Source organism: Gracilinanus agilis, chromosome 4 (genome assembly GCF_016433145.1).
Source record: "Gracilinanus agilis isolate LMUSP501 chromosome 4, AgileGrace, whole genome shotgun sequence".
In the NCBI taxonomy this organism is placed as follows: domain Eukaryota; kingdom Metazoa; phylum Chordata; class Mammalia; order Didelphimorphia; family Didelphidae; genus Gracilinanus; species Gracilinanus agilis.
The window spans coordinates 1,881,999-2,004,409 of record NC_058133.1 but is presented as its reverse complement, the minus strand read 5'-3'; the positions used below and the strand labels follow the sequence as shown (position 1 = coordinate 2,004,409).

At 50.5% G+C, this 122,411-nt stretch overlaps 2 protein-coding genes across 2 annotated transcripts; one reads left to right on the top strand and one right to left on the bottom strand.

Moving 5' to 3' along the window:
- Nucleotides 1-6,359: 6,359 nt before the first annotated feature.
- On the top strand, nt 6,360-64,399 carry MSH4 (mutS homolog 4). The gene is made up of 19 exons (XM_044673493.1): nt 6,360-6,534; nt 10,342-10,505; nt 17,406-17,516; nt 19,081-19,196; nt 20,536-20,709; nt 23,055-23,227; nt 24,653-24,720; nt 32,180-32,254; nt 34,620-34,684; nt 43,700-43,869; nt 45,351-45,487; nt 46,756-46,859; nt 49,547-49,671; nt 56,736-56,936; nt 58,609-58,727; nt 59,591-59,719; nt 60,066-60,240; nt 61,489-61,577; nt 64,205-64,399. The coding sequence occupies exons 1-19, from the start codon at nt 6,522-6,524 to the stop codon at nt 64,397-64,399; spliced, it is 2,403 nt and encodes an 800-aa protein (XP_044529428.1). The 5' UTR covers nt 6,360-6,521.
- Nucleotides 64,400-75,021: 10,622 nt separating this feature from the next.
- Nucleotides 75,022-81,656, bottom strand: ASB17 (ankyrin repeat and SOCS box containing 17). Its single transcript, XM_044677198.1, has 3 exons — nt 81,256-81,656; nt 75,300-75,579; nt 75,022-75,228 (listed from the first exon to the last, which is right to left on the bottom strand). Exons 1-3 carry the CDS (start codon nt 81,654-81,656, stop codon nt 75,022-75,024), a joined length of 888 nt encoding a protein of 295 aa, XP_044533133.1.
- Between the last annotated feature and the right edge of the window lie 40,755 nt (nt 81,657-122,411).

Genomic DNA, 122,411 nt, shown 5'->3' with positions numbered 1-122,411 from the left:
TGGGTGGGGCTTCCGGGGGAGACCGAGGTGGGGGCGGGGGTAAGGGGGGATTGATGGGGGATGGTAAGAGGCGGGGCCCTCCCCATTTGAGGGGGTGGGCCCAGGGTGGGGCTTGGCCCAGAGTCCTCACGTGGCAGGTGGGTAGCCTCAGTTCACTCTGTGTAAGATAGGTGTGATTTCTGGCCCCTCTGGGAGAAGTGGGGAGAGCCTCGAAGTGTGCCTGGGGCACCCTTCTGCCCTGCCCAAGGGGGATTTCTGGACATGGGGGCAGGGAGGCCAGTGTGGCCATACCCTGGAGGAGCTGGGGACAAGCTGGGCTGGATGGTGATGGGCTCTAAATGCGGAAAACCCAGTATGACCAAGGATCCCAAACCGGACCCCAGCGCTGAAGCCTCTCCCTACTGTGGAGGGGAACAGCATCCTGGCAGCCCCTCGCACTCCTAGCCTGGGACCATGATTCGGGGCTCCTTGCACCCTCTGTTCTCTCACACCGCCCCCTCCTTGGGACTGGGGCAATAGTGGCTGGAGGTGGGGAGGGCCAGCCGCCCCAAGTCTCCCCTCTCCCGTCCATCCTCCATTCAGCCACCGAAGTGAGCGTCCCAAGAGCTCGGGCCTGATCTTGTCATTCTGTTCAATAAACTCCTTTTGAACTTTCTCCATCCCAAACCTTTTGAGCCTCCCCCCCCCCCTCCCCCCCCCAAATTATTGCTCGGTGACCCCAGCCTCTCTAGGCTCTGGGCAGACATTTTGCCAAAGGCAAGAACATTCTTTCTCAGCTCATTTATTGTCTGAAACTGGCGCCCTGTGTGCCTTCTCAGAAGAGTTTCTGCTAGTGAAGGCCATGCTTAATGTGCCACGCCCTCCCCCCTGAGAAGCTATACCTCTTAAGTCAGCCTTGGTGCTCCAAAAGAAGCATTAAGCCCTGGAGGCCCCGCTGGACAAGATGAGAGCTCCGAGTCCAGCCATCGAGTTGGCAATCCAGTGAGAGGAAACTACAGCATCCAGGTAGAGGGTAAAGAAATATTAAGGGAAGGCTGGCGCTGGGATTAGGAGAGGTTGAGAAGAGGCCCTTGGCCAGGGAGGCCAGTGGTTGGAATAGTTAGGCATGGGGGCCCGGCAGAGAACATGCCCAGAGATGGAAAGGCTTTTTTGTGCCACAGTCAAGACCAGCGACCCTGCGCCAAGGAGTTAGTGTCACGGGATTAAGTGTGAGAAGATTGGAAAGGGAGGAGGAAGGCCTTGAAAGCTGAGCAATGATATTGCGCAGAGGAGCTAGTCTATCACAGTCCATCATTCCACGATATTGCTGAGACTGTGTACAATGTTCTGGTTCTGCTTTTCCTGCCCTACATGCAGTTCTTTCCAGCTCTTTCGGAAATCATCTTGCAAATAGTAGTCCATCACCAATACCACAGTTTGTTCGGCCATGATGGATATCTCCGTTTCCAAGTTTTTGCCACCACAAAGAGAACTGCTATAAATGTTTTTATACAAGGATGGCCTTTTCTTCTAATTCCTGGAATACAGACCCAGTAATGATATTACAGGATCAAGGCTTATGCTCAATTTGATGGCCCTGTGACCATAGTTCCAAATTGCCCTGCAGAACGTTTGAACAGTTCACAACTTCACCGACAATGTATTAGTATCCCAATTCTGCCATATTCTCTCCAACATTAATCCATTGCTACTGTCATTGGGCTGATTTGATAGGTGTGAGGTGGTGCCTTGGGGCTCTTTAATTTGCATTTCTCTAAGAGTTATTTAGAACTTTTTTCATATGATTATCAATAACTTGATTTCTCCATCTGAAAAGTACTTCATATCCTTTGACCATTTGTCAATCAGAGAATGGCTTCTATTCTTGTAAATTTGACTTCTCAGGATTTGAGAAATGAGACCTTCAGCCGAGAAACTTCTTGTGATGTTTTCCAGTTTGTTGTTTCCTTTCTTATCTTGATGACACTAGTTTTATTTGTGCAAAACCTTTTAAATGTAACAATCAGAATTATTCATCATGTGTCTCCTAATGCTCTTTGTCTCTTGTTTGGTGTAAATTCTTCTCATCTCCATAGATCTTCTGGGTAAACTAATATACTTATGGTACCACTATATCTAAATCATATACCCCTTTTGACCTTATCTTGGTATAGGGTCCAACAGAACCTTTTGTATTTGATTGCAGAGGCAAGAGGAAACCACTGGAGTATATTGAATAAGGGGGTGATGTGATTGAACCTCAACGTAAGGGAAATCACTTTAGTGGCCAAATAGAAGATGGACTGGCAGAGGGAGAGACTTGAGGCAGGCAGACCCCCCCCAACTTGTGGTAGATGCATCAGCATCTTCTTCCCCCTCAAGTTTTTCAGACCTTTTTGCTTAGCTTTGCGAGTTTCCTGACAGATATATTCCTCTTTTTATTGTTTTTTTTTTTTAAACTTTAACTTCTGTGTATTGGCTCCTAGGTGGAAGAGTGGTAAGGGTGGGCAATGGGGGTCAAGTGACTTGCCCAGGGTCACACGGCTGGGAAGTGTCTGAGGCTGGATTTGAACCTAGGACCTCCCGTCTCTAGGCCTGACTCTCAAATCACTGAGCTACCCAGCTGCCCCTTATTCCTCTTTTTAAACATAGATTTTTACTGATGTCTTCCATTGTTACAGTCTATCCTGTCTAGAGCTTGTGTGCCTGTGGTTGCTTGTATATCATCTCCATCATCAGACTATGAACTCCTTAAAAACAGAAACCATTTTGGTCTTTATTTGCATTCTTACAGCTTCACACTGCCGGAAGCACTGGAAGCAATTCCTAAATGTTTTGGGACTGATTGACTAACCTCTTTCTCCTCGGGGAGAGTCATTCCTTATTATAAAAAAGGATTTTTAAAAGAGAAAAAATACCAGCAAAACCAATGCATCCATCCAAAAAATTCTGACGTCATATTTAGTGATCCACACCCACGGACTTCCCGCCCCCTTCCCTCACCTCCAACCTGGAGGCATCTTCTTGTATCTCGATTGGGGTCGGGCATATTAGTGCCCTTTTTATCTCGCATGCCTCCCTCAGATTTCCCTTCTCTCTTCCAGAGAGCCATTCCACTGAGCAATCTTTTTTAAAGGCAAAAGAGGGGGAAAACTCAGCATAGCTCATCAAAACAGAAAATGCGCCACCATGAGCCACGTGCCAGAGGAATTGGGAGGTTTTCTCTCCTTTCTTCTTTGGGGCCAGACTATGTATTTTAAATTGCTTTGTGATTCTTTCCTTCTGTATGTTGTCTTCTCGATTCTTCTTACTTCCCTGTGGATCAGTTGTTGAGTAACAGCTTTAGCAGCCATTGATCTCCAGCCACGAAGTCATGGTCCAGTGATCCAAAGTCCTTCTTAGTCACCACTGACTGACCAAAGGGATTCTTCTCTCCTGCATCTCTTGTCTTCAGGGGGTTACAGTGAGGAGCCTTGTGGGCTTCGGTTTCTTGCTTAGTATTTCAAGAGCTGGCAGTGCTTTTTAAAAAGTTCCTCCCAGCAATGTCAGGAGTGCCCATGGCAAGCTCTAGAAGAGGATCATTGTCATCTCCCTGGTTAAGTCCTGTGAAGATCTCTGCCATCATGCTTTGAATACATACAGGCCTCTCCATTATGGTGACCAAGAAGCTGCCCCCATTCATCTGAGCAGAAAATCACCAACTACTAACATTCTTTTCTGCCTCTTGGATGATGGCTTTTGTGACTCAGTTGGTCCATTCCTTGGACAACAAGCCGCTTATATCTGCTCTTCATGGAGAGCCTCAGTATGGGTGTCCATTTTCTTTCCTTTCACCTTGGCGTAACACTCTTTAGCTTTAAGACTTGGTGAGGATCTAGCCTTCCCTCCCTGTTGACGTCTTGCTTCTGTGCCTTTTGAAACTGAATGATGAAAACCTGGAGAGAGATTCTTTAGGCCCATTCCCTTTTTCCTCCAGGAAGATGGGCCTCCACACGGAACTCCGATAAGTCATTGTCTTGTGGCCGATATACATACACTGGCTGCTTTGTGCACAGTTTCCCCTCCTCTCCGTGATGATTGACATGCTCACCCTCATATTTTGAACTGTTTGTGGGTGCAGTCAGTCGCGCTCTGCCACTTGTTTTTTGTGACTTTGTTCCAGTGAGCTTGATATAATAAAGAGCATTCTCGATGTGTGATGACAACTCATAAGCGGAAACCTTTCTGAGGCTCCCTTCCACAAGCAAGCTTTTGGGTCTTATTATGTCTCATCTCTGCAGTAGGGCTCTGGGCAGAGGAGGCAGGGCTTCCAGAACACTGGCTCCCACCAGCTGCCACCTGCCCAACTTGCAGGAGACTTTGCCAGCCCATATGGCAGGCCAAGCGATGGCCAGAGGCTGCGAAGTATTTCTTAACCATTTAGCATATGAAACTGCAGGACTACTTATATCAGGGTTTTCTTTTCCATATTTCTATGTTACTGACACAGGTAACAGAAAAGAGGGCTGGGGAATACTTATCTGACAAGTATATACTAGGAGAAAGTTGTCAAAGTTCCCCTCAGTACCTTTGGGCCTTGGGAGACCTGAGTTTGGACACCCTAAATATGTAACTCCTTTCTCCAGAGCAAGAATAAAAAATTGGCATCTAAAAAAAAATGTGAGGAATTGTGCCTCAACCATCCCCGCCTTTTTTATTGTGTGGTTTTGCTTAGCCCAATGTGTTGAGTAAGAGCAGAAATGACCATGAACAGCCCAACTCGAAGAACCTGGTTACATCTTTTATGGATAAGAATCTCTCTCTCTCTCTCTCTCTCTCTCTCTCTCTCTCTCTCTCTCTCTCTCTCTCTCTCAACCCCTCACCTTCCATCTTGGAGTCAATACTGTGTATTGGCTCCTAGGCAGAAGAGTGGTAAGGGTAGGCAATGAGGGTCAAGTGACTTGCTCAGGGTCACACACAACAGCTGGGAAGTGTCTGAGGCCAGATTTGAACCCAGGACCTCCATCTCTAGGCCTGAATCTCAATCCACTGAACTACCCAGCTGCCCCCATTTTATGGATCAGAATCCCTCTCTTAATAACTTGATAGTCTCAACCACACCACAGTCACCTTTATTCTTACAAAGAGAAGTTAGGATGGTTCATTGATCAGGCAGTCTGCCGTGATCATGAGAGGGGGAATGGGATCAAGGCCCAGGAGGAGCAGTTGGCCTTTGTTACAATTAAAATGCTCTACAGACTTTGTTGTCTTGGTTTTGGGGAAGAAGATAAGTTTATTGGTTCTGTCAGCTTTATTGGAGAGATAGCGTCATGACAGATGATGTTCTAGAAGTCTCCATGGCTCCCTCTGAACCACTCTTCCTCATTTATTAACCAAATTCTGTTAAAAAGGAAGCCATTGCTTGGGATTCCCAAGGACAAAGACATGTGAACGGCAGCAGACCCCCAGGTAGGTATCTGTGACCTAGATGCCAGCCACAGAAGTACACAGTAACTCCTTAATATGCATACATTGTGTGAAAAAGAAGTTTTCGTGTTCTCGAGGGGAAAGGCTGCCTTTTGGTCGTACCCTAGCGGAGAGGAGAGGCCAGTGGGAGATGTCACAGGGTTCTGAGATGTATACAAGGGGAGCTCCTGGGGGAAAGGGCCCTTGGCAAAGCGGGAGGGCAAGTACTTGGCTCAGATGGGGATTCTACTAAGGTTTCTCTGTCTTGCTTGACGACTCGTTTTTTGTGTATGTCTCCTGCTTTTAGACTTCTCCGTGTTCAGGCCTTGGACACGCTTTCCTTTTTCTGCCTAACGAGAGGTTTTGATGAACTTTGGAGAGAGATCATGAAAGAGATCTCCGAGTGTACAATAAAGTTGCAGGGTCAAATGGGAACTTCCCAAATCCATTTCAGACTTCAGAGTAGAGGAACATCCAACAGAAGTCATTAATTATGATGTCCTTAAAGAATAGGCGTCTTCCTTTTAGAGGCAGGGAGGTGGTGGTGGTTCATGTTTTGTTTCTGAAGAGGACCTACAGTCACACTACAAGGTGTAGACGTTACAGTGATAGAATCCTGGGCCTGGGTTCAGATCCAGACACAGACACTCGTGGACCCGGGGCAGCTCACTGAGCCTCTATCTCCGTAGCTGTAAAATGGGGATAATAATATTATCACCTACTTTCCAATGTGGTTGTAAAAATAAATTAAAATGTTTTTATGTGCTTTGCCAACTGCAAAATGCTATCTAAGTGTCAGCTCTTCTGATCCCATTTGACTGTGGCACATAATCTGCAGTCATTGAAACTGCACACGTCTAAGTGATCTCGCCGGACCAATTTCCGTTTTTTTAAGCAGTTTGTTCCCATTTTATTTTTCCTCCTTAGATTCCTACTTTGGGGACAAGAGTTCTTTTGCAGAGAACGTCAGTGCATTCAATTTTACCTCTGTGGCGAGTTCGTCTTCAGCGAGAGAGAGCAGTTTTGCCCAACTAGTAAAGACCCCGTCGGCCTTTGGAAACCCTCTCAGATCAGGCTGTGGAAGCAAGACGCCACAGATGGCATATTCAGGTAAAGAGCACGCGTGATGTGAAACGATTACATTAGCGTGTCGATATTTGTTTCTGGTAAACCCTAAACATCCAGCGTCCATCCTTGTCACAGAGGCTGAATGTTGGACTTGTTAGGGAGCGTTAAGATAGGAAACGGGATTCCCGAGACCTTTCTTCAGAGCTTGTCCAGAAGCTCCGAGCGTTTCCTCTGGGCACAGGTAAGGAGCTCCCCGCCACTGCCACTCCGCTCCAGCAGGGGCTTGCTGGGCCTCGTCTAGGAAAAGTGGATCTGGCTAGAGGATTCCCTGGTCCCTTACAACTTCCGATTCAATGATTTGGGGACTCTCTTGGGAGAAATGTGAGCTGGCCCCTTTGAATCTTCATAGAGTATTCCCTAAGCCACTCTGGGCAGGGGTTTGCCTTTGGTTACCTTCCCTTTGAGCACCTGCATCAAAAACGAAAGGCATCCCCGGGCACACATGTTCCGAAGCATGGATCCTCCTTTCATTTCATCAGAGAAAAACCACCTTGGCTGGTTGGCCAGTTTGTTTTTTGGCTTTGGGGAAAGCAAGTTCCAAAGCAGCAAACTATTGAAGATCCTCCTTATATTCACCCTTTAGGGACAAACGTTACACAGCCAAAAATGAGAGCGTTTTGCCCTATAGAAAGGCAACTCTAACTTTGTATTGCCATTCAGTAGGCCTAGGAAAAGCAGATGCACGAGGTCGAATTGGGGCCTTGTTGCCCATTTAGGAAGTAGGCCGGCTTCACACACTGGTAGAGCTGATTTTCCTTTTCGTAGATGCTAAATACTACAATTTCGAGAACAAAGAGAAGGTCTCAGGATCTTAGAGGGGACCCTGCCTGAACAAGTTCCACCTGGCAAACGGTTGTGCAGCCATTGCTCAGAAACCACAATGGAGGAGAGCCAGAGCCTGCTGAATCCCTCTGAATAAGAGGAACAAACTGGCACTGGCCTGGGCTGAGCCTCAGGGCTACAAAGAAAGGCATGAAACCAGACAACCCTTCCCTGCTGAAATCTGTCCTAAGGACATTCAGGGCGACCCCAACCGCCCTGGCTTTAAAGGAGAAACTGAGTCTTAAGAGAAAATTGGGACACCAGTAAGTGGCAGTGAGGATGGGGAACCCTCCTGGCATGAGGACAGCCACCCCAAGTCAGACAGGCGCTGGCCTCATGGAGTTGACATTCCAATGGGGAAGACTGTTGGCAAACAACTGGGCAACCATGCAGGAAACAGCTGCCCAGTGGTTGGAGAGTCATCTGAGAAGGGAAGGCCTCAGTCCAGGGGGACAGGAAGGCTCCTGGAGGAAGTTGGAGAGCGAGGGCAGAGCCTTTCTGATGTGGGAGGCGGCCAGCGTGAAGATGAGGGATAGAGTATTGTGGGCGAGGAGATAGAAGGGAGACCAGGCGACCACAAGCTCCAATGAAAGGGGGTAATCCTGGAGGTTACAGAGAGTCGCTGGGACACGGGGGAGAGCCGTGACTGAGGCAGGCCTTTGCTCTAGAAAAGTCATCCTGGCAGCCGAGTGGGCAGCCGAGTTGGTGCTGGGAGAGACCTGAGGCAGAGGGGCTGGGGAGAGGCGAGGAGACCCCACGCCACGGCTGTGGTGGTGTGTGCCAAGCCTTGGGACCTGCATGTAGGAGACATGCTAGGAAGGTGGAAGCCTCCAGATTTGGCAGCATATTAGAGGTGATGCAGGACAGGGGGAGAGGATGAGCCCAGCGTGGGCAGCCTGGGGAGACAGAGGGCACAAAGGCCAGGATCAGCCAGCAGCAGCCATCAGGGCCTTAGGAATGGCTTCCTGCCTGCCAAACACCAGACTGGTCCTGGCGGGCCACACAGGATGGGAAATATAGGCCTGCCCTCCAGCAGGCTCCTCTCTAATGGCAGACAGCAAAGGATAAACCCAGATGGACGAGGGGTTGTGAAGGGCGTTAAATGCTTAGCCTGGGTGTCTGAAGAGGGACTGTTCTTGGGGTCAGGAGCTCAGCCCCTTTGGGCCTGACATTGGTGTGGGGCCCCTCCTCCGAGTCCTAGCGTTGGCAGGTTTTTTTCCTCATCTTGCTGTACTATGCCCTGCACCACTGGCTGCCAGTTCCTTCACCTGCCCTGATCCCCATAGGGCATGGCTGCCCCCTGTCTCTGGCTTCTCAGTGCCCTTCCTAGAACTCGGGACCCAGAATGGATCAAAGTGCTCTCTGTGTGGTCCGAACGAGGGCATAGGCTGGAGGGAATGACCTCTCTGGACCAGACACTTCCTCTCTTAAGAAGTTTAAATTGCCTAGAGATGGGAGGTCTGGGTTCAAATCTGGCCTCAGACACTTCCTAGCTGTGTGACCCTGGGCAAGTCACTTGACCCCCATTTTGGCCTAGCCCTTACCATTCTTCTGCCTTGGAGCCAATATACACACAAAACATTTAAATCAAATTTCCTTTTTTGGCTGGCATAATACACTGTTGACTCACACTTGGCTTTCTAAACACACTGCAGGGTAGCTGCGCCTCCCTCATAAATTATACCAAAGAAGCAAGAATCAAAGGCGTTGATGGCTCAGCTTAAATAAATTCTTCGCCATAGCCCAAAGCTTCCTCGTGAGAATCCCAAGACCTAAAGAGATTCGACAGTTTGTGGAAGATCGTATGAGCAGCGGCCGACCGAAGACTAGAACCGAAAGCCTGATGAATTATTAAAGGAGGAGAAGCGATGAGATCGTAAATCAGATTTCTTAATCTTTGCACACACGCGTGTCCTTTTTCTTCTGAAGGTGGTTTTTGTGTCAAAACAAGAATAAATCATGCTTTGTTAGAATCTGAACGTCCTCGTAGCTTCTGATGCCCACAGTTAAGCGTTGTTGGAAAATAGATAGAAGGAAAGAGAAGACAAAGATCGCTGGCGATGGTGACTGCTGAGACAGGTTGATTGATAAGAAGTGGGAGAAAACGATGAAAATGTAGGCCACTCAACAGAAGAGGGTGCTAATTGAGCCTCCTGCAAACAAGGAAAAGGCAATCCATCGCTGGAGAGATCTGTGTCCATCACTAGAAATGCTCGTGGAGATGCTCAGATTAGACAGAAGCAGACTTTTAACACGTTTCATTTTTTCTGTTTTACGTGTGTGTTTTCTAATATGGAAATGGGTTTTGCTTGACTGCACACGTATCATTGCTGTCCTGTTGCTTGCGGAGGGGGAGAATTTGGAACTCAGAATCTCCAAAAAGGAATGTTAAAGTTGTTTTTTTTTTTTTTACATATAATTGGTAAATATTTAGTGAAATAAATAAAAATTATTTTTAAAATATTCTTTTGTGGTTTGGTGGACACAGGAGCCAAGGAAGGGGTCTAGTAGCAGAGAAACACGGACCCTGGATGGAATCCCACTCCAGGGGAAAGGACACAAAGCAGCCTAGAACCCATGAGTGCCAGGGTCCTAGGTGCCGAACCAGGACCTGCTCACAGCATCCCTCCATGCTAACCTGGTTTCGTAAAGGGAATTGTGTGTTCTGTCCTCATTGACTTGTGGGGACAGACTCCCTACTTTAGTGATGGACTAGGAGGCAGCCCCTCTTCTCCCGAACGTGGGTCTTTTCTCTGACACCTCTGCCAGGTGCTCCTGGACCTGCCAGGAAGCAGTAGAACAGACGGATTCCTGTGGTTCTTCCTCTGCTTCTGTCTGATCAGGACCACGGTTTAAAAATTCATTTCTGCTTATCACAGCTGTGCAGTCAAAGCCCTCACTCGGAGGGCTTTAATGAGAAATAAAAGTTGTGGTTCTGATTCTGCCGTCTTTCCTCCCTTGGAACAGCGACGCCGTCGTCCGCAGTTTCTGGCCAGGCCGGGGCCTCTGCCATCGTGGCGGTCGTGGAAGGGAGAGGCCTGGCCCGAGGAGAGATCGGCATGGCCAGCATTGACGTGAGAAGTCCTCAGATCGTGTTATCGCAGTTCCCTGACAACACGACATATACCAAGGTGAGTGCGGCCGGCACAGACACAGAGGCCCGGGGATCTCTCGCACTCTTGGGGACTGCCTGCCTGCTCCCAACCGAGAGGATCGTTTTCAAGTTCTGGCTTCATTTATCCGTTTCAATGTGGGTTCAGAATTTGATTTTGTCAGGGGCAGCTGAGGCCCTCCGTGGATGGAGAGTGTTTTAGTGTGTTTCGTTAATCCTCTTGTTTTAGGTTTTGCTCCCACGTTTTGCGGGATAAGCTTCCCCGCGAGGGCTGCCAAAGTGGCCTTTCTGAAACTCGAGCAGCCCGTTTCATTCTACTCATTTTCTTTTACGTTGTTCGTCGTTTCTATGATCTGTTATCTGCCGTACTCCTCCTTTGGGACTCGTTGTCCAGGCTCCCTTGGGGTCCGGGTCTTGTTTGTAGGCCTAAGTTGATCTGGAATGGATGGCTTGACCATTTCTCCCTTTTACGTTTCTTTGCAGTATTTCCGGCTGCTCGTCTAATACATGGTCAGTTTTGGTAAAAGGTTCACCTGGCATTGAGAACTAGGTCTCTGTGAGCAGCGGCATGTCGGTCTCTTATCTAGTTTCTCCAGGAAATGTTCCGTTTGCTAGTCTCCTTTTTGGCCAGTACTGAGAGGGCCACCGCTGTCCACGTCTCCTTGTCATTCGGTTTGTCCAGAGACCCTTCAGAATGCAATAGCATAATGAGGACAGGCGGCATTTTCAGAGTGCTTTGATGTGTGCACGCTCTCGCCATCTGGTCCTCAGCACCACCCCGCGAGGTTATTCTCTCCATCCTTCCGAGGAAGAAGAGAGTCTCAGGGAAGTCTTGGAGGCTGACAGTCACTCAGGCTTTGCTGACTCCCCAGGCCCGTCCACCTCACTGCAGCCCTCCAGATTTCCTTCCTTTGTATTGGAAGGTCTTTTCCTGGTTCCTCATCATTCAATCTAATCGCAGCGTGTTTTGAATTTCATTTTTTCCAGCGCGGGGCTGTGAGTACTTTAGGTTGGCATTGTGTTTTCTGTATTATTTCTTATGTCATGGTGTCTAGGGTTTTTGTTTTTACTTGTAGTGTTCTTCTGAGAGACTTAAAGAATATAGAATTCTTAGGTTGTATCTATACATCTTGTCTTCAAGTTCAGGTTCAGTTATTTAAAAATATTCCTGGGAGCAGCAGGGTAGCTCAGTGGCTTGAGAGCCAGGCCTAGAGATGGGAAGTCCTGGATTCCAATCTGGTCTTAGAGACTTCCTATGACCCTGGGCAAGTCACTTAACCTCCATTGCCCAGCCCTTCTGCCTTGGAACCAGTACACAGTATTGACTCTAAGATGGAAGGTAAAGCTTTAAAAAAAGATGTTAGGCCTTTTCATTTCACTTCTGGGTTGTCTTTCACTTCTGTCTCATTTGTGTGTTCAGTTTCTTTTTTGTATCTCTGTGAGATTTTCCATTGATTCGAACATTTTTTTTTTCTATTCTTTCAATTATTTCTGCTGCGTAGGCCATGAACTTGATTTCATGATTCTTATTTCTCTCTTGAATTATTTGGGAATATCCTGCCATGGTTCCATGTTTGATTGGCAACAGGCAGGGTCCTTACCCTCAAGGGCATGGATTCCTTTTTCTTCCTCTGCTAATATTTGTTTCAAGATGGTAGGACTTACTTATCGTCCTGGATGCCATCTTCCTGCCTATTATTAATATCTTCCTTGTGGGTTGATCTGTAAAAATTAAAATGAATATACAGTAATAACTTTAGATATTATATTTTTGTAAGATTTATTAATAATTTCTAGAAGTAAAGGAATAAAAAGACAACAAAATAAAAATACATGCCCACAGCTAATCTACCTGTTTAAAAGTCCCTCACTCATAGCAGGCCTCATAGGAAGAGATGAGAGCTAGACACGAAAACCCACCAAATTTATCTCCTGTCTACATCAGCACATAACAACAGGAAGTTAGTGGGCTCCTGGGTAATGTAGTTCAAAGGTACAAAATTTCAATTTGAATGCATTTTTTTTGAATGTACACTCTTATGCGAAGGGGACTGCCCCCTAATTGACTTTTTGTCAATGTGCCTAGCAATCATTGATTTTGTTCTCTTTTCCTTTTATCCCCAAGCTATTATAATTTAAAAGTTGGTTATGATTACAAGATCCATTGGAGAGACCAGTCTTCCAAGAGCTCTCAGGGGGGGAATATGTAATTGGAACTACACTTTTAAACTACATTTGAACTACAGTACCCAGGAGCCCACTGACTTCCTGTCATTACGTGCTGATATAGACAGGAGATATATTCCGTGGATTTCTGTGTCTAGCTTTCTTCTCTTCCAATGAAGGCAGCTGTGAACGAGGGACTTTTGAACAGGTAGACTAGCCATGGGCTCGTGTTTTTATTTTGTTAGATAAGTATCTTTTTGTTCCTTTACTATTATCATTACATGATTATTAATAATAGTGATTTTTAATAAATCTTATAAACACATAATATTTGAAGTTATTATTATATATTAATTTTAATTTTTACAGATCTGCTTGTGCTCAAGGGTTTTTCCTGAGTTTCCTTCTTCCGTTCATTGTTCATTCAGCTGATCTCCCTTAGAGTCCTCTACTGTTCACTTTCAGGCTTCTTCCCCTCTGATGGGGATTGCCTCTGGTTCTAGACCTAAAAATGAGCTCAGCCTCCCCTTCCTCCTCCACTGGCGAAATCTTCCCCAAGCACCTTCTGGGCAGACAGAACTGGCCTTGGCTGGGTGTTAGGGTGTGATGGAGCCCCGTAGACCTGCAGGTACTCTAGAGGGCCCAGCTCCCATGGTTCTTAAGTTTCATGGGTCTTACTGTGGGAAACAGCTAGGATTGCTTTTCCTTTTTTGCATAATTCCTATTTTGATAACTTTTGAGAGATTATGAGGTTAGGCTGGTCCTATTTGAAGGTTGTCTGTGCTTTTGAGTTTCTAAAAGTTTAGCAAAAAAGGTTATAGTATTTTTCAAATCTTTTTCTTTACCTATTGATAGGATAAATTATTTTTTGTGTTTTTGTTATTTATGTTTATTAAATTCATTATTTTCCTAATATACAACAGGACCACATTTTCTCAAAGGAAATGTTTGGTATGAAATTATCATTCCTTTTTTTTGTCAGTGGTTTGTATAATATTGAGATTAATTCTTATTTGAATGTTTTATAAAATGCACTTGGAAATCATTCTGGCCTTGAGCTTTTTTCTTTGAATTTGGGTTAATTTTTGGCTTGTTCAGTTTCTTCTTCTGAGATTCATGTAGTTAAGGTCTTTAGTTATTGATACTTTATATCTATGTGTAAATGTTTATAAATTTAATTTTAAAATTTTGCTGACACGTAATTAGTGAAAATAATTTTTAAAGATTTCCTTTATTTCCTCTTCATGTATTTTGAATTCTCCCTTTTTGTGTTTTCTAGTTTGGTAACTTGTTTTTCTTTTTTCCTTTAAAAAAAACCTCATATTAGATCATGGAATTTCTATTGTGTTAATTTTTTCAAAATAACCTTTATTTTTGTCACGTTGAGTTTTCTTTTTTGTTCGTTTCTTGACTTTCAGAATTTTTCGATTTGTTATTATTTCAGTTGTAAGTCGCATGCTTGCTTGGCACATTCTTACTCTCTCTTTTAACGGGATTGTCTGGAGGGAGGCATTTCCTTTTTAGTATTGTTTTGGCTTCCATCCAAAAGTTTTGGTGCCACATCTTGTTATTGTCATTTTTTCTATCTAAATGATCTCTTTTTTCCTAGAATTCATTCCTTACCTCACCATTTTGATTGTTCTTTGAACTCTTCTATTCCTACACGTTAGGGGTGAATTTGAAAATGTCTCCCTAAGCTTTAATCCTTTCTTCGGAGACCTGCTACTGATCACAATTTCTATTGCATTGTAGCTGATGCGAGACGTGTTTAATGTGATAGCTTTTCTGGCATGGGCTCTGTTCCCTAACATGTCAGCATGTTTTGGTAAACAGGCCATGTGCAGCCGAGGACATCTGTCTGTTTCTTTTTTATTTCTATTTTAATCATAACTTTCTAAAAATTCAATGAAGATTCCGAACTTTCTTCCTTATTGATGTTTTTCCTATATTTTCCTGTGGACACGACGACAGCCCTTCCCCGTTCTAATTTGAATGTCTCTTCTTCATGTAATTCAATGAACTTTTCCTTTACTTTGTTCATTCGATGCCATTCAGTGCATGTGTATTAAGTATTAATATTGTTTTATTTTCTGTGGTGACTTTTAAGTGTAATAGAGTTTCCTGGCTTATCTTTTAAATATTTCACTCTCGCCTGTTGTTTGTCTGACATCATGATTTAGCCTTGCTTTTCTGAGTTTTCCTGAAGTTATGCTTTAGCCTTTCTTTAGAACTTCATGTCAGGCATTAAGTTTGTCATATATTTTCTGTAATCAACATCTTGCTAGATTTTTCTTTCTAGCTCATTTAGTGACCCTTTTCCTTTTCCTAACATTTGTAACTCGATTGCCTTCATGTTGTGATTCTTAACTAAGTGTTTCCCTCCATCATATCCTTTTAGACTTCTTCAGCCAAGACGTCTCTTTGTAAAAAATAAGGGGTGGAGAAAGAAGGAATCATAAAGGTACTCAAAACCTATCATTGAAGTGGTCCATTCCTAGCTCTTTGTCTGCTCCTCCCCCAGACTGTGGTCTCTGGTTCTCTCCCTCCCTCCTTCCTCCCCTCCCCTCTTTTCTTCCTTCTTTCTTTCCTTCCCTCCCTCCTTCCCCTCCCCTTGTTTTGCTTGGGAGTCCTACTTCACCTGTATTATGTCTCTTATACTTTGCTCCCCCTTTCCTGGTTCCTACCTGGATGTATCTTCCCTGAGTACATTCTACACCAAACTCTGTGCTTCATCTTTCATCCTGTTTAGATGAGGGTGAAGTCAGGAGTCGCTCCATCCTTTCTTCTTTTAAGTACCTTATTTATTCAAAGTAGTGAGTTTCCCCCCTTTATTCTCATTTGTTTTCTGGCACATTCTCTCCCCCTCCCCTGCCCTTTTCTTTCCTCTATTTAAACCAACGAAACAGAACCAAACCAGACCACGTTCTAACTCTCTCTGTGACTAGTGAAGTGATGAAGATTCTGAAGGGAAATTGGTTTCTTCTCTTCCTGGTCGATGGTAACTACTTAATTATTGCTAAGCCCCTTCCAGTTGCTGAAATGTATTTATTTTTGGCGTTTCTGTAGACTCCTGTTTCTATATCATAGTTTCTCCTCGGCTCTTTGGCTTTCGTATCAGTAAGTCTTGGAAGTCCTTTCTATTCCTAAAGAGACCCTTCTCACCTGCAGGCGAGCTAGGATGACTCTGGTGAGCTCAATTCTTCTCCATTTATAAGCCTTCATCCTGTTCCAAGATTTTCTCTTCTTTAAACTAGTGGCTGCCAAGCCTTGTGGGGTCCTAATGGTGGTCCATTGCCACCTTCATTTCCTCCTGCTTGCTTGTTTGCAGTATTTTTGCTTTGACGTGGAGGTCATGGTTCCACCGAGCAGGTAAAAGTGGATTCTCCATCCGTTTGTTTTCTTGCTGTTTCTCTGAGATCGAGCGTCTTCTTTTCTGATTTCCTGAACTACAATGTTTGTGTTTTGGGGTGCCACGAGAGTTTGGCCTTGGCAGGGAAGCAAGAAGCCCGCTTGATCCCGAATTGCAGGAGGAGAGCAGGAGGCTCAGGTGGAAATCATAAGAACCATCTGAAAAGTGACTGCTCTCCCTTTAAGTGTGAAAGAACGGAAAAGAGGAAATCCAGGGACATTCCGGCACATGCTGAAGTTTCAGGAGGCCATATTTTAGCACCTCCAGAAGAAGGTCTGAGGCCGAGCCCATGGCTCCAAGGGCCACAGCAAGGGAAGTCCGGCCAGGAAGAACAGGGAGCTCTCGCAGGCCTGTCCTGAGGAGTCTCAAGAATCCTGACAGAGAGGAAGAACAAGAGATGGGATGTGGAAAGATGACCACAGAGAGGCCGGCGAGCTCACACAGAGGAGAGAGAGTCCCCCCAAAATAGAGGGGAGAGGCATTTTGGGGGGCGCTTTGGGAGAATGGGGAGGGGATCTAGCACTCTGAGGAGACACACGGGCCAGGGTTTGCCATCGAAGACTGAGAAGGTGCAGATGGGGCAGAGACAGACCTCAGAAATGCTCATTCACAGGAAATGGCCAAAGGGGCCTCCGAAACCCCCAAGGGAATACGTGTCTCTTGGACCCCGGAAAAAGCCAGGGGTGCAGCACTGGAGCATAAAGGCAGCACAAAGAATGGGTGTGCGGGGTGCTCCAAGGGACAGCCTGGCGAGGCCACTGTCTTGGAGCTGGTGCCCTGCTTCGAGAGAGGCACTTTGGGCTCTCACCTCTGAAGGGCTCTGGCTGAGGAGCGTCCCCTGTGCTGTGTCCAGTTCTAATGAGGGACGTCCCCTGAGGGTCTGAGGCGGGAAGCAGCTTCCCTGGCCCTCTCCTGGTCCAGGCTTGGCCTGTACTTTCCTCTGCTGACCCTCGTATGTGGCCTTGTCCCCGCGGCCCCAGATCTGACCTGTTTGCACAGCCCTCGCTGTTGTGGGGGAGATGGGGGAGAGCAGAGTGGAGGAGGACTTCCTGGAGCCCAGGGAGGTGGACATGGGGAGCTGGAAGCTCCCCTGAACCTGCTCGGGCTCTGGATCCAGGTAGAATGCGTCTGTGATTCAGCCGGACATCAGCTCTATGTGGCACTTGTGGCAACAATGGGAACTTCCTGCCACGGTGGCTGCTGGGGCTTCTTTTGAAAGGGGCCTCTCTGGGGCAGCCGTGGGGGGACTCGGGGGGAGTGTGGCCTCCCTGGGCGAGTCCCCTCACCCCGCTGCTCCTCGGCGCCTCGGGCACTCTATAAAGCGACCTTTTCTGCCTCTTTCAGGTGATCACCAAACTCAAGATTCTGGCACCCCTGGAGGTCCTAATGGCCTCCACGGCCTGTGGGAAGGGGGCTTCCGGCAAGCTCTACAGCCTCATCACTGACAACTTCAAGGTAATTTGGGGGGATTTAATGGGGTAAAGCAGGAGACTCCCAGAGCTGGAGTAGAGCCACTGACCCCCAGGAGGAGGGGGCCCCGAGGACTGCTTTTGCTCCTGGGCCTGTGAGGCCTATATTTCCCCTCCACTCGGAGGCTGGGTGACTCCTTGCGTGTCTGAGGGGGAGAAGAGGGAGGAGAAGATGAGAGAGAAGGAGAGGAGAAAAGAGGGGGCCCCCAGGATGTAGCCGTGAGGGACAGCCATGATTAGAGAGGACCCAGCATAGGGACGTAAGGACGGGGCCTCCCAGGAGAGGAGACTCGGGGAGAAGAAGTCCCCTGTAAGCCAGCCAAGGCTGGACTATCCCAGAGAAGACACTGGCCATTGCAGCATCAGGTTCAGAGAGGCCAGAGAAAAGGAGGCCGGGCAGCCAGGGTTTGTTTAAGGAAACAGGAATCTCTTGGTGCCCCAGGCACCTGGTAGGATGCAGGATGTTGGCATTGGGGGAGGAACTTCCTCACAGGGAATCCCCACCCCATGAAGGTCCAGGTCTTGTCCAAAAGCCATTTTCATCTTGTCTTCTAAGAAGTCCTCCAAAGGAGCCGTTTGTGGGGGGTCTTGGGTATCTCCCCGTAAACCACGAAGGCTGGGCCTGGAGTCCAGAAAACTCGACTTCAGATCTGGTTTCATTCCCAGACTCACGAGTTCTGTGACCCTGGACAAGTCTGTTAGTCGCTGTTTGCCTCAGTTTTCTCCTCTGTAAAATGGGGCTTATCACAGCCCCCACCTCCCAGGGCTGTGACAGGATTAGCACCAATCCTAGCTGTAGGGCATTTATTGATGAGCACCATGAGTGGCCCGGAGCAAATTCCCAGCATTATTAATCGTCCAGAGGACCTGAGTAAATCCTCATCAGGGATGAGAACGAAATCACATGAGAAGCAGCAGTAAAAGGTTTCCCCCATGACATGGTCACACTCTCCACAGCCGGTTCATCCCTGCCTGGGCAGGGGGTGATGGGGAGCCCTGGGGGCTTGGGGAGATGGAGTGGCAGAGCTCGGCAGCCCTCTGGCAGGGTCAGCACTCATGGCTGCAGCTCTTCCTTGAAAATGGGCTCAGTCTTCTGTGCCTCCTGGGGGCCGCGGCCTTTTTCTTCAGGTGCCCGATGCTGGCATCCCGGGGCCGCATGCCAGGCCTGTGTGGAAGAGAGGGCGGGTCCAAAGGACCGGCCTTTATGGCCAAGAAGACCGAGATGGCAAACCCCCTTCTTCCCGGGAAGAGCCCTTCACCTGAGGGGCCGGAGGAGAGGCTCTTTCCAGGGTTTCTGGTCCATCCAAGCAGCTCCTTTAGGGTGCATGTGGAGGACCACAAAGCCTCTCAGCCCAAAAGATGAGGCGTGCGGGAAGTATTTAGACAACTTGCCTGTGTGCTTAGGGTAGGAGATCTCTGTGTGTCCCTGGCATCTCTTTTAAAATGAGCGCTTTTCTCTCTGTCTGTCTGTCTGTCTGTCTCTCCCTCCCTCCCCCCCTCCCTTCCTCTCTCTCTCTGTCTCTCTCTCTCTGTCTCTCTCTCTCTCTCAGAACGTGACTCTCACCACCATCCAGAGGAAATACTTCAGTGAAATCAAAGGGCTGGAGTCCATTGAGCAGCTGTGCGCCCCAGAATTCAGCACGGTCCTGATGGAGGTGCAGGCCAAGTAAGCATCGCCCAGAAGTCCATTAGACCAGGTGGTTTGAGGGGAATATCCCCTCGCCCTCCCCTTTCCCTGCCATCTCCCCGGGCCTTGTCCATCTGTCCATCCTTAACGTTCTGTGATCCCTAGCTGCACCCCTTCCTCACCGCGGCCCCTTCCCTCCATCCCTTGGGGCTCTTTCCTGGCTCCCTTCCCACCTGGGTTCCTTGAAGGCCCCTGCTCCCCTAGCGTCCAGTTCTCACATCCCCCCATCCTGCAGTGTCCTCATCAGTATTTATGAGTGCCCACTGTGTGCCCAGCACCGGGCACACAGAAAGAGGAAGCAGGCTTTCTGCCTTCAGGCTGCTTCCCTTTGGTGAGGGGGGAATGCAGGCTCAGTGGGAGAGAACCCCTGGAGGAAAGGCTGGTCCCTGGGCCTCCTCTGCTTCTCCTTGGCCTTTCCTGGAGGACATCAGCAGCTGCGATGGTCAGCTTTTTGCTGCGAAGGGTCCCCGGGGGCCCTCCTTGCTCAAGGAGAACCTTTGATTCTTGTGTGATTTGGGAAATGAGAGCGGGCCCTGTTTGGGGCAGGTTGGGCTTCAGATCCTGGGCCATCTCCAGCAGGCAATGGACAGTGGGCCGTCGGCAAGGCTGGACTGTGGCCCAGGAGAAGGCCAGGCCCAGAACCCTCACTTAGACGTCTGTGAGAGAGAGTCACTGAGAGCAAATCGGAGCTCAGACTCGGGCAGAGTGTGCCTCCGGGGGCTGGACGTGGGTGATGAGCTCCAGAGGCCTGTGAGAAGGGGATGAGGGAAGGAAGGAGAGAAGCTGAGGACGGGAGGGAGGTGGGGGCAGGCCCGGAGCTTCCTGCCTTGTTGGACCGAGGAGGAGGTGGGCTGGAGGGGATGCTTGAGCGGTGCTGTGCCGTTTAAAGGGCGATGTTGGGGGGGCAGCAGAGGAGCCCCAGAAAATTAAAGAGAAGAACCATTGTGGAAGAGAGGGGAGCAAAGGGAGTCAAAGGCAGAGGCGGGTAGGGCCAATGAGAAAGGGGGGCTCATAGAACGGCCCCCATTTCTTCAGTGAAGTCTGAGGCAATGCCATGGGCCAGCAGGGGTGTCGAAGGCCTCATGAGGGAGGCTGGAGAAGGTCAGAGAAGACTTGGGCCAGAGACTAGGGAGAGGCAGCTAATGGGACAGTCACTGAGTCGGTCAGTGAGCACTGGGGTCCCAGTCGCTTCTCTGGTAATTGCCTGGCCCCAGGGGTCAGGGAGCAAGTGTGAATTCGTAAAAGAATGATTCTCTTTTTACATGATTCCTTTTCATGAGGAAGACTCCACGAAACTCTTCTGTCCATCTTCTTGCAGGTACTACTGTCTGGCTGCCGTGGCCGCCCTGCTGAAGTACTTGGAATTCATTCAAAATTCCGTTTATGCCCCCAAGTCCCTGAAGGTTCTTTTTCAAGGCAGCGAGAAGACGGTCATGATAGACTCGTCGTCGGCCCAGAACCTCGAGCTGTTGGTCAATAATCAGGACTGCAGGTAACGTGGTTCTACCCACGGGTCCTCACTCCTGGATGGGGCCTTTCCCCACGGCGTGCCCACGTCCTCTGAGCTCTTTGGTGAATTTTGTACAAATGTGTGATTTTCAAAACCATCCTTTAAATACTCATTAACCCTCCACGCACGGCCTGAAGCCAGGTGGCTGGAAGAGCAGCCAGAGGCCGGCCTTGGGGTCCGAAGGGCCAGATTGAAGGCCACAAACCAGTGACCCCGAGATATGGGCAGACAGCTGACCCACCCCTGCGGGGAGCTTCCACCCAGGAGTATCTTACAGATTACGTCACAGGCCCGACCTCCCTCCCTTGTCTGGCCACCCGGCGCCTCCCAAGAAGGAGCCCCGGGTCTACCCCCAGCCACGTCTGTAGCCGTGGGCAGCCGTCCTCCCCAGAGCCCTGGAGGAGCCCCACGAGAAAGGACCACCGCTCCCATTTTATATGACCACAACAGAGGAGGGCGAGAGATTGGCTCTGGGCCCACAGCGGGACCGTGTCTCATTGTCCGGAGCCACTTGAGTGGGGCCAGCCTTTGTCGTCCGGAGCCGCTCCAGCCAGGCCGGGCCTCATCGTCCCCACAGCCAGGCAACAGCTCCAGCAGGGTTGTGCCTCATCGTCCCGGAGCCTCCATGGCAGCACGGGATGTTTTGTCATTAGGCAGAGGCCAGTGTGAACCCTTTGGGGCTCGTTTTCCTAGGATGTCGGGGAGAGGAGGAGGTCATTAGGAAGAGGAGGACCACCTGCAGATGTGGGGGAAGGGGAGACATCAAACCAGAATCAGAACATTTAAGGACGTGGCAGAGTAGTTTAGACAACACCCAACTCCGCTTGCTCTGGGAATGTGAGGACACAGGATAAAATAAGGGAAGAGTGGGCTCGTTTGGAAAAGCGAGGGGCCCAGATTTCCAGTGAAAAATGATGAAGAAGAGGGACATTTGCAGGATACTTTCCAATCTCATTTACTCCCCAGCTGTTTGAAGTTAGTGTTCCAGGTATCATCCTCCCCATTTTACAGATAGGGATGTTGAGGAGAGAGGTAGTAAGTGCCCAGGGCAGGACTTGAATCCAGGTCCGATGGAGGCCAGCCCTTGTGTTTGCAGATGTCAGGCAGAATGGACAGTTCAGTGCTATGAATTAAACACTGGAGGAAGGGACGGGCCCTTCAGTTGGGATGAGCTGTCAGAAGAATGTTTTGGTTCCTTTGGATTTTTCTTGCCTAGAATGAAGCTCCCAGCAGTGAAATCCGTGGGCCCAGAAGTCCAGGCCACAAGTTTAGACGCCGTCCTCTTGAGGGTTGCTCAGGCCTGGCCAGGTCCCTTTGGCGGAGAGTGCAGTGGCTGGCTCTGGGCTCTGGCGATTTCTACTTCTTCTTGGGGCTCCCTCTGTCCCCACATTCCACATGGATCGAGATTTCATTTGAGGGGTGCCACGCTGTTAAGGACGTAGCCCCTGGCTGCTGCAGGGAGAAGGGCTGACGGAGACCCCCGAGGAACTGAAAGCCTCTTTGGCTAGAAAATCCTCGCTTGTTCAGTAGGTCCGTGCCGGGGAGGGCGGCCTGGGCGTCCGTCTGCTCGATTTAGGAGTGGACTAGGGAGCAGGACTAGCCCCGGCGCAGTGCGCCTTCAGGCCTATCCATTAGGGGACTCCTTGATCTGTGGGTGCTGCTGTTCTCACTCACAAACACAGGAAATGCTTGGGCAGCGGGAGCTGGAAGAGACTGAGCTGTCGGATACATAGACCCAAATGCGGGCTGGGATTTCCGTGCTGGAGAACCACCTAGTTGAGCTAGTCAGAAGGGCTGACAGATGTCTGTGCTGAACATAGGAGTCAGATCCTTGGGTTGGCCCCTCCACCCCCACCCCATTCAGGGCCCTGAGAGCTCCCTGAGGCCTCCCTGGAGGCAGGGGTTGATGATGGGCAGGCCTGCCCCCACTCCCATTAGTCAGCAAGAGAGATCCAGCCCCATGACTGTTCATGAGGGAACCAGCACCGAACCCTGCTGCGAGTGTCAGAACCAGACACTCATTTCTGCTCGAGCATGTTTCCTCTCTGGTCATTCTCTGGGTCTGCGCTGCTCCATGGCAAAGGCTCTCCTCGGGCCTCCGGAGAGCAGAATCGCCTGTGCCAGGACCCAGGATGGCATCCAGGTAGGAGCAGCTGCCGCCGCCGTCAGCATAAGCACCCGCTCCTCCAGCGCCGGCACGGGGCAGACACGGCGCTGAGGCCTCCTGGTAACGGGCGCACAGGGTGGCCCTGACCAAGGTAGAGGGCTTTAGTTGCCTTCCCCCTTTGCCGTACTGAGTCGGCTCTTCTTGACTTGTGTCTCTAAAGGAGCCAGCACACTCTCTTCGGGGTTCTGAATCACACCAAAACCCCGGGAGGGAGCCGAAGACTTCGCTCTAATATTCTCGAGCCTCTCACCGACGTGGGGACCATCAACATGAGACTGGATTGCGTGGAGGAACTCCTCCACGATGAGGAACTCTTTTTCGGTCTTCAGGCAGGTAAGGTGTGTCTCATTGCGGTTTTCAAACTCTCCTGGGCTTAGGAAGGGCCATTTTTTCTTCCTGCCATGTTCTAGGTTAGCTGAGGCAGTTTAGGTGGGTTCTGTTTCAGCTCTCTAAATCACGTCTGATACGAAGAGAGTCCTTCACCCTCTGAATCCTCATTCTTACCCCCCCTCCCCCTTTGAATTCTCACCCCTGGAGAGGCTCCCCATCCGCTTTCTCCATCTCCATTCAGGGAAAATAGAGAAAAATCACCCACCTGTCAGAGTCCAGCTAGCACCTCCGTGGCTGACATAGTTTTGACACTTTGCCCTTCGGAACTGGCCGCCTCCCCAGCAGCGTCCCTTAGAGGCCTCCCTGATCTTTCCTCGTCCCTGGCCACCCATGACCTGCCTTTTGTGTCAGTGCACGTCAACAGCCATCTGTTTAGTGCCCCTCGGTCCAAGGACAAAGGGGGCGGCCCCAGCAGTATGGGAGGGTCTCTAGGCCGGCCCTCTGATCAGCCTAGAGGCAGGGAAGGGCACATTAGTTCCTGGAGGGAGCTTGGAAGCCTTCTCACTGATTCACGCTTCCTAAGGGCTCTGAGTTGGGGGAGGCAGTTCAGAGATGGGGAACTGCTGATGGGGTCCCCAAAGATGGACAGACTGTTGTCCTGTGGATGACTACATCTGCACCTCATCTCTGCCCACTGGTCTGTGTGTGCCTCTCTTGGCTGGAGATGTGGGGAAGGAAAGTGCCTCTAGCTCTTTGGGGGGAGGGATATGCCACCACCCAGGGCCCCTGAGCTCTCCCTTGGGGGCCTCATCGATCCTCTAGGCCAGCTACGAGATGGCTTTGCATCTGTAATTGGGGGAGAAATTCTTACCCCAAAGGAGGAAAGAGGCAATTACAAAAGGGAAAACAGAAGCAGAAAAGAGAGTAACCAAGAAAAAACATCTGAGTCAGACATTTCGAATGAGGGTTTGACATTCTGGACATCCATCCAACTATACTTCCTGGTAGGGGCCCGGGAAGGATCCAAAGCGGAAATCTCAGAGGTGACCAAACGAATGTAGCAGTAAAAACGCATATTTTTTTTTTTAAACCCTTAACTTCTGTGTATTGACTCATAGGTGGAAGAGCGGTAAGGGTAGGCAATGGGGGTCAAGTGACTTGCCCAGGGCCACACAGCTGGGAAGTGTCTGAGGCCAGATTTGAACCCAGGACCTCCCATCTCTAGGCCTGGCTCTCAATCCACTGAGCTACCCAGCTGCCCCGAAAATGCATATTTTTTAAAAAGGAACGGTTGGCTTCTACAGCCTTCATCTCTGGGAAGTGGACTTTGTAGTCATTTTAAAATAATGTCCTTTTCTGGAAAATGTGGGAGCCTAGTTTGGAGGAAGATTCAGATGCTTACTTGGTCTCTTCCATTTGTCCTTTCAGTCATCTCAAGATTTCTGGACACAGAACAGCTGCTTTCGGCTCTAGTCCAAATTCCAAAGCAAGACACGGTAGAGTACCTGCGTCCTCTCCCTTTTTAGAACTTTCTCCTGGTGGCTTGGGGTGATCCTTGGCAGGAACCAATACATCCCACTCTCTCTTTGTCCCTGGCGAGGAAACGATTTTACCTTAAAGCCTGGAAGAGCTTCTGGCCGAGCAGCCGTTCTTGTGAACGAGGATCTCCAGGCAGGAAAACTCCGCTGCCATTCCTTTCTTTCATCGTTTAGAACGTTCTTTAGCATTTGGGCTGTTGGGAGCAGCAGTATGGGAGTGTGAAGTCTCTGAGTATGCACACTCTCTCTCTCTCTCTCTCTCTCTCTCTCTCTCTCTCTCTCTCTCTCTCTCTCTCCTCTCTCTCCTCTCTCTCTCTGTCTCTCTCTAGTTGTGAGAGCTCCTTTCTAAATCAGCGGCTCTTCTCAGCCCCCATTGGTTCATGGGCTGCTGTGCGCATGATGGCTGCTGGTCTCCAGCGGGTGCCCCAGGCAGGAAGCTCGGCCTTGGCTCTTTTATGGGGTTTTGTGTCCTTCTCAGCTCTGCAGTGACCCCAAGGGGAATCAGAAATCAAACGGCTCAAAATCCAGCCAGGATGAGCGGAAAGTCTTGTCATCGGGTACAAAAAAGAAACTTCCCCAGCCTAGTTAGCCCTTTTTGGGGAAGAAATCTGGAGCGGCTGTCAAGCCCACATGCATCAGCGGCATGACACAGCAGCCAAGGAAGCCGGTGGATCTTGGGCCTCATGAAGAGGGGCGTCCTTTCCGGAGGACACGGGGCTTCACCCTTCACTGGGATCCTGCCGTCAGGTTTAATGGTCATCGATCAGCTGGAGAGTGCCAGGAGCTGGGCTGAAGCCCGGACCCTCTGTCCGTGACAGAGGAGCGCTCGTTAAAGAAGCTGGGCCTGTCCAGCCTGGAGCAGTCTCAGACGTTTGAGGGGCCGTCCTGCAGAGGAGGGGGACTGGACACATTCCCAGGAGGGGCGGGGAGAAGGGGCCCGGAGCTCAGGGTGGGCCCCATGGCAGACGAGAGCCGCCCCACTTCCCTGGCTCGAGGGTCTCCGAGTGCAGGTGGTGGCCTGCCTGTCCTGGTGCTCGGGGGCAGTTCCTCCTGCACGAGGGCCACATGGAGCCGAGAGGCCGCTGAGTCTCAAATGTGGTCCTTTGATTCTGAGTGATTGCATGCCTGTTGCAGTCCTTTAGTGGCATGTATGGATGCAGGGCATGAAGATGCCAATTCGAAAGCATTCATGAAAGAGCTGGAGAATGTGTCAGAAGTATTTTTGGAGGGGGCAGCTGGGTGGCTCAATGAAGGGAGAGCCAGGCCTGAAGATAGGAAGTCCTTGGTTCAAATCTGGCCTCAGACACTTCCTAGGTGGGTGACCTTGGGGAAGTCCTGTACACCGCATCTTCTAGCCCTTACTCTTCTTCTAGCCATACACAACTGCTCTGGTGCCTTGGAACCAGAACACAGGATTGATCCTAAGAAGGAAGAGAAGGGTTTCAAAGGAAATCATTGGGAAGCTATAGACTTCTTCTCTGCGTTAAAAGGAAAGGAAGATGGTGGAGCCCAGCACAATTTTAGTATCTTTCTCTCTGCGGAGACCCACAGGCCAATGTGGGCTTGGTGCCAGGACCCTCTGCTGGCCCCTTCCTCATAGCCGTTGCTTCTCCAGGGCTGGGCAGGAAGCCAGATCAGCGTTGTGGGGGAGCGCCGCTCTGCTTGGTGGGCGTGTGAGGTGAGAGGGGGCTGTCTCCTCCAGGAAGGCTGCCGAGGCCAGACCGGAAGGGCATCTTTGGTGGATCGTGGGGTATCCCTAGATTTCCCCAAGGTTCTTGTCTTCACCAAAGCATGGGAGAGACCGTTCCTGGTCCCCTATTTTATTATGACTAAGTGAGAGCTCAGTGCTTAGGACATCCTCATCTCTCCATTCCTCCATTAGACTGTGAGCCCTCATCCTGGTGACACCTTCTCAGAGGCTGTCTGGTGCTTCCAGGAGGGTGGCCCCATCCCAGCACCTTAGGGTGCTGAATCCAGACAGAGTCTCCTTTGGAGCTAGGAAGAGTTGGGCACCCCCATGCTGCAAAGCTGGCTTGGAACTCTTGGTCCGGTTTTGGGCTCCTGGCCCAGTCCTGTTCCATGCTTCTCGCCTCAGTCACTTGCCTGTAGGTAAATGTTTGCTCTTGGGCTGTCCTTCATTTTTCCATTCAGTTCTAGGTCTGGGGTTCTTGGATTATTACTGGGCAGGGTGGGGGTGGGGTTTTATTCTTCTGTCCATCGCAGTTTTGGTCAGGGAAGTCACCTGATCAGGGGAGCTTAGGACATGCCAGCTCCTTTGGAGTCCAGTTCCCAGAATCTCCTGCTCTGCTGTCCAGCTGTGACTACAGCTCCTGGTCACCTCTGGGCTTTTTGGAGGATGAGGGCGTCGTGGATATGGCTTGTGTCTGGGTCAGAAGACAAGTACCTGGCAGTGAAGAGTCCAAGCAGGACTTTAGCTTCAACTTTGCTGCTGTGTCTTCTGTTTTGTCCTCCACAGACCCCTCTGTGCATCCTGGAAGAACTTTCCCTGGCCTCCGCCAACTCTTCAGCCAGCGATCTGGCCTCCACAGATTGGCCAGTTTTCTCTGGCTCTCCTGGACCTCGTTGGCCAGGGCTTCCTCAAACGTCCCCAACAGAACTGCCTTCCCACCACTCTTGCCTTTCTCTTTCTGCATTTTGAGTTTATCTCCTTTGGTATGAGGTGTTGGCCTGTATTGTCTTTGTTGAGTTTAGAAATTAAGGTAAACTGAGAGATAAGGCTCTGAATATTGATCAGTTTATTCATTGGAATAGCTGTATACAGTAAGTTGTGATCAGAGAGCACAGGGTAGGGTTTATCTGTCTTCTTTTAGTTCTGGGAATTTATAGGAAAACAAAGACCAGAGCTGGTTAGAGGGAAGAAAGTGCAGTTGGCTGGATTGTAGACAGGGTAGACAGCATCATGGCAGTGGGGCCAGCATGATTGGTCTCATAAAGGAAACTGCCCAGGACTCATGTGGGGCTTGTGACCGCCCCTTTCTGTCATGGAAAGGCTGGAGAATGCCCTGGGAAAAGGAGGGAGAGGACAAATGCAGAAAATTATCTCATGTAAGGAGTTCTGCATGGAAGAAGTTATGCAATGGAAAGGATAGTTGTGGGGGAGTAAACAACAATTAAAAATCTCATCTGAACTGGTCAAAGGAGTTAGCAAAATTTCATCTTCTAATAGGGAATCAGAAAGTAAAGGGTTAAGGCAAAAGCTGTGCAGGAATCAGAGAAAGAGCTTATTGTATAACTAACAGCCAGTCATGAGCCAAAGAGATTCATTAAGGGAGAACAGGGTAAAAAGATAAAGAAAATTGTAAGCCAAAAGGAGAGAGAGAAACATGGTTAGCAATTATAACTATGACTGTGAAGGGGATGAACTCACTCATAAAATGGAAGAGAATGGCAGAATGAAAGAAGAGAGTAGAGAGAAACCAGAAACCAATAATAATTTGTTTACAAGAACATACTTGTGTCTAATAAGGATCTGGAGCAGAATCTGTTATGCTTCTGCTGAATGAAAAAAAGAGAAGGGGAGCAATGATAATCTTAGAAAACCAAAGCAGAAAGATCTAATTAAAAGAGATAGACAGAAAATCTGTATTTTACTAAAAGTATCTATAGACAATGAACTAATATCAATACTAAACACATTTGTACCAAACAGCATGGGATCTGAATTCTTAAAGAAAAGTTAAATACATTTAGGGAGGAAATATAGTAAAACTTCCATAGCAGTGTCTTCCTTTCTTCCCTCTTAGACCCAGATAGATCTAAGTATAAAGTTAAAAAGAAAGACGTTGATGAGATGAATAGAATTTTAGAAAAGTTAGATTAGGATAGACCTCTGGAGAATATTGCATGAGAATAAAAAGCAATATACTGTACTTATGCTCAATTATGCATGGTACTGTGTGAAAAGGGAAGTATTTGTTCTCTTTGTCTTTTCTGAGTTTACACTTGTGAAAGGGAATCCTTTATTCATTCCCTTTGTCTATTTTGAGTTAACACTTGGTTAATAATAACTTAAGTATCCTTACTTAGTACCTCTCTAGATTGTGAAGACAGGATTAACTCTCCTTTGTCTACTTTTGAACTGAATCAACAAAAGCTTGAACACCCTACTTAGTACTAGGTGGAGGAGCTCTCCACCCTTTTAACTCAGTTATCCAAGAAATGAGAATTCACACCTCAATCAGCCAGGAATCTGTGAAACCTTTTGATGAGTATTCACCTCTCCAGAAGGTTAGAAGTGGCTTCCACTGTTAAAATGATTGTTAAACTGTTACAATTATCGATGGAGAAAAGCCCGAAGGTTGAATAGACAGATGTATGTGTATATGTCTAGTAGAGTTCACCCTCTACTAGACATGTCAAAGGTTTCAAGAGGTGTATCCCTGTGATGATATTGAGAACAGGGATGGACAGGAACCAGTATTCAGATAAGGGACTTCTATGGGTTGAGGTATAGACAGTTTTCCAGGACTTAGCGTAATACCTGAACCCTAAGAAGCCCTTTCTGAACCCAGCCCTGCTGGGGTAAGACTGAATGATGGACAGCCTTGGGTTTGGCGTAACCAAAGCCTATTAGATAGTCTCCCCCAATTCTCTCTTCCACCTTCTATTTCTCCAATATCTTCAAAAGAAATTCTGACTGCTTACCTTATCAGGGTGGTTTATTATAACAAAGGAACAAAGATGGATGTGGAGAGTGGGGTAGGAAACCCACTTCTGTCACTATAGGAGTGGGGTCCTTTTCGCCTTGGGCCAAGCCCAAGGCTTTAGCCCAAAATGCTTTTTCCTCCTTCCTCTAGTCTGTCATCTATCTAATCTACAGACAGGGTGGTAGATGTCCTTCTCAGTTGGCACAGAGTTGGGGCAGGAAGCTTCAGACTGGTTCAGCTAGCTTCCTGGGTCAAGGACCCCTTCAGTTGCTATAGGTCTGATTAGCCTCTTTGGTGTTATTCAGGAAATATAGGAGGAACAGGATCATATTCAAGTCTTTCAGTCACAAAGGGAAAAGCAGGGAAAAGCCCAGATATTCAAAAGATGAATCCTAAGGTCAGGAAACTCCTCCTTCCAGCACCAAGTCCAGACGTGAAGTCCCTCCTCCCAGTTCTGTTCCCCCACAAGCCTCTGTTGCTCTTCCAACTGTTGTTCCCTCTCTTCAAGCTTCCTTGCTTGCAACATTCCAAAAGCAAATTTCCTTTCTGTGCCAAACTTTTCCTATACCACAAACACTGCCCCTTGGGCAGCGCTGGGCAATTTGGAAGCTGTGATTGGCCCTTGTGAAGAGGGGAAGGGACAAGAAGCCACTATAAAAGGCCCTGAATTTCTGGGGCTGGGAGGTCAACTTCAAGAAGGAGTTGGTCTTCAAGAAGGAAGTCAGCTTCAAGAAGAAGGTCAGATCAAAGAAGAAAGTCAGCCTTAGGAGTCACCTTCAGCTCGAATCATCATCTTGACCAGCCTCTTAGAGGGAACTTGGGTGAGTGGAGAGCTGATTTTCCCTTCCTATCTTCTGGAGAGAATTTAATTCCAGTTGAAGGTCAACAAGCTCTGGCTCAGTCAAGCAGGGGAGCAACATTTAGTTAGATAGGCTAATGTTTTCTCTACCCTTCTGTATTTCTCTACTTTCACTCTTTCTACCTCTTTTGTAAATAAAAGCTATTAAAGATCATTTCGACTTTGAGCAATAATACCTTAAATCGGTGACTATCATGTTATTTATAATTTTCATATATTTTAGTCAAACCATTAAAATTTAATTCTTACAACTGTCACAAAAGCTGACTGTCTGGGTATAAAAAGCTCAAAAAATACATAGAAGTAGAAATGTTTTAAATGCTTTGGCCAATCATAATATAATTGAAATTACATTTAATAAAGAGCCTTTGAAGCATAGATTAAATTAATTGGAAACTAAGTAACAATCATTTCTAGTGAGAATGGCAAGGTTGACAAGATTCCATTCCATTAGTGGTATGTGCCTGCTGGTTATTGGACACAGAGTTCACATTTATGATACCAACAACTAAGTTAAATTGTATTGATGGTTAAAAAATGACAACCGATTTTCATACTCCTCTACACCCTTTCCCCCTTAGCTAGTCTACTAGCTGCACAAGGAGAGAGAGCTACATAGGCCTGGGCCCCATTCTGTGTTATTTGTTCCATGGGTTACCAGGGGCGATGAATTCACCCAAGGGGAACCCTTAATCCTAAGCCTCTTTGTAGGCAGCTCAGCTTGTCCTCAGAAATGGCCCAGAACTTGGTATAGACTTTTAGCACCTAGAGTCACATGCATGCAGCGTGGCACGACAGAGGACCAAAGTCTCGGAAGAACAGAATTTCAGAGTTTGAGATGACATCCAGAACCATTTAATTTAAGAGTTAGAGCAGATGTCCCATGACCCTGAAGGCCAGCATGGACTCTTAGAATCTCTGTGGAAGGCTTCCATCAGGGAAGAGGCAAAGCTCTTGTTAGAAACATCCCCCCATCCCCAACATCTAGCCCAAGTCGACCTTTCTGCCAATCCTAGGCATCCATCCCTGTTTTACCCCTTCATCCCTCCTCCCCAGGACAAGTCTTTAAATACTGAATGGCTCTTCCATCCTGGAGTCTTCTGCAAGTTGAACGTGTGTGTCCTGGCCCTTCCACATTGCCTTCTGGGTTTTCACAGTCTTCGCCGTGGCTCGTGCTCACTTCCTAGGACGTGATCTTTCTCTTTCCGGCTGCTTGGAATATTTTCTCTTTGCTGTAGGAGCTCTGGATTGCATTTCCCAGTGAATTAAACCTGGAGTCCCAGCAGGTGGGAGCCTCTGGATTCTCACAACCTACACTTTGATGCCCGTTTTTCATATTTCTCAGCCATTTTCATGCATGATTTTCTGAAACACCGTATTCAGGTTTTGTTTTTTTGTTGTTGCATCATGTTTTTCTGGATTGTCCCATTTTTTAGATGATTTCTCCAAGTTGTTTTTGAGTCAGTTATTTTTCTTTATAGAAGTTATATGTCCTTCCAATTTGGAATCTTTTCATTGCTCTCTTATTCCCACATGCCAGGCTCCATCCTCTGCCTGGGCTATATCCTTACACTTTCAGCTTACCAGGAAAGTCAGAGTGCCCAGAAGGGTAGCCAGCATTTTGCCTGAGCTTGGTGGTGCTGGACTTGAAGGGACTGCATTGACCTTTAGAAACTGGAATACAATCGGGAGTCACTCAGATTTAATTTTCTTAGTATTAGATTTTCAAGGCAGCATTGCTCAGGAGCTTCTCCCAGCCCTGCTCTGGGGACTTGGGGTAGACTGACTTGGAATGATTTTTAAGAAATGATAAATGTGCACTATTGGCGGCCAAAATTGATTTCCTCATTAAATACTCTTGACCGACAGTATTTGTGTTTTCCTCCAATAGGTTAAAGCATCTGAGTCAAAGATAACAAATTTAATTTACCTGAAGCACACTCTCGAGCTCGTGGAGCCTTTAAAGGTAATTTCTGGCAATGCCCAGTACTTTGTGTGGTCCACCATATGTCCCTGAGTTAAGTCTTATTTACGGAGCGCCAGAGAGCCAAACGCCAGCCTTTTCCTTTCCTGGACTAGAGGAGCATGCTGGGAATGAGAACTGGAGATCTCACTTCCACACCCTCCCAGAAAGCAAGTAGACATGGGCTGAGGGGAAGGAAAAGCAATAAGAACTCACCACTCGCTGTCCGAGGGTCTGAGAACAGCCCCCAACAGAAGTGCTGCAGTGAGTCAGTCAAACACGATTAGTGGTGAAATTCATGGGAGACCCCCGAGACAAGGAGGCTGGGCCAGGGCCCCTGAGCCCCCAGTCTGGGAGCAGTCATTGCTCTTTCACTGTGACGGCTTCCTTTGTCGCTTTATGCATTCTGATTGGTGTTCTGAGAAGGGGTCTGCAGATGGCCCAGGACATCAGAGAAGGTTAGAGAGGGAGAAGAGAAGAGGAGACAGGCTGTAGCCTTAGGGGTACCCATGGGGAGGAGACAGGCCCTGGGGGAGGCCCAGCAAAGGAGCCGCTGAGGAGGGAAACTAGCCGTTACGGAAGCGACATGGTGGAGCTGAGATAGGCCTGATGTTGGGCTCTGGGTCCGGGTTTCCCCTCTGACCCAGGCTAGTGTGCGAACTTGAGTGATTCATTGGATTTGTCAGCCCTCCATCTAAGACTTCCATTCTCTATTGGTGGAAGGAATCTCTGTCCACAGAGTTGGTCCTGAAGGCCAGAGAAGTCCCAGAGCCAAACCAAAAGTAACAGGAAAAATGGACAGCTGGACAGAATAGGAAAGGAATGTAAAAGGGGCAAAAGAAAGGTGGTTGTTGGAAGCAGAGGCAGAGATGATGGCAAGTAATTAGTGGGAGATTTAGAATCAGAAAGGGCCTTTGATAGAGTTTAATCTGAGCTAGGTGGCACAGTGGATAGTGCCAGGGCTGGAGTCACGAAGACTCATCTTCTTGAGTTCAAATCTGCCTTCAGAGCCTTACTAGCTGTATGACACTGGGCAAGTCCCTTAACCCTGTTTGCCTCTGTTTTCTCATCCTTAAAGTGAGCTGGAGAAAGAAATGCCAAGAAACCCCTCACCACTGAAATGCCTATCCCTCCTTTTAGAGATGAGAAATAGGTACTCTCTCAATGAGCATCATGTGGCTTAGGTAGGATTTGAACCCTGGGCCTCAGCCCCCAAAGCTGTTGTTTCCTCTAACACTATATCCTGTTAGCCTGGCCCCTTGGTGATTAATTCTCTGAAATAAAGTAAATCAAGTTAAAAAAGAGAAACAGAGTAAAAGCTGTAAGAAATAAAATTAATATAGAGTGATAAAATTAAAAATATCATGGTTTCAAAGGGTTTATTGAAAGCCATTTAGAAAAATGAAGCCATGTGTCTGTTGAGTTATTTTTTTTTTTAACCCTTCACTTCTGTGTATTGGCTCCTAGGTGGAAGAGTGGTAAGGGAGGGCATTGAGGGTCAAGTGACTTGCCCAGGGTCACACAGCTGGAAAGTGTCTGAAGCCAGATTTGAACCCAGGACCTCCCGTGTCTAGGCCTGACTCAATCCACCAAGCTATCCAGCTGCCCCCCTGTTGAGTTATTTTAAAGGGACCTGCCATTCACCAGCTCCTCCCATCCTGCTGCTCCACAAGCGCAGAAAAAGAGGAAGTACCAATCGGGTCCTCAGTCTTTATACTCCTGTTTACATTATTACACTTCCTGCCCACCTGATTACATAAGAGGAATCATGGGAAATGTAGTTTGAAAGAGATCTAAATGTCCACAGGAAGTTTAGATCAGGGACCTCAAAAGCAGTTCAGGGACCCCCAAATTTCCACTATCACAAAGCCCAAGCAGTTGGCCCTCTGCCCTGAATGGCCCCTTCCATTTCGGCAGGGCCAGTGGCTTGTGGGGAGAAATCTGTGCCCCAGTGCTGGAAGTTCTGCCGGTTGGCTCGGGAGGCCAGAACTTCTGTTGCCTTTTCCTATAGGAAAGGGGCCATCCTGTCATGGCAGGCTGCCATGGTGGCTTGGGCAGGCCAGTGCAAGGACGTGATGAAATTTGTCAGAGCTGGCCTTCACTGGCCCCGAGAAGATGAAGGGGGCCACGTCTGCCTAGATTTCAAGGCTGCAGACCCACTTTGGCATGAAGGAGCTGCTTCGGTGGCTCGTTGCCGTTTATCTAGAACAGCCCCGGGGCCTCAGAACTCGGGGGCCGTGGTCCCCACCATGCTGGGTGTTGGGTTAAAGGAGGGAAGCAGAAGCCCCTGGGCCCCCACCGGAGGGTATTCATTGGAAGGAAGAATCGGGCACGTATGATTGTAACACTAACACTGTTTCTTTGGTAGGCATTGCTGGAGAAGTGTAAAACCCCCCTGTTCAAGGCTTACCACGGCTCCTTAGGAGACAGCAGGTAGGGTTCCAGCCTCACCACCCCGGGGCCATCTGGCTAGTGATGCCTCTTGGGTTGAACATTGTTTTTAACATATTCATTTCATTTAAAAGCACATTTTATGTTGGATTTGAGTATGTAGAAATACTGGGCCTACTGCTTGTCAGCGCCAGGGCCAGTCTAGATTTTGTGGAAAATTGGATCTGCAGACAGCCTGAAAACCCTTATTTTAGCCTTCAGAAAGTCCAGACTTCTTCATCAAGTTTGACCAAGTTCTGTCCAGTGGCACCAACAGAACGTATGTAATTCCTCTTTTGTATGGCAGTGGTTGAGATCCCTAAAGCAATAACCATGCTGCCCCCAAGGTGCTCTCTGAGGGTTTGAGGGCCCTCGGTGTCTCCTGGGGTCCCTACAGCTTCCCCATGACTTTCCTGGCTCATTTTACTTTGCCCCCCCATCTGCCTTCTCCCATGAGCAGCCAGATCCCTGCCAAAGCCCTGTGAGCAGGCTGGGGTGCAGGTGGACTATTCCTTGGCCCCTTATTCTGGACACAATACTTCTGGCAAGATTTCCTGAACTTGTTTTGTGTCTTCCATGAGCCTGGAGAACACTACCGGCCCATGAGCTATTATCCTGACAAGCCTGCCCTGTCTGGAATTTGTGCAGGTAATTTTGAACCCAATATGTGACTTCCCATGGGACTCTATTCAATCCTGTCTGCTTCTCTAAGGTCAGATGAGGGTCTTCCCATGGCGTGGAGGTGCCAGTGGGTCAGGCAAGCTTTGGCAAGGGCTTTGCATGTCATCCTGACCCTGGACAAGCTTGTGTCCAGAGGACCAGAGACTTAGTGATAAAAATGATGAGACTGTTCAACAGCATTCTTGACCTTCTCTGGGGATGGTAGCAAGTGGTCAAGCAAGTGTCCCTTCTCCATGACCTCGCTGGCACGCATTCCCTTCTCTTGGCTTGCCAGTATCTTTGTTCAGCCATCATGACTTTCCACTTGGACCCTGGTGAGACCATTTTCATTGTTTTCTCTCCCCTTGCCCATCTACCTTCATAAAGACTGACATTCTTCAATGAGGAGTAGATTAATTTATATACGGACTAGGGCATGGCTTCAAGAAGGCCTGGTATGGAGGACCAGGACTCAGGCCCAGGTTGGAGTGGACATTAGTGCTAGGCAGGTGAGATGGGTGGGAGATGAAGAGGAGGCATGAAGGAAATCCTCACTACATCTAACGGGTCCTTGTCCACCTTCTGCCTCTGTATTCATGGGGAAAGGGGAGCCCACTCCCCTTAAGGCACCACATCACACTTTGAGAGCTCCAATTGTTAGGAAGTATTTTCTTTTTTTTTTTTAGATTTAAATATTTTATTTTTTTAGAAAAATTTTCCATGGTTACATGATTCTTGCTTTTACTTTCCCCTTCACCTCCCCCCCATATCCAACACACATTTCCACTGGTTTTAACATGTCATCAATCAAGACCTATTTCCATATTATTAATATTTGCACTGGGGTGATTGTTTAAAGTCTGCATCCCCAATCATGTCTCCATCGACCCATGATCAAGCAGTTGTTTTTCTTCTGTGTTTCTGTTCCCACAGTTCTTTCTCTGGATATAGAGATTATTATTTCTCATGAGTCCCTCAGGATTGTCCTGGATCATTGCATTGTTGCTAGTAGCAAAGTCAGTTACATTCGATGGTGCTACAATGTATCCATCTCTGTGTACAACATTCTCCTGGTTCTGCTCCTTTCACTCTGCATCACTTCCTGGAGGTCTTTCCAGTTCACATGGGATTCCTCCAGTTTATTAGTTAGGAAGTATTTTCTGATATTGACTGTCAATATTCCTCCTCTCCTGGCTCTGCCACACAGAACAAATGTAATCTCTCCTCCAGTTCTTCGTTGTCTTGGACACAGCAAATGGGTCACTCCTTGAACCTTTTTTGGGACAGACATCTTTAGTTCCTTCATTCAGTTCTCATATGACAAGATGAAGGCTCTTCATTATTCCAGCTGCCCTTTTGTTGACTTTCTCCAGCTTCCAGGTGACCTTCTTAAATTGTGATGACCAGAAATAGACACAACATCCCAGGGGAGGTCTAATGAAAGCTATGGCCTCCTCTTTCTAGAAGTGCTCCTCTTCCTGAGGCCCAAGACTGCACTGAATTTTTGGCTGCTACATCACACTGCTGATTCATATTAAACTTGTAGTCTCTTGAAACCCCCAGATCTTATTGTGGTTGTAGTCTAGAATTTCAGCCTATCCTGTACTTGATTTTTTTTGTACCCAAGGGTAAGACTTCCAATTTATCTTTATTAAATTTCATCTTTGGTTCAGCTCAGTGCTCTTACCTGTCAAGATAGCTTTGGATCCTGACTCTGTGAGCCACTTTGTTTGCTATCTCTCTCAGCTTTGTGTGATCGAAAATCTGGGGAGCATGAAAAGGAGCATAAAAAAAACATAATAATTAAAAACTCTTCTACGTGTCTGTGCTTACTTCTGCAGCACTTCCTTCTCTTCTGTGCATTTTACAGTGTTGCCATAGCTGCCGCCTTCCTTTATTTTGGCCGTCCCTGCTGGTAACCCCTTTTCCCACTGTCTGCCTTTCCTGAACTTCTTGATGTAAATAAGCCTAGTCAAGCAACACGAATCCACCTATTGGCTACCCATGACCATCCAGTGCCCATGTATATCCATACACAGAGACATCCATCTTTGTTCCTTGTGACCATCACTTCCAAATCCAGAGGAGGGCAGTAACGAGCTTCACCAAAGATCAACACAGCCTTTAATTCAGTCAGAATTGAGTCTTTCAGAGCTGTTTTTCTTTACTGTGTTGTCCTTGCACAAGTTATTTTCCTGGTTCTGCTCACTTCATGTTGTCATTTCAAACTACCCAGAATTCTTTGAGATCATTTCTTGTGGTACAGTGATATTTTAGGACATGAATATACCATAGTTTCCATCTATGTCACCCTTCCCTAGATTCTAGTTCTTTTTTAGCCGCTTGTAACTCCTGTTAAGATCAGAAATTTTCTTTTCTGGGGGCAGCTGGGTGGCTCAGTAGAGCCAGACCTAGACACAGGAGGTCCTGGGTTCAAATCTGGCCTCAGACACTTCCCAGCTGTGTGATCCTGGGCAAGCCATTTGACCCCCATTGTTTACCTTTACCACTCTTCTGCCTTGGAGCCAATACATAGTATTGACTCCAAGATGGAAGGTGAGGAGGGTTTAAAAAAAAAAAAAGAAAGAAAGAAATTTTCTTTCCTTTGTGACTGTTCCCTTTTCAGTATTTCCATTTTCTTAATACCACTACCTATTTCCAATCTCTGCTTTTCTGTTGAATTTGATGTGTTTCTACACTAAACTCTCTCTGTGTGTGTGTGTGTGTGTGTGTGTGTGTGTGTGTGTGCACGTGCATATGAGTTTAACTCCCTTTTGTATGTTTCAAGCAGGAGTCAGATTCACTTATTCTCACCTCTTTCTCCATGTGTGTATATTTTTATGCGTCTCTGTTAAAGAGAATAACAAGTTCTTCTCCCTTCTTTCTTTTGTAGAAGTATATTCCTCCTTTTTGCTCTCTCTTCTCTTTTTCTTTCTCAAAATTCTTAGAAACAAAACCAGCCCACTCCTAGGAACTCTGTTTTTTCAATTAGTTCGCACACTACCCTTTGAATACATTATAGTTCTGTAGGGATACTTGTTTCTTTAATTTTAAAAGTGTTATCACTCCATTATCAATATAGCTCTTCCAACCATTCAAATATATTTACCTTTCTCTGTTTCATTGGACTCTTCCTCTTCCGCTCTGGTCAGGTCTGGAATTCTTGTATGTCTCCTATGTAAGGTCCATTTCTGCTCTATAGGATTCAATTTAACTTTGCAGGGTAAATTATTCTTAGATATAAGTCTGTATAGTTTGCCTTTTGGAATATTGTATTCCAAGATTTCCTCGCATTTTCAGTAGAAGCTATGAAGTCTTGTGGGATCTTGATTGTAGTTTCTCATTTTATTTTTTGATTGTCATTGGTCTCATGTAAGAAGAGAAAGGAATAAGCATTTACATAGGTCCTACTAGGCTAGAGAGTGTTTTAAGTGCTTTTTACATACAAGATTGTTGTGAGGATCTGCATCAGGTGATTTGAATTAACCAAGAACAAATAGACACCTTCTTAGCATCTCCTTCTTTATCCTGGATGTTACCTTCCTTTTAGCCATTTTTGTTCTGTCATCTCTAGGGCAAAGATCCTTCTTCACTGAGAAGACAGATATGAAATAAGACCTGAGCAACTCTTCCTTCTCTCTGTTCCCTGTGATTTTCTTCTCTAGCACCCCTAGTCACCCTCCATTCTGTTCTTTGACCTGACCTTTTCCCTGCCAGAGCTAATTTTTGTAACTAATATCTGCTCTATTTCTGGCAGAGTTCCAGCCAGTTTCTGGATAATTCATGTCCCCAGTATTTCTGTATCAGGCTTCTGGGCTACTCTGTCATCTGGTTCCCCAAACCATCATCCAAATGGCTCCAGTTTGTCTTTTCTGTTTCCTGGACTTGGATTCAATTTTTTTATAGACATTTGAGACCAGTGTTGTATTACTGGCTGGCTCCTTTGTTGTGTTATTGTCTTCTGTGAACTTCTCATTGGTCCTTTTTGTAGCTCCCCTCTGGTATCATACTCTGACCATAACAAAACTTCTCATTGGTCCTTTTTGTAGCTTATTTTATGTTATGAAAAACTTCTTAACAATTGGGGCTATCCATAAGTGAAGTGGACTTTGGACATCTTTCACTAGAAATGTGCCATCGGAGGCTGGATGAGCACTTTTCCTGTGTAGACTAAAGCAATTTCCTTGTGTAGATAAGACTAATTGGCTGCTGAGACCCCTTCCAATTCTTAATGTTTGTGATTCCCTTCACATTAAATCAGCATTTAATTTGATACTTTAAAGAAAACATAAGATTGGGGGAGGTGGTGAAAAATGCTTTGTGCCACATGGTTTAGAAATAAGAAATAAGATGGTTCAAGGCTAATAGACTTCATCGAAGCCTATGGCTCATGCCTACCTTCTTTAAAAACGGAGAGGGGACACATTGTACATGAGCACCAAAAAAAAGGAAATGATTGAATCATGTAGGAAGTGACTTGTCACTGCGGGGAAATAATTTTTGAGTAACCTCTATATCCCTTAGAGCAGTGGTTCCCAAACTTTTTTGGCCTACCACCCCCTTTCCAGAAAAAATATTACTTAGTACCCCCTGGAAATTATGAAACTATTTATTGAACTCAGAATAGAATGTAATACAAAAAAAGTGTGGCCATCACCGCCTCCCTGAATTGCTGCAGCACCCACCAGGGGGCGGTGGCGCCCACTTTGGGAATCACTGCCTTAGGGAGATCCCCTATATCTAATCTAACTGTCAACATTAAACCAAACCAGATGAATAAACATGGCAGCTAGGTGGTTCAGGGGATAGAGCGCTGGACCTGGAGTAAGGAAGACTTGAGTTCAAATCTAGCCTTGGACACTTACTAGCTGGGTCACCCTGGGCAAGGCACCTTACCTTGTCTTCCTCAGTTTTCTCATCTGTAAAAGGAATTGGAGAAGGAAATGGCAAACTATATCTTTGCCAACAAAACTCTCATTGAGGTCACAAAGAGTCAGCCATGATTGAAGAAGAACAGAAGAATAAAAATAGGAAGCTATAGCCTGCAGTCAGTCAACATGCATTTATTAAGCACCTACTTTGTGTTGGGCATCACGAAGCATTGAGATTTAAAAAAAAAAAGAGGAACAAACCCAGCCCCTACTGTGAAGGCACTTACAATCTCATAGGGGAGAGAATGCTAACCATGATGTGCAGATTAGCTCTAGATCAGTTAATTAGTGAGAACCAGAAGAGAGAAGGCACTCCATGAAGGGGGATGGGAAAAGATTTCTTTCAGAAAGCAGAATTTTGGCTGTGACTTGAAGGAAGCCCAGAGAAAGAGATGAGGAAGGAGAGCATTCGAGGCTTGGGATCAGTGGGTGAAAATGCTCCGTGTCAGGAGATGTGGCATCTTGTGTGAATAACAGCAAGGAGGCCAGTGTCCTAAAGAGAACATCTCTGCCGTTTCCTCCTAGTTTCTGCTGCTGCCTACATGAGTTTCTTTGCTGATGTGTTAGGGCTTTCCAAATAAACTGTCACATCATTAGCAGGCTAGAAAACGGAGAGTGCTAGGGGGAGGGACTGCCTTTTTGGCATGTTGAACAACAGTGACCATAACTGGCATTCATGTGGCACTGTCAACATTTTCAAAGTTTCCTACAAATATGAGCTCACTCAATCCTCATACCTTGGGATCTTGGGAAGCGAGTGGCTGTTTTGGCCTCCATCTTGTGGCTCAGAAAATGGAGGCAGACAGAATTGAAGTCTCTTGCTCAGTCAGAATCTGAAGCCAGATAAATTCAGAATGGGTGAATGATTTGAATATAAAGAAGGAAACTATAAGTAAATTAAGTGAACACAGAATAGTATACTTGTCAGATCTCTGGGAAAGGAAAGTTTTTAAAACAAAGCAAGAGTTAGAGAAAATTACAAAATGTAAAATAAATAATTTTGATTATATTAAAAATTAAAAAGGTTTTGTACAAACAAAAACAATGCAACCAAAATCAGAAAGGAAATAATAAACTGGGAAAAAACTCTTTATAGCAAAAAACTCTGAAAGGGGTTTAATTACTCAGATATACAATGAGCTAAACCAGTTGTACAAAAAATCAAGCCATTCCCCAATCAATAAATGGGCAAGGGACACGAATAGGCAATTTTCAGATAAAGAAATCAAAACTATCAAAAAGCACATGAGAAAGTGTTCTAAATCTCTAATAATTAGAGAAATGAAAATCAAAACAACTCTGAGATATCACCTCACACCTAGCAGATTGGCTAAAATGACAACAGGGGAGAGTAATTAATGTTGGAAGAAATGTGGCAAAATTGGGACATTAATGCATTGCTGGTGGAGTTGTGAACTGATCCAACCATTCTGGAAGGCAATTTGGAACTATGTCCAAAGAGCAATAAAAGACTGCCTGCCCTTTGATCCAGCCATAGCATTGCTGGGTTTGTACCCCAAAGAGATCATAGATAAACAGACTTGTACCAAAATATTTATAGCAACATTTTTTTGGTAGCAAAAACTGGAAAGTGAGGGGATGCCCATCAATTGGGGAATGGCTGAACAAATGGTAGTATCTATTGTTGATGGAATACTATTGTGCTCAAAGGAATAATAAACTGGAGGGATTCCATGTGAACTGGAAAGACCTCCAGGAATTGATGCAGAGTGAAAGGAGCAGAACCAGGAGAACATTGTACACAGAGATGGATACACTGTGGTAAAATCGATGTAATGGACGTCTGTACCAGCAGCAATGCAATGACCCAGGATAATTCTGAGGGATTTATGGAAAAGACACTACCCACATTCAGAGAAAGAACAGCAGGAGAGGAAACACAGAAGAAAAACAACCGCTTGAACACATGGGTTGAGACGGACATGATTGGGGATGTAGACTCTAAGGACCACCCCAGTGCAACTATCAATAATATGGAAATAGGTCTTGATAGATGACACATGAAGAAACCAGTGGAAATGCGCATTGGATATGGGGCAGGGGACTAAAGGGGGGTGTAGGGGAAAGTAAGAATGTGAATCATGTAACCATGGAAAATTTTTCTAAGAAATTAAAAATTAAAAAAAAAAAGTATCTGAAGCCAGATTTGAATCCAGGCCTTCCTATCTGTACACCATAAATGCGTTAAAGAATTGATGCTAAGACCGTTGTTACTGTTTCCTGTGGAAGTGAATCAGTGCAGATTGAAACCACCCGGATCAGCATTTAGGTGAGATGCCGGCCAAGGGCGGCGCTTGGTCAGCACCTGAACTCGTGAGACATGTCCTGGTGGGGAACTGTCATGCCGAATGGTCTCATAAAAGAGTGAGAAGCAAAGGAAAGAGAGCCAAGTGTTTGGAAAGCTCGTGGATCATGTGGGCCTCCCAAGAGCACTTAACCCGAAGCCTAAAGGCCAATGGATGAACGGCGTTTAGCTCCTTCCATGGCAGGGGAACCCATTTGGCTCTCCTGCCACAGCCCCTGGTGCCTGGAGTCAAGAAGAGGAGATGGCTGAGGAAGAGAACAGCGGGAGAGCGGACAGATCCCAGCTCGTGGGTAGGGAGGTGGTCCGGCTTTGGGAGCCGCAGGGGCTGACTCTGAAGGGACCCGAATGAGGGGACAATACGAAAAGCTCGGATGAAATAGGAAAAGGAATGAACCATCTGCCTACTTTTCTGCCAGGTTCTTGTGAGAACCAGAATTCGAGAGTGGTCAGAAACGTCGGTGTTGGCTCTCTGATACAAACTCCATAGAACAGAAGTCCTCAGGAGAGCTCACCCGCTTCTGAGGCAGCCCAGTCCCCTTTTGGATGGCTCAATTGGTTAGGAAGTTTTTTCCACCAGCAAACTTTCCCCCATTTGTCGTGCTTCTGTGTGGGGGCCAAACCAAGCAAGTCTGATCCCTCCTCGCCATGATAGCCCTTCAACTATTCGAAAACAGCTCCGGTAGACTAATACTGCATTATTAGCCGTGGCCTTGGGGTCAGGGAGACCCGGCCTCGAGCCCGCTTCTCGCCGTAGCGTACGTGTGAAGCCATTTCACGTCTCCAACTCTTAGGCTACCCCATCCCTATCAGCTATAGACCAGTTGGCATTTGCTCGATGGAGAGTGTTCCGCCCCCCGCCCCCGAAGTCACAGGTCGTTGGCATAGTACTATATTATGTGTGACTGATTCAAAAGCTCCTGTTGGCATATTCACACCTATAACTTGTCCTGCTCAATTTTTGGCTCCGTGCGCCTCTCAAAAGATCATCCCCTGATGATCTGCAGTAAAACTTTGCTTATTGCTTCTCTTTTAGTACTAGGCTAGCAGAAGATTGTAAAAAGGCTTAGTTTTACTTAACCTACTTACCAACTACTTTTTAAGGTTTGGAACTATACTCGAAAAGATTAGAACAGTTATCAACGACGATGCAAGATATCTGAAAGGCTGTCTGAACATGAGGACCCAGAAATGCTATGCGGTGAAGCCCAACATCAATGAGTTTCTGGATATAGCTAGAAGAATGTACACGGAAATCGTGGATGACATAGCAGGTATTTGATTATTTGTCAAGACAGACAGATGGGTGTTCGGATGATCTCTTCTGTGTTTTATAAAACTACACACTACCTTGCTGGTGAAGAATGCCTGGGATTATATTCGGTTTAATGCCTTTATTACCCAAACGTTTCACCTTTTAGAACGCAGTGTATTGATTTTAGAAATATTAGGGATTGCAACATGTTCATTTGTATAGTGTGCCCGTGAGTTCCAGATAGGTCTGCCACACGCGCTCTTCATTGTTCAGTCAATTTTGGTAGAATGAAAGCTCTATTCCAGCCACCATGAGGAGATCACAAGGGAAGGCAGGCAGTTTCTGACGTTTATTTATTATTATTAGCACGTGTGTGTGGAGCTCCCTGACCAAGAGCCCAGATCCTCCAGTTGCTGCCCGTAGATCTGATTGCCCCCACAGGACAGATTCACTGGGGCGGAGCAGAAGGGGGAACCCCCAGGACCATCGAGCCGGGGTGGCCTGGCCCGCACATTCTTCTTTTCAAGCACAAGGGCCCGTGATTAGGGAAGTTGGCTTTCGCTGTGTACTCCGATGAGGCGAAGTTGGCCAAGCCAGTCGTTTGGTGACCTTGCTTTCCTGACTCAGAATGCCCTGGCCAGGCGGGCTGGACTCTTGGGAATGTCTTGTACTGGGCAGGTCAGTCAGTGGTCAGACACGGAGTCACCTCTGTGAGCTGGGCCTTGTGCCCGCCATGTCACCCCAGGACAGAGCAAATGACCGAAATGAATGGCTTTGCACTGTATTTTAGCTAGTCAAATACTCAATGCAATGTCCACATTATCTGTGTAGTGGCCCCATGTCTGACCAAGTCAGTGGGCTTTCATGAATAAACGAGTAGAGTCAAACTACAGTGTTAGTCCTTAAGCACTTCAGCCAGCAAAGGCTCTCTAGAAAGGCATTGGCCTGACTCGAAACGGGAACATGCCGGAAACTGTCGTGTCCAAGAAGTGAGCAGGGAAGCGGAGGGGGAGTCGGGGGATGCCCAGCTTCTCGCCTCAGGCTCTTCCTGGGTCGCATCTCCTGATGCTCTAGCCTCTCACACGTGTGGCGAGCCACCCATTCCTTTAACAAAGTCACTGATAAAAATGGCAAATGGGACGAGGCCAGGGAGAGGCCCCTATTTTGGACAATCTATTTTGCCAGTTTCATTGTTTATGCTTCATGTAGTGTTTTTTAAACCCAAAACACTCTATCTAACGAGCAAAGACCACAGAATGATCCCAGTTGGGTCCCATTTTGAGCAGAGAGAGGGGAATCTTCCCCTCCCTTTGAATAAGTGCAAATAGGTTGGTTTGGCTGAGGATTTTGAAGTGATTGTGAATGTCTTACTATGACTTCCAAACAGATGCGTGATTTTAATATGGTGTTTTGGTGGATGTATACGATTACAGAAGCCTGGCTCTCCGATTAGATTCCTAATTAAATAATGGGCTCTTTTCTCTCTTTGGGGCTTACTAGGAATGATAACGCAACTTGCAGAAAAATACAGTTTGCCTTTAAAGACAAGTTTTAGCTCTGCTCGAGGATTCTTCATCCAGATGAACATGGATTGTTCCTTATTACCCAGCGGTCAACTTCCATCTGAATTTATTAAGGTTCGTTCTGAAATGATCCTTGAAATAATTCTGTAAAATATGGATTATATGTAGAGGAACATATGTGTGTGTGTGTGTGTGTGTGTATGTGTTCTCTTGGCCGACCCCACGCTCACAGCTTTGCACCTTCTTTTCTGAGTGTTACTCGCCCTGGGATGCGCCTCGGGGTCTGCCCGGCCAGACCAGAAAACAGGCCTCCGATTGTGGACGTGAGAATCTCTTTGGGTCTCTGCCACGTTCGCGTCCTCTCCAGCTCAGGGAAGGGCGAGGACCAAATGCAGGACTCGGCATTGCGCCGGCATGTCCCGGAGCTTGGCGTGTTTGGATTCTTGGCTGCCCGGACCCGAGGGACGCTGCTGGGTGAGGAGGCCGGGGCCCTCTCTTTAGAGGGAGGCTCTTCCCCAGACTTGGCTGGCCGGCCGTCGTCAGGGTGCCCGGACGAGCTCCCATTCTCCCATCACACAAACCCCAAGGCCTCGTGGTAAATGGAAGATCTCCAGCAGGCTTGAGGGGGATGAGAAGAGGCTCCCAATTCGGTGGCTCTGCAGCAAATGGAGCGCAGTGAGGAGAGACCAAAGAAGGGCCTGAGCCCAAATGGCAGCTCTACGAGAGAAGAGACGATGCCGGCCAGTTCAGGCCCTCTTCAGCCCTCTCATCCATCGCTCTACCAATCCGTCCTCCACACGCTGGCCACGGGGATGGTCTGGAAGACACGAGTGCCCACCCGACGGCTCCTCCCTCATCCCACAAAGCCTGGCGGCTCTGGGGACGCGGGACAGAGCCCCCTGTGGCCACAACAGCCTCTCTCTCGGTCCCCTGGTCCCTCCCCTTGACACATCTGACGGTCCAGCAACCTCGGCCCCGTGGCTATTTGTGCTCCAGCACCAGATCTCTGTCCACATCTGCCAAGTCTTTCCTGTTGGTGTTGACACTCTGTTCTCTGAGCCCTCCCCTCCGCGAGGCAGACACGGTCCCTATTTGGCGTTTCTGTGCCCGGCACAAAACTGGCCTCTACTAAATGCTCGTTGACTGACTGGCTGCCAGACCAAAGCAGCCCAGCCAAGTGGCGAGAGCGGGGGCTTGGAGTACAGATCCGGCTGCCATATTTCAGACCTCTCAGAGAGCTCTCTGTGTACACGGCCTTGTCACAAGCGGCGCTTCTTTTTGGCGATGGGGGCCTTTACTCGGAATGTCACTGTTTACCGGGAACGTTTTTAATGGGCTCCTCTGAGTGGCCATTTTAACACTTCGTTTCCCTTTCTCGGCAGGTCACGAAGACGAAGAACACGTACAGCTTCACCTCAGCCGATCTGATCAAAATGAATGAAAGGTGCCAGGAGTCGCTGAGAGAGATCTATCACATGACGTACATGTAAGAGAACCGAACCGACTTGGCCTTGACTCCATGGGTCTGGTGTGACATCCACGATGCACATGAGTGTTGGCTTCAGTTTATCTTGTTCTTATTTGGTTGGAGATGATCGAGAATGATGATTTTGGGCCAATGGACCATGGAAATAAATATCCATCTGGGTCCCACTAGAAACTTTTAGGGCCCATAAACTCGGGAGATCAAGCGTTCTCTCTGCCCATCAACAAACATCTGGGGAAGCCCTTGCTCGATGCAGAGCCTGCTGCAGCTCGCCTTCCAAGGGAGGAGGCCGTGCACATCCCCATCTCTTCGGGGTGCCCATTGGAGAGAGGCGGACACCAGAAGTTTCGCTCCCCCACAGGCCCTCCCTCGAGGCCACAAAGTGCAGCTGATGGCTCTGTGCCTCAGAGAACTCCCAGAGAGCTGAAGGGGGCCTGACAGAAGAGGCCGGTGCGGTCAGGGTCGATGGATGGAGAGGGCTTCCCGGAAGAGGCAATATTTCCAAGTGAGCTGAGAGGATGTGTAGGAATCGGCTTGCAGGAATGGAGCTGAAGGGCCTTCTAGGCCAAGAGTCACCCAGCCAGGAGCCCTGAAAAGGACTGAATTGGGATGGAAATTGTCCATCGTGATCAGACCGTCGTGTTCCTAAGGGACAGGAAGATGGGAGAAGCCTGGAAGGGAGGGACGCCCGCATGTGGGCCGGCGCAGGAATTGTCACTAAGTGACAAAGAGACTCTTCTTGAGCCGAGGAGCAGCACGAGCAGATCGGGGCTCATCATGGACAAGAAGGCTGGATTGGAAGAGGGAAGAGCCATAAGGAGCCTCTTCTGATCGTCCATCTAGATAGGAACAAGAACCCTCCACGCCACGGTCACTAACGGACAGGCTGGCAGCCGGGGCGGCCCCGAAGCCCCCGTGGGGAGGCATTCTGGCATCAGTCTGGCAGGTGCCCTCCCTTGGGAGGACTCCAGTTCTTTGGGGAATACCAGCCCCACTGATGGAGGCTATTGAGAGAGAATTCTGAGGCCAGAAAAAGAAATGTTTCGGACGAATAGGAGATGCATTGTTTAGTGCCTGGCGCTGCTGCTGCTGCTGCTGCTGCCGCTGCTGCATGAGGAGGAAGGAGGGAAGGACAGGACGGGATGGGATGGATTCTGAGCATAGAACAGCCAGTGCAGACACCATGGCAGGGCCAGGAGCTCTGGGGAATGAGCAGAGATGGGCCCATGAAGCACGAGCAAATGGGGGGAAGATCCCCAGTGAGGAGGATTCATCGTGTGGGAGCAGCCCACAGAGGCGAGACGAGGCATTCTAGCTCAGGAACTGTGAGCCTCTGTTTGTCTGTCCTGGGAATGGGCAGGAAAGAGAACCATGAAGCCAGAGCTGGCAGAAATGGAATAGGAGGAGGAGGCTTTTTCATGGAATTGAAGGTGATGGGGGGAAGGCGAGAATTAGCTTGAGACGAGGGATAGCGTGGCAGAACAGAGCACAGAATTTTGTGGCCAGCAGGGGAAATTCCGCTGATACAGCCCCACAGCCATGAGGTTGTCTTAACTTAAAGAGGCCTCAATTCAAGTAAATAAATGATTATAACTGGCAGAGAGACAAACAACCTTCAGGAAATTTGCTCGTGGCTCTCCCCCCCTTGGGGATTTTATAGGTTTTTAGGATGACTATTTCAGAGTGAAACAGGTAAAAATAACTGTCTAAAACAAGCAAAACTCTGCTATCAGGACCCTCACGCATCTTTCAGTATGACAAAAAAGGTTTCCAACTCCTGGAACACTTCTAAGCAACAACCCAGGGTATGTGCGTGGATGGACTTCAGGACTCTTGTCCACTTCATTTTAAAAATCTTTTGATTCACTGTCACTGGTTTCTTTTGTACTCCTCTGTGCTTTATTCATTTAAAAACATTGTTCTTGGAAAGAACCCATCGACATCACCAGATGGCCAAAGGGGACCCAAAGAAGCCTCCAGGGCCCCATTCCATCTAGAAAATAGCTCGGGTCTGTTTGGGATGTTCACGTGGCAAAGCTGAATCCGAGTGGAATGTTTTCCCCGCACTCCTAGGACGGCGCTTCTCTGCAAGAAGACAACGCTCCCCACAAGCAGCGGACAGGAAGGGTAGAGGGCTCTGTTTCTTTGGCTCTGGCCCATCTGCCCCCGGCGCACGTCCTCCCCTGGGTCTGGTCCCCCAAGTCCTAAAAAACCAGAACAGCTCCCATTTCCTGAGCGCTTTCCGGTTTGCAGAGGGCTCTGCGTGGGTTCTCTCGCTGGCTGACATTTGCTTCACCCTGGGACACCCATGAATCCAAAGCTCCCTCGTGTGTCCCCGACTCATACGCGATAGAGGAATGCTTTCTCTCTCAGAAAATGGGGGACGCTTTTTCCTGTAGCCACTGAGCTGGCTTTTTATTCTCAAGCGAAGAGGCCCAAATAGCAGGAATACTTCCACACACACCGTGGATTGGAAAAAGAGGCCTGGAAGGGCCGGACAGCCCGAGAGTCTGGTTGGTCCTGCCTGCCCTTCCTTGGAGGATGTCCTGAATGAAACACCTTTCAAAGGCCTCCCCAGCCCCCTTTGCTGCCTCCCTCCCTCTTTCCTTCTTGGCTCCTTCCAGTTAGGCCTCCCTCTGGGTGTTGGCTCGAACCCGGGAGACTGAAGCGCAGGGATTTGTCCGCAGGGTCGTGTGCCAGCTGCTCAGCGAGATTTACGAGCACATCCATTGCCTGTACAAGCTCTCCGACATCGTGTCCATGGTCGACATGCTCCTGGCCTTCGCTCACGCGTGCACGCTCTCCGATTACGGTAAGTTACGTGCTTTGCGTGAGCTTTGCTTCCTGCTTAGGAGCCCCACCATGACAGGACAGGCCTCGCGGACGGCCACCACGTCCTCCATCCTCGGGCTTCTCGGCTCCACGCGGCCCGCACATCCCAGGACCGCCAGCTAGGCCTCAGCCTGGGATTCTCATCCGTTTCCTGGCCTCTGTTTGCCCCCAGAGCAGAGATCTCACGTGTGAATCTTGCATGGTTGTTTGCAAACAAAGTAAAAGAAGGACCCCACCGATGCCTTCTGTCACACAGATGTGGTCTCGCTATCCAAACTTGGCAGGAGCCGAGCAACACTCCAGAGCAGGGGTTCCTAAACTTTATTGGCCTGCCGCCCCCTTTCCAGAAAAAACATGACTTAGCGCCCTGGAAATGATGAAACTACTTACTGAACTCAGAATAGAATGTAATACAAAAAAAGGTGGCCATCACCGCCTCCCCTAGATCGCTGCAGCACCCACCAGGGGGCGGTGGCGCCCACTGTGGGAATCACTGGCCTAGACCGATGTCCCTAATTGGCATCGATCCAAAAACCTAGGATGAAATATTAGCAAAGAGTCTAAAACAACCCATCCTAGAGAGGCGTTTCTGCCAAGAATTCAGGGTTGATTTCACATTAGGAAACCTGTAAGCTTAAGGGTGGCGATGAAAAATAAAATAAAAACCGTGACTGTATCAATAGATAACAAATCTTTTGACAGAATGCCGCATTTGTTTCTGTTACAAATGGTAGAGAACAACAGAGCTGCCCCTAAAATGATGAATAGTGTAGATTAAAACCAAGAGCTAACTGTTCTTCTAATGAAGATAGAAATGAAATCTTTTCCAGCAAATTCAAGCAAACCCATTGTCATTGTTTCCGTCTGACACAGTCCTGAATGTAATGGCTTTATCAATAAGACCAAAAAAATGAGAGAATGTACATAGGTAAAGAAGAAGCAAAATGATCACTTTTTGCTGATTACATAATGGTATGTTTAAAGTCCCTGAAAACACCAACTAAAAATTAATTGGAACCATTAATAACTTCAGCTAACTGCAAGATATAAACTAATTTTCTGAAAATCATAAGCATTTCTATAGGATACTAATAAAACCCAGCAGGAAGAGATAGAAAAATGCTATTTAAAATTAATACAGAATATATAAACTATTTGGGAGTCTCCCTTACAAGGTCTATACAAGAACTACAGAAATACAATTATGAACAACTGTTTGCAGAAATAAAAGCAGACTTAAATAATTGAAAAAACATTAATTGTTCATGAATAGGATGAGCCAATATAATAAAAATGACAAGATTACCTAAATTAATTTACTCTTCAGTGCCATATTAGTCTAATTACTTTATGGAACTAGAAACAAATGATGAAATTATATGGAAGAAAAAAGATCAAGAATCGCAAGAGAGGGGCGGCTCAATGGCTCAGTGGATTGAGTGTTGGGTCTAGAAATGGGAAGTCCTGGATTCACATCCGGTCTCAGATGTTTCCTAGTTGAGCGACCCTGGGCAAGTCACTTCAACCCCATTGTCCAGCCCTTACCACTTTTGAACCAATACCTAGTGTTGTTTCTAAGACTGGAGGCCAAAAAAGAAAAACATCTCAAGAGGAATAAAGAACAAATGGGAACGAATGGGGGCTTAGCAGTGTATAACTTAAAGCAGAAATCATCAAAACGATGGTGGCAGGGTAAGGGATTAGAGCAGTGATTCCTAAAGTGGGCGCCACCGCCCCCTGGTGGGTGCTGCAGCGATCCAGGGAGTAGTGATGGCCACAGGGGTATTTCTCTTTCCTATTAATTGCTATTAAAATTTTAAAAAATGAATTTCTGTGGGGCTAAGTAATATTTTTTCTGGAAAGGGGGCGGGAGGCCAAAAAAGTTTGGGAACTGCTGAGTTAGAGCTTTACCTGGCCTATATTCCGAGAAAAAGGAAAAGTCCTTACTGTCCAGAAGTACTGTTAGCAGCTCTCTTCTTGCTGGTAGAAAACGGAAAGCCAAGGGGATGACCCTCAGCTGGAGACTGGCTGAGGATCAGGATGGGCAGACCAGTCGCTCTTTACGTGTTTCAGACTCCAGTGGATTCTCTTGGCAAAGACATGGGAGGGTCTGGCATTTTACACAGGAGGAAGCAGAGGCCAGCGGGGTTAAGTGACCGGCCAGGGTGACCCAGGCAGGAAGTGTCTGAGGCCAGATTCGAACTCAGGAAGTGATACTTCCCCCATCTCGAGAGGTCTTCGGTGGGCCTAGTGCCTGACTCCCAGCAACTTTAGGGCTTCTGTCATTGTTTGGCTGGGCCCTGCCTCACAGGTCAAGCGTCTCCCAGGCTTTGGATGCTTAGCTAAGGGCCAAGATGGCAGAGAAAGGCAGAAAAGGCTCTTTTCTCCGTGTGAGAGTGTAGGGCAAGCTGCACACGTGGGAAGAAGATTCCTGTCCTGGCAAGACTCGTCGAGCTGAGGCTCGAACTCCAGGCAGGGTTGCCAGATGTGAGCATGCCCAGAGGAGGGAGGCCGCCCGTAAGCGTCTGCCCCTTGCCTGGGTCACCGCAGAAAGGGAGAGCTCCGTGTCCTCTGGGCCTGTGGGGATGCCTTGAATGCCTTTTTCTTCCTTCCATCAGCACTTCTTGGTCTGGGTAGAATAACGGCACACGGGGGGGGGGGGGGGGAGAGGGGGCCTTCTGGCTTCCCTCTTTTGTCACCAGCACCAGGTTTAGATTTGGGGAAAGCACTTTCCCTGCATCTACATCATCCTCACATGCACCTGGTCTAAATAGAACTTTATTTTGGTGAATAATTCTTGGGGGATATTTCTGGAGTCTTTTGGCCACGATTTCACTTAAGCATTTCTATCAGCGTTCTTTAGGGATGTTGTTCTTCATTTCTTCCTCTGCTTGATCTTTCCGTGGCTTTGGTACATCTCAGAAACTGAGATGGATGCACCGTTTTCTTTCTCAGTGTTCGAGAATGATCCTTGTGGTGTAGATAGTCATTGTTTTCTAAATAGCTGAGATTTGTTGATGAATCCATCTAGATCAGGCAGGCCTTTTCCCTTCTCTGGTGGTTCCTTTAGAATGAATTCAGTTTCCTTCTATGAAAGTGGATGAATATTTCTATTTACTCTTCTGTTCTTTTGAGCAGTTTATATTTTTGTGGAAAATCCTCCATTACTGTAAAATGTTACATTTTGCTTTTCAGAAGCCTTCAGCCCTTTTCTCTTCCGCAGAATGAATGGTTTTCATTTTGCTTGTAAAATGCCATTCTGAGAGCTTCTGATCCCTCATGGAAAGATTGTGGCTGATGAATTTGAGTTCATGGAATTGTAATGGTTAAAAATGATAAAGGCTGATATTATGAAGAAAAATAATATTTTAATTCCCATGGCCATGTTGGTAAAATATATAAGACCACGCCTGACTATTTCAAAAAATGCCGCCCGTCCGTACCTCCTCCCATCTTGTCTGCGTGGTCAAAGAGGTCGTCTCAAGGCCGACCTCCAAATTTAAGCTGCGTATACGTTGGAGACGTCACCACGTCCAAAACCGGAAACCCATTGGATCACGGAAAATGTAGTTTCAAAGTCCCCACATGTCCACAGGAAGTTTGTCAGATGCTTTTAAATGGAACCCCCAGAATTCCAAATAGCACATTTCCCCCTGAGATCTGGCAAAAAAAGATTGGTCTTTTTTCAGTGGATCTTAAACATAGTCAACTTCTAAATTGCAGGAATTTGGGGATAAAAGGATAAAAACTAGCCACATTGACAAAAAGCCAATTTGGGGCAGTCCCCTGTTGGCGTAAGAGTGTACATTCAAAACAAATGCATTCAACTCAATTTCTTTCATTGTTACAGAATCCCACATGTCCTTTCTCTGGCCCCTTTGGCTTAGGTTCATGGAACCTGGGCACTGGGGTACTCTGAGGATGATGGAATTCTATGTGAAACCTGATGAGCTTCAAGCTCCAGATAATGTGCTAAAAATCACTACAGGCAGTTCATGGTAGAGAATCCAGAAGAGGAAGACAGATGTGAGAAGGGAGCAATTTGTTGAGAAGAAATATTATCTGAGAATTGGATTTTGGATTCTAGGATTGGCCTTAAAATATAAAAATGATAAGCTCCAGGCTCAAGATAGAGTGTCCTTAACAAGGGCTACTAAAAATGGCTTTTCCTTGAGGCTTAAACATCTAACCAAAAGGACTGTAAGTTGAAGGGGAAGGAGGAGGGAGGTAATTGCTTCTGCCTAGTTACCAAGCTGTCTTTGAGAGAAAGCACATTATAGAAAATAGCTACAATTTGGGGCAGATAGCACTTGAGGGAGCCAGAAGTTCATAGGAGACAAAATGCAAGAAAGGAGACCACAGGGAAGGCAGGCCTTCAACAGCCACCCATCATTGCACCACGTGGGGCTATGCAGGACTAGGGGGAGAACTCAGCGGAAGGAGGCCCACGTGTCCTCCGGGGCACTGTGGAGAGGTGCTGGATGAGCTCCGTGATTAGAGTCCGTCTCTGAGAGGATCCCCTTCCCCAGAACAGGACCAACAAAAGCCAGCGCTGGATGAGGATGACAAGAATAGCCGGAAGAACGGAGCTGCGCTACTCTAAGAAGATGTCCTCACCTGAGCAAGTCCACAAAGCAGATGGAGAAACAGAGCGGCGAGCATTGCCGTGACAATGGAGGCCACATCTGGAGGCCCAGACTGGAAGCAGAGGCCTCGAGGAGTTTCCCTGAGCACCCAAGGAACCCGGGAGCAAAGAGAGGCCGGACCCCAGGATTGCGGGTTCTTCAGGGAAAGTCAGCTTGGGAGAGAGGCCGCCAGGGCGAAGTCAGCTTTAGTTGTTTTCTAGAATAAAACCGTAACAGCGATGGGTTTCTTTTAAAATTGTTTTTCAAGTTAATCTGTCCCACTTACTACTCTGTCCCCAAATTGAAGAAAAAAAACCCAAAACAAACCCAAACAATAAATCGCTCAATCCCCATCTCCTCAGTGCAGCTTACCGTATTCCCACATGGGCCGGGTCCAGAAATGTCTCTCTCTGCATTTTAGTTTGCCACCTTGACGCCGGAGTGGAGCAGCACATTTTATCCAAATTCTTTCAGACGGCGACTTTTCACCCGTAGCGGGCGGCATACTTCCTTCTCTTCTCCCCGTTAGTTCATCAGGAGCTTCCCCGCTTTCTCCGAGATGGTCTGCTTCATCATTTCTCGCGGCAGAATAACAGTCCATTCCATTCCATTCTTGGATTACGTTTGTTCAGACTTCCCCAGGAGGAAGGCGGCCCAGCCCGGTACTTCTCAATCCGTGGCTCCCACAAAGAGACTTGCTCTAAATATTTTTGCACGCAGGGTTACTTCTTCTTTTGGATTTCATTGGTGTGTAGGCCTGATCGTTTCAGAATGTGGACGGTATAGCACCGAATAAGCAAATCTAATAGCATTGAATTTTTTATTATATTTGTACGACCTGTCCAAGAGTGATTCATCTTTCTCCAATTATTTAGTCTTTATTGTTTTTGCAGAGTGTTTTATAGTTAGATTTATTTAGTCGCTGGGTGACTCTTGGAAGACACATTGCCAAGTATTTTATTATTTCTGTAGTTATGTTAAATTGAATCTATTTCTGGCTCTTCTTGCTAGCTTTTATGGGTTACATCTAGATCAGAAGAGGTCGAAAATGAGAGAGAGAATGGGGAGGATAGAAACAGATCTAGCATAGAAGCGGTGTCTTTCTCAAGATAGCCCAAAGCAGCTCGATCATTTCTGGCTCCTTTCATGTACTGGCGCCTGATCCAGAGCGAAAGCCCCCAGATCTTTTTCAGACACACGGCCGACGAAACATGGGGCCTCCATCTTGCCTCTGTCATCTGAATTTCTCGAATCCAAGTCTACAAGACTCCTATCTTTATTAAATTTCAGATAATCATGTTTGGCCTTTTAAGGTCTTTTTGGGTCAGTGACATGATCCGGGGATCATACGTAAATTAGGGATGCTACATATGCCTTTATCCGATTTATTAGCAAAGTTTGTTAAATTGCATAGGGCCCATCCCAAATCCTTGGAGCACCCCGTTTGAGACCTCTTTCTACTTTGATTTGGAACCTTTAGTGACTTCTAATTCAGTCTTAGATAAGTAGGATCTCACGGTCCAAATTTCTTTCAGAGGCAGCGAGACTTGGAAGAAGAATGGGGATCTCCTAAGGGTGAATTTTGAATAATACACAGATTATTCCAAGAAATAAAAGGGAATGTAAAGAGAACTCTGTGAATTCATCGACGACTCATTTAAAAATGTATGTTTAGAAAATTGAAATCAGGCCCAAATGTTCCCGATTTGGGAGGTATCACTGATATAAAGAGACGAACCGCAGGTTAGCATGATGGCCGGAATCCACTAAGGTAAAAATGAAGAGGGCTAAACTCAAAGTCATGCTCTTAGGATAAAAGAATCATCTTCAAAAGTACAGAATGAGGGAGTCACGGAAAAGATCTGGCAATTTGAGTGGCCCGCCAAGTCAGCGAGAGTCAATAATCTGTCATGGGTGCCGCCTTGGGGGTGGGGGAGAAGGGAGGGAGAGAGACACGGAGACAGAGAGAGAATTTAAGTGAAGGAAGGCCGTAGTTCCGTTATTCTGTCCTCGGTTTGCTTCTAGACACTTAACTTTGGGAACGTCTGAACAAGCTGGAGGGCACGTGGAGTGGTGAGGGGCCTGGGCACCACACCGTGGACTTAAGGGGGCTCAGACTAAAGAAGAGACACTCAGCCTTTACGGTAACAAGCCGTCCAGCTAAAGCACAAAATGTTCTTTTTAAACAATCTTGAACATGGATTTACGCCTAGGATCCTGGGCTTAGGTCCAGCCTTTTACTGTACAGATGAGGAAACTGCAGCCTCGAGAAGCTGCAGATGTGCCGACCCAGGGGTAGCAACTAGGAAAGGGCAGCCCTCGGACTCCCCCTCCCTGACCCCAGACCATCTCGCTCCGCTCTCCCGTGCAGCCTTTGCCCCACGTGCTTGTGTTCTAGAATCTTCCCTTCCCCCTTTAGTTCGGCCCGAATTCACGGACACCCTCGCCGTCAAGCAGGGCTGGCACCCCATCCTGGAGAAGATCTCGGCGGAGAGGCCGGTGGCCAACAACACTTACATCGCGGAGGGGAGCAACTTCGTCCTCGTGACGGGACCCAACATGAGCGGGAAGTCGACCTACTTGAAGCAGATCGCTCTTTGTCAGATCATGGCCCAGATCGGTAAGTGGTGCGGAGGGCCTCGCCTTGCGTCTCTCCGGAGACTTTCAGCGTCCCAAGAGAGGCCTCTGGTGTTCTTCCTAGTCCGGGCCAAGCTCTCCTCAGTTCCTGAGAGCCGTAGACGCTGCCCCAAAGCCGGCGCCCCCGAGGCGTCGGGTATCTGGTTCTGGGCAGCCAAGGCGTTCCCAGGGGCCGCCAGGTTTTGGCCACCCTCCCTCGGCGTCCTTCGGTGACTCCCGGGTTCCCAGCGTCCAGGGTGAGGCCAGCTGACTTGGGGCACTTCACAAGCGCAGGAGGGCGAGCCGCGGGCATTTGGAAGTCCACATCCGGGTCAGGCTCCTCGTGGAGGGGGTGGAAATGGGCTGTGCTGGACCATCCTCGTCTGGGCCCGCTTCTTAAACATTCTCCCTCTGAGCATGGCCGTGAGTGGGATGGAGAGCGAGAGGGCAGGTTTTTGCTGGTTCAGAAACAGAAAATATAAGTTTTAGAAACAGATTCTGGATCGCCTTGGAAAGAAGTATTTCAGATCGAAAGGGGCTGAGAAGTGCCCGGAAACGGAAGGAACGGCTGTAGGTCAGTCCTTCCTGTCGGTCAAGGAAAGGAGGAGAAACGGGAGCAGAGGGTGAAGGGATGGCAGGGCTCAGGGAACCACGTTCCCGGAGAGCCGGGATATCTGTGGGCCCAGGGAGGCCCGGCAAGGCCCAGTGAGGCCCGAGAGCCTGGATCGTGACAGGGAGCGAGGGGGAGCGTGAGGAGGGTGCTGATGGGGGGTGAGGGGCAGAGCAGGGCAGGACAGAGAACTCCACGCACAGAGCCCCTCTTTTCTCCGCCCGGGGGCGCCTCACTCGGCCAGGGAGAGAGGAATGGGCAGCCGCGTCTGGAGCCTTGTGCGCCCCCACGTAGAGAAAAGAAACGCTCCCCGTGCCGGGGGACCCGCCATTTAGTGGTGCTTGAGTGAGCGCTGCCAGGGCCCAGGAGAACTGGAACCCGGATCCTCCCTGAGAATAAAATGCGGTCCCCAAGCCTTCCCCTTCTCTTGGGCCGGAGGGTTTCGATTTTAGGCGCCAGGATCCTTCTGGTCCAGCACGGTCTTCTCTTGGAAATGGCCATCCCCAGTCCAGCTCTTTCCTTCCATTCAGAGGGGCGGCAGTGCCTGGACAACAGGCCGGGCTCCAGGCTGTGAGGAGCCCCTAAAGTTCCTGACCTGGAAGGGGCTCTGGCGCAGGGATGCCTCCCGAGGGGCTCCTTTCTGCCAGGCTGGACGCAAGGACGGGATTAGTTTTGTCCCTGATTTCCCCGGGCTGTCCGGCTCCTTCCCGGGGAGGCCTGGGCCCTGCGTGGGGGAGTTTCCTCTCTGCCGTGGCTTCTTTCAGGGCTTTTCTAAGAAAAGGCCCGGCGTGGGGCATCAGGGCTTGGGGGTCCTCTGCAGCAAGGCACAGAGTCGGGGGAGGCTGGCAGGGCTTCCACTCCCCCTTGTGTGGTGGCGCCGGGCCTGGCCCAGTGGCTTTCCTCGGGGGGATTCTTCCTCTCTGTTTCCTCCTTGCTCCCTTTTGGCCTGGCTCATCTGTCCCGAGACTCCTCGGACGTCTTCCGCGGGGGCTCAGGAGGGGCTGGGGGAGAGGGGGGAGCTCCGGGCGGGGCCCCCTCCGCAGCCTCCTCCTTGGCTCGCTCGCAGGCTCCTTCGTCCCAGCCCAGTATTCTTCGGTCCGAATCACGGAGCAGATTTTCACGCGGATCAGCACGGATGACGAGATGGAGAGCAACGCGTCGACCTTCATGAAGGAGATGAAGGAGGTACCGTGTGGCCGGGCTCGGGCCCTTCTCCAGGCCGCCCGGCTTCGAGGGTGGGACGGCGGCGGCCTCTGCCGGGCATCCCCGGCAGACCTTCCTGTCCTTCGGGGCCCCTTTCTCAGCTGGGGGCCTCGGCTCTGCCTCCCTGGTCGGCCTGGAGCCGCCCCGAGTCGTCCCTGGATTGGAGGGGGAGCTCCCTCGTTCCTCCGTCCCCGGCGGGGTGTAGGGCAGCTCCAGGCCTAGGGGAGAGAGGCAGAAGGGCCGATGTTCTGAGGCCGCCTGCCAGGGCTTGGTGGGGAGGGGGACAGGGAGGGGGGCGCCCCCAGGACTCCCTGGGAGGGAGGAACCGGGAAGGCCGGGCCCTCGGTTTTCTGGTTCTGACTCCGACTAGACGAGGCCTCGTCTGCGGCCTCCCCCCCCCCCACCCCCCGGGGACCCTCTCTGGGCTCGTCCCCACCAGAAAGGCGCGGCGCGGAGGCCTTGAACGGGGAGCTCGCAGGCCGCCCCGGGTGCCCCCTCCGTGGCGCCGCTGAGGTCACAGATGGGAGGCTTCTCGGAGGAGATGAGGACTGGGTCTCTGCGGGAAGCCTCGGAGCCTCTGGGTTTGGGTCGGGCCGGCCGCACGCTTTGACGGCGTTACAGTTGGTGCCGTCCTGCTCGCCATCATGGGCACAAGGCACTGCGAGGCACTCCGAGCTCGGCTTCCCCCACTCATGCTTCCTTTCCTCCCACTCGATCCTCTAAGTGGGGGCCGCCGGCTCTGAGGGGCGCCTCGGCCTGTCCCCGGCAGCCATGCCGGTTGTGGTTGCCATGGCGACGCTGGTTCTGGCGCTGGCGCTGCAGTGAGCCCCTCCCGCCCTCCCCAGATGGCCTACATCCTGCACAACGCCAACGACAAGTCGCTCATCCTGATCGACGAGCTGGGCCGAGGGACCGACCCCGAGGAAGCCGTCGGCCTCTGCTTTGCCGTCTGCGAGCACCTGCTCAGCCTGAAGGTACTCTTCTGTTTCTCTCCTCTGGGGGCTGTCAGGCTCTTTAGGGAGCCCCCGGGGCCGCCAGAGGCCTGACGGAGAGACGAGGTCCTCACGCCAGGAGGGAGAGCACCAGAAGCGCTCCGGGCTGGCTTGGGGCTCCTGAAGAGCGGGGGGCTGGCTCGGCCGGTCCATGTGGGCAGGGTCAGAGCCCTGAGATCGAGGGGGGTGACAAGTTTTCAAGAGGCCTGCGTGGCCCCCTGAAGGGCGGTGAGTCCTGGCGTTCCGTGGGGTGTGTGCGGGTCCTCCCCGGCCCCTCCGAACCCGAACCCGAACCCTAAATGTGTGCCGTCTCCGGTCCCCGCTGCAGGCATTTACGCTGTTCGCCACTCATTTCCTGGAACTGTGCCAAATGGACGCCTTCTTTCCCAATGTGGAGAACCTCCATTTTGAAGTGAAGCACGTGAGCAGCTCTGCGAGGAGCCGGGAGGCCATCACGTACACCTACAGGCTTTCCAAGGGACACACGGAGGAAAAGAATTATGGTGGGTCCACCTCCAGGGTCCCTGCGGTCAGGCCCGCCGGCTTTCTTACAGAGCTCCCTTGGATTCCGGCCTCGCACTCCACAGGCCGTCTCCAGCACCTCCCTCTGGGCCGGTCACTCGGCACCTGTCCAGGCTCTGGCCAGCAAGGACCACACCCGATTAAAGTGTAGTGGGGAAACGTCGGTCGTGTTCCTGCGGGGTCCTGCGGATGGGCCTCCTTGACTCCTCTGAGCCTCGAGAGTCCACAGGGCTTTCAGAGTGGGCGCGTGCCCCAAGCAAGGGCCCAGGAGCATTCCCGGCCCAGGATCGAGGCCTCCCCCCGAGAGTGTAAGAGCAGAGAACCTTCCCACGTACTCAGAAAGCTGAAGGTTAGGCGTTCAGATGGTGCTCCCTGCGGCAGCACGTCTGGGAAAGAGGCTGTCTGAAATGGAAGGTGGAGCCGTCACCCCGGCCTGCGGTCAGGTCAAAGGGCGCCCCTTAGAGGTGGGCAGCGCAGGGAGCCGAGGAGCCTCTGCCCAGAGCGGTCCTCGCCTGCTTGTGGGATGGAAGGACGGACTCCTTCCAGGCAGAGTCTGTGGAAACCGAGCTGTGCTTTTGCCCCCTCCCATTTCACGGGCCTCCCCGGAGCCATCCGCGACGTGGGGAGCCTGCGAATCGCGGGTTTAGAACTCCTGGGCTGAGACGAGGCGAGCCACAAGGTTCTCTCTTCAGATGTGGAACTAGAAAGCTCTCTCGTTACGGGGACCTCCTCCCTCCGCTTCCCGCCCAGGCCTCTGCCCTTTCCGTAGGCGGGTACAGCTCTCCTTCCTGGGCCCTGCCTATGGGAAGGGGATGAGGCCAGGAAAAGATCCTACCTGGGGAGGAGGGGCAGAGCCCTGTGGAGCTCCCCCGCCTCCTGGATCCTGCTTGGCCAGCTGAGACAGGAGCACCCGAGAGCCCTATCCCTCGGGGTGTCCCCAAGAGCCTTGCAGTGTGGCCTCCCCTCGCGGGGCCCCGGCATGGGGCAGGAAGATGGCGAGGGGCCACGTTTGTGAAGACGGTAGAGGAAGAGCCTTTGGGGCCCCCTCTGTCATCAGGACTCCCCCAGGACCGGCGGCCTTCTCGGCAGTGCCCTCGCGGAGCCCCGAGAGGCTCCGAGGCTGGCCTTTGGTCTGCCCCACAAGGCGCAGGTCTGGCTTAAGACCCTTTAGTAGTCAGCGGTGACTGGCAGTGAGGCCTGGCAGTGAGGCCCCCTCGTTCTCTCGGCAGGCATCCAGGCCGCAGAAGCGTCGTCCCTCCCGCAGTCCATCATTGCGGAGGCCCGAGCGATCCGTGCACAGGTCATCCGGCAGATGCTGGTAGGTGGCTCGTCTCACCCGGGAGGCCGCACGAAGCGCTGCCTCCTCAGAGCCTCGAGCCGGCTGATGGGGCCCTGGTGGGGGGCAGAGGAGCATAATGAGGCGCCCGAGGAGCATGGGGGGCCCTTGGGGTCCACCTGCAGGCTAGCTTTCTTTGAAAGGCCTTGGTTCCTCCTGCTCCCCAGACCTCTCCGTCCTGGCTCCCCTCCGCGCCCGGCCTCCGCTCTGTTTCCTGGGCGGGCGGCCATGGCCTCCCGCGTGGTGGGGGAAGTGTGAGGAAGCCGAGGCTGGGCAGCCTTCCTGGCAGCGGCACTCGGGGCCTTACAGATGGCAGACGCCAGAGAGGCGCCGGCCGGATCGGCTGGGGGGCCGAGGGGGCAGGAAGGCAGCGAGCGGCTTCTCCACCTCGGGGCCGGCCGTCCTCGGTGAGACGCCTCGTCACGAGGTGACCTTCCACGGGAGTGGGTTGGGACGGCAGGATTCTGGGGAGGTCCGTGGCAAAGTCTGCCGAAGAGCCCAGAGGAGGCCCCCCAGACACCCCCCCGAGGCCAGAGGGGCCCGAGCTTGAGGCTCGTCCTGTGCCCCTTCTCTGGGACCTCATTCAGTGACCTATTCTGAAGGGAAGCTCCGGACACTTAACATAGGACTTCATTTACACGCATTAGCCTATTCCATGTTCACAGGCCTTTTGGTGAAAAAGAGATTTCCTAAAGCAAAACAAATTTAGTGTGAAAATGTCATTTTTACCTATTTTTCAAATCTCTTTGATGTCTCACCGAATAGAATTCCTTCTTGGCAATGAAGAGCTCACGGAGGAGCACCGTAGTAGGCCAAGAGATCTCCGTGTAGGAGTGCTAAAGCAGTTTGGCCTCCTCCCGGGAGACCCTCCAGGGCGGGACCCCTCGCCGAGAGTCGCCTCGGAGGAGGGCCCGATCCTTTCAGGAAGAAGCCTTTTCTTCCGCCGTCCGAGACATGCTGGCCATCCCTGAGGGGCTCCCGAGCCAGGCCAGGCGTTGCTGGGTCCGAGAAGAGGGCCGCAGTGCTGGGCCAGCCTGGGCTCCGGGAAGTGGCAGGAAGGCCGGCTCTCTCCTCAGGGCCCCGGGCAGAAACTCGGAGGTCCAAAGGGCACCTGATCAGGAAAGCAGCTCCTGCGGAGGAGGACGATCGGCAGAAGGCCGGAGGCGCGGGGGGTGCCGTCAGCATGATTTCAGCAAGGGGAAGAACCGGAAGAGAAGGAGCTTCCCCCAACGGGGCAAGAGCAGCAGACTTGGACTTCCGGAGACGGCGTCAGAGGCAGACGCACGGGCTTCGGGGCCCAGAGAGATGGCGGGGAACAGGCCGCAAAGACCGCGTTTGCCAGGAGCTCGTCAGGCCTTGGGCGGCAGCGGAACATGGCAGGATCCCAGCGCTGGAGAAGGACCTGCAGGGCAGAGTCGGCAGACCCCAGAGGCCGAGACTTGTGAAAATGGAGGAGAAAAAGGCCCCCGTGCAGAGGAACCCCTGGGGAGGCTCCCCTTGCCCGGAGCCGCCTGGGCAGCCTTTGTTCAGTGCTCCGTGCCTGAGCGGGGAGAAGGGCCTGGCCCATGTGCGCTGGAGGGCCTCACAGAGGCTGGGGTGGAGGAACCTGGGGAGAAACAGGGAGAAGGCTGGCCTGGGCCTCCCTGGAGCCATCTGAAGCCAGAACAAACAGGGAGAGGCCTTTGGAGGCTGGGCCTGGGGCGCTCCTCAGAGGGATGGCAGAGGAGGATGTGGCTGTTGTCCTCCAGCAGGAGGCTATGAGGTTGGTTCCTGTTGGCCTCCGAAGGCAGAAGGCTAGCAAACAAACAAACAAACAATTTAATTTACATTTGACTTAGCCTGAAAGGGCTGGCCAGAGAATTCTTGGGCTGGCCGGCTTCCAGCCTGTTCTCCCTCCATGTCCACTCAGGGGAGTGTCTCGGGCCTCCTGCTCTGGAAAGGGAGGATCGGACAAAGTCTTTGGTCTTGGCTCACTGGACAGGGAGAAGCCAACCCCCTTTGTAAATGAATGCCAGTGAAAAACGTGGGGGGACCTTCCTGGGAATCTGCTCTTTGGGGCGCCCGTTTCTAGGGGAAATCTTTGCTGCTCTCTTTTCCTTTTAAGACCCCGATGTTCCCCCACGAGAGCAAGAAGCCCGGCATCTCTCGCCTTTAGAAGGCCTCGTTTGGCCATTCCAGTTTCTCAGCATTCGTGCCGTTTCTGTCAGTCTTTACCTGTCGTATGATTGTGTGTGTCGTGCCCTGGGCCGGCCTGTGCCCTTGGCTGTTCCTCACAGTCGGGTCGTGGACCGGCGGTGCTTTGGCCATTCCGCCTTGTTCCCAGTTACCTGCTGCTGCTCCTCTCCAGAGCGCCGTCGTCCTGTCTTCCTGGGTGTTTGTCGTAAAACATCAGGGGGTTCCCGTTTCTTTCTGAAGTCTAACAAGCTGCCTTCTTAGGCCTGGGTGGGTGGAAGAAAGCTCAAATGAACATGTAGAGTTTGTCGTGCAGTCACAAGAGCTCCGCAGACACGTGCTCGCTGCTCGCTTAGGGCTTGAGTTGTTTGGAAACAGGAAACTGCATCCCAGAGCCTCTGTGCAGCTTAACCATTCTGCCTGTTTTTAAGGAGCAGCAAGGCCAGAGCAGCTCCCCCGAGACTACCAGACGCAGGGCCGTGTACCGCCTGGCCACCAGGCTCCTTCAGACAGCCCGGAACTCTCAGCTGGACGCCGAGAGCCTCCGGCTCTACCTGAGAGGCCTCAAGATCAGCTTTGAAGCCGACGTGTCTGGGGCCGGACAGGGAGTGGACGAAGCCCAGGATGGGTGAATGACATCTTGGCTGAAGCTGGACACTTCCCCTGGGCATGATCCACTGTAGCTGGGCCTCAGCGCCACCACCTGGGCATGTTTATTTGTTACTGTGACAAAGATCTTTTTTTTTTTAATATTTATTTTAAAAATATTTTTCCACGTTTACATATTTCATTTTTTTCCTTCCCCATCACCCTCCCAGAGCCAGTAAGCACTTTTGCTGGATTATGCAAATGTTATCACTTATACCTATGTCCATAATTATTCATTTTTGTAATAGAGCAATCTTTTAAAGCCAAAACCCCCAATCTTGTATCCATATAAACAGATGATAAGTCATTTGTTTTTATTCTTGTTTCTGCTCCCACAGTTCTTTCTTTGGATGTGTATTATTAGCAAAGTCAATTACATATGATTGTGCTACAATGTATCCGTCTCTGTGTATAATGTTCTCCAGGTTCTGCTTTCACTCTGCATCACTTCCTGGAGGTCTTTCCAATTCACATGGAATTCCTCCAGTTCATTATTCCTTTTAGCACAATAATATTTCATCACCAACAGATACCACAGTTTTATTCAGCCATTCCCCTTTGAAGGACATTGAAGGACATCCCCTCATTTTCCAATTTTTTGCCACCAGAGAGCAAGGCTATCAATATTTTTGTACAAGTCTTTTCCCTTATCTCTCTGGGGTACAAAATGCACCTTATTATCTCTCTGGGGTACAAACTGCAGTGGCATGGCTGGGTCAAAGGGCAGACAGTCTTTTAAAGCCCTTTGAACATAGTTCCAAATTGCCTCCCACAATGGTTGGACCAATTCACAACTCTACCAGCAGTGTATGAGTGTCCCAATTTTGCCACGTCCCCTCCAACATTTATCGTTTTCTTTGGCTGTCATTTTGGCCAGTCGGCTAGGTGGTACCTCAGAGTTGTTTTCATTTGTATTTCTCTAATCAGGAGGGATTTAGCACTTTTTCATGTGCTTATTGATAGTTTTGATTTTTTCATATGAAAACTGCCTAATCATGTCCCTTGACCATTTGTCAATTGGGGAATGGCTTGATTTTTTGTACAATTGACTTAGTTCCTTATATATTTGGGAAATTAAACCTTTGTCAGAGAGTTTCTTTTAAAAATGTTCTCCCAGTTTGTTGCTTCCTTTTTAATTTTGGTTACATTGGTTTTGTTTATATAAAACCTTTTTTAATTTGATATAATCAAAGTCATTTTTTCTATATTTTGCAATGTTCTTTATCTCTTGCTTGGTCTTAAATTCCTTCCTTTTCCACAGATATGACAGATATACTGTTCTATGTTCACCTAATTTATTTATGTTTTTACTCTTTATATTTAAGTCATTTACCCATTTTGGATTTATCTTGGTATAGCATGGGAGATGTTGATCTAAACCTAATTTCTCCTAAGAGATAGGGAGCCAAGTCTGGAGTCATCAAGATCTGTATTCAAATCTAGCTTCAGATATTTACCTGCTCTGTGGTCGCAGACAAGTCATTGGACTTCTATTTGCCTCTATTTTCTCATCTCTAAAATGGGGATAACAATAGCACCTAAAATCCAGGGTTGTAAAGCACTTGACATGGTGGCTGGCCCATAGGAAGCTCGATATAAAAGTTAGCTTGTGTCACTGCTTGGGGAAAAATAATTCAATTTTAACAACTTCACCTTGACACATGTATACAAGTTAGATTTTATTTGAATAGGTACAATTTAGATCTTTACAGTGTCTCTTCTCTGTATGTCTAACATTATTATCACAATCATGGCTATGGGGATTTGGCCCCTGCTTCTGAGCCATCCTGGCCGTAGGACCCTGGGCTGGTCACTTCTCCTTGGGGTCCTGCCTGGGAGCTCAGTATACTGATGAAATCCTGGGCCCAGGCCACAGCGTTTATCAAGAACTGTAAATTTTCCCAGCACTTCCCAAAGAGGGTCTTTTGTTCCTGGTAGGTGCAGCCTCCGATTGGCCTCTTTTACTGAGGAGGAAATGGAGGCTGGGGAGGCTTGAAGTTCAGGCTCGAAGGTCCCGCATGCCCAGAAAATAAACAAAGAAGCATAGATTGATGTGAGTGTCAGCTCACAGTCCCCATCTAAAGTAGCCTCTGGTTTTGACTCAGGGACACCCATGCGAGTCTTTCTTATCTGCATCATGCTAGAGTAATTTTCCATTCTGAAATGAGGCTGTTCCTCAGATGCCGAGTCCGTTATTCTGTCACTGGTGTCCGTGTGCCCGGGATACCCCCCATATAAGCCCTCCAAAAGCTCCTCCTGATAATCCTGGGATCGTTCATCGAAGCCCCTTGTGAGCTTTAATCCAGGAAAATAAACAATCATCCTCTCAAATCCACGTCTGCTTGGCCGGTGCCTCTGGATGGAGAGGCCACTCTGCGACCGATTCTGTTGTCCCCAAGTGTCAGACACTTTGGTTGTTCTCTCGCTTTCATGGGAAAAAGTGGCGGTTGGGTGGCCAGCAGAGACAGCTGGGGAGTAAGTAAGCAAGCACTTTTTTGTTGTTTACCAAAGGGAAATAGTTGAAGGAAAACTTTCATTTATTTATTTATTATTAATGATCTAATTAATTTAGGATATTTTTCCGTGGCTACATGATTCCTATTCTTTTAGCAATTCCACTGCGTTGTACACGTATGATTGTTCCAAACTATTTCCATATTATTCATATTTGCAGTAGAGCGATCTTTTAGAGTCAACATCCCCAATCCTATGAAGATGGAAGACCTTTAGATGATCAGCCAATTCAAGAGAAGCTGGTCTTCGTGAGTACCTATCTGCAGGCAGCAGTTACAAAGTGCTCTTGTAAAGGCTATGGACAGCACAATGAGTCCTTTTTTCCTAATCTCTGATTGACTAAGTGCCTAGAGTGTAGGGCAGAGGTTTGTGCACTCACACAATTTGCCCTAGAGCAGGGGTTCCCAGACTCTTTTGGCCTCCCGCCCCCTTTCCAGAAAAAATATGACTTAGCCCCCTGGAAATTAATTTTAAAAAATGTTAAGAGCAATTAATAGGAAAGATAAATGCCCCTGAGGCCATCACTGCTCCCCTGGATCACTGCAGCACCCACCAGGGGGCGGTGGTGCCCACTTTGGGAATCACTGCCCCAGAGTCTATATTTTCATGAAAGTTTAGTTTAAGTAAACCTTTGTTTTATCTGGTCAGAATTTTGTTTCAAGGTTGGGATATAATGTTCGCTTTTTAAAAATTTCTACAATATTTGTTGTTTATTAAACATTACTCTTTCTTATAATTCTAAACAAATACTACTAGCCAAGTATATGAAAAAAAATCTTTTAGTCAGATGAAATAAGATTTTTGATAGTTATAATTTAATTTTAGGATTTAGTATATTTTATTATGTAGAGTCCTACTACTAAATTATATTTCCTCTATGACACGTTTTCAGGAGTGAGTATATGAGATCATTCTGGAATTTGACATTATTTAATAAAGTTTCTTTGTTTTAATTCATTATCTTTGATCTTAAATGTTCTTTGTAGAGAAATTTCTAAAGCAACTATTCACAAAAGAGAATTTGGACCTGTGACAAACTTCTGGCAGTCAGTGATCTTAAAAAAAAAATCAATATGGTGTCTTTGTTGAGTGGCAAACAACGATAAGGAAGGGGAAGAGTGAAAGACAAGGAGGAGGTATGGAAGGGCGATAGCTGAGCCAGTCAGTGGCAATATGAAATGTGCTAAAGATCAATCTCCTAGTTTTCCTTTGGGATTAACACAGAGATCATGTTCTACTAGACCAGGGTCTTAAGAGGTTATTCCAAACTGGGGTCTTTGTTTCAGTCTCCTGATCGCCATATTCTTCCGTTACCTTTTATGCCATATCCTAAGTGTTTCTCCCAATTCTGAAGGAGGTGGGGAAAGCAAGAAAACATTCACTCTGTCACCTGTCCATTCAGGGACATCTCCAAGAACGTTGTTTCTGTCCGTTCAGAACAGTGTCACCTTGCTCATCCCTTTGCATGATCAGGATCTCTTTACAGACCCTTAGAGGGCATCGATTTATAGCTGGCCAGCAGAGGCTGTTGTATCCCACCTAGTAAGGGCTGAGCCTCCGTCCCCACGCTTCCTCCAGGGTGGAAGAGGAGGATAATTTCAAACTGACTGTCCCACTTCTCCCACTCATGGAAGGGCTGACTGGGAGCCACGGCCCTGCCTGATGTGCCTCTTGGACATTTCAGTTCAGACTTTTGGAAGTAACTAGAGGAGAGCAGGTGGGTTTAGTGGTCTCAAAGGGAAAGAGCTCCCCAGAGCGGTAAGCATTTGGTGAATGGCTGTCCAGTCAGCAAATGCTCTTCCTGGCTTGGGATATGATGAAGTCTATTTCCTACAATGATCCTGATGAAGTAACACCCTGAGCAGAAAGGGCTCCTCAAAGGTTGTGTTTTCCAGCCCTCTTGTTTTACAGAGAAGAGGCTGAACTCCATAGTGGTTAAATGAGGAAGGAGTCTTCCAAGAGCCAGTGCTCTTTCCTCTGCATCACATGAAAAAGGTCAAGGTAGTGCCATCAAGGCACCACATACACCATAATGTGTAGATTGCTCTATGCCTAAAGGGGGCTCATTTAGAATGCTAAACCTAAATTGTCAAATGGAACATTCACTGAAATAAGCTTTTGGATGAAGTTAATACGGTAGTTACTTAACTTATAAGCATATAGAGGAGAATAAGGGGAGGGCATGGAACCAAGATGGCGCAGTGCAGATGGGGACCCAAATGAACTCTCCCAACGTTCCCTCCCATGTAGTGCCTCAAATCAAATGTTGGCATGCCAGAGCCAACAAAAGGTTAGAGGGAGACGTTTTTCCAATTGAGGACCACTTAGAGTGTCCGCAGAAGAGGTCTTTGACCCCAGGGTGCGCACAGGCCAGGAGCAGAGCAGACACCAGTGGTGGGCCTTGAAGGCATCATGACAGTGGCAGGGGCAGCAGGAGGTTTAGTCAGACAATGGGTCAGAGAAAGACCATAATGGCCCCTTAGCCGGCCCTGGACAACTCTGCTGCCCATAAGCAGTTCTGAGTTGCAGTTCTAGGATGGAGATGAGCACTTGTGTGTGGGCAGTCAGAAGGGAGCAGGGGCCCTGGTTGCAGTTCCAAGGCAGAGAGGAGTGTTGTCACCTGCAGCTGCAGGAGAGCACGGGACCTGGCCACAGTTCCAGGATCAAGAGCATGAGAACTTGGGGCTATAGGAGATCAAGGCTCTTCCTGGGAAAAGACCAGAATCCATTCTAGGAGAGCAGTGGTTGCACCTCTCCTGAGATAACCCCACTTTAGAATCACCAAAAATGTGCAGATCTCCCAGAACTCTCTGACAACAGCACAAAACAGCTGAAGCTTGGCACAGTGCCTTCCCATCTCCAGGTGAGCAGAGCTCCACTTTAACATAAAATGCAACATGAAGAAAGTCTGGGAATATGAGGAAACAACGACCAAAAAACATTCACCATAAAAACCTACTTTGGTGACAGAAAAGACCAATATATAAGCTTTGAAGAAAACAACAATGTGAAAAGAGCCACAAGCAAAGCCTCAAAGAAAAATGCTAATTGGATCATAGGCCAGCAAGAATTCCTAGAAGAATTGATGAAAGAGCTAAGGGTGATAGAGGAAAAATTGGTAAAATAAATGGGAGTGATACAAGAAAATTATGAAAAGAAAATTAACAGCTTGATAAAAGAGGCATACAAAATACTGAAGAAATTAACACCTTTTAAAAAAATTGACCTAATGGTAAAAGGGGTACAAAAATCCACTAAAGAAAAGAAATTCTTAAAAGGCAGAATTGGCCAAATGGAAAAAGAGGTAGAAAAGCTCATTAAAGAAAATAATTTCATAAAAACTGGAATTGGGCAAATGAAAGCTGAGAATGAAAGACTTCAAAAAATAATAAAATCATGTCAAACAAATGACAAAAAAGTAAAATATTTCAATGGAAAAATAACTGACATGGAAAATAGGTTGAGGAGAGATCATTTAAGAATTATTGGATTACCTGAAAGCCATATTCAAAAGAAGAGCCTAGACATCATATTTCAAGGAATTATAAACTGCCATAATATTTTAGATCAGAGAATAAGTAGAAATGAAAAGAATCCACCAATCACCCACTGAAAGAGATCCCAAAATGAAAGCTCCCAGAAATATTCTAGCCAAATTCCAGAGCTCCTAGGTCAAGGAAAAAATGTTATGAGCAGCCATGAAGAAATAATTCAGATATCATGGAGCCACAGGATCACACAAGATTTAGCAACTTGCACATTAAACAAGCACAGGGCTTAGAATATGATATATACTGGAAGGCAAAAGGACTAGGATTACAAGCATGAATAACCTACCCAGCAAAACTGAGTATAATCCTTCAGGGAAAATATGGATTTTTAATGAAATTGAGTTCTCCCAAGCTTTCCTGATGAAAATAACAGAGCTGAGTAGAAAATCTGATATTCAAACAGAAGAAGCAAGAAGCATAAAAAAGTATAAAGAGTATTCATTTGGTACTCAGTAGAATTAAACTGTTTATGTTTCTTTATGGGAAGATGATACATGTAAACTCCTAAGAACTTTAGCATTATTAGGGCAGTTAGAAGGGCTCTGAATAGTCAGAGGACATGGGTGTGAATTGATTATGTTGGGATGATCTTCAAAAAAAGAATGTAGGGGAGGGAAAAAGGGATGCACTGGGAGAAGAGGGAAGAGAAGCAGAATGAGGCTGAATTTCTCACATAAAGGAGGGGCACATGGAGGGGCTTTTATGGTAGAAGGGAAAGTGGAGGGGTGGTGGGCAGTGCTTGAACCTCACTCTCATTGGAATTGTTCAAAGAGGAAAGACTACACATACACATTCAGTGGGGTATAGAAGTCTCTCTTACCCAGTTGTGAGTTAGTTGGAGAAGGAAATACGAGATATTGGGGGAGGGATAATAAGAGAGAGGGTGGATTGGGGCAGGCAGTGGTTGGAAATGAGAGACTTTTGAGGAGGAACAGGAGAAAAAGAGAATAAACCAACAGAAGGAAATGGGATGGAGGGAAATGCAGTCAGTGCTCATTACTGTGAATATGAATAGGATGAACTCAAAATGGAAACAGAAGAATGGATTGGAAATCATAATCCAACAGTAATGTTGTGTATAAGAGACATGCTTGGGACAGAGTTGAGATGAGCTGGAACAGAATCTATTATGCTTCATCTGAAGTGAAGAAAGTAGTGATAGCAATCATAATTTCAGACAAAGCAAAAAAAAAAAAGACCTAAATGAAAGATAATCCAGTAAATGCGTTTTTGCTAAAAAGTACGATGGACATTGAAGCAATATAAGGAAATTGTATAACAAGTCTCTGATAAAGGCTTTGCTTCTCAAATATATAGAGAGCTGTGTCAAATTTATAAAAAATAAGTCATTCCCTAAATAAATAGAGTACGAACAGGCAGTTTTCAGAGAAAAAGAAACCAAAGCTATCCATAGTCATGAAAAAATGCTCTACATCTCTTAAAAAAAAAAAACCCTTATCTTCCCCCTTTAGAACCTTCCACCACTTAGAATCAATTTTTTTTTTTTAATTTAAATAGTTTATTTTTTTGGAAAAATTTTCCGTGGTTACATGTTCTTACTTTCCCCTTCACCCCCCACGCAACCCCCCTCCCCCATAGCCAATGCACATTTCTACTGGTTTTAACATGTGTCGTCTATCAAGACCATTTCCATATTATTGATAATTGCACTGGGGTGCTCGTTTCGAGGCTACATCCCCAATCATTGTCTGTCTCAACCCATGTGTTCAAGCAGTTGTTTTTCTTCTGTGTTTCCTCTCCTGCAGTTCTTCCTCTGAATGTGGGTAGCGTCTTTTCCATAAATCCCTCAGAATTGTCCTAGGTCATTGCATTGCTGCCAGTACAGAAGTCCATTACATTCGATTTTACCACAGTATATCCGTCCCTGTGTACAATGTTCTCCTGGTTCTGCTCCTTTCACTCTGCATCACTTCCTGGAGGTCTTGATGCAGAGCGAAAGGAGCAGAACCAGGAGAACATTGTACACAGGGACGGATACACTGTGGTAAAATCAATGTAATGGACTTCAGAATCAGTTCTTTATATGCGTTCCAAGACAGAAGAGCAGAAAGGGCTAGGCAATGGGGCTTAAGTGACTTGCCCAGGGTCACCCAGCTAGGAAGTGTCTGAGGCCAGATCTGAACCCTAAATCACTCTAAATTAGAGAAAGGCAAATTAAAACAGCTCTTAGGGATTGCCTCACATCAATCAGAAATGGCCAGTATTTGAGGAGATATAGGAAAATCTGAATATTAATGAGCTATTGGAATAGTGACGTGGCCCAAATATTCCGAAGAACAATTTCAGACTGTGCCCAAAGGTTCTAAAACTATCCTTTGACCCAGAAATGCCACGACTAGATGCGTATCCCAAAGAGATCAAAGGAAAAGCATCTGTATGTACAACAATATTGATGGTGGCTCTTTTGTGGCAAAGCCTGGAAATGGAAGGGGTGGCCATCCATTGGGGAATGGCTGAACAAGTTGTGGTGTATGATTGTGAAGGAATGTTATTGTGCAAGATGGCAATTTTTTTGTATCTGTGACATTGTCAGAAATATCTATTGTGTGAAAGCGGTTGTACGCCCTCATAGGTCAGTTAGTGCCTTAGGCAGGAGAGAGGGGAAGACAATCTGAACGGAAAAATGTCAGAAAACAGTTGTAGAAAATTGCTTCTGTGTGTAATTGAACAATAAAGTAAATGATGAAGAGGTAATTTCAGAAAAGGAAACCCCCCAAAGGAAGACCCGTAAGGACTGATGCAAAGTGAGGGGAGAAGCGCCGGAAGCTCACTGTGCCCATAACGGCAGGGTCACCTCGGCTCCTCTGTTCAGGTCAACGATCCAAGACCGTGCCAAGGACCTCCTGGTGGAAGGCCCTCCTCCTCCACAGAGAGAAGGGACGGACTCCCAGGACACACTGAAGTTCACTTTTTAGTTTATTTTTATTTTGGTCTTATTTTTTGGGCTATGACTCACATTCAATGGCTTGCATGACTTAAATGTATAATTGATATCCTTGTGAGAGGGAGAGAATCTGGAATGCACACTTGGCCAAGAAAAGAATGTTTAAAATACACAATAAAGGAAGGAACGAGAGAGAGGGAAGTGTATGGGAGCGTGGCTAGTGGGGGCTGAGCTCCGGTGGTCCTTCGGGAGCAGCCTGGGAAGACTGGCCAAGGAGTGAAGGCCAGAGGAGGCGGCAGAGGCTGGAAGAGCTTTGGCCAAGAGGCCCTTGGCTGGAGGTGGCCTTGACGTGGGCTCTTCGGATGCCCGTCAGCTTTAGTCGCAGCCGCAGCTGTAGCAGCAGCAGCACGGAGGGCCCTCGTGCACACGCCATCAGGCAGCAGACGCCCACCTGGGCCCCCCCCATCCAGCCATCGGACCCCCCTCGAGGGCCCTTTGGAGCCAGCTGGAGATCCAGGGCTTCGAGCTCCGGCTGGCCTCGTACGCTGGCCAGGGAAGGGGCGCTGAGGGCTGGGCACGGTGCCTTCTGCCTGCCCGCAGGGCACACGGCTTCTCAGGAGCAAATACTGCCAGTGAGGACGAATAATCTGAATGTTTTAAGGAAAAAGCCTACTAGAAAGTTAGTTTAAATTTTAACAAGCTCCTGGGAAAACGGGGAAAAAAAAAAGAGTCCATTAAGTGAAAAGTTGCATTTCTTGTGTTTTGCCTCAGAAGACAGAGCAGGAATCGTGGGTAGAAACTGCAAAGAAGTAAATGTTAGCTTCATGCCAGGGAAGATGTTCCTAAAGATGCAAAGTGCCCCCAAAAGAAATGGGGTGGGAGCGGCTGCTGGGGAGGGGGGGTGGGTCCCCCCTTGGAGGTCTCCAAGCAGAGGGGTGGGATGCCCTTTGGTGGGCTCTATTCTGGGGGGGTACACGGAGAGCCCCGAGTTGCTTCCCGGCTCCCAAATGCTCTTCTGGGAGTGGAAAGGGAAAAGAATGTTTTCTGGCAGCTTACTAGAGAGGATCAGGGCTGTGATCTGGAACTCGGGGCCTGAATTCAGTCCTAGAGAGGTTTGGCCCGGAGGGTCTCGGCTTACTGACCCTCTAACGGCCGCCCATCTGCAGGAAGCCACCTCCAGCCCTCCGCTTCCCTCCTCGTCCCGTCTCTAGCTTGTCTGTCTGCTGTGAGGCTGGAGCTCCCGGGAGCTCGGGGACCTTCTCCTACTCCCAGCCCTTCGCCCAGCACCTGGCACCTAGCTGGCCCTCGATGGGACGGAGAAACCTGCCTTTACAGCTGGGGTTTGTGGCCGCGTGGCTGGCAGGGACCCAGGAGTCCGTGTAATCCAGCAGCAGTATTGGACAGAGAAGGACACAGCGGTGGCAAGGCCAGGCGGACGCCGGGCTCCGGGCCCTCCAGGACATGGACACGGACGCCAGTCCTCGTCCATCGGGCCGGCCCCTTCCCCGTCCCGAGCCCTGGTGAGCCCCCAGAGAAGCAGGAAGTCCGGGAAGCTCTGAAGTTAATACAGCGTTTATTAACTTCTGAACCATACAAAGGGTGATCATCCGTAAGGAATTAGGGATAAAGAAGGGTATTAGCTTTCTAAATTCAGGTAGTTCTGTAGGCGAACAGGAATGAGAAGTGAAAATATTCCGTTGGGGAGCATATTGTTGGTGAGGAGCTGAGCTCGGATGGTCAGTCGACAAAGATGGAGGAGTTCACACGGGTCTTTGTAGCGCGTCGCGGGAATGTAGTCCAGCCAATTGGAGACGATCGGCCGCCTTCCCAAGCTCAGCTGCGCCTGCGGGGGGACAAGAGGCTGTGGAGACCCCCGGGCGCCCCCCGCCCCCCGGCCCCCGCCCCGGCCCTTACCTCGATCTCCCGCACCGGAATGACCGACAGCACTCGAGAGCACAGCACGAGGCACGTTTTGGCATCTTCCCGGATGTCCACGAGCTCGTGATCCACCATGATCCTCACTCGCGACGGGTACAGCAGGATCGTCAGCACGATGTTCACGGGCTTCCTCTCTCTCTCCAGGATGCCATATTGGAGGAGGATCTTTAGGATGTTCGACTGCCTGGTCTGAGCGACGTAGAGCAGAGGAGTGATGCCGCTCAGAGGGCTCGGGCAGTACACCGGCGTGAAAGTTCTGCGGGGACAGAGGGAGGTGCCGTTGGCCGCGGCCCGGGCATGTCCCAGGCACGTCCCAGGCCCGTCCGGGCTCATCCAGGGCCTATCCACGGCCTATCCGGGGCCTCGTCCAGGGCCTATGCAGGGCCTCGTCTGGGGCCTCATCCAGGGCCTCGTCCTGGGCCTCGTCCAGGGCCTATCCGGGGCCTATCCGGGGCCTCATCTGGGGCCTATTTGGGGCCTATCTGGGGCCTATCCTGGGCCTCGTCCGGGGCCTCGTCCAGGGCCTCGTCCTGGGCCTGTCCGGGGCCTATCCAGGGCCTATCCGGGGCCTCATCCAGGGCCTATCCGGGGCCTATCCAGGGCCTATCCGGGGCCTGCGCGCAGCAGAAGGTGACGGCGGCTCCTCCGGGCCTCGGGGTGCCCAGCACCGCCGTACGTTACCCTGGGCCGAGGTGGGCGCTGCGTGGAGATGTGGGATTGCCGTTCCTGGCGGCGAGCAAGGGCCCGAGGCCACATTGGAACCCAGAACCTCCCGCCTCTGGGCCCCCCGCAGCAGCCCCATCGGCCTTAGGGGGGTCCCCTTCCTTGCCGGGGAGGACAGCCTGGACATCCCGCGTGGCCCTGTGTCAGTGACGTCCAAGCACAGAGAAAGATAAGAAAGTTATGAACGGGAAGCCCATCTGCCGCAGTGGGGGTGCCCGGCGCGCCGGGGGGCCGGTGGGTGAGCCGTCCGACCGTCCGTCTCTGTGGCTGTGCGTCTGTCCTCGTCTAGCTGTCTGTGTTTCTGTGTCTACCTCTTCTGCCTCTGTCCGTCCATCCATCCGTGTATACCTATCAGTCTCTGGCTATCTGAGTCACCGTCGGCCCGTTCTTCCATCTGTCCATCCACTCAGCCACCCATCCATCGATCCGTCTCTGTCTCTGTGTGTGTCTGTCTAATTCTGTGGCTGGACAGACAGACAGAGTTCCGTTAGAGAAAGATCGACGTCGAGACACAGAGATGAAAGATGGATGCAGAAATGGGGGAATGGATGGACGGATGGACGGACGGACAGACGGACCAACTTCTCTGCAGGTTAGTGGCGGAGACGGTTGCCCAGGAGTCTCGGAGGGGAGGTCCCAGCCCGGGAGGGGTTCAAGCAGGCCTTTCTTTCTCTCCCTTTCGGTTACTCTGCCCGGCGGCCGCTCCCGCTCTGGCCACCCTCGAGGCCTCCCCTTTGATTTGCTCTTGGGGATCCCCATCGGCAAGCAGACGTCAGAGGAAAGATGGGCGGCTCAGAGCTCGGCCTTTCGGGGCTTCTCCGTCGTGGCCTGAGTCCTCGCGCAAACAGAACTTGGCCCGTTTCCCCCTAACGCTGTGCCAGTGGGTTGAGCCAGCCTCGAAGCTGGAAGACCCGCGTGCGGGTTCTGCCTCGGACTTAGGCTGGCTGGGCAAAGCTGGGCCTGCTGTTCCTCTTCTCCGGCCCAGAGAAGGTTCTGACCAGCGGGGTAGCCCCGGAGACCCACTCGGAGCGAGGGGCTGCCTCGGCTTCCCAGGAATGGCCTCTTGGGATGAGGCCGGAGCCTGTTGGTGAGGGGGGCTGGGCCGGACCGCTGCGATCCAGCTCTAGAAGGGCCTGGGCCGGGCGGCACCGCGAAGCTGCGTCTTCTCGGCCTACAGGGCGGCTCGAGGATTCCCTCCATCCCCAGACCTGGGGAAGCTCTTCTCGGCTGCCTTTCCCACACTGCCCGGGGCCGGCCACCCTGTCCCATCTGCGCAAGGACTGAGAGTGGACGGAGCTTCTCCTCTCCATCAGCTGCGGCCCTTCCTTCTCCTCTCGGGGCCCCTCAGCCCCCCCCCCCCCAGGCCTTCCCTCTTACCAACTGCCTCTCGGACAGTTTGAAGCGGACGTTCCAAAGGCGTCTCTCCCTCAAAACCATTCGTGCCCTCCCCCAAATGGGCCTTTTCGTGCCCCCAGAAAGCTCTCCCTCCTTCTGGCCGCTGCGTCCCCCTCGATCCCGGCCTCCTTCCCCAGCCTCGACCCAGAGCCGCCGCCCGGCCACGTTACCTCCACATTTCACTCCCGTCTCCCCTTCTTCTGGACTCAAGTACCGGCCTCCTTGGGGCCCTCGTCCTCCCTTCCCCGACCTCGACGGACGCCTCCGATTTCGTCTCTGTGCCTCAAGGCTCGCTCTCTCCCTTCCAGCCTCCACACAACTGCCAAACTGACATCTCCCAAGGCCAGGCCCCAGCACGTCGCCCCCACCCCCACCCTTCTCAGAAGCCCTTCCGGCCCCTCCTCGTGCAGAAGCCTCGGACCCTGTGGCCGAGCGGACCCGAGCACTGTCCCCTCCTCTCTGCCTCCCTCCGTCTGGGGGCTGCAGCCTGATTGGTGTATCTGCCCTCCCAGAGCGCACCATTCCATCCCCGGCCTCCACCCGCGCGGGCCTCACCCCGAGCCCAGGGGCCGACCCCTGCCGCTCCCCAGCCTCCCCAGACCCTCCTCTTTAATGCAGGAAGTCCTGCGGCGGCTCGGCGGGCTTTGGGGGCCCCCACACGAGCTGGCCTGGCTCTCATGCCCCGGCCCCCAGGCACACACGGCGCCCCTCGGAAGGGCTCACCGAGGTCCCTTTGGGCCGCCAGCCCTGTCTCTCTGTCTCTGTCTTTTTGTCTCTCTGTCTCTGTCTCTGTCTCCCTCCAGATGGGGCTGGTGCCCGCTTATCCGCCAGATGTTGACCCAAAGGGAGGAGGTTCCTGGAGGAGAGGCTGAGGAAGGGGCCCAGGACTCCTGCTTAGGACAGAGAACCCGGCTTCGAGCTTTCCTTGTTCTTAGCACCAATTTTCTACCACTTCCGGGTCCCTGCAGGCCTTCTTGGTGGGGGTGGGCCGGCCCTTCCCTTTCCCCTTTTATTAGCCCTTGGGAAGCTCTCTGGCATTGGAGGAGGGCACTGGAGGTCTGGGGGGCGGACATTTTGCTTGTGCTTTGGGCCGAGGGGGTGCCGCGCATGTGCAGGTGGCACTGTTGGCCCGGCACGCAGAGCTAGCTTAGAAGGCGCTGGTAGAAGACGCTGCCGAAAGCCAGTGAAGACCAGGCCAGACTTAGCTCTAAAATGAGTTTTCAAAGCCTGATCTGCACCAGGCTGGGTGGAGTCACTCTTCACGCCCTGAATAGCATCTCACCAGAAATTGTAACTCGTGTCCACAGGAATTGTCCCAGTATTTCTGTGGGTGCTGTGGTGAGGCGAGCCCAGGAAGGGCTCTTGGTGAGGTGGGGGCCTAGTGAGTGAGCCTGAGGCCCCGGGCCTGGGCCTAGAGAGTGAGCCTGAGACCCCTGGCCTAGTGACTGAGCCTGAGGCCCCGGGCCTGGGCCTAGAGAGTGAGCCTGAGGCCCCGGGCCTGGGCCTAGTGAGGGAGCCTGAGACCCCAGGCCTGGGCCTAGAGAGTGAGCCTGAGGCCGCGGGCCTGGGCCTAGAGAGTGAGCCTGAGGCCCCGGGCCTGGGCCTAGTGAGGGAGCCTGAGGCCCCGGGCCTGGGCCTAGTGAGGGAGCCTGAGACCCCTGGCCTAGTGACTGAGCCTGAGGCCTGGGCCTGGGCCTAGTAAGGGAACCTGAGACCCCAGGCCTGGGCCTAGTGAGGGAGCCTGAGGTCCCAGGCCTGGGCCTAGTGAGGGAGCCTGAGGCCTGGGCCTGGGCCTAGTGAGGAAACCTGAGACCCCAGGCCTGGGCCTAGTGAGGGAGCCTGAGACCCCAGGCTGGGCCTAGTGAGGGAGCCTGAGGCCTGGGCCTAGTGAGTGAGCCTGAGACCCTGCAGCTGGGCAGGAATGAGTGAGCCTGAGGCCCTGGGCCTGGGCCTAGTGAATGAGCCTGAGGCCCCAGGAGTAGGCAGGAATAAGTGAGTCTGAGGCCCTGGGCTTGGGCCTAGTGATTGAGATTAAGGCCCCAGGCCTGGACCTAGTGAGTGAGACTGAAGCTCTGGGGCTGGGCCTGATGAATGAGACTGAGAGCCTGGGCCTGGGCCAATCTGCGGAGGGAGTCGTAGGAGCTCCCCCTCTCTCCTCTTCTCTCCCCTTGGGCGAGGGCTGCCCCAGAGCAGGATTTGTGGGAGAAAGTTCTCCGGTTGTGGAGGAACCCCAGTTACGCGAGAGAGAGGCCCCGCTCTTCTCAGTCCTCCTCTCTGGCTCTTGGCTTCTTTCAAGACTCAGCTCAGGCCCCTTCTGGACCCCCCAGATGCCCGTCCCCTGCTTTGGCTTTCTCTGCATTTTCCGTGTGCCCGTGCGTGTACGTGGTGTTGCCCTCCAGCAGGATGGAAGCTCTGGAGAGGGGCCCAAAGAGTTTCCGAGTGATCAGAAAGCCGCTCAGGTCCTGCCCTGGCACCTTCTGATGGAAAGAAAGGCCAGGAGGGGAGGGATCTGAGGCTATCTGGCCTCCCCTTACTGACCAGGACATGAGTGGGCGCTGGGATCCTCAGAGGAAAGGGTCTTTCGTTCCACGGTGCCTTGGAGCACTTGGAGACAAACTCAGGAAGACCTGGGTTCAAGTCTGTCCTCTCACTGTGTGGCCTGGCAGTTACTTCTGTCTGCCTCAGTTTCCTCAGCTGTAGAATGGAGATAATAATAGCCTGCCCTGAAGGGACGAATGAGATTCTGTTTTTGGGTGCTCCTTAGCCCTGGGCCGCCTGTAGTGGGCCCTGCCTAGATTCTTATTCCCTTTCCTCCGGCCATTAAAGCAAGCCTGCCTGTGGTTTGGCCAGAGGGAAGGGGGACAGGGAATGTCAGCCCTGGGACACCCCACTGTGTGACCTTAGGCAAGTCCCTTGACCTCTGCCTCAGTTTCCCGTCTGCATCGTGGAGCTGATAAGAGCACTCTGGCTTCCTCCCCACGGCGGTTCCCAGTGTGACTCTGGCGTGCCGGGATCCGATTACAAGTGGCGCCGCTTGTCCCTCTCCGCCGTGGCTTCTTCCCACTTTCATCTGGATTTTCTGGCCATGCCCGCCATCTTCTCTTGGCTCTCGCCCCTTTGTTCCCTTCTTCCTTGGCCGCGCCGGAGGGCGACTCTCCGCCATCTTTGAGTTGGGTCGGTGCTGCCAGCAGAGGCGGCCCTGAGGGGCCCTGCAGGGGAGCGCAGGCCGTGTCCGTCCTCGCCGTTCTGGGCGCCCTTGGCCCTCCCCTTGGCCCTCCCCATTTACAGATGGGTAAGTGAGGCGCCGGGGCCCCCCAGACTCTGCTGTGCTCCCCGGGAGCCAAGGAGGCCGACGCTGCCTTGTCTTTGTCCCCCGGTGCCCGGCGCACCTTTGGGGCTTTATCGGATCTCAGCACCGAATCCTTTGAAAAATAAATGCGCCCCCAGAACTAACACGCGGCCCAAAGGGGGTCCCAACCCTAAAGACAGGCGTGACTTTGCGGGTCTAGATGAGCCATTTGGAGACGTTTAATTGCAGACAGTAAACGCACCACCGTATACAACGGAGATGCCGCCTCCTCCACAAAGCCTTCCCTGCTTTCAGCAGTCGGGGTCCCCACCCTCTTAGGGGGTCTCCCCCCCCAGAGCATGAGCTCCCCGAGGCAGGGGCTGGGTCCTGGCCCAGGGAGGGGCCCAGCCTAAGCTGACTTTCCGATCGATGGATGGATTCTGGATCGATGGGGAGGAAGTGGGGACCCCCCCCCCGCAGCGACCCCGAGGGGCCCCTCCCCTCCGTCAGGGGGAACTTGCGTACCTCCAGATGAGGGCCAGGTTACAGCTTCTGTCTTGGACGTAGTCTTTGGTCTTCTTCAGGAGCAGCTCCACAAAGTCGGGGTTCCCTTTCCTGGCGAAGACCCAGTACAGAATCGTGTTCACACATATCTCGGTGAATTCGAGGTTAAAGTTGAGCTCGAAGCGGTAGCCCGACTTCTCCACGAACGTGATATAGTCGGTGAGGAGCACCTCGAAGCCCTCCAGGTCCACATACCGGAGGATCTTGGCCAGCGTCCGGTAGATCCTGGGCTCATAGCAGTGGTAGCCCCACTGGCCCAAGAACTGCAGCGACGGCCTCTTGACGATGCGGTCGATGAGGTTGCAGAAAATATTACTCCGGGGACAGGACGTCTTCCGGCAGAGCTTCGAAGACTTACTCATGGCTACTCGGCGCGCAGCGGGGAGCCCTCCAGTCGCAGGCGGGCATGCTGCGCCCCTCCTGTCACATTCTCCGGGAAGGTGGCAGCTGCACAGCACAAATCTGAAATGCCAGGGCCAGCGGCAGCCGGGCAAATGGCCTGAAATGGGGCCCTGCAGGCCGGCTGACATCACAATGGAGGAGGCTTGACATCAGCACAGGGCAAAATTTGGGAGATTGTTACCTGGGCTGGTGACAGCGGAGAGCCCGGGGACCCCAGAGCTGCCCACTTCCACAGGAGTCTGCCCTGGCCCCTGGGCCGGGCTCTGAGGGGGCCCTCGAGCCCACAGCCTCCAGGAAAGCCCTTTTCTTCTACCCAGAACTGGAGAGGCTCGGGCACAAGGACAAAGGGCCGGCTCACTCCTTCCTGTTCTTGCTGCTCTTTGGGCTTCTCCAGAAATGGGTCCACAAAGGGGCAGAACCGCTCCCCTGCTTCCCCTGTCCCTCCTTCCGGTCCCCTCTCTGCCACTGGCTGTCTCTCCCTGCTCCCTTCTCTCTTCCCCATCTCCCTTCTTCCCTCCCTTCCCATCTTCTTTCCCTCCATGTCTCTCCTTCCCTCTCTCTTCCTCATCTTTCCTAGCTCCCTTCTTTTCCCTCCTCTTTCCCTCCATCTCTCCCCTCCCTTTTATCCCTTTTCCTCTCCTTCCTCTCACCTCTCTGTCTATGTGCCTCTCCCTTCCTTCCTCTCTCTTCCTCATCTCTCCTATCTCCCTTTTTCTCCTTTCTCTTTCTGTTCTTCTTTCCTTCTATCTCTCCTTTCCTTTTTCTCTCTCCCTCCTTCTTTTCTCCTTTCTGTCTGTGTCTCTCCCTCCTTCCCCCTCTCTCCTATCTCTCTCACTTCTCCCCTCTCTTTCCCTGCATCTCCCTCCCTTTCTCTCCCTTTTCTCTCTTCCTCCCTCCTTCCTTTTCCCTCTCTGCCTGTGTGCCNTCCTTTTCTCTCTCCCTCCTTTTCTCCTTTGTCTGTCACTCCCTCCTTCCCTCTCTCCTATCTCTCTCACTTCTCCCCTCTCCCTCCATCTCCCTCCCTCCCTTTTCTCTCTTCCTCCTTCCTTCCTTTTCCCTCTCTGCCTCTGTGTTCCTCTCCCTTCCTTCCCCTCTCTTCCCCATCTCTCCTTTCTCCCTCCCTTTCCTCTCTTTCCCTCCATCTCTCTCTCCTTCCCTCCCTCTTTCTTGCTTCTCTTTCTCTGTCTCCCAGAAGTCTGGCCTAGTCAGAAATATTGCAGCAAGTTGAATTTGAAGATGCATCTATGCGCCATCTCTTAGGAATTTAAGTAACCAAATACCAGAGTGATTAGCCAGTTTGGACAGAGAGTAGAGGCTTGGGTTCAAATTTGCCCTTTGACACTTTCCAGCAGGGGCCAAGTCACTCGGTCTCTCAGACAATCAGTTTCCCCATCTGTAAAATGGGGAGAGAGGTCCTCGTCCTTACTGGAAGATGCACCTGCTCGTCCTCTTCGGGAGTCTCCCCACGGGGTGGAGGGCAGCTTCTTTCTGATGGCATTTGCTCTTTTGTTAGACAAAGAATGTCCAGTTGGGGGGTTTTATGTGTTTCTACTTTGCTTCTCAAGATGGGGACGTGCTTTGAACCCAAGGCCATTAGAGGATTTGAGAGCGTGAGCCAAGGCAGTCAGCCGTCCCCAATGGCTGTAACGAAGTGTCCGCCGCCGGCGTCGTGGGGCCGTTGTGAAGGATCGACTGGCCGGTGAGCATCCACTTGGGTGCCGTTTTGTCGTCTGGACGGGAGGGCGCTGTGGCGTTTCCAAACGAGCTCGTTGTCGTGACTTCGCCGTACTCGGAGGTTCTGAACCGTCTTTGCCATTTGTAGGATGTTTGGGGGAAAGCAAAGGAACCGGCCCGCGAATGCACCCGCGGGACGATCTTGGGCCTCCCTTTTGGAGATAACTTGGCATGTGTGTGCCGTTCGAACCTCCACAATGAGGCAATTAGACGTTTACTAGGACTGCAAATACATTCAGCCGCTTCCTGGAAATCCCTCAAACTGCTGACGGCCTCGATGATTCGGGCTCATGACGGAGATCCCCACGCTTCATTGCAGAGCTTCACAAGCTGACAAGTAAGCAAATAAGCAAGCATCCGAAGCCAATTAGAAACGGAATTATCAAATGAATTTCCTCCCTTTGTTTTGACAAGTGCAATTTCAGTTTAATTCATTTTGCTAATCCTTCCTGGTGTCCTGACAAAAGCACCACCACGCATTGCGCATCAGAAAGAAGGCCTTAATAATGACCACTAGTGAGGGATGAGGGCCCGATGACGGTCAGCAACCTGAGGAAGGGTGAGCTTCCTCCAGGAGGCCACACTCGTCCCCCCAAGCACCCGATGACAGGAGGGACCCCGTCGCCATCTAGGCCGTGTCCTCACTTGTGTCGCCTCCTTCGACAAAGCTCGGAGACGTCTCACAGTAACGTTTTGGACTGCAGCAAATACATGGAGCTCACAAAGGAACCAATACAGTCATCAGTAGTTTTCAAGGAAGTTCAGGGACCCAAGTGAAGAACTTGAGCGGGCCAGCACAGTCCACCAGTGGCCCCTTCATCATCGGTCAGACTAAGATGGAAAGTCGGAGGAACCCCGAGCTCTGCTTCTACTCCCGGATCCTGGCTAGCCAGGTGGCTTTGGGCACTTCACTTTTAATCAGATCCAGCCAGCCTCTATTACGTGCCCATTGTGTGCTCAGCACATGGGTTCCAAGAGCAGAAGCGGCCCAGTCTCCATTTTTAATGGGTTTACCCAAATGTACACAAACTCACGGGAGCTTTGACTTACGCTTGTTTCCCTCGTTTTCTCCCTTGTGGGGGGGCATCATCGATTCCTAACTGAGGGCCTGCTTGGACCTTTTCCATCTTGGCAGCTGTGCTGGAGGGGGAGGACTTGGTCTAGTCTGACATCCACTCTGGACCTGGGAGCGCAGGTCGCACAGCTCCCAACAGAAGAGACACAATCCCGTCCCGTGGCTGACCTTGCTTAGAGAAAGTTAACTCGGTGGAAGTGGGAAGTTCTCGGATGTGAAATTGCAGACACACAAAGAGAAAGCATTTCTCCCAGGAGGAAAAGGGGGAGATTTTTAAGAAGGCCGCTGGGATCGGGGAGCGCCGTCTCCCTTAGATTAGATGAAGTTCTAGTAAGACTTCTTGCCAGTGTGTACAGTCACAGGATTCGAGAAGCCAAAGAGCGTCAGAGGCCACGGCCTCCGGGCCAGACACGTCAGCTACAAGGAATCCACAAGGGGGTCTCTCAGACTGTTTGAAGACCTTCCTGAGGAGGGGCCACCCCAATCCCCTTTTGGAGAGCAGCAGACGTTTGCCCAATTTCCCTCACATCCCCCCTCTGGGCTCCTTTACGACTCCCCCTCCCCACCAACGCTTTGGGCTCGAGCCTCTGGAATCTAGCAGAACAACTCTAGGCTTTTCTCCCCATGACTGCCTGCCAAATACTGGATCTTTGGCCTTCCTGTGTCGTGGTCCTCCACCGTCCTGGCTGCTCCCCTTTAGGACCCTCTCTAAGCTTCTAGAGGTCCGGAACTGTGACGACGCTCACCACTGAACCCATGCAGGGCAGGTAGGGTGGGACCAGCCTCTCCCACTGCAGGCAGCCCAAGCTGATATGAGCTGATTCTCTCCATTAGGTCTTGCAGTAGTGAGTCATGAACGACATGGGAGGGACAACAGTAACACATCTGCACCCCTCTTCATGGCGTGGCGGGCCCTTCCCCACAGCATCCCTGTCAGGAAGGCAGAGGACCATTTTTATCCCCGTTTTATGGGTGCTGAAACCAAGGTTAAAGTAAAATGACTTTCCCAGGGTCACGCAGCCGGTAAGTGGCGAGGGGTAACTCCCAATCCTAAGCCCAGGAGTAAGTCGTGTATGGATAATTACAGCACGCTGGGACGAGAACTTTAAAAGGTCAACTTGTGATGTGCCAACGAGGATTCATGGGGGCTTCCTGAGAAAACGAAGCACAAGGTTCGCCTTAATCCAAACATTCCTCTCCTTTGTAACCGTCTGTACAAGCAGAGCCGCTTCCCCTCGTGCACTCGCTCGTCTTCCCCAGAGTCCTGCTCTGCTGCCTTATTGGGGGCTTCTCGGACCCTGGCCCGGTGGGATGCAGGAACGCCGTCACTCCTGCCCTGGCCACGGCCCGGCTGTGCTCTCTAAGGCCAAGCATCGTCAAGTACAGAGTAGGCTGAAGATGGTCAGCTCTCTGGTTCCGGCAGCCCAAGAGACCCGGAAAATGCAAAATGGACGAGAGGATATTGAGAATAAGCCGGTTTTGTCCACCTGTGTATGGAACACTGGCCGAGAGGCTCACTCTCTAATCACGGACGCCCGTCCAGGGACACAACAGAGCATCGGAGGCCTCCGGCGCAGCCATCTCGGCATTCTTGCTGTTGATGAGCCTGAACACTTGGCCGAGGACACCATCAAGAAGGGGCATGGCCAAAGGAAAGGATGGCGGCTGGCCAAGGAGCGAGGCCGGCCTCCTGCCTCGGTGGGTCTCCAGGTGGGGTCACTAGGAGCAGATGAGAGTCCCAGGCCAGCAGGTAGAGGCCCAGTTTGGGTTTATGAGAAGATCTGGACAAGATCTGCGTAGGACGAGAAGTCGTGGCTCGTTTGTGTTTTGCTCCATGAGATCCCAGAAGAAGAGGCAAAAGAAGGCTGGGAAAGGGAATAATTGAACCTCCCCCGCCCCGCTTTGTGAAGTGGCTCCATGAAAGCACAGTCAGGAATTCCATTTTGGCATGCGCGCAGCCACCCAGGACCACGTCACGCATTGTCTCACAGGACAAACCATCGTGGGACGGCTGGTGGACTGCTCCGAAGGGAAATTAAAGCCGTGCTAGGTTTCAAGTCCGAATGTTCTAAAGGGACCTGCAGAACCTTTGGCTTCTGGGAACCTGGAGCTTGTAAGCCGGTGCCCGCCACACGGGCGTGGCATTTTTAGGGTCTTCCTCAAAGCCTTGACCGTGTAGAATCGGGGCTGGACGCAGCGGCCGTAGTCACGAAGACAGCGATTACAGCCACGCTTACCCGGGGCGTCGGAGGGCTGCCAAAGCCCTGGCCACAGACGCTCTTCTCTGTCTGCCGCTGCCCTGGGAATGGGAGGCGGGGGCTGAAGATGGCGCACGCGTCGGTGGGTGCCTCCTCGTCCTCGGAGACGAGGAACGCGGTCCCGTCGAGCGGCAGACGTCCCCCCTGCAGGGAGGCAGAGAAAGCCTCCATCCTGGCCTCCTGTCTTAGGGACGTCGTCGGAGCTTGTTAAATGTTTACTGACGGAAAAGAGAACTCGGCCTCCACAGCCAAACTTTCCATCGTTTTAGAAAACCTTTCCTTCCCTTCCATCTTAGAATCAAGACAGAGCACTGGCTCCAAGGCAGAAGAGAGGTCAGGGCTAGGCATTGGGGTTAAGTGACTGGCCCAGGGTCACACAGCTGGGAAGTGTCTGAGGCTGGATTTGAACCTAGGACCTCCCTGCTCTAGGCTTGGTGTTCTATCCACTGAGCCATCTGGCTTCCCAAGTTCACCATTTTGAATGAAGACGTAGCCCGTCCTCCACTCTCCAAGATTTAGAGCCTCGGCACGACCTTTTCTCCCTCTCCATCTCTCCCACTTCCTACAGTGGCCACATCTTGTCGTTTCTACTTCCAGAGTGGGCGCCCATCTCCCTCTTTCTCTGTGCACGTGACTTCCACCTTGGTCGAGGCCGCCATCGTCTCTAGCCTGAATGACCACAATCGCCCCTGACTCGTCTCTGGTCTTGTCTTTCCCAGCTTGAGGCCTTTTTATTCCCGCTGTTAAAGGGACTTTCCTGAAGCGTGGGCCTGGCTGCGTGGCTCGCAATTGCAGGCAAGTCTAGGATAAGACAGAAACTCCCCTGATGCTCAGAGTCCTTTTTAGCCTGGTCCCATCAGCCATGGCTCTCCCCTTCTGCAATCCAGCCCAACTGGCCGCCTCTCTGTGCCTCAGCCAGTGCCCCCCATCTCCGCCTTTGGTGCCGGCTGTTTCCGCTCTCTTCCTCCCTCCCCCGGACCTCACAGAATGCCTCTCTTCCTTCAGAAGCTTCACCTTCTCCGTGGAACTCTTCTGGATCCCTCCAGCTGCCGGGGGGCTCCCTCTCAGACTGCCTCGTATTAGGAGACACTTTCCGGGTATTCATTCATTCATTCATTCATTCATTCATTCATTCAGTGTGTGCTTCGGAATCTCCCCCCGCCGCGCCGTGGGCACAGCACTGTGCCACGTGCCGTGGGGGACGTGAGAGAGGTGGCTAGAGGACACAATGGCCGGCCCCAGGGGCTGGGCTTCCCTGCTTGAGCCTCAGCAAACCAGAGGGCCCAGCAGAGCCTTTGAAGCAGTCCGGCATCCCTGGAAGTTAGAGCGAGGGATGCTGTTGTTCTGAATAGAAGTTGACCTTGACTGCGATGCAGCTAAAAGTAATGAAAATTCTTCAAGCATGTCAATCATTAAAGCAAGGTCTTGCAAGGCATTAACAAGAAGAAGAAGGATTGTTTAAAATGCATAGCCGGGGCAGCCCAGTGGCTCAGAGGATGGAGAGCCAGGCCCAGAGGGGATGTCCCGAGTTCCAGTCTGGCCTCAGGCACTTCCTGGCTGGGTGACCCTGGACTAGTCACTTAACCCTCATTGTCTAGCCCTTACCGCTCTTCTGCCTTGGGACTAGTATGGAGTATTTAGTCTAAGATGGCGGGTTAGGGTTGAAAAAATGCCTCGCCAAGGCACACTGTGTCGGCCACACAGCCAAGACGAGCTCAGAAATGAGGGGCTGCCCAGTCCTTGACCAGTTTTCATAATTCGATTTCGAGTCCTTTGGCCACAGTTCCTAGAAATCTCGGAGTTGTTTTTATGAGGTCGATGCCAAATGGGATGAATCGTATCCCGAAACAGTGAAAATGATGGACTAGTTTTATCTCAGACACGGAAGCGCGTGAACCACTAGGACTAAACTGGGCCCATGAAACAGGGCCGGAGGCTGACTTTGGGAACGTCCGAGCCAAATGCCATCGAGCTCGCCTTCCCATGCGGGCAAAGGCGGCCCCTGAGAGCTCCCAGCCCTGTGTCCACGCACGCGGGGGAGAAGCATGGAGACGAGCTCTCCCTCCTCGGGCCATCTCGGGATGGGTTTCTCCCACAACAGCATCTCTGCTCTTCTTCCTTGGCAGTTGTCCTGGCCCAGAACGTAGAGCAGGTGTCCCGTCCCCCGGGAAGACTCCATAACCGTAACCGCTGATCCCCGGAGCCGCCGTCCACGGCGCTGACTGGGCTAACTTGATTTTTCATGAGCCGGCGACCTCCGGCCTCTCTCCATGGGGCGCCTTTTCATCCATCTCCATTAGACGAGCAAACCTAATTGTACAGAATTCTGTCCATTACAGGCTCGCCTTCTGTGGACTTTGCTTTTCAGACGCAGGGGACGATGCCTCATCCTTCAAAACCAAATCCCCACCTCCAGCAGTCCTTTCTCCGGGCGTGGAGAGCCCCCTGACACAAGTCTTTGGGAACGTCCCAGACCGTCGTCCCGCAGTATCGCTCTGACGAGGCACCGCGTCCTCCTGGTTCTGCTTGTTTCCCTCCGCATCAGTTCATGCTGCTCTTTCCGGCTTTTTCCGAAATCTTCCCCAGAGCCCTGAAGTATTCCATCCCCCTCATGTACCACAGCTTGCTCAGCCATTCCCCAGGGGTGGAAGCCCCACGCTGTCCAGCTCTTTGCCAGCACAAGGAGGGCAGCTAGAAATCTTTTTGGACAAGGAGGCCTTCTCCTCTTTAGTTTGGGTTAAGATTGATTTTCAATGGCATAAAATAGGAAACTTACTTTGAAAGTTCTTTGATCACATTTTATCCGTAAGAGCGGCTGGATCCGGGGTGCCGGCCTGGAGCCCTTTGCAAGAGAATTCCTTCTTCCCGACTCTCGGGACCGGAAAAGGCTAAAACTCAGCGCGTGATCCTAAGCTGCTTTCTCTGGCATCGATGATCTTTCAGCAGTCATAGTTTACGTTCTCAGCGAGCTTTAAGGCTTTCACAACACTTAACAGGCCTTATTGTCAGTCTGAGGAGAACTTTGTAAAACCAGTCTGTCATTTCCAGACGCGAGCTTGGCAGAACCCAGGGGGCGCCTTTGAGGGTCCCCTCACGCATTCCTCCTCCCTCCCAACCTCAAGTCAAACTTGGGCTTGTCTTCGAAGAAGATGCCGGGGAGAATCCCGACTCTCTGATGAATTTGGGTGGAATTCTCCAGAAGAAGCAATAAACGGATGCTTACGAGGTCAGAGACGTTGAACCAGGAAGAGGAGGCCCGAAGAGGACGCCTCTAGACATCTCCACCTTAGGAAAGTTGGGGGCCAAAAGGACTGCCGCTGTGTGCTGCCACTTGAAGAGTAAAAAGGCCCCGAGGAACACGAGCTCAGGAGGAGGCTTGGACAAGCAGGGCAGGGCTGGAGTCAGGCAGAGACAGCCGCGTGTGTTTTCCAGGGGGATCTTTCTCAGGCTGTTGCTGCTTGTTTGGGGTTTTGTTTCTTCTCTCTCCGCTGCCTCATCTTGTGTGAAAATGATCTTCTCTGATGTTTCTCTTCTCTCCGTCCGGCTCAGAAAGGAGCGAAGAGGGCCTTCTGCTCAGAGCACTCCATTACGGAAGGTCCGGAGGCCCCTGCTCTGTCCCACCTCATGTCCCAGAACATCCCTTTCAGCTCTTGCCTTCACACGGACGTGCCTGGCACGCACCTCCTTCTCGCTTCTGTCTCTTGGGATGCTCAGTTCTCCGCCAAGCTGGCTCAGACCCACCTCGAGGATGAGGCCGTTCGGAATCCCTCTCTCCTCCCCAAACTGTACACGTGGGACAAATTGGGGCATGTTTCTATTGACCCAGAGGCGAGTGAATGTCTTTCCTAACAGGATGTATGTAGCTCTTTGAGGCTATCCCCAATGCCCAGGCGATCCCCCGGCACATAGTAGGAGCTAAATAAATGCTTGTTGACTGTTGATCACGAGATATTCTTTTGGGGGGAAAAGATGGCCCCTGGGTAGCCTCTGGCTTCCGCCGCTGGCTAGATACCCAGCTGGACGTTTCTTCCCCTCTCTCAGACCGTGGGCCTCCTCGGGTGCCTTCCGTGCGTTCATCTGCTCTGTCAGACGGCTATTAGACGTTTGAAGGCTAAATCCCAAATATAAAGTCCTTATCGGAGCTCCGGTTCATCTGCATGAGCCACAATTTGCCCGCTTGCCTGAGAGCTTCAGTCTCCGTAATGGCATCATTGGCTCTTTCCCTCTTCCACGTAATGAATCGACACGTCTGCCTTCAGAGAGCTTCTGTGAGCGCGAATGATGGGGGGCCGTTGGCTGAGACGTGGCGCGTCCACAGCCCGATGAGCGACAGTTCACTGGACTTGTGGAGAGCTACGGGGGAAAGAAGAGGACGGATGTTCGTCGGGCAAGGATTGCGGACGCCAGGCCGGGTGCTCTAAGAGAAGCTGGAGATTCCGTAGAGGAAGAACTCCTCGACTGCAGAGACTTCTGGAAGAGGCGCCCGCCGAGCTGAGCCTTGCAGGAAGGGAGGGGAGCGTGTCCGTGTGGAATGGCCAGCCCAGAGGAGGGGTCTGAGAGGGGCGACGCTGGAGAGCGACTCCCAATCGTCGAGCGTGGAACGTGGGCTCTGGGGAGGAGAACGTGGCGACATGGACCCTCGAGCTCCCCAGCGGAGAACGTCCGGCAGTATTTCAGTTTAGACTTTTCCAAGGAGGATTCCTGGGCTTGTCCGAGCTGTGAGGGTTTAGGACGGGCCCCCAGAATGGACGTGCCAACTGCCAATCATCGTTGTCCCTTCATCCACCAGGCCCCCTGCACTGTGTTCCTTATTTGTAGATTCGTGCCCACGTAATCTCCACACGAGCTCCAAGTAATGACATGCAGTTCAGTAAAACATGATCCTTTAACGGAAACGGGCCTCATTCTCACTCCTCGGTGAGATCTGTTTAGTGGAACACGTGAGGGAACACTCGGGAAAGGAAGCCGCGATCCGGGCATCGGCGTGGCTTCCGTGCCGGCGGTGGCCAGTGGCCGTGGCACACTCACCGCTTCCCTTCTTCCTTCTTGACACAGTCACCACTGGCAGAGCAGGAGACCACACGGTGCTGAGACTCCCAGCGCGGAGCCAGGCACTTGTCAGAAAGCGCCGTCGTGGCGTTCTTTGGGCGGAGATGGAGAGAGCGTCCTCCGACGGCGGCGCAGCCTTGCAAGAGAAGCCGTGAACGATTCTGTGGAAACCCGGAAGGAGGCGTCCGCTGGAGAGCCCCACCGACCTGTGCCGGGTCTCCTCTGGGCTGACGTGTTTTCGATGACTTGGTGAAAGGGATCGGTGGCGCGTCTGTCCGTCCGTCCCATGAGCGAGGATAACCCACACACGGGGAGACAGTCGGGATCCCAAAAGAGCTTCGTGGGCCCACGATTAGATAGATTGGGTTGGATGGAACACTGTGACATTGAGAAGCAATCAGTGGAAAGGTAAGTGGAAAGCTGTGGGCCCTCCCCTGCCCCGCCGCCTGCTCGTTTAGAAGATGGCGGAGGAGGCACCCGATCAGGCGGCGATCTCTCTCTCTTTTAATCGGAGCAGTGAGTGCGTTTGAGAGTGAGTTTGTGTGCACGAGTGGGCCGTGGGGTCTGGTGGCCAAGAAGCGCGCGTGGTCTTGGGTGCAGTAAGAGAGGTAAAAGCTCCCCGGCGTAGGGACACGGGTGTCTCCTTGTCCTCTGGTCAGACCTCACCCAGTGTGGGACTCGGTTCTGGCTGCCAGGGCTTAGGAAGGTCACCGAGAACCCGAAGAATGTCCAGAGAAAGGCACCCACAACAGGGAAGGCTCTCGAGTTCCTTCCACGTGAAGCCGGCTGAGGGACGGTCACACCTGTTTGCTCTGTAGGAGAGAAGATTGGGGAGAGTGACCAGTGGAAGGGCTGGCCTGGGAGAGCGGTCCAGTCCGCTCTGTTAGGTCCGCCGAGCCGGCGAGGGGCCGGGGAGGGCATTGGGCACTCTTGTTTACACGTGAGCTCTTTAGGTTTCTGGAGGGACTCGGGATCGCCCCCTTAACGTGGCAGCTCCCCAGGAGTCGGGGTGCTTCACTCTCGGTGCTTCTCCCCCCAGCACCGAGCACAGCGCCTCGCAGAGAGAAGACACTTCAAAGCCACTTGCCTCGATGCACCAGCTCTATGGGTTCTCCGTCCGGCACATACGCTAGTCCGGACGATAGGAAATGCAGGTCCAGCGGGCTTTCGCTAGCTAGACGGCTCGCCCAAACTTGTGAATGATCACGGATCCATTTTAGGAAGCTCCGCAGGCGTCCGGGGGCCGGCACAGCCCACACGGGGTCACCAGGATGACTTTCCAATCTCTAGAATCCTTCTTGGATTTCGACTTCTCGGCCCGTCTGTCAACAGCTATTAATGTATCCGACACCATACCGGGCACTGGCTTGGCTAAAGGGACGAGCCACCCGGGCCCTTGTGAAGCAGCCTGCGGCCGGGGAGGAGAGACGTCTACACTCCCAGACGTGGACAGCAGAGTGTGTGCGTGTGTGCGTGTGTGTGCGTGTGTGCGTGTGTGTGGACATTAGTCCGTGGAGGGAGGAGGGAGGGGGAGCAGGAAAGGAAAGGAAAGACCTTAGTAAACCCAAAGGAAGCAGGGATTGGTGTCGAGGGGAGGCAGAAGTTCAGTCATCCTTCGGGGCGATCCCATGCTTCCTGCTTTGGGGTGTCGGGGCTTAGGAAGGCCACTGATGACCTGTACAAGGTCCAGGGAAAGGCGATCCCAACGCGGAACTGGCTGAGGGATGGTCGGATGTGCTTCCCCAGGGGACGAGAAGCCTGGGAGAGAGATGCCCGCGCAGAGATAACGGAACAAGAGAATCTCTTCACATATGGATGAAAGGCATGTTGGAGGATCTGAAATGTGAGGAAAGCAGGCCTTGCCATAAGAACGTCCCCCTGTGACGTCATCGGTCAGCCAGCAGGGGCGGCTGTGTGCCGGGGACCTTCCCAAACACTAGGAAGACACCTGGAAGAGGAGAAAACGGCAAGTGTCTGACCTCCACGATCTCATGTTCTAACGAGAGCGGGAAGACGACTTCACACGTGGATTGTGCAATAAATAGCAGACAGTTCAAAGGAAAGGCAGTTTTGGAGGGAAGACCTTGGCCCTGTGTGTGTGTCAGTGGGGAGGGAACCAGCGAAGACCTCTCAGGAAAGGCGCGATCTAGTGTAGCCCCACGACAAGGAGACTGGGGACCCCTGGACATTAAGTGAGCTGCCAGATCACACAGTCGGAAAGTCAGGGGCAGGAATCGCACCCAGGATCTTCCAGTCTCCAGGCTGTCTCTTCATCACGTATTATGTTGCCTTTGCTTTCCCTCATTCTTTTTGACTCTGGTGAAAGAAGGAAAATTCAAACACAAAGCTGCTCTTTTGACTTAAATTTGCCCCGAAGTTAAAGAAGACGAGGACAAATGGTTGAACAAACACTAGTAAATGGGGGCTTTCATCTGCTCCCTAATGGAAAAGGTTGGTGAGAGGGGAGGAGTGAGAGAAACCTGCTCTTTCCTCTTCCCTTTGTGCTTGGGAACGTACCCAAAGGAGACGTGTGGGGTTCACCACTCCAGCCAACAAGTCCACTCTCCCTTTGGGGCTGAACGATGCCATCTAGGAGGGGACTGAAGAGGGAGTCGTGCGCCCCGAGCACCAGCCCAGGGAAGATGCTCTCAGGGAATCGCCATTTATGGGTGTCTCTTGAGGGTGGAGCTTGGGAGCAAGTAGGTGCAGAAGGCCAACCATGACAAGGAATCCTGGACAAGATGGGGATTGGAGTTGGGACAGTGAAGGGGGATTGGGACGCCCAGGGAAGAAGGACATCCTGAGAGAGGAGAATAGTAGGTTAAAGGTCTGGAAACGGGAATTCCTACGCCATCTGGGGAAGCCGAGAGAAAATGGGATGACAGAGGCCCCCAGGGATAAAGGTACTGCAGTGATGGGGTGGGGGAAGAGGAGGCAGTTGACTGAGGGCCTTGAATGCTAGCTCGAATTTACACAGCATTTGGTAAGCAGCAGAGAGACAACGTGGGAGTAGTGGATAGAGAAGTGGTCTCGAAGTCAGAGAGAGCTGAGTTCATGTCCTACCTCTGACTCATGCTGGCTTCAAGATGGCAGGCAAGGGACCTCTTAGTGGAGACTCTGGGACGATAGCTCGTTCCCCAGTGGGACGTCCAGCCTCTCCCTTGGCCCCACCTTGCTTGGAGAGTCCTTTTCTGAGGCTCACAATCCATATCCATCATGCAGTCAAGATCCTGGGGACTTCCCTGGTGAGCTCCAGGACCCTCCTTCCTTTCTCCACGAGTTCAGTGCCTGGCTCCGTCTTTCTCCCCAGCTCCTGCCCTCGTATGTCCTTCGTACAGATTGCTCTTCCCACAACCTCCTCTTCTTCAGCTTGCCCTCAGCTCCACACCGCCACGCCCTTAATCGAGGCCATCACCCAGGAGTGTCCCCTCCTGTATCTGGTCTAAGACCATCTCTCGTCATTCCTCTTTTCTCTGCCTTGTAAGCTCAAGCCCTGTCCTTCCTCTTTACCACGACTCCCACCAGAACCAGGAGAGAGTAGCAAAGCCCAGCCGTCAAGAAGAGTATCAAGAAGAAGGGGATGGTCCATCGTCCGATGGTCAGCCAGTCAGCCTCCCACCGGCAGGACTTTCACCAGGTCTTCTAATTTCCAAACCAAGCCCAGCCCCAGGTGTTAAAAAATGGAATTAAATTATTTTAATTAAATCAATTTTAAATTAAATTTAAATATAAAAATAAATAAAAATAAAATTTAATTAACTAATTAAATAAAAAATTAAATCGGCCTCCGCTGATTGATCAGAATGATTTTATCCAGACCTTGTTAGGAGTCTCCTGAGGACCCGTCCTATTGCTGCCTGCTCTCACAGCTCTGCCTGGTTCAATGTAAGTTTAATTTTAATTTTATCACGTCACACTTGCCAACCTGATTTTTTCATAATTACTTTACTCTTGTATTTTGCCTCTGTGGGTAAAAGGCTAATGGAAAAATCCCAGAATCTGCAGTCAGAAATCCGGGTTCAAATCCTTGTTCCACTGTGACATGTGACCTTGGATATGTCCCTTCCCCAAGTCTGTGCCTAGTTTCTTCATCTGTAAAATGAGGGACTTGGACTAGCTGACCTCCAGGAGTTCCTTTAGCTGGAGAATCCACGATCGCGTGATCCCGGTCTTTTGTCTTGGTCTCGTCCTCTATGGGTACCTCTCCAGCAAGAGGGGGAGTGCCTGTGGGGTCCTTCGAGATGCTGCTCCTTAGAAGACACCAGCAGGCACCATGAAGTGAACTCTGGATCCTTTTTGTTTGGCAAGTGCTCCCCACCTCTTTGCAGTGAAGACACACAAATAGGGGGTTCTGGCCTGGAATCCCATCTCCTGGGGGGGGCAGGGCTGGAGTGTCCCCAGAGTCCAGGAATTCTGGGCTCAGCCACTTTGGGTTACTATACTACACCCAGCACCCCTAGGGTGAGCCCCTCTGGACTGGGGGCCCAACAGGCTGCCTAAAGGCCAGCAAACTGACCCAGAGTGGAGAGTGGACACGGGGCAGCCAAAGCTCCCACAGTGACCAGCAGTGGGTCAGGCCATTCTGAACTGGGCATCAGAGGGAGAATCTTGCCTTGAAAATATCAGCGTAGGGAGGGAGTGAACATTCAGTTTTCCACAATGTCATTTCCATCAGCATAAATTCTCACTTTTGAAAAATGACCAATCAAATACAGCTGTTGGTCAGCCATTTCCAGTCATGTTGGATTCTTCCTGACCCCAGCAGAGTTACTGAAGTGGTTTGTCATGTCCTTTTCCAGATCCTTTTACAGATAAGGAAACTGAGGCAACAAGGTTAAATGACTTGCCTAAGGTCACACAGCTAGTGACTATTGCAGGCTGGATTTGCACTCAGCAAGAAGAGTCTTTCTGACTCCAAGTCCGACACTTAGCCATTTAGCTTCTGATCAAATAGAGGTAAAAGCTCTGTAGGAAAAAGTCTCAGTCCTCTTAGTCCCCCCTTCACCCTCGTCCCCCCTTGCTGACGTTTCAGTTTTGAGGACCAAAGATGCAGCAATGAGCTCTGGGAATGGCCTGTGCCTCACTTCCTCAGCCGATTCTGAGATGAGTGCTATGACCCGCTTTCCAGTCGGAGTCTCGCAGCATTTGGAGGACCTCGATCCTGCCTTTGTCAGATGGAGTCATTGGGAAAGGGATTTCCTCCAGGACTATCCCAACATGGCGGCAGGCAGTATCCCGTGGGGCGACTGGGGCAAAATCTCGACTCTTCTTGGGAAATGGCCAAGCCCGGTGCCATACACACACACACAAGGTCTAGCCTCCTTTGGGTGACTGACAGCCAGAACACGCAGGAGAAGTAACTGTGCAGCCTGGTGAGGGACGACCAACCATGGTGCCTTGGAATTTAGTGACTTGCCTTGGTCTGGAACCTCTGGGGTCCCAGAGATCCTGGAGAGCCTGAAGTGGGGAGATGAAGGAAGATGGCGGATATTCCCAAGACACCGCGAGGAGCCTCATCTTAGTGGGTCCCAGGACTTCTCTTCTCATTCAGTTTAGGAGAGGAAGATTGAGACTCTACAATGGACCAGCTCACAGAGACAGCATCAATTCAAGATGGAGGTTTTGGATGGAGATGATACTTTTGGGGGGGGGGGACCAGAATAGCATCCTCTGCTTCCCTCAGAACATATCTATGTCGAGGGAAATACCAACGAACTTAGAACGAGGAATAGGAAATCTCATGTGAAGGAAGTCAGCTTTAGGGGGGCCAATAGCATCACCTCCATCCAGTTTTTTCTGGTCCTGCCCCAGGGCAGGTTGTGGACTTGGTGAGTCCCAGGAGGAGCAGCTGCCATGCCCGTGAGCTTACAGATGAGGAGGTCAGCGGCTTCCTCAGGGTCAGCCAGCTAAAAACAATAGACCGCGTTTCCTCCCTCCCAGTCCAGTGTAATCGTTCTGCTCTGCAGCCCCGAGTCAGACTCTTCCGGCCTGAATTTAGTGCACCCCATTCCGGAGGCTGCAGCATTCATCTCCTCCTGGGGTGATGGATTTGGCGAGGATGCTACTTGGAGTTACTTAGATTGCATTTTCCCTTCCTGCTCTTATTGCGCCTTTCATTGAAGAGTAGTTGATGAGCCTCTCTCTATTCTCGTGTCACTTTTCTGATGCGCTCGAGGACCGTTCTGCCTGGGGAGAGCCTGATTTATTGAGCCAATACCTCAGAGAAGCTGGCCCTCTCTCTGGAAAGCACCTTTAAGCAAGATGAAGGGCCCGGGACACCCACATACTGAAGAGGCCCGGAAAAGAGGTAGCAGGTGCGTGCATTTCCCGAGACCAAACTGAGCCAGCAGCTTGGAGGGGACGGATTTCATAATGAAGCCAAGATGTCGCAAACGTCCTCCATCCTGTATTCCCCAGACCAGCGCATGCAAAGAGACAGAAACAGAGGAGCAAGAATGAAAAGTCCGGCCGGATAATGAACTTGGTGTTCTACTCTTTGCCTCTGGGACCCCAGACGGCAAATGTGGGGATTCTGGGTGTTCAGACCATCCCGAGAGCGGAACAAATGCCTCAGGAACTCAGGCATGCATATTTGTCCTCCCTGAGTCCTCATTAGCCAGAATGCTGACAGTCACTTCAAAGAAAATGGATCTGACCAATATTAATTTCTCTCTTTTTCTCGATTTCATGGTAAAAGATGAAGTGATCCATCGGACCAATCATTGGACCCGCACATGCCTTGGCAAAAAGTAATATGACTTTTGACAGAGAAATGCTTTATTCCTGCTGATGCTATTAAAAAGCTGCAAGGTCAACCCAAATGAGAAATCGACGGTGGCCCTGTTTTCCCATGTTTTAATAACTGTTGTCAAAAGAAATAATCATCACATGACGACTTGCTTGCCCTTGAAGAGCTTTTCCCTGCAAAGGCTCGCTGCAAACCGAAGGTGGAATCTGAAGTATTTGGCAAGAGTCGAGCCACAGAAATGCTCTTCTCCTGAGGGACAGACGTCCCATTGAGCACTGATGATTTTATCTTGTCAGGAGGACGCGAAGGGGGGGATGGAATGGCCCAGGAAGTTGGATTTTCCCAGGGGCTAAGCAGACCCCTTTAGCCATCATTTAAGCTCTTTTTGATCTTTAAAGAACTTTGCTGAGGTACTCAGATCTGCTCTTGGATCCTGACGTAAGGGGTGTTTGGAACCTCTCTGGACTATCCAATATGGCGTCACTCCCTGGAAGATGCCAGAGATTGGGAGCCGGGAGGCCTAGGGCGCGTGTGGACAATCTGCATGGAGCTGGCCTTCTGGATGGTTGCGATCAGACTTTTCCATTGGTTTTGTAGTAGGGCCCGAGTCCATAAAAACGCCTGCCAGAGCACCATGGACAGCTTTTTTCTGGATTCCCATCTGACGGGAAAGAACGTCGCCTTCACTCCCAGCTGGTGGAGCAGGCAGGCCCCAGGTCCCCCCCTGCCCCTTCCTCCTCCAGGTCATGGCCTCCGAGAAATGGTCCCAGGATCAGAACTTTCCCTCATTGCTTTCTGGCTCAGGTGGCAGGGATAGTGTTTCCAAACTGGATTGACGGTGCAGGGTCTGGACGTCCAAGATCCAGGTCGAAGGTGGCCCAGCATTGGTGTCAGTGGGCAAGTGTCAAGGGATGCTAGGCCAGGTTGGGGACCTGAGCTTGGGGGGGACTCACAGGATATAGGAACTGAGCCACACTTGGACATCGGACCAATCCCCTCCATTGCCAGTTCTTTGCCCCCACAAAAAGAGCTGCTATATATTCTTTTGTACAAATAGATCTCCCGCCCTCCCCCACCCACCTGTACCTTTTTTTTTTTTTTAATCATTGTAGGATACAGCCCTAGTGGTGGTGTTCCTGGATCAAAGGTATGCAGTGCTATAGCCCTTTCACATAGTTTCAGATTGCCCGCCAGAATGGCTGGATTAGTTCACAACTCCACTAACAATGCCTTCGTGTCTCAGTTTGGCTGCATCCCCTCCAAACACCTCAGGGTTGTTTTAAATTGCATTTCTCTAATCAAGAATGATGTAGAACATTTTTTCACATAACTGTAGATAGCTTTGATTTCTTCATGTGAGAACTGCCTGTTTATATCCTTTGACTATTTGTCAATTGGAGAGTGACTTGTATTCTTCTAAATTTGACTTAGGTCTCTATATATCTGAGAAACGAGACTTTCATGAAAGGGATTTACTGTAAATTTTTTCTCCATTTTGTCCCTTCTGATCTTGGTTGCATTGGTTTTGTTTGTTCAAACCCTTTTTAATATAGTCAAAACTATTCTTTTTTACACCTCGTAATGTTCTCTGTCTCTTGCTTGGTCATAAATTCTTCCCTTCTCCATAGATCTGACAGGTAAATTATTCCATATGCCCCTCTTTTGCTTGTGGCATTACCCTTTATATCTAAATCATATGTCCATTTTGACTGTATCTTGGTATATGGTGTGAGATATTGGTCTAAATTTAGTTTCTGCCATACTGCTTCCCAGTTTTCCCAGCAGTTTTGTCAAATAGTGAGATCTTGTCCCAACGACCGGGGGATCTTTACATTTGTCAAATGCTAGATTGCTATAGTCATTTGGTCATTGCTGTGCTCAACCATATATTGTGTATCTAATATTTCATTGATCCACTCTTCTATTTCTTAGTCAGTACCGGATTGTTTTGATAATTACTGCTTTATACTACAGTTTGACTTCTGGTATGGCTAGGTCACCTTCCTTTTCTCACCCTGAACATCCTTTGTATTCTTGACCTTTTGTTCTTCCAGATGAATTTCATTATTATTTTTTTCTAGTTCTATAAAATAGTTTTTTTGGCACTAAATAAGGAAATTAATTTAGGTTGGAATGTTATTTTTATTGTATTAGCTCAACCTACCCATGAACAATGAACATTTTCCCAGTTGTTCAGATCTGAGCTTATTTGAGTGAAAAGTGTTTTATGAGTCCATATAATTCTTGTGTTTGTCTTGGCAAATAGACTTCTAGGTATTTTATATTGTCTGGAGTGATTTTATTTTTTATTTTATTTTATCGTTTTTCTATTTCCCCTTGTTCTACTCTCTATTTTTTAATTAATTGATTGATTTTTATTTTTCCATGGTTCCATGATTCATATTCTTTCCTCTCACCTTCTCCCTCCCTCCTCCCATAGCCAACGAGCAATTCAACTAGATTTTACATGTATCATTGATCAAGACCTAGTTCTATATTATTAATATTTGTAATAGAGTGATCATTTAGAGTCTACATCCTAAAAAAAGGATATGGGGGAAGAGAGAACCAGATGGAGATAGTGGTAGATCCACTTAGGGACCCCCCCCCCCCAATACTCAGCTAGGTATTCTAACCTGGTTAGTGAGAGTGAAACAGAATCACTTTCTCTCACTGGGCCAGTTGCTCAAATGCCTTGGAGACAATTGATATAAAAAAAAACAGTATCTCTTTTATTTTAAAAGGGGATACAAACAGAGGATCAGAACAAGGGGTCCCTAATGCTAAGGGATCTAGCTAGTTTTCCAAATTCATCTATGTCCCTTGCAAGAGGGAGCCTTCTGGTCTCCTGGCTAACTTAACAGCTCCCTGTTTCTATCTATGTGTTCCCCCCAAAGTGACTAAGCTACCTATCTATGGCTCTCAGTAGTTGGTTAGATTTATTTCCCAAAAGCTGTCTCCAGGAACTGTTATGAATGAACTCCAATGGCTAAGTTCACCCCAGGGAGTCTGACCCCTGAGGTAAAACCTCAAAGCCAATCTGACAGGATAAAACCTTCTGGAAAGCACAGCAGGTATGATCATATCCTTTTCTAGATCTTTCCCAGTTAAATAGAGAACCTCCAAAGATGAATTAGGGATATTCTCCTTCTCCACAGTCAGGTTGAGGTAGATGAACTCCAAAAAGCTCACTTTTCCTCCCATTCCCAAACAGGAAGCCCCTAACCTTCTATAGTAAGTCAAGTCACTCTCTAGCAGTTGTCACTTCCAAACTGTTCCTCCTCTGCCTGCTAACATCCTTTCCTTTGAGTTCCTAGTATGTGTCTTAAAGACAGCCTTCTGCTTCTCTTAAATCTCATCCTATCTATCCTTTTCCCATTACAATCCCTAATCATGTCCCCATTGAACCACATGATTGGTCATATGCTTTTCTTCTGTGTTTCTGCTCCCACAGTTCTTTCTCTGGATGTGGATACATTCTTTCTCTTAAGTCCCTCTTAATTGTCCTGGATCATTGCATTGTTGCTAGTAGCAAAGTCAGTTACATTCGATGGTGCTACAATGTATCCATCTCGGTGTACAACGTTCTCCTGGTTCTGCTCCTTTCACTCTGCACCATTTCATGGAGGTTTTTCCAGTTCACATGGAATTCCTCCAGTTTATTATTCCTTTCAGCACAATAGTATTCTGGAGTGATTTTAAATGGAATTTCTCTTTTTATTTCTTGCTGCTGGACTTTGTGGATAATATATAGAAATGCTGATGATTTATGTGGGTTTATTTTGTATCCTGCAACTTTGCTAAAGTTAATTATTTCCACTAGTCTTTTAAATTGATTTTCTAGAATTCTCTCAGTATACTATCATATCATCCACAAAGAGTGATAGTTTAGTTTCATCATTGCCTACTTTGATCCCTTCTATTTCTTTTTCTTCTTTTATTGCTATAGCTAACATTTCTAGTACAATATTGGATAATAGTGGTGATAATGGGCATCTATGCTTCCCTCCTGCTCTTACTAGGAAAGCTTCTAACTTATCCCCACTGCAGATAATACTTGCTGATGGTTTTAGATATATTCTATGTATTTTAAGGAATGCTCCATTTATTCCTATGCTCTCTAGTGTTTTTAATAGGAATGGGGACTGCATTTTGTCAAGAGCTTTTTGTGTACCTATCGAGAGGATCATGTGATTTTTGTTGACTTCGTTATTGATTTGGTCAATTATGCTGATAGTTTTCCTGATATTAAACCAGCCCTGCATTCCTGGTCAGAAGGAATGATCCTTGTGACATATTGCTATAGTTTCCTTGTTAGTATTTTATTTAAAATGTTTGTATCAATATTCATGAAAGAGATTGTTCTATAGTACTTTTCTTTCTCTCTCTTTGCCCTTCCTGGCTTAGGTCTCTGCACCATATTTGTGTCATAAAAGGAATGTGGTTGGGTAGGAGAGGGAGAGATGGAAGACCATGATGATAGAATGAGGAGAGAACAGCCTAGGAGGAGCTGGGGCCCAACACCCCAAGAAGCTGGGGGTGTTGCTGTCAAAGGGTTCATGCATTCTTTGGTTAGCTTTGTTATTATCTTCAGGGTCCCCATCTTTTTCTGTACTTGGTAAGTGCAGCCCCATCACTGCCAAGAAGTCTCTTCTACCCAGACAGTGACAGCTTGACTACCAGACAGCCCCCAGTTGGGAAGGGCTTGGCAATTTGATAGTGAGGTGGACAAGGAAAGTCAAATGTTCCATTGTGGGGGGAGCAAACCCCAAACTGCTCCAGCTGCAAATAAGTTGGAGATTTAGGGTAGAAATGGATATTTATTTATCAGTCAGTCAGCAAGCACTCAAGCTCTCTGTCTCCGGAGATCTCCCCTTCCCACCAGTTAAAGGAGCCAGTTTGAAGCTGTTTCCATGGCAGCTGATCATGGAGGGCTGGTAGCTCATTACTGGACAGATCAGGGAGTCCAACCTAGGGATTTCTTTTGGGGTATTTGATTTTCTCTTTGAATTGAGTGAAAGTGGGGAACATCTTGGCTTCTGGGAAATTCATTCCCCATTTATGGTTGCAATCATTGGGTGCGTCGGAGTAGAATCCCACCAAGGCGCCTTCCCTTTGTTCTTCCATGCTGAGTTCACCGGTAGGTCAGATACTGATAAAACGACAAGTCCTCCCAACTCTTTCTGAAGCGATTGTCATTGTAGCAGGGAAAGAGAAGGCAGATTAGGAGCTTGTGTGGAAGCCAACAGTGAAACATGGTCTGCGTCAGGCTTGAGCTGAGCACGATCATCTCAGAGAGCCTCCTGGGGCATTGCAGGAGAGTGACATATTGCAAAATGGCTTCCTCCTTTACAGTGTCAGGGAGAGGAGGCGACAGAGCCAAGGAGCAGGATGTCCGTCATCCACATGTCCGAGGATCAGTTTTCCACTTGACCACCCATAAAATGAGCTGGTTGTACATTTCTGTGACTGTCTGCAAAAAGCCCTTCCTGGTCCTGATTTCTTTTCTGCCGGTTGTGGGGCTGTTGAGTGCCAGGGCTGGCAATGACAGGCTCTGCTCACCAATCAGGAGGTATTGATTAAGTATATGCTATATGCTTACATGTGTGTGGAACCCTCCCTCTCTCCCTCCTTCCCTCCTTCCTTCCTTCCTTCCCTTCTTCCCTCCCTCCTTCCTTCCTTCCCTCCTTCCTTCCTTCCTTCCCTCCTTCCTTCCCTCCTTCCTTCCTTCCTTCCTTCCTTCCCTCCTTCCCTCCTTCCTTCCTTCCTTCCCTCCTTCCCTCCTTCCTTCCTTCCTTCCTTCCTTCCTTCCTTCCTTCCTTCCTTCCTTCCTTCCTTCCTTCCTTCTTTCCTTCCTCCCTTCCTCCCTCCCTCTCTCCCTCCCTCTCTCCCTCCCTCCCTCCCTTCCTTCCTCTCTCCTATTTCTCTATCTGTATCAACCCTTCCTCCCTCCTTCCCTCCCTTCCAATCTAAAATGGAGGCAAGAGGCCCTGTTTTCTGCTTGTTGTCGGAGGCTAGCATGGGGCAATGTTTTAACTAGTCAGTGTCTCAGGACAGCACCCTAAAATGACAAGACACAGCCAGGGTGCTGGTCAGTGTGGAGGGACTTTCCGTTAGGAGTGCCTTCTGGATAGGGAATCCCAGAACCACTCTTTCCTGCCATGCCCCCCTCTAGTGGAAAGCACTTTGCAAACCTTAGCTTGCTATGAAAATGCCAGCATTTATCTCGAAGCTAAAGCTGCCTGACAAGAGGCGGTGTTGCATAGTGGGCAGAGCACTACTCTTGAGACACGAAGACCTGGATTCAAATCCACCACTCTGACACTTCCCAGCTAGGAGACCATGGCTGAGGCATTTCATGTCTCTGAGCCTCACCTCCCCATCTGTAAAATGGGTGGGTTGGACTTGGTGAGACAAAAGTAGTTTAATGGGTTCTGCAGCCAGTCGTTGTGGCCAATGCTGTGCTAAAATAAAAAGCAGGTTATTGTGCCCAGATCCTAGCCTCGCTGTCTGCCCAAATCCCAGCGCTCGGTACAGTGGAGTCTCAAGGGGAATGAGGGCCGAGGACGCTAGCTCGCCAGAAGGGGAAGAGCTGCCTTGGGTCAGACGGGACCCTGGCGGTATCCCCATTTGCCGACGGAGCAGGAATAAGTGGGGAACGTCAGCCCTCACTGAGCTGCAGCCTGATTTTGCGGGCTCGTCTCCCACCAGTGGCACCAAGGAAATGGAGGCAGGGGTTTCCGGTGGATGAAGGCATTCCCTTCTCATGGGGGAGGCAGCCACGTGCAGAAGGAGGCCACGTCGCTGACCCTAAGCCCCGCTAGGAGGGAGGCTGTGAGGCAGGGCTGCCGCCGGGAGATGCAGTGATGGAGAGGCGAGGCGGGAGGGCGCTTTAGGTGCAGAGATGGGATGGAGAGCGAGAGGCCGAAGGACCGCGAGGCTGAGGCGAGGTGGGTGGGTGGGTGGGTGGGTGGGAGATACTGAGTGCCTGGAAGGAGAGGAAAGAGGAAACAGATCCGGAGGCAATAATGAAGTTTGCTGAGTGAATGCCGGTCCCGAGCAGGCGCTGAGGAAGGGCTAAGATGAGATCTTTGCTGGCCGGTGCCAGACCTTCATTGGAGCTGCGGGAGTGAAGCCAGGGGCCATGGCAGGTGTCCAGGTGGGAGGTGAAGGCTGGGAGAGGGCAGAGAAGGGTTCAGATGCCCGAGATGCACAACATGGAGGTCTCTCACTACCCTCTTCACTAGCCTGGCGTGAGGAAGGAGCTTTTCAAATGGAGAGTGCCTAAAGGTAAGCTGTCACGGGGCAGTTAGGTGGAATAATGTCTAGGCTCAGGGTCAGTAAGATCGGAGTTCAAATCCTGTCTTTAAAAGCTACATGTTTTATGACCCTCGCCCTGTCACAACTTTTCTCAGCCTCAGTGTCCACATCTGTAAAATGTAACAATCAAATGAGAAAACCTGTCAAGTTCTTTGCAAACCTTAAGTCGAGCTCCCGAGCATTTATTAATCAAGTCAAATGTGGCTATGAAGGGCAGCGGGATGGGCCAGAGAGCAGAGCAGAGAGGATCAGTCTGAAGAGGCGGCATCTTCACACGCATCCAGTTCTTGAGCTTTGGGAGAAGGAAGGGAGGCGAGGAGGTGGGAGGGTCACGGGAATGGAAAGAGCCCATCTGCTCTCCGGCGGCTTTTCCACGATGAGGCCGCGCCTTCCGGGGAGAGGCTGAAGGGTTGGGCCGGGTGAAGCAGACGGCTGGAGAAGGAATCAGCCGCTGAACTGGCCAAGAGGGGCCAACAACAAGCGGGCCTCCGCGGATTGTCCCAAAGCCCGTTTTCATCCTCGCCAACCCAAGCCCCGTCTTGGCCATCCGTGTGTACGGGGCCAGGCACGCGTTGGAGCTGCTCCTGCTTCATTTCTCTGTCCCAGAAGGTTGGTTCTTCCTGTTTCTTCACAAAGCCGGGGCATCGGGGCGGCCAGCCCTGCGGGCCGAGAGAACCATTTGGACTCGGGTTTGCTCGATTGAGTTGTAGCTGTCTGAGGAGGAGACAGATAGTGATTCACGTTGAGGCCCGTGGTTTGGATTCTCATCGAATCGAAACACTTTGTCTTCACGACGGGAATCAGAATCAGTCACGCGCTGTGGGTTTGGGGCAAAACACGTTTAGAGAATGAAGTTTGACAGAGACAGAGACAGAGACAGAGACAGACAGAGACAGAGACAGACAGAGACAGAGAGAGGCAGAGCTCAGATACCGGCTAAGCTGGAATCATTCTGTCCCACTTTCCCGGGGACTGAGGGTCGCATTACTGATGGTTTCCTCCAACAGCTCAGAGATCTGAGATGGTTTCAGTTGAGCCCCTCGGCACCAGGGAGCGTCCCCAGCCCTCTTTGATCTCCAAGATGGCCCTTAATAGTCGCCAACCTGGTGATGAACTCTGAATTTAAGCATATCGATCCCAGGGCTGTGAGCAAACATTCTTCCTCCGATGTGCCTTTCCAGTCCAACCCAGCACTTGCTTCATGCCTACTGTGTGCACGTCTAATCCATCTTCCACATGACGGCTCTTCAGATGCTGCATCTGAAGCCACCCCAGTTCAGAGCCAATCAACGTCTCTCGTGTCTCCTGTGTACTCAGCACTGTGTGGGGCCGTGGGAATGGCAGCGCAGGATGAAAACTGCCCCTGCCCTTAAGTGGGGGGGGGGCAGCAGCCAATACGCCTGTATGTGATCGTTTGAGGAGGAGAAAGGAGGATGCACTGAAAGCTGAGGGGATCCATATGGGATTCCTGAAGGCCGAGCCATGGAAACGAAATGAAAGAAGCTCCATAAAACCCAGAGTCACTCTGTTGGTCCCCAGTGAACAGGCAGGGAAGTGAAAATCAGTCCTTCCAGGAGACGGGGGGAGCATAGCATCATGCCATGAGTGCTGGCTGGGCCTCTGGAGGTAGGGGTTCCGAGCAGCAGGGCTCTCCAAATACCGAACCCAGCTATCGCATCTCTGCTGCTTTTCTGCTGAAACCGCCTTTGACTCCTCCTCATGTGACACAGACTCAAGGACCATCAAGGACACAGTTTGTGTCTCTGGACGTTCTTCTATTTGCTGAAGTCCTGACCCCAGATGTGATCTGGCCAGGCCAGATCACAGAGGGACTGTCAGCTTCTTTTTTTTCCCCTTAAAACCTTCACCTTCTGTCTTGGAGTCAATCCTGTGTATTGGCTCCTAGGTGGAAGAGTGGTCAGGGTGGGCAATGGGGGGTTAAGTGACTTGCCCAGCGTCACCCAGCTGGGAAGTGTCTGAGGCCAGATTTGAACCCAGGACCTCCCATGTCTAGGTCTGGCTCTCCATCCACTGAGCTACCCAGCTGCCCCCTCAGCTTCTTATTCCAGGCTAGGACTGGCTCTCTTGATGCAGACCAAGAGCTTCTAAAGTTCTTGGTTGCCCAACCAGTATGCTGACTTGTGCTAAGCATTGTGGTCTACAAATGTGTCTCAGTTTTCTTCATACACACTGATGCATCACTGTGTCTCCCCCATCCTAGAACCTGGAATTGTTTTTTTCACAATATTTAAAATTTTTGTCAGTTACATGTGGAAACAATTTTTGATAATTTTTTTTGGCATTTTAGAATTCAAGTTTTCTCTCTCCCTGAGGTGGTGAATAGTTTGATATAGGTTATATCCATATATACCTATTTCCAGGTTCCCCAGGCCATGACAGAAGACACGTATCACACGTACAACAGAAAGCCCATGAAGGAAATATAGTGGAAGTGGCAGGCTTGGATCTGTGTTCCTTCTTGGGCCATGGAGAGCATTTTCATCATCAGTCCCTTGTGGTGGTCTTGGAGACTTGCTTTGCTGAGAATGGCTTAGTCCTTCACGGTTAATCATTCATTTCTGTTACTGTTTACATTGTTCTCTTGGTTCTGCTGACTTCACTTTGCATCAATTCATAGAAGTCTTTCCAGGTTTCTCCGAACACATCCTGTTCATCATTCCTTATTGTACCAGAGTATTCCCTTACAAAGGAAGGGGAAAAAGAAGAGTTTTACAGCTCCCTACAGGCACTACTTGATGGCGCACCAAGAAGAGACCTGAAGATCGTTATGGGAGACTTGAATGCAAAGGTAGGAGAAGACAACACAGGAAAGGAGTTCATCATGGGAAGGCATGGAGTAGGCACCTGTAACGGAAATGGAGAGCTCTTTACGGATTTCTGCGCCTTCAACGATCTTGTTATTGGGGGCACTATATTCCCACACAAGAAAATTCATAAGTCAACCTGGACTTCGCCTGATGGAAGGACGGAAAATCAGATAGATCACATCACAGTTTCCCGCAAGTGGAGAAGAAGCCTTCTAGATGTTAGAGCAAGACGTGGTGCAGATGTGGCCTCGGACCACCAACTCCTGGTGGCAACTTTTAGAACCAAGTTGAAATCATTCGACGACCTTTCAGACAGATCACAGCATAAGTTCAACGTGCAAGACCTAAAGACCAGAGAGGAAAAAGAAGCATTCGATCGCGAAATCAAGAACAGGTTCGCGGCCTTGACAAGACTCACGGGAGAGACAGTCGAAGACCACTGGACCAAACTCCAGCAGACCTGGAAGACCACCTGCGCAGAAGTCCTGAGAAAGAGAGAGAGAAAGCGCAAGGAATGGTTAACACAGGAGACATGGGCCAAGATACAACAGAGAAGGGATCTGAAACAGAAGATGAGCCAGTGCCAGGATCAACAGGAGAAAGAAGAACTTCGAACACAGTACTGGGAAATTAACCGTCAGGTCAAGAAGAGCACAAGATATGACAAGAGACGGTTCATTCACGATATGACCGAAGGAGCAGAAACAGCAGCTGGGCAGGGGAACATGAAGAGGCTACACGAAATAACAAGAATCCTATCGGGAAAGAATTACAACCCTAGCAAGCCAGTGAAGGACAAGACTGGCAAGACAATAACAAGCGATGCAGGGCAGAGAGCCCGCTGGGCAGAGCATTTCGAAGAAATCCTGAACCGACCGCCTCCACCAACTGTTCCGGACATACCACCAGCCACCGAACTGCTTCAGGTGAACACGGGCCCACCTACCAAAGCTGAGATCGTCAAAGCCATCAAGACCATGAAAAATGGTAAGGCTGCAGGTCCAGACGGCATCCCCCCTGAGGCACTCAAGGCAGACCCAGAAATGTCAGCGGAGATGCTACAACCCCTCCTGCAGAAGATCTGGGAACAGGAACAAGTCCCAACAGACTGGAAACTAGGCTACCTGGTGAAGCTACCCAAGAAAGGTGACCCATCCCAATGCAGCAACTGGCGAGGAATCATGCTTCTATCCGCTCCCAGCAAAATCCTGACCAGAGTCATCCTAGAAAGACTGAGGGAGGCCTTGGACAAGAAGCTGAGAACAGAACAAGCAGGGTTTTGTCTGCACAGATCGTGCACCGACCACATCGTCACCCTAAGAATCATCATCGAACAGTCCATCGAGTGGCAGCCCCCCCTCTGCATGACTTTCGTGGATTTCGAGAAGGCATTTGACAGCGTGGACAGGAGCATCATCTGGAGATCGATGCAGCATTACGGGATTCCCCCGAAGCTCATCAACATCATCCAGTGGTTATAGGAAGACTTTACCTGCCAGGTCATCCACAATGGGAAACTGAGGGCTCCCCTCACAGTGAAGACCGGAGTGAAGCAAGGCTGCATGCTTTCGCCCCTTATCTTCTTGATGGTCATAGATTGGACCATGAGAAGAATTACCAAGGACAACAATGCGGGCATCCAATGGACTCACACCGAGCAGCTCGAGGACCTGGACTTCGCGGATGACATCCGTCTCCTTTCTCACAAGCAGCAGGATGCGCAAGCCAAACTTGCACGTCTCTCTGAAGAAGCGGAGAAGACAGGTCTGAAGATCAACAAGAGGAAGACCAGGTGATCACAGTCAGCTGCAGACAGGACCTGCCAATCCAACTACAGGGAGAAAACATCGAGGAGACGGACCACTTCACCTATTTGGGTAGCATCGTCAGTAAGGACGGCGGGGCAGACGAGGACATCAGAAACCGAATCAACAAAGCCAGACAGGCATTTAACACCCTGCAGTCTGTCTGGACCTCCAAAGCACTGTCCCTCGTCACTAAGCTCCGAATCTTCAATACCAACGTAAAGGCCGTCCTCCTATACGGATCAGAGAGCTGGAGAGTGACGAGCGCCAACACCAACAAACTCCAGGTCTTTGTTAACAGATGTCTATGCTACATCTTGAACATCGATGGCCTGAAAAGATCTCCAATGCTAGTCTCTGGGAAAGAACAGTCCAGTACCCCATCAGTCAGGACATAAAGAAACGTAAGTGGGGATGGATAGGACATACGCTACGAAAACCGGAAGACAACGTAGCCAGACAAGCATTGTGCTGGAACCCTTCAGGGAGGAGGAAAGTTGGAAGACCAAAACAGACCTGGCGAAGATCTGCCGAAAATGAAACAAAAACAGTCAGAATGACATGGGCCCAGCTGGGGGAAGTTGCCCAGAACAGAGTCCGTTGGCGTGAGATGGTTGTGGCCCTATGCTCCTAAGGAGTCAACAGGAATAATAATAATAATAATTCCCTTACAACCACATACCACACTTGTTCATTCATTCCCCAAGATGGACAACCCCACAGTTTCCAATTCTTTGCCCCTGCAAAAAGAGCTGCTACAAATATGTTGGTACAGGTAGATCCTTTCCCCTTATCTCTGATCTCTTTGGGACACAGACTCAGTCGTGGTATTGCTGGGTCAAAGGGTAGGCAGAGTTTGGTGGCCCTTTGACCCTGCTTCCATATTGCTCTCCAGAACGGTTGTATCAGTTCGCAGTTCTCCCAACAGGGTATTAGTGTTCCAGTCTCTCCACATCCCCTCTAACATTTATTGTTTTCCTTTGGTCTTGTGAGCCAGTCTGGCAGGTGTGAGGTGATCTCTCACAATTGTTTTACTTGGTTTTTCTCTAATCAATAGTGATCTGGAGCATTTGTTCATCTGACTATGGATAGCTTGAATGGCTTCCTCTCAGATCTTCCTCTTCATATCCTTTGACTATTTTTCAGTCGGGGAATGCTTTGTATTCTGATCAGTTTGACTCAGCTCTCTACATGGCGGAGAGATGAGCCTTTTGTTGGAGATGCTTGCTGTCAGATTTTTCCATTCTATTGTTTCCCTTCTAATCTTGGTTGCATTGGTTTTGTTCATACAAAGCCTTTTAATGTGAGGAAATCAAAATCAGCCATTTCGTTTTTTCATAGTGTTCTCTCAAATTCTGGAATTGATTTTTGAAGTCAAGACTACGCCTTCACATGGATCCCTGAGGTGTTTCACCTCATTAGATTCTGCCCAAGGGCTCCCGCCTGGCAAGATCCTTTTGCCCCTAACCGTGGCCCCCAGCATGCTCGCTGTTTCTCCCAGCTTCCCATCACCTACAGACAAGCCCAGTCACAGCCATCTCAGTCTTTAAGAAAGCATTTGGTAGCACAGGCCAAGCACAGGGTCCCAGGACAGTCTGCTAGCGTGACATCACCCCCTCAGCTGGTTCAGAGCCATCGACTCCCCTTGGCATCTGGTCCAGCTCTCTCTGCCTTCTCTACAGAAAAGACAGACCTGCTCAGACGTCTCACTACCACCTCAGCAAACCGTAAGGACACATGGACTTCTCTAGCCTCCCCCAACAAAGGACACACTCTGTGCTTGGCGAAGCCGGCCGGGTCCTTGGAATCACTGCTTCCTTCTGCGAATGTTCTTGAATCATCCCTTACTTATCTGGGCCAGAAGTTTCCTTGGAATCCAAGTAGAGCTCATTGACTTGGGGAAGTTGAGGAACTGTGTTCTCTTTTCCTCCTTGGACCCATTCTCCCTTCTCTCATCCTGCAGTACGGTGACTTGGCAATCCTGAACCCAGGGCGGGACTCCATCAAGGGCAGCTCTATGGCCTACAACCAGATAGAAGGACAAAACCAGAGGAAACACATTCCTGCCTCCCCTGCCGCCTGGGATGGGGAACACTGGATCTTGGAGTGAGATGACCCTATTTGATGCTTGTCTCTGCTTCTTATACCTGTGCGATTTCAGCAAGCCCTTTATTTTTCCACCTGTAAAATGGGGATAATTAACTTTGCCTAATCAGTGGGCTTCTTGGTGGATTATCTTCCCTGCAGGGTTGTTATAGGGGAGACGGATGGGGCTGCGAAGGGTAAGCCACAATATCAAGTATGCATTCTGCAGCCATCTCAAATGTCTCCCACGGATCTGCTCACTGGAGTCTCCCACCCGCTGCCTGGTTCCACAGAATGGAGCTAGTGGAATGCCTGGTTCCTGAGGGCGGGGGCTGCTAGCACTGTGACACCCCCTCCCCTTGGGAGGTCTTGGACTTTCCATGAGGACGTGCCTTCCCTAAGACACAGCTGCCCGGCCATGAGAGAGATAGGCTGGCCCTGGCTTTCTCGAATTCAGGGCCGGCTCTGGATCTCTTTGGCTCAGCACCTCTCCAGGCAGGCCTGGCTCCCTGGTGGGATAATGCCCTCTGAAGGAATTGGGAAATGTGGACCTTGGAAGCTTGCTCGGCTGCTTTGTGTAAATGAGCCCCACGGGTCCTCCTACAGGCACCCATCGCCATCTCAGAGGGCGAGAGGCTGGCAATCAGCAAGGGCAGGGGCGTAATTAGAACCCAGGCCTCACTGAGCCTGAGCCTGGCACTCTATCCACTAGCTCAAGCTCACTTTCCACACTGGTGGCTGGGTTTAATCCCACTGCCCTGGCTTTGCTTTGGACAGTTTCGAAGGCGTGCGGACCTCGGAGGTGGGGGCTTCCCTCAGCCAGTCTGATCGTGGGTGATGCGGCTCATCAGTCAGAGCTAGGAGGGAGCTCAGAGGTCTTCTAGGCCAGGCTGGTTATTTGACAGATGAGGAACCAAGGCTTGGAGGGGCCACGAAGGCTGGCCAAGAGGGCAGAGGTGGAGCTCCAGGCCAGGAGCCTTGCAGGAGGTCAGAGCTCAGAGCCCTCCCTGGGGGCATCCGTGCCTGGCACTGCGGGAAGCCCCAAGGAGGACTGACCACCTCCATTCCCGGCTTTCTGTACAGAATCTGGACTTCTTTGCTTTTGCTCCCAGCTCCCTGCCTGAGCGTGTTCTTGCTCCTTCCCTCCAGGACCCCCGGGGCAGTGTGGTGGGACCTCTGGACCCTTCTCAGCATCATGGGCCAAAACCAAAACGTAGAAGCTTGCAGAGGAAACCAACCCTATTGCAAAAGAGCCGGCAATCTCATTTTGAAGCCCCTCTCCTTGGGGCTCAGAGCCAGGACTAAGTATTGGCAGAAGAGCCAGAAGGGCTAGGCAGGAGGGGTGAAGTGACTTGCCCAGGGTCACACAGCTAGGAAGTGTCTGAAGTGAGATTGGAACCCAGGACCTCCCATCTCTAGGTCTGACTCTATCCACTGAGCCACCCAGCTGTTTTCTATCAAGTTCCTGCCTGCCAGCTTAAGCTAATCCCCAGAGCTCCACCCCAGCACTCAGCTACTCTCCGGATCTCACAGCCCAGTTGCTCACTCCCCTTTCCTGGGGCTCAAACAAGGTCTCTTTAGAATTCCCATCTGGACCCTCTGGAACAGCGTCCCCTCCAGGCTCTGGAGCCGAGACCCCCTCACCCCCTCTCCAAGCTTCTCCTATGGAAAGGTGGGCCAGGGACAGGCACCTCCGACGCCTTCTTGTCTTCGGCAGGTTCCGGGCTCCCACCTGGTGGAGAACCTCTGCCCAAGGGCTCTGGAGCAGCCTAGACCTGGGCCTGCTATCAGGGACTCCCTCCTCTGCCCTCTGTTTCCTCTTGGCCTAGAGGACCTCAGAGGTGCCCTTCGCCCAGGATGGGATTCCCTGACTGCCTGGAGTCCCCTTTGATGGAGGCTCTTCTGTTCTCTTTGGCTGCTGCTCCCAGAATGCCTCAGGAAGTGTCCAGGCCTCAGGGCTCGAGCCAGGCCAGTTTTAGAAAGATTCCCTCCTGCTTCTCCCCTTTTTCCTGCGTACACGGCGCAGGAACAGAAGCTGACCACCAGGTGGCACCCGGGACCAGAGTTAGGGATACGGTCCTGAGGAGGCGGTTACCAAGGGAACCAGGCAGTGGCAGGCTTCCCTCCCTCCAGGGAAGCTAATCCGGAAGGGATGGGAGTGGGTGGATGCTGCCAGCTCTAACCTTCAAAGGCACCTTCCCCTTCTTCTCTGTAGTGTCTGGCAGGGCGATCTGTCGCCTCCTTCCCTCCCAGGGAGCTTGGATTGAGGGCGGAGGGGGGGGGGGGTCCATCCTCTCTCCGTATCCTCTGGAGCCAGAGGCTCTGCAATGACCTTCTTGTGTCTGCTGCCTCTGGAGAAGGGATTAGCAGACAATGGGAGGCGGTGGAGGGAGAAGTCCCGACTGGGCCTCACTTTCCCTTGGGGTCCCTAAAGAGGAAGTGGGGCTGGGCAGCAGGGCCCTCGTGTCCAGGCCGGCGGCCCCAGTTGCAGCTCCAGTCAGGCCCCTCCGGCTAGAATGTCCTTCAGGAATCCATCTTTCTTGCTCCAGAGCTTGTGGGCAGTGGCCTAGGAACAGAGGCCCGGCTGGTTCCCAGGGAAGGCTCCTGAGCCGTGGCCAAAGGAAGCCGCCCAAATGCTTTGGCTTGGACTTTTCTGGAACTTGTCCTTAATAGGATCACAAGCAAACGAGATGCCTCCTCTCCCAGGAGGGATTCTGGGTTTGCAGAAGAGGCCACCAGGAGGCCCAGGGCGAAGTGAGCTTTCTGGCCAAGCCTCTGATTTGTTCTTCAATGCCGATGCCTGGGTGCCCACCTGGTGAAAGCAAAGCAATGCTGGGCGAAGGGGATGCCCTGATGGCAGAGAGGGCAGTGGAACCCTGAGAACTGACCTGCAGTTGTGCTTTGTCTCTCCCTCCCTTCCTCCCTCCAGGGGCTTGGCATGGGAGGCAGAGAGGAATGGCAAGCCATGTAGGGACCGGGCAGGAAGGGAGGGCTGCCGTGCAAAGACCACTGGCCTCTGAGGGATGGGTGGGACAGACATGCCCTCCGCCCACTGGAAATGGGGATCAAAGGAACCAGGGACAAAGCTAGGTGTGAGGGAGAGATGAGAGGCCCCATGGTGGGCAGAGAGGAGTCTCATCTGGGCTGCACTTGTCCTTGACTTTACCTGTATGTTGGCAGCCAGGCCGTCAGAAAAGGATGAGCCAGAATCTTTCCTCAGACGTTTACCAGTAGTATGATGCTGGGCAAGGCATTAACTTCCTTAAACTCTCAGCTTTCTCATCTGTAAAATGGGGATAATAATTCTCCACAGAGCTCTTGTAAGGATCTAATGAGATAACATGTAAAGTGTTTCACAAGCCTGCGCGGGCTCTACTTAATGCCAGCTCTATTACTGTTGGGAGAGAAAGGGAGGAAATAAGCGCGTAGACCGCACCAGGCATTCTGCTAAGCACTTTATGAATATTTTTTCATTTGATCTTCACAACAGCTCTGGGAGGTAGGTGGTGTGATTATTCCCATTTTACAGACAAAGAAACGGAGACAGAAAGAGCTTAATCACTTTCCTGGGGTTACAAGGCTAGTAAGCTGAGACCAAACTTGAACTCGGGTCTTCTTGACTCCAAACCCAGTGCTCTGTCCACCATGCCACTGGAAGTCCCTGCCGATTAGTTACAGGAACTGAACAGAAAAGGATCAGTCTTGTGGAGGGTCCTGGACCCCAAGTCTTCCCCTTGTCCCTCGTGTCCTGGGTCCAGAGTCCTTGAATCTTCACGTCATGAATGAAAATGTTAGAGGCGCGAGGGGGACATGAGCTGGGGAATGGGGATGCTCTTTGCCCTTTCACAAGAGTAGCAGACGTGGGATGAAGGACCCGCCTTTCTGGGGACCCCTGGGTTGAAGGGTGTCTCTTGTAAGGGGGAAAAAGGGGTTTGGGGGGTTCAGTATATTAAAAGCTGGTCGCCAGAGGATTGAACTATTATCAATCTTCAATTAAGAATAACCTCAAGTCAAAATGGACTTTTATGGAAGTTTATTTACAATTGAGAAGAGAGAGGAAGTATGGAGATAAGAATCTAACCCAGCAGGTAACTTACTACGATCCTCTAATGAATCCAGGCAGATCTTAACCCTCAGCCCAGAGTCAGAGGGCCAGAGGCCCGGAGGTGAATGGAGCAAACTTCACTCACAGAGTCTATTAAAAGAAACTTCTTAAGAGAAGTTCAGGAAGCCTCAGTCAGTCTTTAAACTCAGCACATGGAATTCAAGAAGATATTTAAGGCAGCCTCACTGGGGTCTCAGAGATCCAAAACTCCTCCAGGAACCAGAAGAGCTCCGTCGCCAGGCGCCCTCTTCCACCGAGGCCTCTCACTCACTCAACTCCCACTTTTAAAGGGGTCACTTATGCGTCCCTTCCTGTGCCTTCCCCTAGCTTGTGTGCCCAATCACAAGACGCTCCTCATAGTACTGCCCGGGGGCGGGTCAGTCGGTTCTGATTCGTCACCCCCTCTAGCACACGTGGGTTATGGACCTCCCAGGGTTGGAAGGTGCTCTCACTTTGGTGATTAAATCTAAAGATGGGCAGTGTAGACTTCATCCAATTATCAAACTCTGGGGCTCCATGGGAGACTAGGCCTAGGGGAAGGCTTTGTCGCAGCTCCTTCCCTCTCGGTTGTACATCTTTTCTTTTCCACTGGGTGATCTCCTCAGTGGCCATCTCTGTGCTGATGACTCCCGGAGTGCCAGGCCTGCCCCAGTGACTGTCTACCAGGGCACTGCAATCTGCAAAGCCTGAAGCCATTTCAGATTCAGCACGTGCCAAACAGAATTCCTGATCTTCTCCTTTCGAGGCCCTGAGAAGAAGAAGTGAAGCCGTGTCCACTCCAGGGTGGCGCCTGCCAGGTCCCAAGTGGGAGAGCAGCGCTGTTCAAGAGACTTCAGTCCGGATCGAGTCCCCTCCCCTGCCTCGAAGCCCACCTACTGAGAGACCAGCTGACCTCCTTAAAAAGCACCCCCTGATTTTTTCCTTCAGAGACCAGTCAGCAGGGCTCTTGGGATCCGGCTAAAATGGCATTCAAAGACCTTTGCAATAAAGCTCGGTCTTTGTTTGGCTCCCACAATGGTGAATGCCCCCTTTGTGAGAGAGAGTGATGCGATGAGTGAAGAGGTCTGGGATGGCTGCAGTCCAGGTCCCAGCGGCCCCACCGGCCCCAGGAAAACCTCCTGCCTTTCTGCTCTGGACTTAGGTGACCGCCACAAAGGTTTTCTTCAGGCTCAGAGCCTTGGAAAATATCAAGAGCCCACCAACCCAGATCCGTTGGCCTCTGGATCGCATGACTCTTCTGAGTGGTCTGCTCGTGCCAGCTCAGGAAGCAATGCCATCCCGCATTCCCTGAAGGTGGCACGACGCGCTCTCTTTCCTTTCCCTCTTCTCCCAAACAGCCCGTATTAAGCCAGGCCCCCAAATCAGCAGCTGACCTTAGAGCTGGAAAGAAGGACGGCTGGAGGTGGGCCACAGCGTGGACCACGAGGAACCTCGGGACCACAAACGCTCCGTTCCCAGGCCACGGTTTGGAGGCCACGATGCTCCTCGTGGCAGCAGCCTTGTATTACTGCCTAATCCCTCCAACAGATGGCTCATTATTAGGGCTGTCAGGACGCCGGCCTCTCCAGAGCATTCCGGGTGGCAGTTTAATCAAGACGTGGCCCACACGTTCCCCTGCTGCATCCTTGCCGGAGCCCTCCGTCACCACGCAGGCTGCTCGAGGGCCGCTGCAGACCTGCTCCAGGACTTCCTTTAGACAAAGACTCGGACAGAAAAACGTCTGGTGGCGAATTCCTTCCCAAGGCCCAGACTGTGAACTCCAGAGCGGGAGAGAACCAAGAGGTCCGGTCCAGTCCGGGCCCAAGGCAGGAGCCCGCCTCGCCCCTGGGACCCTTTTAGTCTCACTAATAACAGCCACACGGCCAGAGCCTGAAGGTTGGAGGCTGCTCTCGAGCCCATCTTCCTTCCACCTGGGCTCCAGCCAGCAGCCCTCGTTTTTATGGCTCGGACCGGGCAGGTGACTTCCCCAAAGCCACACAACTGGACGCCAGGCCAGAAGCCTCTTCCCGGTGCCTGGCTGGTCCTCATTTTAATCACCCGCCCTGGGCCAGAGGGTCTCACGAGCTGCTGATTGCGCTCATCGTACCTCACTGGTTCCTCCTAGAAGATCTGAGAAGTCACCAGAGGACGCCGTCTTGTGTGCTGACTCACTTCCCTCATAGAGCCACGGATTAGGAGGAAGAATAGGACACACGGAGGCTTAGAAAAGGCAAAATTGAGGAAACAAATAGACTCGGAGAGTTCACAGAAAACGTAGACCGAGGAGCCCGAAGGAGGTGGGGGCACCCCAGAGGTTATCTGGCCCAACATCCTCAGTCTACAGAAGCCCAGGGAGAGGCTCGCCGGGTGAGGAAGCTCAAGTCCAGGAGGAAGTGAAATGGCTCTCACCCAAGGCCAGCGGAGAAGTTTGGGAGCTCGTCTGGTCACGTAGACTTCAATAAATAGCCTGCTCGGAAATGGAACCCAGAATGGCCCTTCCCCCTGCAGCGCTCTGTCCAGCAGCTACTTGAGAGTCTCGGACGAGGAATGGCTCCCAACAAGTCCGAGTTCTTGGGCTCGTCTTCCTGCGCCTGCTCTGGCGTCTCTCAGGTGCCTTCTGCTTCTTTCCGGTGCTGCCTCCCTCTCTCGCATGAAGGGGGAGCTCTTCTCCTTGCCCAGCGGCCCCACTCCATTTTGCCTGGCACCCCTCCTTTATATTCACTCTCTCCCTCTCCGCTGCCCGCCAACATGCCCGTTTGAGCTCTCTGTCCCCACCAGCCACGAGTTCTCTTCCTGCGCCCTTTGCTGCTGCTCTTGGAGGAGGCCATCTCCACCGGGTTCCTTCAGCTCCTTTCCTCTTGCCTCTTTTTACTCACCATCAGATGGCTCCTCGCCTCCTAACCCAACCAAACGACTCTCTCCCAAGTTACTAGTCGATGCATCGTTGCCAATCTTCGTTGTCCTCTCTCCGTTCTCCTCTACCTGTCTGAAGGCCCCTCAGATTCCTTTGCTGCATCTTCATGGAGGTCAGCCTGCCAACTGTACTTGTTCCCCCAGGCTCTGTCCTGGGCCTTCTTCTCTCCTCCCTCCAGTGCTTGTCCTTTGTTTTCTTGTTGTTTTTTTTTTCCTTTAAAACCCTTTACCTTCCATCTTAGAATCAATACTGCTTCTAAGGCAGAAGAGAAGTAAGGGTTAGGGAAAGGGGGTTAAGTGACTTGCCCAGGGTCACACAGCTAGGAAGTGTCTGAGGCCAGATTTGAACCTGGGACTTCCCATCTCTAGGCCTGGCTCTGGATTCACTGAGCCACCCAGCTGCCTCTTGTCCTTCATTTTCTTTTTTTGTCCTCCATTTTCAAAGAAGACGGATGATGCTATTTCACTTGGCGATATCATCCGCTCCCAAGGTTCTAACGATCATCTGAGGAGGACCATCAAAGCTACTTGTTTAGCTCTGATGTCTCTCCCAACCTGGACTCTCTCATCTCCCACTCGGACTGGCTTCCTGTATTATAGACGCCTTAAACTCAATGTGTCCAAAGCTGGCGTCTCCCCCATCAGCTCTTCCCTTTTCCTAATTTCCCAATAACTGTCAAAGGTGCTGCCGTTGTTCCCATCCGCAGGCTCGCCTCACTCTCTCCCAAAGCCCGTCCGATCACTTGCGGGGTCCTGCCGTCCTGCTTTAGGAAGATCATCGCCTCATGCCGGGACCCTTGCGGTAGTCAGCTCAGAGGTCCCCCGGCCTCGCCTCTCCCCATTCTAATCCGGCTTCCCCTGCCGGGTCAAATTGATCTTAAAGCACAGGTCCAGCGTGTTAGAGCCCCCTCTCTCTCCAGTGAGTGAACTCTGGTGACTCCCTAGTGCTTCCAGACACAAATATAAAATCCTGTTTGGCGTTTAAGTCCTCCGTAACCTGGTTCCTTCCCTTTCCGGCCTTCTCCCAGCTCTCTCCCCTCCACATACTCTTCAATCCAGCGACACTGGCCTCCTGGCTATTCCCAACACTCGAGCCTCCACCTCCTGAGCCCAAGCGTTCACCCAGGCCATCCCTCGCGCTGGGAGCTCTCTCTCTTCTCCCCTCGGCTTTCTTCAGGGGTCAGCATGAGACCAGTCTTCTTCAGCAAGCCTTTCTCAGTCCTCCTTTTTCTCTTAGACTCTGCCCAATTTATCCTGTGTGCGAACCGTTTACGTGTAAGTGCTACCATATTCTTACCTCCCTTAGACAGTGAACTTAGAGATAACAGTATGGAAGGGCCTGGCACATAGTAGGTACTTCATAAAGGTCAGTGGGCGGCCTGGCGCTGGACAGAATCCAAAGATGTGGTCTGAGCGAGATGGGGGACAGCAGGACTGCTATCTCTTAATTCTTTCATCTGAGCCGCTCAGCGGAACTCAAGATGACATTCGCTTTCTAACCATCATTTCATACTTTTGATTTGTATTTTTAAAAGTTTATTACTCTGAAAAACAATGAAACAAGCATTTTTAAACTGCAGAAGAAAAAGAGGATCGTCCCTGAGACTGTAAATCTTTGTTCCACCCAGCTGGCTTTTTTCCAAATAAAAAATGCCGGGTGTAACTTTCAGAGCTATCCTGTTTGTTGGCGATCCCTTCCTTCTGATTTTCCTCTGTTCACGTCTAGGCATTAAAATGCTTCTCAGTAGCTTTATTTTCTTTCTTATTGGGGGGTCCTTCTTCAGTCCCTTTCCCCTCTTACCAGCCCCCAGCCCCACAGGAAAAAAAGACAAAGGAAACCCTGTAACAATATTTGAATATTCAAGTGAAACAAATTCCCTTCTCGCCTGTGGGGAAAAATGTGTTTCTTCTCCTCCTTCTGAAGGCCTCCTCTCTGCCACGAGGTGGGCAGCCTGTGGACTCCGTCTGGTTATTTAGTGATCAGAGTTCTGGAGTCTTTTGAAGTTTTCGGTCTTTACGGCATGGCCGGCTTTGTAGAAATCGTTCTTTCATCTGTTCGCTCTGCATCCGTTCACTCGTGTCCCCGGGGTTCTCTGAAGTCTTCTCTTTGATCACATCCTTCGGTACAAGAGCATTTTGTTAGATGTTGATAATGACAGCCAAAGCGCCGGCTATGGGCCAGGCCCTGGGCTCAGCCCTCGGCGGTCTCGCTCCATCCTCCCAGCAGCCCTGTGAGGCGGCTTCCGTCGTGGCGTCCCGTAATGGCGTGGCCATCCCCCAGCCGACGGGCACTTCCTGAGCGGAAGGACCGCAGGACTGGACACATTTCACCCTGGCCTGTTGGCTGGCTGGCGCTGTGTGACTCCACAGCTAACGTCTGAGTGATTCCACCAAAGAGCCCTCAGTGGCTGCCTCGGGTCGGGCTTCACAGCTCTCTTTTCACGCTCAGGGTCACCTCGGTGGATGGCTCCCCTTTTCTAGGGAGGTGCCGACGGCGCGTCCTCAGTCAGCCGGCTCACGCGGCAGCCCTCCCCGCAGCGGGGCTCTGCGGCTGGAGATGGAGTCGGGGCCGTCCCTTTGCCCTGTCACCGGCTAACAGCGGAAGGAAATGCTGCCCAAATGGGATCTGACATTCTCCAGATACGGCATTTATCCTGAAATTGGGCCAGCCCAGCTGCCGGCTCCCCCGGCCAGCGTGAGCCTCTAGAGGAGGACGTGTGAGTACCTGCTTAGCGATGAGAAGCTCATTCACTCCTTTCGAGACCCTTCGCTGCCGACAAGGTGATCCATTCTTCTGGTAGCATCACTGAGGCAGG

Excerpts from the sequence above, each read along its gene's own strand:
- MSH4 (XM_044673493.1), top strand. Across the intron at positions 19,197-20,535 it reads CTGATGGAGGTGCAGGCCAA|GTACTACTGTCTGGCTGCCG; the intron begins GTAAGCATCGCC and ends ATCTTCTTGCAG. Across the intron at positions 34,685-43,699 it reads GGCTCCTTAGGAGACAGCAG|GTTTGGAACTATACTCGAAA; the intron begins GTAGGGTTCCAG and ends CTACTTTTTAAG.
- ASB17 (XM_044677198.1), bottom strand. The coding sequence starts at position 81,656 with ATGAGTAAGTCTTCGAAGCTCTGCCGGAAGACGTCCTGTCCCCGGAGT. Across the intron at positions 75,580-81,255 it reads AACCTGGCCCTCATCTGGAG|AACTTTCACGCCGGTGTACT; the intron begins GTACGCAAGTTC and ends CTGTCCCCGCAG. Across the intron at positions 75,229-75,299 it reads TTCCGGTGCGGGAGATCGAG|GCGCAGCTGAGCTTGGGAAG; the intron begins GTAAGGGCCGGG and ends GTCCCCCCGCAG.